This window comes from Leuresthes tenuis, unplaced genomic scaffold (genome assembly GCF_036924035.1).
Source record: "Leuresthes tenuis unplaced genomic scaffold, fLeuTen1.0.hap1 SCAF_5, whole genome shotgun sequence".
In the NCBI taxonomy this organism is placed as follows: Eukaryota; Metazoa; Chordata; class Actinopteri; order Atheriniformes; family Atherinopsidae; genus Leuresthes; species Leuresthes tenuis.
The window spans coordinates 2,066,530-2,210,708 of NW_027325359.1; the positions used below are offsets into that span (position 1 = coordinate 2,066,530).

Here is a 144,179-nt window from a genome sequence, read left to right on the forward strand (position 1 = left end):
TGGTTAACATTCACAGTTAATATCTAAAGCCAAAAGTTAATCTACTTTCCAATTGTTTTAAATCATCTTTCAGACTCTCAGTTGAACCAATGGACACTTATTCTAAATCATGACTTTGCACTAATAGCAGAATGTTGCTTTGGAAAATAGACTGACCTCATTGAATGCCTTGCTGCCATCTATAACAGATCTTTGAGTGGGAAATCTATCAGTTCTGCAGTGCAGGAATGGTACGCATAATGGATTAAATAAGTAAAATTCAGCTCCAACTAGAATGACATCCATGAATTTACATTTGGAAGAACTCTGATCAACTTTAAAACAAAAATACCATAGGACAACATTTGTTTGAATCCAAATTTAACAGACCAATAAAATCATCCTGCACCCAAGGATTCAATCCACCCACAGACTGGACCCAATAACAATCTGCTGTGCATCAGCCTGTGTGCTCAGCCTCATTTCTTTAGCCTGTACCTCAGTCTGACTAATGCTGAGGCCTTCAGAGGCCCCGGCCAAACACATGCCTGGCACTGCTGTGGTATTTGACTTCTGGTCAGAGCAGACATTTTAAAAGATGTGCCACCCAGTGAGAGTGTAGTGCCCATCCAGCACGGTGATTATCAGTGGGAGGTCCAGTCTCTCTCTGTCTGTCTCATTGTCTGCCTTTTCTGAGACTGTACAGATAAAATCCTTGTGTCTGAAAATGTTGAAGACATAAAAATGGCAGCAAATCCATCAATGGGTGTAACTACTCCACAACTTACAGTATGTGCTCCATACCTCCTTGACTTTGCTTAGCTATTTTATGATATGCTCTGCATCATTTATACATACTTTCACCATGTGAACAAGACTGTGTTTTGCCTAGATCACTGACAGAGGGCCAGCAAAGAGTTGGAGCTATACGCTGAAGCATCCTTGATTCCTCATGGAAAATATTGTCTACATCAAACTTTTTTTTAACATCATGGTGATATCAAACTTAATGAGAGAGCTGTGAAACTCTGTGGGATTATTTGTGTGTAACTGCATTAAAGGCAACTGCAAATAGATTCAATTTTACTTTAAACATTTAATAATTACAAAGCGTCTTATAAGAAATATGAAAAAGCCAAAAAACTTGGACTAGATAAACTATTTTCATTTTGATAAAAGTTATCTGTTGCCAGGTTCATTGTTATGTTGTTATAATGTTACATTGTTATAATGATGCATTGTTATAATGTGAACCTAAATTATAACAAGCCAGAAAACCTCTGCATACAATTCAAAGCGAATTCTTCCTTGTTTTGTTACTACACTAAAACCTGAAATACTAAATATATATTAAGATTAAATTAAAATGAAATAAAAGTGGTCTTTTGGTTCATCAGCACAACCAACCGATTTCAACCTATATATGGGCTATTGCGCTGACCTGGCATGTTTTTCCCCTTCTTTTCTTTTTCTTTTTTTTTAATAACCAAATCATGTGTGTAAGAACCACACAACCTCAACTGTCATTCTGCTTACTATAGAAGAACCTCTCAACAAATTCAAGATGTGCAGTTTAGTGTGTGGTTCAGCATGCTATCCTGACATGTCATTTACCTAGTTTTATCCATCACCGAAAATGTTTCCTTTATATTGCATCAATGTGGTTTGGATCATATCATCTATCAAAGTCAAATTGAATTTTGGAAACTGCAAGAAACATTCTGCACCCCCAAAGACAAAAATGTACCTTCTGCTACAGAACTTAAAGGTGATTTAAAGGAGAAGCTTAGATTAAGTTGTTTTTTCCAACAGACGACCTAACATGTATGTTTTTCACTGTGGCAGGAAGTCAGTTGCCCAGGGAGTAACACGTGAGCACAGCGTTGGTGGTGTGGGGGGCTCTTTCAGGCAAGTATGACTAATCATATCGAAGGAATATACAGCTTAAGCGGTCATGAGAGCTACTGCTTGTGAAATGTAAAAATGGCATCCACAGGGCTAACTATTAAGTTGTAAAAGTAATGCAAGTGAGCCCTTAATAATAACCCTCTAAATCTACCCCTCTGGTAAAGATTATCAATCTAAACCAAGTGAGGTTATTGGCTAAAACCCAGAAAGTGAAGTTTTCATGTACCCAAGGCGTTGTAACAACTCATATCTTAGTCTTGATCACTTGTCATGAGAGCATGAATGACTGAAGGCACTTCACATGAGATATCATCCAACCCCTCGTCTAACCTTGATGAGAATTTTGTGGCTTGTTAAAGGAAAGACGTAAGAATGATGTATTAAATGAGTCATGTTTCCTTCCTGCTGCTTGCAGGGACGTCACTTTAACCGTATGAACAGATGAGCTACAGGTTTGTTTCGATCGGAGGACTCGTTGCAGGGGGAACGTGTAAACCAGAAAGAGAAGCCTCAGCTGAGATTCAAACTGGATAACAGTTTGTTGTTAACCTTTGTATATAGTTCTGCATCCTCTGCGTTGATGCTTCACAAACACTTGGTATCACTTGGGGACAGGCTCAGAAATATGTGGAACAGTCTGAGGTGTGTGCTCTTGGTTTCGTTGTTGGTGCTTTAGCTCTGATCTGCCACAGAACAAACAGAGGTCATAGTTGACAAAGGTCTGCTTTGTGGTGGAGTGAAACTAAGTGTTAAATAATGAAGATTGTCAGCAGAACTGTTGTTTATGCTTTTTCACCTGTGCTTCTTTGTCGTTTATCATTTTCTGTGCTTTTTCCTCTTTGTGATGAATCTGACTTTGGAGGCCTCTCCCAACATGAGCTTCACCCAAACAGCTCCAGCAACACCGACGTACAACTATGTATCCTTAGCTTTCATTGATTTATAAGTTAAACAAAGATCCACATTATTTACTTAAAAGACAAAGGAGTAATTTTATGTGAAGTGACCTTTTGGTACAGTAATGCAACTATTATTTCTGTGTGGCATAAAGTTTAATACATGGCAAAAGGTGCAAAAACTATTTAATTGCTTGACAACAACATTGTATTCAGCTTTCAGCAAACTCTTGATTTATACCTGTTTTATTATATCTTTCAGCAGGATTTTTTGTTCTAGGGGCCTATGAGAGTATCACATCAAAAAGGAACACTTATTTGATTTATTCTCTGACACAATGTCATCACCTTCCTACACAAACTGAAGAAATGGATCATAAATGATGGAAAAGTGGTTGAAAACATACTTGACATAAATGATTGTGGCAAGTGAGTCAGTCAAGACTGGATGAATGATTTGCATGAGCTAAGAGGGTTTTTTTTTTCTTCTTTACTACGTTCCCACCACATTGTGAAAACTAATCTTTTTCTAAGTGCCAGAACATTTTATTCTTTGTAGAACTGCTGAATGAAATGAATATTTAAAAGGTGTGACAGACAAAAGAAAGTGCTAATCAAGCTCTTTATCTGCAAGTAGTGCACAAATGCTGTTGAGGCGCACGCGACTTCCCAGTTAGAGAATGAACTAGATCCTTTTACAGCGCAACACTAGAGACTTATGTGTGTCTATTGTTCATTTAGACAATAAAAACATTTTTTGCTCAGTCCATCTTAACTCAAATTTTAGTCAGTTTATGTTTAACAGCTCTATGACGTGACTTAAATGACACCTGCAATTCATTTTTGCAAGTTGCATTTATCATGAAGCTGTGTAGGCCAGAAAATTGGCCTTTTTCTTCCTTTGGGAACAGAATTTACTCCTGTGGGTTGTAAAATTGGAGGTGTGAGAGCCTAAGTCAAATAGAAGACAGAAAAATGAAATAAATAAAATATTTTTTCACATACACAGGTTATGAAAGTGGCTGAAAATAAATCATCTGGGACATGTTTACATCACATACAGTAAAGTAATGATTTAGCAAGGCTCTGGTTTTCCTTTATCACATAAACAGCATTTTATGATCAGTCTAAAATCAGTTTCATCTGTCAGATTATACTTTATCAGTCTCAGCTCTATCAGTTCAGAGAGAAAAACAGAAAAGGGGGTCTAAATCACTCGCTTGAGGAATTTTTAATTTTACGAGAAAGATTATTGTAATTTTTCTACCATAAATATGAAGCCAGCCCATCTCGTTTTAAAAAGTTATTCTTACACCAATAAAAATTTATCCCAATTGTCAATCACATATGTTTAATCTATGCAAAATAAAAAGTAACTTGGTTACACCAGCATTTGCTTTTTATTATGTGAAGTATGGGAACAGACAAAAATAACTGCTATGAGGAGAGCAAACAAAATGTCAAGAGAAAGTCCTGAGAAAGTATTGTCCCTTTCAGGTTATTCATTTTCAAGGCAAACCACAAAAGAGATGTTGAGATAACATACCTCGATGAGATAATGATAAAATAAGTGTGGTCAGTGTGAACATGTATAGAAACCAATTATGAAATAGAAAACATGTGTTCCTGTGTTTCATTTTGGGAGGTACACATATGGCAAGAGGTACTTACATGTAATCATGTTTGAAGGCACAAATCCATTTTCAAGAAGCAACAGAAATCCCTAATGGAAACTCATAGAGAGCTCGAGTGCAGAGTCTCAACGCCAGCCACTTTCTCTAATAAATTGTTTGTATTATGCTCATCATAATGGAATCTAAATAGGCCATGGTGAAGCAGCAGTGGTAGCTTTCAAAGCTTCCTGTTTTGTTACACATCAGGCTATAAATTTAGCCCCTCTTTGTATCATCGCCCGCTTTGTAAATGGAGCAAGTAATAGCTCGTCGTGCACAATCGACTCGTGATAAGAAACGATACCATTGGCTCTTGTTTCACATGCTCACAATGTACTTCCAACTTGGATGAGACCAGGTTGCCACATTACTGCACACCAACCATCACCACATTCTTGGAAAAGACGTCCCATTGGTCAGGTCTTTCACCACTGTAATGTAAAAATGCATGGGAACAACAGAAGACATGGCGAGAGCATGACGAATAGAGTTGTTTGTGACAGAATTATGCCCAATGGGGTGTTTTGCTGTAACAGCAAATTAACTTGGCTATAGCTCCCAGACAACAACACATTAAAAACAAATCAGCTTTTCCACTTTATATTTACTTTCCCATTGAATGAAGCACTTGCATTTCCCCACAAAAATAGTTCCTCTTCACATAATTACCTGGACTAAGAACAGCACTCTTTTGTCCTTGAATTGCAAATATGTGCACATGATAAACTGGAAAAGATATGCTAATTATCTATTGATATAATGATTTCTACTATGTAGCAGTGATAAACCATCCATAAAAGTCATTGTTTCCATATCCAGAGTAATTATCATAATAATTTATTTATAATGTGGACTGGTGACCTGTCCAGGGTGGACCCCGCCTCTGGCCCGCTGACCGCTGGGATAGGCTTTAGCTTCCCAGCGACCCGACCGTCGGATTAAGCGGGTATAGAAAATGGATGGATTTTTTATAATGTGTATTCTGACAGCAAAAATAATTCTGCAGGGGCTGAGCCATACGCTTTGACCACATTCAGGCATATTTTGATTTAGGGTGACACCTACAGGTTCTCATTAGACACTGAAACTCAAGTGTTTTAAAGATAATGTTAAAGAGAGAAAAAAAAACCTTAAAGAACAAAGTTATTTAGAGTCAAAACACAACTGTGTGTGCACTGAACTGGAAGTTTAAGATTCAAGTCATCAAGAGGTTGTGACAATCCAAGTGAACCTTGTGACGAGAGGTATTGAGGTACATAAAACTTGACTGCCAGTAGACTGACCCTGTGGAAAGAAATATGAGCAAAAAATATATATATAATAGAACAGCTGTCAGATATGGTTTAAATTTGAGGTCTGAAGACAATTATTTACCCAGACAGGAGACATAAAATGAAATGCTTTATAAAGTTGTACACTACTTCTGGTGCAGTACAAAATGTGAATGAGTTTTCCCCTGTGCCAAAATCTGAAATTGAAAAGAGCAAAAAAGCATATCCAAATGCCCAGACCCATGGCAACAAGAAAAACAGCAAAGGCCTGGGCTTCAAATAAAAATGCCTGTCCACACGCAGAGCTGCATCTCCAGGCACAGCATATCTCCAGTCATAGCCACATAGCATAATCCCAGAGGCACCGAGAGACCACGAAAGCAGTGGCACATATGACTCTAAGACCCCAGCCACACACTCCCTTATGTTTTAAGATGCAGAACAGAATGAAACTCCAAGTGTGATGTCACTCCTTCCAAGGCCTTAACCCAGGGTAATGCAGTGACACTGGCAACACAAGCTTTCCTCTCTTTTTGCATCTCAGCCTTGGTTTCTTCTCTCTGCTGCTGAAAATGATTCAGGGGGTCAAATTGGTAGATATTTGCACAGGTCTCAAAGCTTATCTGTAGTTTTTTTTTTATGCCTCCATGGGCTTGGGTGACAGGGAGGAGCAGCCTCATCAAGATTACAAAAGTAACTCTTTATTTTTCATATTTATCTATATGCCCTCTAAAAGAGTATGAGAAACTATTTATAGCTTCTGTCCCCTTCGCTCATGCAGGGAATGCATGCAGTATTAATCATGATCACTCAGTGCCCTCCCCCCCGTAAACACAGCTGGTTTTAAAATCTCAACTAGAGTATCTCCTCGCTTACATCTGTTTGCTGCAAATCAGCCTTTCCAAAACAACTTGAAAAGAAGACAGTCAAAGCTCAAGGGCTCTCATTGCCACCACACATGTGGAACATCCATGTAGTTTCAGCCCGTGAAATGGGAAAGTGTGACAAACGTGGCCTGCATGGGAGAGCGCTTTTACACCTGCTTGGCTGCTGTGCAGACACATTTTTATGGTACATTATGAGACTCTTCCCCTCTGCAAATTAGACTCACTATAGTTTTAAGACTAAGCCCAAGCTCATCTGTGGCATTTATTGGACTATAACAGGCCAGATGGAGAGCCTAAAACTTGTTTCATATGCTGAAAGGTGAATAAGTATAATAATTACTTCTATAAAAGCAGATTATAAAACATACGTCTCCTGGTTTATGATGGAAGAAATGTGTGTTGAGAAGGTTTTCGTTTTCTGTAAATCTATAACGCATCTTATACTGCCCTCATCTGTGGCTCATTGGAATTACAACTGCACAACAATATGCTGAATGCAACATTCAGGCCTTGTTTTACCTATTTGAAACTGTGCCTTTTTCTCTCTGATCAGTGCTTAAGGTTTTTAACGTTTACAGTTAATATCTTAAGACAAAAGTTAATCTTCTTTCCGATTATCTTAAATAATCTCTCAGAGGACCAACAGACACGACCCAGACATGCACAGGGAGAACATGCAAAGGCAACACAGAAAGGCTCCAGCTGGGATTTGACTCAGGAACCGTCGTGCTGTGAGGTGACACTACAAACCACCACACAAACCCTGAAACAGTGGCAGTTAAATAGAAGCTGCCCTGATCACATGCATTACATGAATATCTTCTTCCTGTGGCGACATCTTCAGGCTATACTGAGTTAGGCTACTTGTGAATAACGCTCAAAGGCACTTTTATTTTGGCACATTTAGCTAATAATATCTGTGAATCTTTGATAATGAACAGAATACCCAGTATCACTATATACCCAGTATCATAACATGTTAGCATAATTGATCAAGTTCAATATCAGAGCTCTTGTGCAGTCTTTTTCACAATGATTTGCCGGGACAATAGCCATGATTAGTGTGATTTGATACACTTGTGCCTCCCCTGCTCTGACAAGTTAAAAATGTCTTCTGTAAAAATGGCAAAATGTAGAGCGCAAGCTAAGAGTATTATTTGCTCTTAGCAAAACTTAACTGAAGTATCTCCATTAGTGCTTCGTGTAGTTTTCCTGCCAGGGAAATGTGACTGGTGCTCGGGGTCAAGGACAAGTGAAATGATATAATCATTTTCAAATATTTGTCCTGCTCAGTTACTTAGAAATTAAATCTATAATGCACCCTCAGTACCAAGTTATGCTGGAAATTCAACTTCACGATCACACTTTGTACAACAAGTTGTCTTGAAATGAGCTGAGGTTAAGTATTTCCTCATACTAAACAAAGAGAAACATCGAGGGTTTTCCACAGCAGCGCGCGAGGGGAGCTTACAGACTTCCTTGTCTGCGTTGCTACGGTTACCGCCGATGACTTTGTTGAAGCCCCTCCCTCCAAATTTGCCCCGTCAGTTCTGCTCAGTCAAATTCCTGTACACACAGACCGGTTGACACCACCTGTAAACAGTGAACTTTACAAGAAGCGGATAAGGCTGGCTCGCTGCGACAAAATGAAGTCCTCCAGCTTGAATTCGACTTGGTGTACACCGGTGCGTACGTTACTTTTTGCCCTTCGCACTTTAGCTTAATTGAGCAGGTAGCGTGCACTTTGCTGTTCGCCAAACATTACAATTATTTGCTGTCTGAAACGTGCCACAAGGAAGTATATAAAGTCAGCGTAAAAATCGGTCAACGAGTATTTCTGCAATACGATGACAAGGAGGCTTTGTCACAGGAAGTTTCTAAATATCTCAGGGGAAGCGAGTATTTAATCTTAGGTTACACGTGTTTTATGAAACTGGAAGTTGGGGCTGATAGCGTGTAGTTTTCATTATCAGTAGCGTTTATTTGTCTGTTCCATTTCTGCACATTTGGATGTGACACTTACTTTAGAAGTGGTTAGAAAGAAAGAAAAAAACCTCGTGTGGGTGTCTGGGAGGTGGAGAATGTGTTTTATCTCGCGGCTGGACTTGTTTTACCTGATACAGGTGACGGGGATATTTAAGTTAGTCCAGAACCAGACAAAAAGTGCACAGCACCAGGAGTATACACTGTATTTATTTAAAAACCTGTATCTAATATATTTTAGGAACGCGATAGCAAAGAAGAAGTGTGATTTTGTGATTTAAACATTTATTTACCGACCTGCCTCAGGCTACGTCATAGAAAGTTAACATTGTGCTGATGGCTTTGGAGATAATGCGGCCTTTGGAGATGATAAAGTTGTTACGGACAGGGGCCTGGGGTAGAGTGCAAACATCTAAAGAACTCCATTGTGCAGCTTTCTGTTGTGGTTGGAGACTACAGAGCTGAATTTGTCTCTGTGGTCCTGACCACGATGCTTCTGACTGCTGTAGCTCCAGCAGCTGTTACTTGTCAAGCCCTAAAACAGATAAGGTGTGTATGCAAAGCAGTCAGGTTCAGCTGTTAAGCTTGGGATCTTAGAAAAATGACAGTAACTGTTAAGATGACATTTTTACACAATATAAACTAGTCCTAGCTTTTCACAGAGACACATATTGTGTTGTGTCTTTGGACAAAATGTCATTCATATGCAAAGGTTTAAGCCATCTGTGTTTTTCCACTTCACTCTAGTCCAAGGTCACTGGCCCACCTGTCTCAGCACACTTGCCACATTTTGATAAGAGTCATTAACCTCTCTTAGTGTCTGGTTAATAGGGCAGTCTAATACTGAGTTAGGTGCAGATGGAAAAATATGACTCTCAGATATCACTAATTCCTTAAAGAGCCGCCTTGCAAATTAAATACAAAATCTTTCTTTTGTTATTCTTTACCCATTGAAAGATCCAACTGAGTTCCTTCAGCTCATTTATGGAAGTTTGTTAATATCAAAACCTGGAGGATGTTTTTTTTTTTTTGCATCAAACCCACAGAGTTTGGAGTCCTAACTTCACACTCCCCTGATGCATGAAATGTAGCATAAGACAAAGGACCAAATGACTCCATCACTCTTTCCAAATAGCAATTCTACCCAGTTCCCCTTTTTATTGCCTTTGTCATGCTAAAGCATTGTGTCTTGGTCGCTCTGTGTTGTTGACATCCTCGTGAGGCTCATCATGCTTGTATAATGTTGCAAAATATTTAGATTCAAACCACTAAGAATGACATGTTCAGAAAAAGCAAATGTCTTATTGAAAGCAGAAAGTTTCACCTATTTTTTAAAGACTTTAAAATGTAAAAGGCGTGTTTTAATTTGAGATACCAGTTTGGATTACAGGTATACGATGCAAATGGTTGATTGAGCTTCATCAGCTACTTTTCTGCCCGTCCCATGTTTGTTGACCGTATCTACATTTTAGTGGGTCATCTCACACAGCTTCTGATGCTCTTATGAATCGACCAAACCAAAAGGCATGCTGCAGAAGTGGGAGGAAGTCTTCCAAACCAGTGCCTGCTGATGTGCGCTCTGCATACAAGCCCCCACAGAGAGAGTTATCAGTCAATACTGCCATGCATACGAGACCGTCTTCGTCATACCACAACTTTCTTTTCAGTTTTGGGCTGACTTGTCGGATGACATTAGTCTAAATAAGAACCATTGCCCTGAGTGAAAAGCAAAGGTTGAAACAGCACAGCCCTTTTTATGGGCTTTATTGATTCTACTATATTATCACATTTTCTGGTGCAGTATACAAAACTGTATACAAAAAGTGTCTGTAACTGAAGATTCCACTTCTGTATCTCTCATAGGTTTCATCTACTAATTAAAGAGGTGGTTGCTAAGAGATGAAAACCTGTGACATTGGTGAAAGCCTCACATGCACGGCAGCCTGAAGCTCGACTTCTCTGAGCTTGCTCTCCTCCACCCTTCTGTCTACACCAGGCTCATGTGAAGGAAGTAGGAAACGCTCTAATATCGATACACTCCCAGATAGCATGGCAGCTTTTACTGCTTCATGTGCCAACATCAGTGCTATGGGCACCTCTGTGGCCCACACCACATGGCGAGCAGAGGGAAGCAGCGACCAAGTGTGCACACGTGAGAGTTACCAGAGAAGGAGCATGAATGGCGATGTGGAACAGAACACTATCCAGGAGAAAACCTACGAGTTCTTCCAGATGTGTGACATCGAGAACAAGGGCTTCATCACCCAAGGAGACATGCAGGTGAGGCTGCTGATTTACAAAAACTAACAAAGATTACTGCCATCCACCCTCTAACTTTGAACATCTTGCAAGAAGTTTGCTGAGTAGTATTTGTTGCATTGTGGTAATTTATTCTTTTGAATGTCTGGGATTTCTTGATGGAATTGATTACATTTAGTGTTGCTACACTGTGGAATAATAGAACTGCTTGATTACTTCTAAGTTTAAGAACTCAATTCTGTGTCTTTTTGAAACATTTTCAACTATCGCGTATGGAACATCACATTCACATTGTTTTTGCTTTGTTGAGATTAACACTCAGCATTCATTCAGAGCACAATGGCGGGATGTTCTGTGAGCTCATTAATGATGCTGAACAGGACGCGGATACAGCATGTGCACCTCACTCACAGCGGTATGAAAGAGGCTGAGACACAGAGCCATGTGAGAGCTTTGTCATGCAAGCCCTCATTCATATTATTGTGCAGATTCACTTGTCCCTCAGATACTCATCTAATCCTTTGATGAGGTACTTCTAGGCTCTTGCTCTGTGGAGCAGGAATACACACAGCTTTGATGTGGTTTTTGTGATAATGGTTTGGAAATGAGATGAATGTCTAGTTCCTCTTTATGTGACCATCTGTACTAAAGTCTGCAAACTGTAGTTAAAAGCCGTATTTGATGCATTTCCATTAATTGTGATATTGTGTCTTTAAAAAAAGAAAAGAAAAAAGTGCTACTCGCTACATGGAGTTTGTTGCTAAAACATCATATTTTTACACCTCAAAGTCTGTTTGACGCCGCGGCCATCAACAGGATAGCTTTGCAGTTGTAGTGTTTGCTGACGTAAGGGATATGTTTCACCTCGATAACGCACTTTACAAGAACAGTCTCAAGCAGATGACATCCTTTTGTGACCCACCCCTGGATTGTCTGAGTCGCTTCGGTCAACATTTGCAGCAGTGCAAACACCAATATGCTTGCAGAGGTGTGGCTGTGTTGACTGTCTTTGGCATTGGTCTAACAGTAGCTGTCATTGTCAGGTTTTTGGGAGGATCCCACGGTGGCGTATTCGTATGGATAAACATCTTGCTAACGGAGCAGCTGAGTCTTCCACAAATGTTGTGTTTAAGAGTTTTTCACACTCAATCTTTTGCAGGGGAGCTACCCAGTGGTCAGTTATTGAAGATTGCACTGGGAAAATCTGAGATTTTAATGAGTTGAACTGAATGTATGTGGAGCTCTAAATACTATACATGCATTTTTTTCAATGTCTTCCAGTTTAAATTCTAAGTTAAACATGTGTCTAATTTTGAGCAGTGAGGTTTAGAATCATGGAACAGAGAAGCACCAAATGTCCTAAAGCACATGATCGCCACTGCTCAAAGACTTTCTTACACGACAGCTGTTATAGCTGCAGTTTTATTAATGCCCTTGAAAGTGTTTTGTTTCTAACAGAAGCTGTGTTTGGTGTCTATTTATACAGAGACTGAATGGTGAGCTTCCTCTTAGTACGGAGGAGTTGGAGAACGTATTTGCCACTCTCGATACTGATGGCAATGGACGCCTTTCCCTGGATGAGTTCTCCTCAGGCTTTAGTACGTTTTCAGTCTGTTTCAGCCTGAAACATAGTTACAGGAATCATCAGTATCTGACTGTGCACTTTATTTCTGGATTTAAAGAAACTTTATTTTCTTTAGGTGCCTTTTTGTGTGGCCAGAGGATTTCTGTTGAAGAAGGTTTGGGGGAGAAAAAATCCTTTAAGAAGCCACCAGAATTCCTGTACCAGTCCCAGTGGGAGGAAAGCCCAGCGAAAGGAGTCGAGGATGAGGAGGAAAAACACTTTTCTATGCTTATGGAGAGTCTCGGAGCAAACAGTGTCTTTGAGGAGTAAGTGCTGTATGTGTGCAGGCTCGTGATTTTAACTTGTAGTTTTTAGTCTACACTGTATTTTCATTAACTTAGCCTGGGACTATTATCAGCTGTGCAAACTAAACAAGAGCTGGAAGTTTCCACAAACAAGCAAAACAGTTCCTGTCCTACTTTTCCAAGCAATCTGTGCTGTGAGTTTGAAAATGCAAACTTTTTTCTGCTTGAAAATTAAACTTTTTTACAGGATCGCATGTCAAATATATTGTTCATTTACAATTTCTGAAGTCACGAGAAATAGCCTCATCTTAATCGTTAATGTCAACACACCCGGCCGTCTGTGAGTCTCGTTGAGGTCTGTTTCTTTCCTAGACTGAAAGCTAGATAAGAACTGCATCTTCTGAAATGCATCGCTAAACTCACCTTTAACAAGAAACTCAATAAAAGCAAAGAGCAGTGGAGGTGGATGCCATATTTAAACTTTCTATTGGCTTCCTCCTACCTGGAGGAAGCTGCAGAGGGAGGATGACATTTTAGATCACATCAAGTCAAGTTGTACATCATAAACTGACATTGATTTTGGTCCGACCTTTAAGGAATGTATGGATTTCTGTGACTTAAAAAAAAAAAAAAAAGAAAGATATATCTGACACTGATTTGTTGGTCATAGTTGATTGAGTTTAAAACGGTCTGATTCCAGTCACTGGCTAATTAATGAATTAATCTGCATCTTTGAATAGAAGTGGTCAGTTGTTTTTGTGAAGCATTACACTAACAAAGAAATGGCTTGTGTTTACACCTGTTCCCTAACACTGTCCCATCAGCCCTGTTGAAGTGCGCAGTCTGTGGGCCCAGCTGCGCCGGGACGAGCCACACCTTTTATCCAATTTTGAGGACTTCTTGGCCAGAGTGACATGCCAGATCATTGAAGCCACCAAAGAGAAGACGGAGATGGAAAGTGCTCTCAAAAGGTCTGAGAATATTTGTATATTTGATATTGGCTTGATGTGGTTGAACTGTAATGGAGGTTTATGGCATATTTTGTTCTCTCTGTGAAGGGTTTCTAACTCAGTTTGTACATTGATTTAAAAAAGCTGTTTCCTGGTAGTCGCTGTTAAATGTCATGGTCTTGAATGATTACTTTTATGAATGGCCTGTTGTTGTCTTCTGGGTCATTCACTATATCTGATTGTTATTCAAACAGGAAAGCAGCAACACATGATGATGAGATCCAACGCCTATATGAGGAAATGGAGCAGCAGATAAAAAATGAAAAGGACAGGATGGTACTGCAGGTAAAAACCAGCTACTGACCCCCAATAGAAATAGCTCTACTTGTTTTGCATGGTTTACATTTCCCTGTGCTTTGTCCTGTCGCATCTTTTAAAACTACGCTCAAGGACTATGAGAGGTTTTTGTCTCGCAGTCAAGAGCTGGAGCTGCAGCTGTCTGGTAAGGAAAAGGAGCTGGAGCAACTCTTTCAAAAGCAGAGAAGGGTAAGTGGAAACGTGAAGACTTTTTTCCCCTGCAGAGTGTGTTGTTGTATTTTCAATTGAAGCAGAACTCATTCCAAATAAAGTTTTTCCCATTAGACGTCACATATATAAATGGAACCATAACACATGAGACACATTAAACAGGATGAGAGATAACAGAAAGCAGTAAAAAGTTGATCATGTGATTAAGTATCTCTTTACCTTCAACACACCCTTTAAAATATCACCATAAAAGACAGTGATAGTACTCAGCCCAGCTCTCCTCTGTACAAATACAACTACAGCACTGTGCAAAAGTCTTCAGCCACCTCCCACTTCTTTATACTGTATTTTCCTTCCAAGAAGTCTAATGTCCTTTTAATCGTTTAAAGTAGTCTTGAGCAATAACTTCCCAGGCTTTTTCTGCTGAAACAGAACAAAAGACCACCAACATCCAAAGAAGAGCTTTGGGTTGTCCTTTGAGAAGCCCTGAAAACTGTTCCTGAAGGCTACATATGATAAGAAAACCTGTCTATGAGGGCGTGTTAAGGAGTAAAAGTGGTGCGACCGAATATTCACCTTCAAGTTTGTTACAGTTGTGGAAACAGTTTTTCCATTTATTTTTGCACGGTTCAATAAATCGCTGCATCTGTTTCCTATTTTTATTGGTATTTTATAAAGAATTGAGGGGTGGCTAAAGATCTTCTCACTCGTAAGAACAAAGCATTATAAATTCAACAATTTATCCATTGCTTAAAGGAAAAAAACTGCTAACTTGGTAAATGTTTCCTGTATATAACTTTTCTCCTTTATCATTATTAGATTGCCAAGTTCACCCATTGTGTTCTCACCTTTATCTTTTATACATGTTGTGTATATTAAACAGGAGACAAAACGTGGTCATTGCCACAGTACAAGTAATGTGAAATCGACTGTGCCTCTTTTTCCACTCGGTTATTTCCAGTTGATTAGACTCTGTCACATGCAATCTAAAAAGTGCTTCTTCAGTGAGCAGCGAAAAAAAAGGTTGTATTGATCTATCCAAAGTATAAGTAACAATAGGCTGCATCACAGGTCAATTTATAGTCTGCACTCAAGCTGTCAGGGCTTATTGGAGATTAATTTAATTGTGATCAAACAAACAAGGTATTTTCCTCTTTTTAATGCTCCTCATTACTTGATATATCTGCAACAGTCCACTACTTACTCTTATTTTGGCTGTTGCAGCTTAAGAAGTGTAAGAAATGTTCTACTGATTAGATGTCTGTAGTTACAGTGTCTAAACATCATTCAGTGTTGTTATGGTGATCATTTTACAGTTTCCAACTGTTAAACTGTTAATTTGGAGCTATGAGCACAAGTAGTGACGTTCATTGTATGATTGTGTACCACGAGGCGTCGCCAAGGTCAAACACAGTTTTCCATCTGGCTGCATGTTGACAAGTACGAAATTCAAATGATAATGGATATATTTCAACTATGCATGTATTGTAACTTTGGTTCAGTTTGATTCCACTCAGATTCATCTCCTGCATGTCAATTCAGGCTGCCTGTGTGTCAGAATCATGTTTACTTGTTAGATTTCTGTTTTAACCACAGAACATGGAGCATTATTAGAGTATTAATCTTAACTGATGGATTGTTGTTCAACACAAAAAAAAAAGCAAAAATGGTGATGACCAAATAAAATATTTAATATTAGTTGACAAACAAGTGGTTGATCTAATGGTGGCCACATCCATATTTTATTCAATCTAATCCATGGCAGTGACTGATCATTGATCATATTGTGTCGTCCTTTTCCCCTTGTGTTCAATTATTTATCGATTATTTGATTTTTTTTTTTTTTTTTTTTCCCAATAACAATCTATCTCCAGTTGGAATCTCAGTGCCGGGAACTTCACAGTGAACAACATGTGACCAAAGTTGAGAATGTGAAGCTGAAACAGACAAATGATGAGTTGGCACAAGAGCTGGAGCACACCAGCCAAGAGCTGCTCTTGGCTCAAGAGCATCTGGGTTTACTGCAAGAGCAGTCCTCACGACTTCATGAGGAGAAAGAGATGTGAGTAACTGAGCTTGATTAATCTGTTGTCTTATAACCTCACAAACACTTCTATAGCTAGGTTTCTATTCAGCTGTGAAGCTAATTTGACACTTATTGACAATTGTGTAACAGGCTAGCGAACAGGAAATGGGATCAGAGCAAAAACAAGAACTCTTGGCCTTAAATGAGAGAAAAATTGAGTAAGGTTTTTGGTCATTTTTGTCGGCTGGATGTCTATGTTACGTCTTTTATTTCATTAGTACAGTTTTGTGTTCTAAACTGCAGTCACAGCTGCCTGATCCCATTGGTGGATCGCTCCCGACCGCACTGACAGAAGCTTTGAATCCCAGATAGAGACGCTGGCATCCTTCCAGAGCTTGGTGTATTTTTGATGATGAATGTGGATTTCATGTGTCTGGAGACTGAGGTTTTCCTCCAGTGATGTTTATTAGTTTGCTGTTTGCCTAAAAGTGAATATTTCTGTTGTAACTGAGGTTCAAAACAAGATGATTCTGACCCATCTTCCTAAAGATAGTGAAGTAATTTGTGTCTTCAGGTCTTTTAAGCTGATTTCTTTCCAATACTATGATGCTGTAGCTTGAAAGAGTGCAGACAGCTGTGTGTCAGAATCATGTATCCTTGTTAGATTTCTGTTTTAACCACAGAACATGGAGCATTATTAGAGTATTAATGTTAACTGATGGATTGTTGTTCAACACAGGGAAATATACAGAGTTACTGAAGGACTGCAGAGGGAGCGAGCGAGCCTTCTCAAACAGCTGGACCTATTAAGGTATGATTCAAGTTTTTAGCTTCACGTCCTTCTGATCATATTAAGGCTCACAAGATAAAATGTTCGCTCTTTCTACAAAGACAGACTTTACTGCCAATACACAGACCAAACCATAATATTTTGGCAGTTAAACACTTTTTTACCCTTTAGGTTCTGTGCTTCAGCTCATTTAGTTTGAAATGAAATGTTAGATACTATAAAATGCATAGTTTCAACTTTAATTTGACAGCGATGTTGGGAAAAAAACTTTGACAAGAACCTTGGATCACATAATGCCCAAATTATAATTAGAACTGGCTGCACTGTATATAATCTTAACCTCAACCGTCGGTGGTGTATGCTTGAAGCCTTTCAATTGCCAGTGGAACTGGCACATTCTTTTTTTCACCGCTGATAACATTTAATCATCCAATTAGTTATTCTGAACATGGGCCAGGGCAGCCATTACATTTTTCATTGTGAATATTCTTGACTGGCTCAGTCAATCTCCTGATTAAGACGAGATGGAGACCTTAGAACGAGAAAGTTTTTTTTCTTTCCTCGCCCTCTCTCCTTCTGCAACCTGGAAATTGTTCGCTCTCAGCTATCTTTAAAGATTTTTCCAGCCCCCGAAGCAATCACTTAAATGCCCCTTAATGGGATGAGTAGAGCTGAAGCTTCTGGTGGACCTTATAGTGAGGAAACACAGGAGCTTACGTCTTTTATCAAGTGACTGGACATATAGATACTGTGCCACTACATGTAGCACACATTCTACTTTACACTGACACAAAGGAAGCAAGGGCTTCTTATTTCATAGTACTGGCTCCATTTCACGCCTCCTTCTTGTTTCTTCTCTCTCACACTCACTTGGAGGAGATGTGAAGAAGCAGGGTAAGCTAAGGAAGCAAAGCGGCACATTAGCATACTGAAAAGGACCAGTGTCTACTCATGTTTAAGTGTAAAACATTCATTATGTGTCCTGTGTTCTTTGTTTTCTCCAGAGAAACGAACAAACATTTGCGGGATGAAAGAGACATGTGCTTTCAGGTGTGTAATGTCTTGGATTTAATTTGCTAAACTATTGATATTTATTCTGTCTGTACAAGTCTTACTGTCTTTTTAAAACTCACAAAAGTGTTTGAATCAATTGATTCTTGAATCTCTCGCCACATTAAGATTTAAAAACTTCATGTTCTGACTCTGCAGAAACCAAAGAATTCTAAGAGATCAGCAGGTTTGAAGCAGAGGCCTTTAACTGATGATGTGAAATACACAAACGCAGAGGTCTTCAAAAGGTAACCTGGACAGAACTGATAAGCTTTGAAACAATGTCTTTACTGTTTAAAGATGCATCACATGGAAAGTTGCCGCTGTGCTGTAATATAACTTTGAATCTGCAGTGAGGATGAGGAGGAGCCGACTTATAGCTCTACAAAGCAGAGCGTTTTGAATGGGTTATACCAGCCATCGCTCCCAGCATCCAGGGGGCACTTCCAGAGGATCATATCTATCGAGGAAGACCACCTCCCCCATTTGCTGAATGAATGTCAGGCCCATCTTCAGAAATGTAATAATGGAGAGTCAGACAGTGAAGAGGCGATAGACTTGGTGATGAGTGATATTTACCCACGTTCATCATCAGACAATATGCAGCAGCCGGAAAGTGTGGAGAAAAGGCAAATCCCAACATCTCCAAGGGGTCAGCCTGTTGGCAAGGAAACCAGCATAAATGTAAGTAGACCTTGAGTGATATTCTGCATGTTAGGAACACTTGATATGCTTTGGTGAGCATGTAAGGTTCACACAAATAAAGTGAAACCCATTAAAATGTGTGGCCAGAACATTTCATCTCTGCTGTGTTTTCAGGAGGAAAGTGGCCCTTCAGCACCTGATCGCCTCTTCAAGATTGTCCTCGTTGGGAACTCTAGTGTTGGAAAGACCTCTCTCCTTCGGCGATTTTGTGATGACTGCTTCCACCCCGGCACTTCTGCTACTGTGGGTACGTAGTGCACACACACCCCCGCAGAGGCTGACAAGTGTCAAAACACCCAGCGCCGTCTTTGACCGAGGGCGCGTTATGCTGCGTTTGGTGTCAATAAGGATGATACCATAAAGCCAAAATATTCTTAATATTACTTTATACAAATTTCCACTTCTTCATGTTGATGAACTGAGAAATTCCTGAGGGGTTATCTCCAAATCACATTCGATACTTTCAGGCTATCTTTGTGCTAATTGGCTCAACAAACCTGTCAGAGTCAGAGTTATTGAGTTGTTGTTCTAAATTTACAGATTTATCTTAGTTTCCAGAACTAGTCCAGATATTTAAGGTGATATTTGGTTAAAACTAATCTGTTGCTCCTTGTTCTGAGGCTTATGAATTGTACCACGAGGTGAACTCTATTTACTATTGTGAAGTACTCTCTTTGGAGAAAACTTCGATGACCTATGGACACTTAGGAGTATAAGTTTTTAACTCGGCTGTATGTTGTAAATTGATTTTTCTTTACTATAAAGAGGGTGTTTTATGGGGTTTAACTGTATATGACCTGTATTTCCTAGAAATCGGCTTAAAAAAAGGCAGCAAATTGTCAAGGACATGAGGAATTAATAAGAAATAAGAAGCTCTGTGTTTCCTTTTCCTTCTTAGAATTATTTTCACCTTGTCTTTTTTTTTATGTCGGTGTCTGGTGAAGAATTTATTGCAGCAGAAAAAGATTAAGCACATATTTTCCAACATTTTCATACTTGCAATTAGTTTCCTTATATATTACTAAACAATCACGTGATTCAGGTCATCATACTCTATCTTCATTATATACAGGCTTCCATTTTTATTTTTCTTTCCAATCTATTGTGTTTAGTTTTGTACATTTATTCAACATGAATGCACTGAAATGTATTTACGGTAGTGATTTTTTTTTTTGTGTGTGTGCTGATTCGTGAATCCTTTTTTTCCCTATATGCAGGGATAGACTACAGTGTAAAGACAATAGCTGTGGATAACAGCCAGATAGCATTGCAGATGTGGGACACAGCAGGACAGGAGAGGTGAGGTTTTAGCACTCAGCCTTAAAGGATAAAGGAGGATTGCTCACTATATGACTGAGTTTTTCAGAGAAGGTGTAAGACACATTGAAATGTTAAGTTACACTTATGAACTGTCTTATATAACCAGAAAAGTCTTTACGCAGAAAAAAGGAAACCACACTGATTTATTTTTGCTAAAGTCTTCAGTATCAGACTTGCAGTATAAAGTATGATAAGTGTTGTTGTTTTTAGCTTCATGAAACTCGCTGGTACTCGTTTGAAACATTCTGCCCATATTTTTAACATGTTTTAAAGATGCACTCAAAGCACATCGAGAATAAATAATAACAGGACACTGGTCCGTCTCCTCCTGTTCTTCGTGTAGGTATCGAAGCATCACCAAACAGTTCTTTCGCAAAGCTGATGGTGTGGTTGTGATGTATGATCTAACCTCTGAGCAGAGTTTCACCGCAGTCAGGCAGTGGCTCACGAGTGTAAAGGTACGAGAGCAGCTGCACTTTGCAGAGGTTTTGTTTTACATTGATTGTTCCTGTTGCTCTAATTCAGTTCAACTGCAGAACAAAATAATACATTTCTGACAAAAAGGTTCTTTTAGCAGATAATTTTCTTTCGATCTGCTTTCTTGTTTTTCTTTTACAGGAATGTGCAGGTGAAGACATACCCATCATGCTCTTGGGGAACAAAATAGACATAGAGATTGAGAGACAAGTTCAGAAAGAAGTGGGAGCAAGGCTCGCCAAGGTTTGTTCTTTCTGTTAAGCTCAAAATTCATTAAATTTTCAGAATAAAGGAAATCAGACTGATATTTGGAGTATTATCTTTTAAACCGGTCATTCGTTTGGTACAAACTCTGGTTTGTACCGTAGTTTCACTGTTGACTGGAAAGGACCATGTGAGCAGATATTGTTGCACGTGAAACTTTTTTTACTTTGAAACTCTTAGTTACACATATTACTATAATCATCTCCCTCTGTCCCGTCGTTACACTTCCTTTGCCAACATATCTCAGTATATAATAGACACTGTATTTCTATATTTCTCTCTCTTGGCTTTCTTCTTAGGACTGTCAGATGACCTTCTATGAATGCAGTGCATATTCTGGATGTAATGTAGAGGAGTCCATGGTTTATTTAGCCAGGTGAGCAACAGTATTGACCTTGATGTGTTACCAACAGTGCTACGTGTGGATTGATTATCTGTTTATGAGGAACAGAAGTGTCACCATCTCTGTACCGAAACAAAGAATAGAAATAGAACATTTTCCTAGTTTTGCTTTGAAGGAACAAATGATATACTCTGAAGATTCTAGCTTTGAAGATTACCTCAGAAAAGAGTCATTAGCTGGAAAAATTATTGTTGGGATTCTTGCAGTTTTTATTTCTTTGTAAAATATTCATCTAGTATAAATGATACATTTCTTGGACTGCTTTAACTTTTAGTTTTTGAACGGTCACCTGAGAAAGAGCACAGGTGGATTTATTAGCGAGAGAACAGAGCATTGACAATGCAGCCTTTGAATAAGGCATTATCTGTCTTTATTTCACCAGTACTTTAAGAAGAATGAATGAATGAACGTGTACTATAGCTCTGTTAGCTCATAGCTGCTGTGTTGTTGTTATTGGCGGCTATCGGGGGGCTTATAGAGGGCTTTCTACACACTCGTCTACTGGGATGACATCATTGCCGCGTGCTGCTGCAGCACAGCTTATTTAATTCGTGCTCTGTGACAGTCGGCTAACTTCACACTGCTAGTTTTGTGCAACATGGCAGGATATTTATCAGATTTTGACGACGTGGACGACGACTTTGAGTAAGATGGACGTCCTTACTGGAGTGAATGAGCTGTGCTGCAGCGGCGGGCGTCGATGACGTCATCCCAGTAGATGAGTGTGTAGAAAGCCCTCTATAAGCCCCCAATAGCCAATACCTTATTTAGAGGCTGCATCCTCTAAGCCCCGTTCACTCCGTTATATGGATCTCCAGTTATCTAAATATCTTCCGAAGGACGGCGACTTTCACCAAACTGTTCTCGGTGAGTAGATGAACCTATTTCATGCCAGAAATAAGGTTTAATAATACCGGAGTTCCCCTTTAACGTTAGTCACCTTCACATCTCATGAATAAAACAAATATGGGAATATTCAGGACATGACTGAAACAAGCTCATTTGGACATGGGTCATATTTCTAAACTCAAATGTGACATTTCATTTTAAGGAAATCAATGCTATGAAATTGTTTTCAGGCACTGTGTTTCCTCTTCAGAAAAGGGGGGGGGGATTGTTTTTTCTAACACAACTGATAAGGAGAGGCTCTCAACAGAACTGTAGTCCTCTCTTGGCATCCTTTATAAATTTACAGGTGGAAGGAAGCACAGATGCTCCTCTGTGGGTAGCAATCTCTCGATTGCAGCACAGAGAGACTGATGGAGGATGGTCCAACAGGGACACAGGTGGGTCAGGCAGGCAGAGAGGGTTGTGAGCACTGCTGTGAGAGCAGACACTTGTTTTATTTCTCTTGCTGTGTGAGATACAAGTAATATCTAGCAGACAGCTCCCCTGTGGCACACTTGATAAAGTCTGCAGTGTTTCTTTGTGCTGCCAAATGTTTTTTTTCTGTTCCTTACTCACGCTGTAAATGGGCGGAGCCTGTATGCAACCACCTGCAGCAAACTTGTAAAATCAAGGGGGAAAAATCTTGTGTATCCAAGAACCAGTGCTGGAGTTGCTCCCTAATGAGCTTTGGGAGGATTCCCAGTGGGCTGAGAATTGGTGTTCCGATCAGAAAAGAAACAGTTGCATCTACATAGTCTGCACAGTTTAGTAGATAAACATTAAAAAAGGTGCAAAGACCGTCGATTTTACAGAGATTTATATGTTCAGAAGCTTCTGAAATTTACGTTGTTATTTGGTTTAACGGAAAAATGAAACCTCATCAGTTTTATTTGTACATTTCAAATACATAAATTTTATTGTGCTTCATTTATTTATGCTAGATATGAAAAACTGTTGAAATGTCGTTTACTCATTATTGAAACAGAAGTGAGCTGATTTTGAACATGATTAACCAAAAACCCTCTAAGTTACTGTATTATCCATCCGCTGTCTTCCACTTATCTGAGGTCGAGTCGCAGAGGCAACAGGCTCGGTAGAGAACTAGATGGGTTCTTTGCATAAGTACAAAACAGCATTTAATACATAGCAGCATTACAGGTAATTCAGTGAGAATGAAAACCAATCCCTTAGTGGGAGTTCAAGACCGAGCAGTACTGAAGCACGAGGTTTAGTATGCAGAAGCACTATCATCTGCATAGCACAGGCATGCCTGATGTCCCATCAGAACTGCTTCATCTCTTTATGCCTTATTATGTTCTGTAGAATCCTAAAAGAACAAGAGGACCGAGAAAAGGAGAAGACGGTCCAGCTGATCAGCAGCCCCTCAGAGAAGAAGAGATCCTGCTGCTAAAAGATAAACACTTAACCAAAGTAGCACTACCCTTTACCAAGTTACCCAGTGTGATAGTGTAAGCATGTGTGCCAGTGAAAGCACGTTCTGTGACCGTCAGCACAACTGTTTTTCACCCAGTCTATGACCCAAAACCCAGCACCAGAAGGAAAACCATCACACTGTCACGTTACACCTGTTCTTTGCACAGTTACAAACGTTTCCAGCTGCAGTTTGATGTGGCAGAAATAGTTGGAAAGTTAAAATACTTGGATTTTCCACCGTGTGCACGGTACGCTGTTCACTTATTGCACGCTGTACAGAGACCTGGATCTCCTTTGAGTCAAACTGAAACTTTTTTAGACAGTTTTTTTAAAAAAAAATCTACCGTAAGATGTTCAATCAAACTGGAATATAATGCTCAGATTTATCCTCCAAAGGACCCTTATGATGCTAAGTTGGGCTTTTTACTATTGATAATAATATATTAATTAATCATGAGTTCTACTAGTTTTAAACTGTCGATGCATTACATTTTGTAGACATTCAGGTGGACACAATAACACAAATTACAGTTTAATTCAATATATCAAACATGCCCTGTGTGTAAAGCTGGTCAGTTTTATCGATATGCTGATTTCACTTTTTGTTTACCTTTAAGACCAAGATTGCTTGTGTTATTTGGCACTTTTTCACCTGATGGACAAAGTTAAGATAAAAAAGAAAGAAAAAAAGGTAATTTCTCTGAACAACAACAACATTTTGTTCAGATTTGTTCCAGGTTTAACATATTCGAAGTTATTTTTTTTGTCCATACTTTGGTCTTTGTAATTGATATGTTCTGTTCTTTCTTTACTCTTCTTTGTTGAAGCAGTAATATTGTGAGTGTTGTTTTTTTGTTGTTGTTGTAAATAACAGCTGAAAAAAGAGATTAATTATTTTGTATTACCTTGATCTGCCTCAAAGCCAAGTATTTTATGAAAGTATGTCACCGTAACCTGTTCTATAATCTCTACGAAGTATGTTTCAAATTTAACGAGCTTTGGTGCAAAGTTCAGATATTTCTGTCACTAACTGTGCTTCACTACTGATAGGATCTTGCATGTTACTTTATTATTTATAGACAAATGTAGATATATATGTATATTAGGTGTAAAAGCACCATGAGACTGTTCTTCTTCCCGGTACAATGAAGTTATGATTTGATGCACAGCATAACCCAGTGGATAGGTTTGAACATTGCAGTTTATTCAGTTTTTTAAAATGGCAAAACAATGTATTGAATGTTCACTGGAGGGGAAAATGTTATACGTGTGCAATTAACATGTCGGTTTTTGTGAATTTCTATGACTTATTAAATATATGATGAACTTGGTTTGTGTCCGAGCAGAGAAAAGTTTTTTCATTACCTTCAGATTCCAGCAAGTATCACTCTATACAAATGACATCATGTACAGTTCATTTTAAGCACCGTTGAGCCATAACATTTCTGTCATTGCAGTTCCAACCTCCAACCTTGAATCGGTAAGTGTGCCCTTAAAAAAATGCCACAATTTGAAACTGTTATGTTTGTTTACTGTTGCTTCCATTTTTTTCTGCATTTTCTGCATTGCTTTCAAGTACATAGATTGTATATTTTTATTACAGTTTTGCCATTATAGCACCTACCATAGTGTAGAATATGTAGAAATATAAAGTAGTATTGTAAATAGTTTTTCTTACTGTATATTTGATGAAAACCTATTTCCTGGTTATTCAGGTACAGCAGCTCTTCAGATGATATAAATCTATATCGATACAAAAAAAAAAAAAAACCTCCTTGGTGGATACCTTGGCAATGACCTCATTAAGAGCGAAATTGAAATATTTCTGTATATTTTTGACTACACTGAGTTTGCGATATGTAATCTTTGACATCCCATATTGGGATATTGCTCAACTAACCTGTTCTCAGTATTGGTTCAAGCACAGGCCTGCTGCGGGGTAATAATTCATTGCTTCCCTTTGGAAATGCTTCCAGTATTTCTGTCTTAGAGTTGACTTAGTTGCTAGTTGCATACACGGTAAGCCAGTCGACTGACATGGATTTAAGTGTAAACTAAATAAACATCGTGGCTTGACGGTGTGTGTTAAGTGAAACCTTACCTTTAACTGACTAAAGAAGGGTTAGGAACAGTTGAGGCATTTAGGAAACAATGGGGGGAGAACGTTATTGACACATAAACATTACATCTCAAACTGACAAAACAGCAGAAATGAGCTGTTCCATAGAGTGAGCTTTGACACCTTCTACTGCACATTCACAGAAAACCACAGGTACACTAACGATGCAAACACATTACCTTTAACATTGTACATTTTTTGTCCTTGGCTGTGCTGTTCAGTTGCTGTCTGTTTTCTAATATTGCTGAACTTATACATCTACAATTGTTTCAATAATAGATATTCACTACAGTTCATAACATAACATATTATTTAAGATGTGTTGTGTACCTAGAACAGAATGTAAGAGTTGAGATCTATCTCTCAGTAAGGTCCAACTCAAACAAATACGGAACAAAACACACAGGTATATCACTCCATTTCACATATACTCACTTCAGTAATTAAGAACATTCATTGTTCTAGAAAATATTCCTGACCTGTTATGTGTTACATTCAGAATTGTTTAACAGTCAGCATAAGTGTGTTCTTTCTGTCATTACACAATGTAGTGACACTACTGATAAGATCTATGGGGCCACCTCTAGCTTGTCTTTGGCCTTTTTTGACGCTCTCACATCCCGTTGTGTGGCTGTCTGTGGTCATGAGAGTGTGTCTGTCTCCTCCTGCTGCTCACGAGTCACACCCAGTAGGGCAGCACCGTCAAACTTAACGCATCTTGTAGTCGTGCGATATGGCTGCTTCACATAGCTGGCCTTTGAAATCCAGCTCAAAAGTAAAGTCCAAGTCCCGCTGCAGGTGAGAGAAAGGAGGAAATAAAACATCAGTTTTTTTAGTGAGAATGAGACAACAACAGACCAAACACAGCTGAGAGAAAGAATTTAAGACTAGAGAGTACGACCAGATTTTTCATTTTAACCTGACAGCAGGATGTGGTGTGAGATAAAGAGTATTGGTGTCAGAAAACAGAAGAAAGCAAACACTGCTTCCCCATCCCACAGGGGGAGGGGAGGACACTGACAAGGTCAACAGTGGAATCTGTTGTTTGTTCGAGTCGCTGCAGTGCAGCTGTCTGCCTGCTTGGCAGCTTCCAGCATGGAACCTAAAACAATCGGCTATGAGCAGACCGAGCAGGGAATGAGTCATTTGTTAACCAACAGCATGAAATACAGGCTAAATAGGTAAAAGCTTTGAAAAGAAAAAATAAATACACTAAAGAGTCTACATTATTCCTTACCTAAACAATAGATATCATGGATGCAACACTCACAATGTTTTTGTCATTGGGCTTCATTGCAATACTTCCAACTATCTCTTCTCCTCTTCGCACTGTTAAATAGTCCTCCAAGTAAAACACCGTCTGCTTCCAGTGGGTGTATGGAGCATCTGGAGCTGGAATACACACAAAGAAACCTACTCACAAAACCCATCGGCCACTTCTCTCATGACAAATCACTTTCTTTAGATGCACGGTTTCAAAAGTATCACCAATAATTCTGTCATTGCCAAAGAAGCCATTTTGTTGCTAGTTGCCAGATTCATTGACCGACTTTCTGATTGTGAAGGATCCTTGAAGCTATAATAATAATAATATAACATAGCTTTGGATCAAAATCTTGTTACGAACAACTTATTTACCTGATACATTTTAACTGTTGTAATATTTATTACCAAATAGGAGAATAAGTGTTGTTTTTTTTTTAAAACCTGGCAACCATAATGTTAAAGACTCAAAAATTAAAAAAGCGTGAAAGAAGGAACACTGTTGTGAAGCATACCATCATAATGTGTCACCTGCAAGGCCACAGACATACTGTAGATAGGTAACCTGATACCTGATCCCCCCCCTCCCCATCAGTGAGTATTCCCTCATGAAGTAACTATCACACTTGGCTGTGATTCAAAAGGTCAGTAAGATTAAATCGAATTTCTGTCAGCTTTCCAGGGGCAGCTTGGATGCTCTGGCTTTATGGACATGTTCTTTTGGAGTCCATAGATAAAGAACCTGCCAGTCAGCTTGGCTGCTGCACAGAAATGGCTCTGTTTTTTTGGCCACTGATACTGACAAGCATGTGCTGCTTCTTATGCTAATGCAGCAGATGAAATAGCGTTTCTAATGACCAGCATGAAATGGCATTTGACTTTGGCTTGCCTTCTTCTTTGGGGTTGAGAGTCTGTGTGCGTGTCTGATAGGGTTTTCTTTTAGGGTTCTATGGGTGCAGTTGTGTTAATTTAGATCTGTATCTTGAAGTTTTTGAGCAGGTGAGTCTTCAGGTTTGACACAGGGAAACTTTCTTGACAGGCAAACTGACAGAAAATCAATTGCAGTGTTGTGGGAAGGACAGAAAAGGCTGATGTTAGGAAATGCCACTGCATATTTATTTTTGTTGAAGTTGAACAAGGTCTGTGGTGTACTAATAAATAAAATATGATCTGTTTCTGCTGAGAGAGCCAAAAGATCCGTGATGTATTTGCTATATGCTTCAGCACCACTAGAGGTCAGTAACACACCAGTTTGGACAAAAAACCTGCAGTCACCGCAGCCCTAAATGTTTGAATCGTGACAATTCATCTTATTTGAGCTGCTCTAAAATATAGTGCAGTGACAACCGTTTTTTAAATGCATGTCAAGCATAAAACTTCTTAAGAAAGAGCTTGCCTGTTGTCTGCAATCAGATGCATTTTTTAGGGTCAGATATTTTCCAGTTTACAAATTATTTTGTATTTACAGATTATTTTCTATTAGGCCAAATATCTAGCTTCTCTTATGTGGCAGAGATGAAGCACATGGATTTATTCAGTTCTGTGTCAGCAAAAAGGAACAAGATTTTAGGCTCCTGAAATCAGTTTTACACAAATCTAAGAAAAGCGTGGTTGATGTCATGCGATTTATGCAGTTGTAAGGCTCAGTATAAATGGACGTAAAGGCTATTTGAGTTCAATGCTTTCAAGAGAGCTTGGTTGTGTCTTACCTGTGGAGAAGCCAGTCTTCTTGTGACACTTCGTAAACTCTATGTTGAAGTAAGTGACCAGTGCATGGATGTAGTCATTCCTCTGGATTTGCAGGCAGAAGGCTGAGGTGAATGAGAGATCCTCAGGCTTTACAGTGTAGATGTCTACCTCCTGGAGAAGTAAAGATTTATTGACTCCTCTCAAAGAGGTGGCCCCCATGAACAAAACATTTAAACCATCATTTGGTTAAGTCATTGGCATTCATGTGGAATTTTTGTAAGAAAAGAAACCATTCTAATGTATCTTTGATGAATATGTGAGTAGTACAAACATTTAAACTGCAGTTAGTTCTATTCTGATTTTAAGCAGCCTAATTAAAGAACTGGCACTTTTTCAATAAAAGATTGAAGTTTTTTTCATCTCACTTGCAATGCATCAAAGAAAACCAGGAGACCAGTATTACACGGTGCAGTAAACTAGTAAGCAACTTCCACCTGCAAAATTATGTATAATCACTAGTAAACCCCTATGGATCCGCACCAAAATCTTAAAGAGGCCAGTAGCACTTGTGCAAGACAGATTAAAAGAGGGCGCCAGCATCATCTGAGAGCTCTAACTATTGTTTAGGATCCTCTGGTGCTAGGACACAAAGCTGCACATTTTCCTATGTTCCATTTAGTTTCATAGGGTATCTGATACTGCATATTCCCTCTCGGTTATCTTCAAAGAAGAACATGCTGTTCCACTTCCTGGTTTACGGCTGTGTGGATGGCACCGTCCCAACATGCCACATTAGCTTAGATGGCGAACTAATGAAAGCTTTGCAAACTCTACACCTGCTACCTGCTACAGGATGAACATGTAGGCAGTGCTGCCATAATCTCATTTCTTGTACCATCAGTACTGATACTCACCACAAGTTTGCTGGCTTTGGTGCCAGATGCTACATTTAATTTTATAAGAAATCAAGCTTATGTGTGTTGGCTGTGAGAATAAGGTCTTATTCTAATGTTAGATGCTGTCCTGCTGAAGCAGTAAAAAATTGTCAATATCACGTTTAAAGGTTTAAGGCAGAAGTACAATGCCCTGCAGAATTTACCATTTGGCAGTTACTCTAAAGGCTAATTAAAAAAATTAAATAAAAATAGAGCACTACAATACAGGTTGTTAATGTTAAACTATTTTCTTCAAGATTATACTTGTTGCTGATCCTCCCTGAGTATCGTTGGATACATGTTAGTATCAGCTTAATAACACAAAGACCTATGTGTACTATGGCTTGGATAAACAACTTTATTGTGGTATTTTAGTAATCCATTAAAAGACAATGCAGCTTACCAGCTGGGTATCATTGCTGCAATGCTTTTTTGCATCATTTTGATGCAAATCCCTGTTCAATTCTCTTGATCATTTTGCTAATGGAATTTCATAGAAGGATGGCCTGTTTGACATACAAATCAAGGTATGATTGCTCAGTGGTATTACACCCGTACAGAGCAGAGGTGAGACAGGACATAACCATGTAATCAATGCCAGTGATTAGTCATGACAAAAAGGAGCACAATCGGAGGCCAGACAGGCTGCCATTGACATGCACGGCACAGCAGCCTGATGAGTGTAATTCTCACTGTGAGGAGCACAGATGGGGCAGCTGCCTCACATCAAGGTCAAACTCATTTCAGCCTCATGCCATGCCTCACAGTATATTTGCCAGTCAATTAACATCTTTTCTTAATTACTAAACACACTGTGTGTGTTTACTTTACTGTGTAAATCATGGCATTAGGAGCAGAAGTTATGAGACAATGTAATAAAATGATAAGTCTGTCTTATCATCAGCCTATTTACTTGTGCTATGTTTTTTCCTCCTGAGGTGAGACGTAATCTGGTGTTTGAAAATAGCATTAATGTTCTATTGTTTATGGTTCACCTTCCTAATAATCTGTATTTATTCAAAAAGGTGTGTGTCCAATTACCTGAGAAGATAACTTCAAGTATGGAATGAATGATGGCCGAGAATAGTAAACCTTTTTTTATATTTAATTAGGTACAAGTACAAAGACGGCAATGTAATGTATGAAATAATTTCACAGTAAAAAGGAACACTCTGTTTAAAAATATTTGATCATTTTGAATGCATTTGTGATTTAAATGATTTCACAGACGTGCTCAGGTCCTGTCTGTGTTGCCATATGACGTAGGCTCCATATTTACTTGACTATAGAGAGGGCAACTGAGATCTGAATGCACATGGTCACTCATGACTCATGTGGGGAAACATCTTAACACCAAATGTGAACACACATACTCAATAGCTATCCTCTGGTGATCAAATCACCCAAGATGCATGATAATACCAAACGTGAACAGGGCCTAAGATGGACTGGGGAAAAGTAAAAAACTGTCCAGTGCTCTGAAGAATATCAGTGTAAACTTCCTTTTGGAAATCATGGATACAACATCTCCTGGCATAAAGATCAGAGGGACCAGTGTGATTGCACATTATGATAATGCTACCCATTTAAGACAGGGGGGCACAGTGGTTTGTAATGATGTCTCACAGAGAGGAGGTTCCTAGTTTAAGTTGCTGCCGGGGGCCTTTCTGCGTGTGCATGTTCTTCCTGTGCCTGCTTTGGTTTTCTTTGGGTGCTAAGGTTTCCCCCGACAGTCCAAAGATGAGCATTGTGGTTTAACTGGTGATTCTAAATGAACTGGTGCTGGACTGGTGACTCATGCTGGCTCCAGACCCTCTGTGAACCTGACCAGGATAAATAGAAAATGTATGAAATGAAGTTTTGGACCAACTAAATCTGTCATCAGTCTTTTTCAGTGAAGGCCTCATAATTCAGTAAGGCAATGGCAATCACATTCTGGAAGCAGTATGGGCCAGTATAGGAGTTGTGTAGCTGAGGGCTAACCTAGTCAGTCAATAGTCTAAGACCAGTTAACTAATGAAAATTAGTGTTAATAAACACTACGCATGTACAACAGAGGATGTGAGGGTTGTAAAGCTGCTCAAATCCCTTCCGAAGAAGGGGAACTTTTTCCACTTTTCTTCAGTTCCCAAACACTTAAGGGTGTATATATTATTATATTTAAAAGAGTTTATACAGCACAGTGGTAGATGTACTGCTGTTTTAATCAAATGGTCTCTAAATTGACCCTAGGAGCAAGTGTGAGCGTGTATGGTTGCTTGGCGACCTGTCCAGTGTTTACCCCACCTGGGATAGGCTCCAGCACCCCAGGACCCTGAACTGAACTAAGCATGTATAGAAAATGAATGGATGGATGATTTGTAAATGCACTCAGTTTTTCTTAATGAGCCACATTATGCTCAAACTTTTTGGAAGCATGTTGAGAGTTTTCCCATGTGCAATTCCCTGGCCAAAAGGGAAGTACTAATAACCTGTTTATGGGATGTTTTTTTTTTTTTTTTGTAAAGAGAAAAAAAATAAAAACAGATAAAGCAAATATAAGTGTGAACTTTTCTTTGCCTTTCAATGGCTCTACAGTTTGCATTTTGGCAGGCTTTGGGATTATTCAATCATCTGTCATCCGCCATTGTATGATTAATATATTACAGTACTAACCTTGACCAGGCAGGAATTAGTCACCACCTGTTTGGGGTCCACTATGTCCACCAAGGGTTCTCTCATGGCCACGTTACGGATACAGGTCATGTCAAAACCATACACGTTCTCCCACCCTGGTAAATACAGCATGTTTTCAGTTAGTGTTTGTCAGCTGCAATCATGTGGAACATTTTTGTCTTTGGCTTTGTTTTTATTAAGTGTATGGAGTGAGAAAAGCAACAGGAGGTGTACAGACTTGGGCTCCAGCTGTGAAACAACAATAGTTGAATAGGGTCATTGCTCATAGTGTCCAAGAAAAGTATGATCTATGACCTAGCAGATATCTCTTGTCATTTTGAAATTAATTTCATTTTGACAGATGAAAAGTCCCATTGTATTTGGCAATGATTTGCAAGCATGTGCCTCCTTTAACTAAGACTCCATTTTAGCCTCATATATCCTTGCTTAAGCTAAATCATCCAATGCATTATTCATTCCACCTACAAGGACAATGTGTCAACAAAAATCTCTGTCATGACCTAAAAGGAGAGAACAACTCAAGTACTTTGGACAGCTAGCATTAATAAACAGGTCACAACGGCCCCAGGGCCTCCCTGACATGGTATATTTGCATTTTTTGCCACCCACTTAATATCTAAAAGTGTTAGCAGCAAAGATCGCTGGGCGCTCTTAGAATACTGGAATCCTTCAGAGAGCCACTTTTATCGTACCTTTAAGGTCCTCTTGGACCATTTCTCAGTGGAAACACAAGTTTAAGGTCAGTGCTTACACAGCTCCTTAATACATTTTGTGTACTTCACTTTACAGAATTATTGCAGTCTAAACTGAACTATCAAGATATCATGGGAAAACTCTGCAGTTAGCTGAGCCAATATGACTTTCTGTGTATTATCATGCAGTGGACGATGGTTGTATAATTTCCCAGATGTGCGGGGGAGTGTGAGTAAGAAACCTATTGCAATTATTGTGCTTGTGTGCCTGCTTGAATATGATCTGTGCACTTGCTCGATAATAAATTGGTGGTGGTGCTCTGATGCTTTGTGTCCAGCAGCACAACGTTGCCCACGGTCCTTGAGGAAGGTCTAGAGTGGGATAAGTGATGGAGAGGTTTGTTGACCTGTGGTATCAATTATCACCTTCAGTCTTGTGCCAGAGGAATTGTTGAAAATTATTAGCTGTGCTGCAAAGCTTGTCTATGATTCTTCCCCCACATCTGTGATGAGGAGGTGAGAAGACTTTTCTACCACCATACAGCAAGACATATTCCTGTTTAACCACTTTCAAGAGCCGCACAGTGCATAGTACAGTAAGCAATGAACAAATGAGGGGAATGAGTACAAACGGCAGAACATACAAACAGTGGAACTCCACTTACAATGTATTTTGAAGTCTTTGTACTGCCTGTCCTCTATGGCCACCACATAAAGAGAGGCTCGGTCAGGAAACATCAGTCCTCCGGGTTTCTGTTTGACAAAAGAGGCAAATGAATAACTCATGACATTCTGATTCTGAACACGCTATAAAATGTCTGCATCACAGCCACTGTGACATTATATTTCCCAGCAAAGAACAATTTGAAATGATTGTTTTTGTTCCCTCTGAGTGTATACAATAATGAGGAAGGTGCACTATGACATTATTTCCCTGTCAAAAAGCATGATTGTAGATAAACAAAAACTCAAAAACACCCCTTCTTACTTTTTATTTTGCTGTAAAAGGACATTTTTGGGTTGAAACCTTTAGACAGAAGGTGTGTCGGCATTAGCCACTGACACCGTGTTAGTGTGAGGACTGTAATGATGTGAGTAAATTAATGATCTAAGCTTATGTAATGTTTTTTTTTTACACTTGTCTCTACAAAGCGCTTAATATATGTTTATCTACACATTCACACATCCAGTGCCTGTTATTTCCTGTAGATGCATTTTATATATGATATGCAGTATTCAGTGCTTTTTTCTCGAAACTCACACACCGGTGAACATGTCTGAGTCAACTTGGGGTTCATTGACTTAGCCTTGGACAGTTTGGGGGATCCAATAAGTCCTCCAACTGAAATGCTCTAATGCCATCTTTTCTTTGTGGTTATTGCTTAGATAGTTTTGTATCAGGAAGGTTAATTTTAAGATGCATCAAAGTTACACAAGAGGAGTTTGTGAACCTTAAAGCTATGTGCTTCTGAGTTGTTTTAAAGTACACTGACTTTTGTTGTGCACATTCCTAGGCCTGACACTGCCCTATGGCGCCTGGGGGCTTAGATATCACAGTTCACAAGTGTGATTTCCATCCCCACACCATTTTCCTTTACAGTCGGTTGACATTTTTGTGAGCTTTTGACTCTTTGTGGTCTCTTCAACACGGTAACAAATTCATGTGTATGGCTGTACATTTGCAGGGCTCACATGGAGGTTTGTTTTCATGACAGTGGTGTTACATCCCTCAAATGTAGGGGATGCCAAAGAGCAAAAAAGAAGATACATTCTGATGTGTTAGAATAGAATAGAACAGAATTGAATAGAAATTTGTGTCTTTTCATAAATTTGTGTTACTTAAAGTATCTTTTCATCAAAACACACAATCTACATGTCGTACCAGCCACTTGTCCCTGGCAAAGATGACAGTGTTGAGCATGGACTCATAGAAGAGACAGTAGCCCATCCACTCAGATATGATGATGTCAACCTGTTCAACTGGAAGCTCCACCTCCTCCACCTTGCCTTTGAAAATGGTAATAACTGAAACACACAACATATCTTCTAAACCACAATGAAAAATTAAGTTAGGATGTTTTATGTTATTTACAAATATATACTGATAACACTAACGCGGTATTTGGAAAATAAGGTAAGTGTCCAATATTATGTGATTTAAGAAATAATCATTTCTTTGAAGTTGTGTTTGACTGCACAAGATTTCAGTTTAAGCTTCTAGAGACATCCCTTATATGCCTATCTCTACTATCCATTAAGCCTCTGAAGATGGCATAAAACAGTACTGTATTCTTTTACTGTGTGCACTGAATAATAAATCTAGAAAGAAATAGATAAAGAAAGAAAAAGAAACTCAGCGTGTTGGCATATCAGTTTGAACACTGCGTGTTGCCGTGGCAGCAATTGTGTTGTGATGGAACTGGACCCAGCTGGATATTATGGAGGAGTGGATCTTTGCCCTGCTGGATATTATCTGACTTCAGCTTTGTTTGCTCTACTTTGGCAAGAAGTTACTGAAGAGTTTTCCTGGTGATACAAGAGTCTGTCAGAATGATATGTTAGTCTTGTTGCTCCAAGTGCTGATCACTTCCTGCTTATTCACTATCCAGAAAGTTTGGTAAGTAAAGTAATAACTAATTTTTCAATTACTGGAGCATATTTGGTATTCATGGGTGTATAGATATGAAATTTACTGACAGGATGGTTAATGGAGTTATTATGTGATAGGTGCACAGCCTGAGGCTTGGCAGGAAATTTGTTCTCTGCTGCAGGGCTGCTATGATAAAAACATATGCTTTGAACTCACAAAGTTGGAAGCAATAGTCTGTGCAATTGTTTTGTATCTTGGCCATACACATTCATCCTTAAAAACCAGAGACCAAAACCTTCTTCTGTCCTGATGTGCCTTTTTTGCTTGCATTCCCTCCATCTTTATTCACAATCATCATTGTAACTAAACATATTGCTTCCTTAGATGTTGACGAAGGGCAGAGTCACTAAAATAAAGGTATGTGGAAAAACAGCTGCAGCTCTTACCGCTGTCAAGATGATTGGACTTGATGATCCTCTCTGAGTACTCTGATATACTGGAACACTCAATCTGGCAGAATTAAAAGAAAAGTGAGTGTAGAAAATCATTGACACATGTTGAGAGGAATGCCTCAAATACAAGCCAAACGTTCCCAAACTAAATGTTTTCCAGTGTAATTACTGTCTAACTCCATTGAATTTACAAAAGCTAAACACGTTTTGAATTTAATGCAGCAACACACTCATAAAAAGGTGAGATAGAAGCATGTTAAACATAGTGTTTCATTTCTCTTTCTTGAATTACGCTTGTTTAATCATTTAGAAAGTAAGAATACAAACTGTTGCCAGTTTTGCAAGAAGAAACTGTGTCCATTGTTTCTAAATACTGAGTTCTCGGTCATCATTGTCTGATTCTTTTATGTATGATATGCTATAAATTTTCAATAGGAGACATATCTAGACTGCAGGCAAACCAGTCAAGTGCACACATTCTGTGTCTGAGAAGCCATGGGCAGTTGTTGATGTAAGTTGTACAGAATGAGGTCCGGTGTTATCCTGCTGAAGTAAGGACATGACCGTAAGTAGGAGAATGAACTAACAACCTATATGACTGCCAACAGCCTGGGGATACATCCCCCTCTCACAATTCACAATCATGGACTGTGACACTGTTTGTGTTGTGGTCATGTGGACAAACCTGTAACACGTTTTCTGGTAAGACGAGACTGACCTCCATGTATCACCCCTAAGATGTGCATTTGAGTGCAGAATAGGAAGGAGAAAATATAAATACTCGACCCGACCGTAAGTCTTTGTTTGATGCTCCTTTTATACCTAAACTGACAGAATTTGCCAGAACAGTGGTACCTGTATATTCTATAAACTTTAGCCTGTTTTTCCTCTCTCCCAACTTTTTGGGTGTCTTGGTGGCATTAAATTGTAGATTTATATATTCTGAATGCCATCAAGTTGGTCAGTGAACACTGAAAAATAATTTCCTTTGTAATAGTGTCAAATTAAAGATTTAAGGTTTTTTTTTTGTATTTTGGAAAACTTCCTAACTTTTCTGGAAATTGAGTCTGAAAATATTATGTCAAAATGAAGGAAATACCGTCCTTTTATTGTTATTTAAAATTAAAAGTACTGGATTGATGGACACAAAATGTCAACTTCAGTCTTTATAATTCGCTGCAAAAACACTTTCCAGGCATTATTCAAACAGAAACTCAGCGACCAAAAGGCTTGATTGTGATCACATTTCCCTTTTGTTGGATATGTTGATAAGAGTCTTGGGTTTCCACTTTGAAAGTGTAGTATTCGTTTAGATCTTCTCTGCCACTGGGTTGGCATAGCAACATCCATATTTGAAGAATTGTTTGCTTTCATGGCCACAATTGTGTGTTCAGATAAGATTTTGTTGGTAAAAATAGACAGATTTTCACATAAATTCTGTCTTTTCTACATGAACAACATACACACTCGATATGGACTATAGTTGTTGATGACCCTCACAGGCATGTCTAAGGCCATGACTAAAAAACAGAAGGTATCTACCTATTTATGACAGAAAGACAGGAAGTGAGATAAAACATCTAACCAGTCATTATTTTGTGAGGCTTTTTCTTTTTTTGCCGTGAATAAGCTTTTATACCTCACAGCATGTTTATAACTTGTGTGCCCATTAGCAGCAGGTAACTAGCAACGGAATGATTATCATCTGACATCGTGACATCGAGGTTCATTTAGCATTGCAGGAAGTGCCCTGGAGTCAAGCTGGAAACAGAGGGACGGTGGCTGAATATAAAGTGAAACAATTTACAAGAGGATGTGTCACTTTCACTGAACTGCTGCCAGTGCTAATTAAAAGTAATTAAGGTTAAGATTAGTTACTGCTCTACTGGAACAAGTCTTGAGTCCAATGGAAGTTCAAGCTCTAGTTTTATTTCTCTTTTGACATTTTATTCTAAATCACCCAAACCCAGCTGCCCTTTTACTGCTCCATTTTATCTCCTTGTAAAATGACAACTCCATCAAATTTCTTCGATAACTTCTCTTTTCTTGTCTGAGTCCTGAGCATCTTGCTTGACATATTGTCTCCTTCCTACTCTGCACACGAATGTTTATGTTTATATTTATGTATTTAGCAGACGCTTTTATCCAAAGCAACTTACAAATGAAGATATAACAAGCTATATATAAAGCTAACAATAAACTACATAGTCCGACTCTGTCAGAGGAGACAGAGTAGAGATAGGGTGCAGGCATAGAAGGAAGTGCAGAAAGATAAAGTGCAGAGATAGAGGGGGTAGGGAAGGACAAGGTAAGTGCTAGGATAGGAGATGCTCTCTGAAGAGGAGGGTTTTCAAGAGTTTCTTGAAGATAGACAGGGACGCCCCTGTTCTGGTAGCGCTCGGTAGGTCATTCCACCATCGTGGGACGACACATGAACAGAGTTTGGATTGTCTTAGGCGTGGTGTAGGAGCTGCTAGACGACAATCCTGGGACCAACGGAGGGACCCAGTTGGGACAGAAGCCTTTGCAAGAGCATTCAAGTAGATGGAGCCGTTCCATTAAGCTCTTTGTAGCTAACATCAGTGACTTGAATTTGATGCGGGCGGCTAAGGGCAGCCAGTGAAGTTCAATGAACAGAGGGGTGAGTCGTTCTTTTAGGCTGATTGAAGACCAGACGCGCCGCCGCGTTCTGGACCATCTGCAGAGGTTTCATAAACGAATGCACATCTTAGGGGTGATACATGGAGGTCAGTCTCGTCTTACCAGAAAACGTGTTACAGGTTTGTCCACATGACCACAACACAAACAGTGTCACAGTCCATGATTGTGAATTGTGAGAGGAGGATGTATCCCCAGGCTGTTGGCAGTCATATAGGTTGTTTGTTCATTCTCCTAAATATGATCCATATCAGTATTCTGTGAAGTACCACCCCAAGAAGCAGCAGGAGGGAAAGGCATTTCCACATCAAGTCAGATTTCATTCTCAAGTTTTTCCTTTAAGAGGCCAAAAAGATCCTCATGAGGAGGCAAGTTCTGCGTAGCACTTTCAATTATTCATGTGTTCATGACACTTGTTCAAAATCAAAACATGTCAAACCTTTTTTCTCCACTTCTGAGTTATGTTCAGTTGATAAAACAGCAACACTTCACTAAAACATTTTTGTCACTTCCCTGTTGGGTTTAGCCAGAGTTAGGATGAAAAAAACAGAAAAAAAGATCATGGTTAGGGCTAAAACACATTATTTTGAAAGCAAGACCGTCACTCTAATGGATGCCAATCTGTAGGTTGTTGTGGTTACTTACATGTAAGCACAAGTTACAAAGAATGGATGGGAGAGGAAGGAGAAAGGTGTACGTTCTGTGGAAAACATTGTGTAGGATAAATTTCAGACTAAGGGCAGAATGAGAATCTTCTTTTATTGTGAACGGCTATGTTTTGCATTGTGGGACACAGTACTGTTTCATGTTCTGTCATTACATTGAGCTGCTGAGGCGCTACCAGTACCAGTATTGTAACAGCTGAAGGGTAAACTTTCGACACTTCTTGTAAGGAGCTCTCTAAAACAATAAGGACATAAGTCATCAGAATACACCTGTCAATACTACTCTTCAAGAGCACTTGGGATTCTGAGAGTATAGATTTTCACCTGAGAGGGTTCATTCAGTTCTACCTACCAAGAGACTTTTTCTTAAAAGGTGTGCAGACTTATTCATGCTGCTAAAGATCCATCTGGTAATAATAAAGTGTGGGACTCTTACTATGCCAGGCAGGGACCCTTGTGAAAACAGGCTGAAAAGTATGTTTATGTTTATGCATTTAGCAGACGCTTTTATCCAAAGTGACTTACAAATGAAGATATAACAAACTGTATAAAAAGCTAAAAATAAACTAGTAAAAGCACATAGCTCTGCCACATTTTTTCATGACAGAATGAAGACTTTGAGCGATAAGAAGGCAGAAATTAACTGGATATGCTCCATATCCAACATGAAATTAAGATATTTCACCTTGTATTTTTCTTGTTTTTGTGCAAATCACCATAACATAAAGACAAGAATGAAACTCTGGCTTCATCTTTCTAACAGAAGTCATCAGTTTTCCAACTAAGCAAACACACAGGATGCAACAGCTTTACATTAGCACAGCCTTCTTGGAGCAGCCCTGCTGTATTCTCTGCCAGCTGTCAGTAGCACTGGTCGGGAGGCTTCTGGTGCCTCTGGTGACCATTAAACATTAGGCTGTGCCATCTGCTAATATATACAGTAAGGTTCTCATTGCACAAGATGTATGTATATGTTCACTTTCTGGCATACAAGTGCTCATACTGCTGCTCTGCTAGTGTGTCATAAAAAGCTGATGTGTGATAAAAAGGGTGCATTTTCCAGCCCTGCATTGATTCCTCATTTCTTTCTGAATCTCAGTGTGAAGAGATCGCCATGTCGACATCAGAATTACACTTCATTGACAATACTGAAGCCTTGAGGCGTGTTGACTAAAGCGGTGCCTCACACATTGCCTCTTGCACATCTCGGGGGGGGGGATATCAGTAATATATCAACTCAAATTTATTCCCTTTTAGTTTAGTTTAGTTTTAGGTAAGTTAAAGTTCATTAAAAAGTTTAAAAAGTGATTAAAAAGTTTTAAAACATTTTTTGACATGGCTTGAATGAACTAAATTAAAGGAATAATTTTCCCATGTGAAATTAAATTTGAAATGGCAAAACTCCTGGGGAAATGGTCTCTTTATACCCAAGTATGTTTCTACCCTGTTCTCAACTGGTTAAAATAGCGTCTGGATCCCATTTGTGGGATCAAGTTTAGAAATACTCTCCTCTACGACTTAAGACTTTGAAGCCAAAGCCTGTGTTTTTCTCAATGTTCTCAAGGTCTGCCAAAAACTTAATGCACTTGAAACAGAAAAGAAGCAGGTAAAAGGGTCCTAAATGCCTCATTGGCTTGCTACATGCAAAACTTAATCAACCATTTTACTTTGATTAATTTATCTATGTCCATCTAAGTGTAATGCAGCGAGCAGTTTCCAAACTACAAGACATTTCAGAATTAAATAGGTGCTGTGAGCATTTGGAGACTGTGAGCCGACCTTATGCAATTACAGGGTGAGCAGGTTGCATGTTTTTCCATGTTACTTTGTGAACTTACTGCCCATACTCTCTCTCGGGTGTTGCTGAAAGTTCTACTGACTCAAAATTGTGGACTGACACAATAAATGTACTTTTAAAAGAAATCTTTTGCATGTGCTACAGATTTTAGTGTGCACAATCTTTATGTTTACTAAATAGAAGACTATTCTAAGATATTCTATTCTTAGTTTTGCTTTTCAATGATATTTCTCTAAATCTTCCTAATCATTGAATGATGAGGTACCTGCTGTATTAAATACTGGCGAAGCACCAAGATAACAATTCAATTATAGCAGAGACTATTATGAGAATATTCTGGACCCAGACTCATAAAGATCCAGATGATGAAGTGATGGTCTTCAGCCCAGTTCTTTAACCTCACAGCTTATCAACCTTTAAAAACTTATTGCATTTGGTGCGAACTCAAACTGAGTTCAAATTAAAGATGAACTAAATCTTTGAAATCTTAGCCCTATTGTGTGGACAAAGTCTGTCAGGACGGAAAGCAGGAATACAAATGTGAAAAGAATCTAATGTACAAAAACAAGATTATGGAGACAATTAGACATAAATTAAGTGAGACAGCTAAAGAAAGAGGGAAAACAAGTGCAAGACTGGAGGTAAAGTCATACACAAACAAAAAGTGTTAACCCGTAGCTCAGAAAAGGTCTCTTGGCAATTTCAAGTTAATCACTTCTCTCCCCGAAGCACAGGCACTCTGTGTGGAGCCACTGTACAAAAATAAGCTCCACATGGTCCTCCCAGGCTAGTGGTAAGCATGCAGCCTGTGTTCTCAGACATGCCCTGACTAACAATCACTTCTGCTCTAGAAAACAATAACAGTGAGCGCTCTCAAATCGTCATCCTGCCTGAGAGGCTGCACACTTTTATCACCTGCGTGTCAGATGAGGCATTCCTGGGAGTTTATGGCGAGTCTGAAGAAAATGGTTCACATGTACTGTAAGTGCAATATATGCATAGAGTGTAAGCCTGAGATCCACTGTGATTAGATCCTGATGAATCAAGATGATCGCTCTACAGTAAAGGAAACACATCTTACCCCATACACGTGCTTTGCTCCTGCTTTGGCTGCAAACATGGAAAGGATGCCAGTCCCACTTCCGACATCCAACACTATTTTGTCCTTGAAGACATGCTTGTTGTGGTACATGGCGTTCCTATAGGTGAGCGTCCTCACCTCGTCCTTCAGCATTTCCTAGTTTAGCGTACAGTAAATAATATCAGGAATATGTAGCCAATGCTAACCCTGCAGAGAGGGAAAAATTTGAGCTGCAATGAAAACATCTGGGATCTGGATTTGCTGTGATATCGACAGCAGAGCTGTTACAACTAATGCACAGCCTTTGCTTAATCTCACTCTGTTCCCCCTCAGCTGTAAGGTTTTACACTCAAATCCATAGCTGGTGTTTCTGAATAAGCTGAGTAAAGCTCTAGGTTCAGTCTATCTGTTTCTTTTTTCTTTTTTGGTGTATGTATGAGTAAGAAGAAAATGCAGAAATGACAATTGGATGATGCTCTTTTTCACATTGATGATTCCTGCCTCCACTCCTAGAATTCAGCTGAACTCTGAGGGTGGAGGTAAAAACACAGAAAAATAAGAACATCAGCTTGAATGGTGGCGATATGAGATTCTCAAAGAAAGAAAGGAAAATGTTCAATATCTTTTATTATGGCTCATGGCTCATTTATTATGGTAAAAGCTGAAAAAGTTTTTAAATTGTTCCAATCGTTCACATTTTTCCATCAACTCCAGACAGTCTGGAGCTCAGCTGTGAGTTAAGCTTCTCAGGCTAAAACTCCTCTCAGGAAAAGTTCAGATCTCGTGTTCTTAGAAAGAACAGGATTACTGCAGAACCAAGTCATCTCTGACATAAAAACCTTAGTTAAAAGGTTGTTTGAGCAGGTTCGCCTCATGGTGGCAAAGTGTGTTTGTTGCAAAATGGGGAGAAAGAGAAAAGCATGGACAGCATGCAGGTATTGAATTACTCGTGTCCGCAGTTCTTCTGACTTCCCTCTAAAACTGCGAATTTGGGCTTCCACTTTGCAATTTCTACATTCTTCCCTCTGGAAATAATGACATTTCAACCATAGATTTGATTGGTGTGGCCACAGCAGTTCTGCTTGACAATTCCCAAACTGTTCATGAAAATGTCAGCTCGCTCCATCTTAATTTTAATTTATTTAACTTCCACACTTGGATTCCACCAAGGAGATTACTTGTGTTTGTCCTGCGACGTTTTACAGCTAACAGCAAGATCTGGATTAACTTTTATTTAATTTGGTGTAGAAATAAAGAAATATTAGATATTCTTTTTTAAGCTGCACTACAAAATGCTGTGATAATACATAACGCAGATATATTTACATATGTTAAAATATATGTAGAATAATGCTAACACTGTTATAATTCTGACATGCAGTTGTACCTCATGAATACCAAAGTGAGCATAAGAGTCAAAGTAGTAGTCTCTCGAGGTCATCTCCTCTGGGCTGAGAAACTTGGCCATCTTGCCCCGCCCAGGACAGCTAGGGAGGCTGGCAGCGTGGGGCGTGTGTGGTGGGAGAGGAGGCCGAAGGGCATGTTGGATAGAAGGCACAGGCTTGGGCAAGGAGGTTGGCTGTGCCGAGTGCGAAGGAATTATACGGATCGGCTGTGGTTGCGACTGTGGTTGCTTAAAATAGAAAAATAAAGAAGAACATTTCATTAAGACTGAGGACTGTTAATTGTTGTTAATTTGTAAGAAACAAAATACGGATAAGTATTACTATCAGAAGATTTGAGTTGCATTGATTGAGTTATTGGCTCTGACTCATTACCAGTTTCTTACTGTATTCTTGCCTTTCAGCTCAAGTTCCAAGGAGACGTCTGGTGAGTTCACAGAGAGCCCACCAAGTCTAGAGAATACACTGACAGCTGACACCAAGTCAGGCCGCCTGTCAGCAGAGAGCAGAAAGCAGAACGCTCTGCATCGCACAGAAGGTACACCCATAATGCCCTGATTATCACCTATAAGGCCTGCTGGGCAGGTCTCACCATGGTGTGTGTGAGTTGGTTTGTGATAGAGAGAAATGGAGGAAGGAATGGAGAAACATACACATGCGTCTCATTGTTGAGCCAGTAATCCATTCTGGTGTTTATTCTCATTCCAACTTTCAGTCCTCTAAAAATAACCGAGGTGCTGTTTTAATATTGCTGAGAGTGATGCTTCACTATTAGAACAAAATACTTAATATCTTGTCTTGATGAGGAAACAAAGAGCAAAACAGTACTGCAAGACCTCAATATGTCTTGGTATTCAATATGATTTTGGTTTTTAGATTCTCTACCATTTTAGGGATATCTTAAGAGTTTTCTAGCTAAGGTTGACATACGTTTTCATGCAGTTTGTGTAACAGCACAGTAACAGAAGAACACTAAATGTCATGAGACCTGGAGAAATGGAGCATGGGCAAAGGAAAAGCTCATTAGTGCATTCATCTTGCATAGGACTGCAGTCTGTAAGTTCCTTTCCAGTTGCCTGTTCACATTGCACTTATACAGATTCATCTAGTTAAATTCTTTTTGCCATTCACCTGCGCCGTCCCTAAATTGAAATTACTGAATAAAAATTATTATTTATATGTTTTAATAAGGCTTCTGCCTCCAAAACAGCCCCTTTTCCCTGCAGTGTTCAGGTTATTTGCTGAGATTACAGCAATAACATCTTGCTGTAGGAAGTTTAGCTCTGAAGATCACATGCACATCATTTTGACAGAAATCAGTTTAATTGGGTGTTATCTAACAATGATGAATTCATGTAGTTTCACATAATTATTTTAATTCAAATATATATATTTAATAATACATTACTCATCTAAGTTGACCATTATTCATTTAATTTCTGTGAGATGGGTAATATCCCAAACAGATGAAGTCATGCTGTTGTACCTTAAAGTGACAGGACTGGGTGCACTTAAGGTTTTCTGTCAGCTGTAGTAAATTATTTATGTTTGACAGAGCTGATTCTTCTCCTCATCCTTTTCCACCCTGTCCTCTTCTCCTACCCAGATCTGTGCCCCTGAAGTGCCTATCATACAATATTTATCTACCCACAATTCCTGCTGCATGGTCTCAAATGGCACAGACATGGACTAAGAGCCTAAGAAAATAATGCATGAAATAATGGGTTTGGATCCATGCACAACATGGTGCATTCCCCAAAAAGCTGTTGGTTTATTGGTTCATTGCTTTGTCTCCCATCAGATACGGTTTGGAGAATAGACACCTCACTCTCTCGACCTTCTAGCTTTTGCTAAATTCTGTAATGCCTAATGATTGGGATGATGTCGTTCAATCCCATACACACTTGGCAACTGAGCCAAGATAACATATTGCTGTTTAACATATTCACACTACACTAAATACATAAATGGTCTTCCCAAAGGTATCATTAATTTCTGATTCAGGCAAAAAAAAAAAAAAACAACTAATGGATTGAACTTGAGTTACAAATTTATTCTGTCAATGCAGATGTTAGGCTGAAGAGGAACCCTCTAAGTTCACTGTGGCATTATTCCAAAATATTTGTGTAATGGATGTTCTTCATTTGCATCATCAAAACTTTCCACTGAGCTAATGTTACACTGTGATCTGCTGTGGGCTGCATACTATCACAGGTGTAAAGACTGCAGTTAAAATACTGGCATCACCAAAAACTGACAAGCTTAAAACCTGGTGCCACAGAATGGTTATTTAACGCTGCTAAATCTGATTTACAGAGTCTGATGTGCAATCTTTTTTAAAGTTACAAAGCTAAATCCAGCGGGGTTTTGATATGTGACAGATTAAAGCAAGATTAAGATTGCAACATGATCAGAAAAGGGCAGCTGCAGTCAGCAAACCTGAGATGCTATGTCACGGAACAAAAAGGTGAAACATGTCCCTTCATTTGCCCCCATAACAGATAAACACCTTCTGTTTCCAACTGGATTGAGATCTCAGCGCGAGGTGAAACTTGTTATTTGAGAAGGACGCTTCTATCCTTCTTTCTACTGCATATGAGTAGACACACAGTCACTTTGTACTTGTTAGGCTGGTGAAGTTGCCCCCTGTATAAACGCTATAGACAGTAAAATGATCGTGGGATTTATTGTGTGTCCTAAAATTCGTACAGAAATAACATTGGTTGTAGTTGCTGTATGGAGTGCTTTTCATATTGGGAAGGAAATTGGCATCTAAACTTATCATTTCATGAGAAAACAAACCCAAAAGTGATCCAACAGTTTGGAAGGAGAATTGATCCCTTGCCATAGTACTACTTTGGTGCATCTCCTAGATATTCCAAAGCCACAGAGAGCATCAGCGGTAGGGAGAGATCCCTCTTACTATAACGTAGGCCTATCACTTACTTTCTGCTCTGAGGCATAGTCCCATAGATAAAATCCTGTGGGTCTAAGGATGGTATCTTTTGATCATTTGTTTACAGGACACTTTTTGTAATGAATTATGTATAACGAAGCAACACGAGGCTGTCTCAAACTTCAGAGGGCGTCTGAATCTCCTAAACGACATTATCGGCTAAATCAACGTTTCTGCTCGGCGCATTGTGAATAAAGATTTGCCACACGGCTCAAAAGGGAGCTCACGTTGAGCAGTGCTAGATTTATGGCTCGCAAACAAAAGCATCAGAAGACGATTTCTGCGTTTAAAAAAACGCATAAAGAGGGGCTCCGGGGGGTGAATTCATTAAATTCGTCTGGCACACCTTCGGTTCAGCCCACTTTTTGATGAACTGCTTCACACATCGACAACCAACATTCTCCGTTTTCTCTGCAAAGTGCTGCAGTACCTTGGACAGCGCAAGTAATTCCCATCAGCGCGAAGAAGCAACACTCTGTCCCGTCCAATATTGCATGGCTTCATAACGAAGTAAACGCATGATCTTAACCTCACAACGTTTGAATACACTTATATGTAGAGTGCGTTGTTTTCAGACATTGTCTCGTGGATCATTATTGGAGAAGGGGTGGAATGCAGAGCACATACTTCTTGTAATATCCTCTTACTGTCCCTTCTTTTATAAATCAAAGTGATGTCATTCAGCTCCTCAAACTGAAATCCGTCCACAGCATCCTTATCTTGGTAGATATATAATTAGAAAATAATGGGAGGTGTAACATCCATGCAAAGATTAACAATTGGACCGGTCAGTTTGCTGTCTCACTCTCCGGACAGTCCGCATCCTGCTATCTGTCTGAGCTGCAACTTCTAATGAATGAACATCACATCCTGCAGGACTCATTTAGCTCTCGGACAAATTCCGAAGAACCGCGCACTGTCATTCTAAATAGATCAAATCAAATTGGGGTTTTTGGGGTTTTTTTTCTTCTCAACACTTACCTCACTGCTCTCAGACTCCGCCATTTTTCTCCTGAGGAGCATGCAGCGGGACGAGTGCCTTATTCCCATAAGAGCCCGCAGAATTGTGCGCCCGCACTTCAGAGAAGTAAAGAGAAAACAAAATGATGCACTTCGCGATTTCCACTCTCCTTAGTTTTTATCATAAAACCTTCCTCATTCACATTGCACACTGCAATGCTCTTTAAAAACATGTAAGACTGTGAAAAGACGCTAAACTACATGAGGTCCTGAGAGCAATGCAGCCGCCGCTGTTACAAAGTGTGGTGGATTCCATGGCACAGAAGTTTGCAGTCCACCGGTTTGCTTTTCGGCGGAGCATGTGAGACCAAGGCAGCATTTGGGATCAGGTGAGATAAGACTGATCGAAATGCAACATCTTGTCCCATGGCCGAGCAGGCGCAGACAGGATTCTCAGAAGATTGTCGCGTGAAAAGCCGCAATTTAGTGTACACTGTTTTAGCCCCAGTTTGAATTATCGCTCTACCGCAACATTGTTTCTAAAAATAGTACCGTTGCAGCTTGACAGAGTGGAAAGACCTGCCGCCGAGTGCACGCGGAGAAATCTGATGACTCTTGAAGTGTGTCGAAGAATTTCTTCTCTGCTCATGCCACATTTAATAGCATCATCTGTGGTGTAACAGAGCTCATTTGGATCACAGCTCCACGTGAAGTGCTGGACTGGCCAGAGAAAGCTGGACTTTGGGCAATCACTGTTGAACATCGAAGGCACGCACGCGAGCACACACACACACAGTAGCAGGAAGTTGGAGGTTAATATCAGAGCTGGCTGCTCTTTGCACGTGCATTACGCATGTTATACCCTCGCCTTCACTTCAGATATTACACACACCTTTCCTCGATGCCTTGCTCTGTCTCTGTTATTGTTAATCAGAAATGTGCAGCTCCTTTTACATGCTGCCATTGCTGGAAAGCCGTTTTTTTTCGATTGTTTGACTTTGTCTTACCCAGAAAATCTCCTGCTATTACACCTGTCCTTCTAGCCTCCCTGTGACTGATTTAGTTGTAGAAATCCTTTAGAGGCCACGCTAAGTGGAAGAACAGTTTCATACCATGACTCTACCATATCTTGTCTCTGATCTTTTGCATTTTGAACTGAAGTCTATTTTGAGGAAAGGCCATCCCTCTCTGCCATCCACACTACGCACTTGTTACATTATTCAACAGAAAGGGAAGGCAGACACACACATCAGACACCAAGATAGAAATCTGGCCAAAGTCATCCTTACTTTGTGCCACCAGGCCACATGTATTCCAGGGATTCATATCAGTACTTGAGACAGCGCTAACAGGCATAATATCTGTCATGTTTGTTAAGTTAGTTAAGTATGTTCCGCACTAATCACAAGCTCCAGCCGAGTCTGACGTGAATGTCATATTATACTTAAGGTTTTTGATCCTAAACCTGGACTTTGACCATTTTAACTTTGACTTTAAAGGTCAGGGGATGAATATAATCAGATATCTCTTGAAATGTTTCAGTCTGGCTAAAATGGTTGATATGGACTGACACCCTGTCCAGGGTGTGCCCTGCCTCCCACCCAATGGCAGCTGGAATAGGCTCCACCCCCCCCCCCCCCCCCCCCCACAACCCTGAGTTGGATTAAGCGGGTATAGAAAATGGATGACTGGATAAAGTGGTTGATCGAAAGCAGTAGCCAGACTGACATTGCCATACAGAGCAATGCTGCAGCGTGACTTGAAACACCTGACAAGCTCTGAATTATGGGTCATGCAAGGACGTACAATCAATGTTTCCCCACACAGATGCAGTCCAGCATGTTCCCACTGAGATGCTCTTTGATCTCAGTCTAATTGCTCTCTTATAATGTGCTGTTTCATGTCTGACAATGGCCATGGTTAACTTGGTTTTTCTTATTTGGTCGACACTCCTCTTCACTTTCACAGGATCAGGAGAGAAAAGGCACAGAACTATTTTTAATTATCTTATTTAGCTTCACATTGATATGGCAGCTTTTTTCTTTTGCTATAAGAGCAATATGAATGTCAATAGTACCTGATCATCGCTCATGTGAGCTGTGACTTCTGCCTCTCTCTGATCTAACAGGGGGATATGTTTTGACTTCATTCACCATGTGTGAGTGTGTGTAAATACAGAAGGAGCAAGTCATTATCTAAGAGAGGACACCACTGTCTTACGGAGCTTAATTAGGCACCACTGCATCTTTAAGGTGAACATGAACTCTCTGAACTGCAGTCAAATTTACAAGCAGGCAGAATAAAAAGAAGCAGCAGTGCACAGTGAGAGCTACAAGAACATATGTCAGATGCTGCATGTACTTACGTTGTATTATTCAGTCTGTAGCTGTTATAATGTGTGTGTTTTGTACTTTCTTCTTTTCTAACCAAGTCAGATCACAGAAAGTGGAATTAATAGTGAGACTGTAATCCATTTAGATTAGATTAGATAAGCCCACCCACATGCACTCTTGTTTGATTTTGGCATACAATTGGTTCCTTGCATGTCTGTTGACTCAGAGTGATGTTAGTTCATCTTCAGTCACTTGTCATGCAAGTTTGTTTTCAAGAAGCAAATATGAATTTCCAGAAAGCAATTCAAGAGACTATTTGAGAAGGCAACAGATGACTTCTGCAAGCTGACGTTTTAAGGCTAACCACAGAGTTTATACAGCAGCAGTTGTACCTAATTCAGTGGTCTGTCCACTGAGAGGTGACCCTGCCGTCCACATCGGTTGCTCAGTTATCTGTGGCTATTGTAGTTGTTCTCTTAGTTGTTCTAAAACATTATGCCTAACAGAATAACATGGCTGATTGGTATATTGAAGCTTCTGCAGAAGCAAGATCAAAAAGTAACCAAAGCTCTTGCTGTACTGACATACTGAAGCTCTTATGAGCTATATTGAAAACATGTTGAACATGTTAATTCACTGCTGATGTTAACTATTCTGTAATAATTTCCTGGAAATGATTGAAATATTGGTTGGAAAGGTTTAACCTAAATATTATATGGCTTTCAGCTGATCTGCTGGTTAAAATCGTGACATTTTTCTTCACATTACAATAGAGACCTGCAAAGTGTGCCCCCACTTTGCAAGCTCACCTGAAATTATGATGTCAGCCACAAATGGAAAAGTAAGGCAAGCGTAGCTGCACTTTTTACCAGCTGTTTGCAAAGCATTTTTTGACGGCACAAAGTCAAATATCTCTGCTACAAGCTTGTCAAATGAATTCTTTATAAGTGACCGTCAACATGGTTTTGATCTCATGCACAGCAGCTCTGGTGAGACTTTTCTCGACCTGCTCATTCTGTAAAGGTAACATTTTCACTCTAAGTACAAGATGACTTACACACCACAGTAAAAAAAAAAAACATTCCTCTTGAAGTTGTTTAGGGGTTTATTTTTGTTACTATTCAACTTCTCCATATCTTGAACATTTCAATCCTCTGTTTATTTCTTTGGTATTATTACATTACGCTATACAGCACTTAATATGTAATCCATCATTGGCTTTCCTGTCTATGCAGATGACATCATTTGTTTGGGAATCTAAATGTCTCTCCCATATACAAAACCAAATGCTGCATATTTTCTGACTGTGTATGATGGCTCGTTTGTCATGTAAAACAATCAAATCACGCTTTGTATATCATTTCTAAAAGGTCTGCACATGAATACGAGTGAAACAGTATTGTTTTAACTGTCTGCAAAAGCAGTTGTAGAAACTGGAGAAAATACCTTTCAAGATCCAACAGCACAGAAGAAAACAGTTTTCATATGAAGCATTAATGTTCTCCAACATGACTTGTTAACCATGCCATTAACTCTGCTTAGCGCATGCGTACTGTTTCTGAATATTGGGCTACAAAGGACAACAAAACTGATAATTAGGTGCCCTGTGGGAGAGTCAAAGTGGGACTGAACTGATAATTGCTTACACAAAATAATGTTTCCATCACTACTGAGGACACTGATTTAATTGGCTGAAGGCTTGGGAGCATAGTTGTTTCCTCATCAGGTCAAAAATAGATCTTGAGCAAAGGGTTAATTATCATACAGGTTCTCAAATGAATTATAGGTCTGAGAACCATATGTCATCATTGTGTTGGTTTTCTACTATAAGATCCAAGAATGAATGGGCTCTGTTGCTAATCGCTTCCTTTCTACAATTCATCAATCTCCCTGACAGCTTGCAAGACCAGTCATTTTCCCCAACTTGACTAAACCACAAACACCTGCTTTCTCTCCAAAACCCACATCGGACAAAGAATATGAGTAGAAATGACATTGTGTTGTTAATATTTTTTTCCCTTTAAGACCAACAGAGTTTAAGTTTCTTGTAAGAGTTTCTACAATGTTGGAACAAATACTGCCTAATTTCACATCAGTGGTAAGCTTGGATCATACAAAGTGCTCACCCACTATAGTTGAAAGCTGTGGCTGTTTTTAGCATCGTGGCACTGCTGTTTTGTTTAGCTCTTTTTTCTTATGTTGATTTGACTTCAGTGTTGTATAATGAAGAATAGAAGTTGTCATCATTCACTCCTACTGCATCACAGGAAATGCTGTGATAAATGACAGATGAAAGGCTGACTTGGAAGCTTATTAAGCTATGTGTGTGGTGGTCAAATGTTACTTGATTGGATGTGGTTGTTTTCAGCTGCTTGGTTCGATACCCTGCAGGCACGGATTGGTGAAAGCAGCAGTAATTGGCTTTGTAGATAAAAAGAACATGTTTACAGAGATATTTACATGCATCATGGTGATGTTTGAGGTATACAGTAAGAAAAGCAGCTGTTTGCATGGGAGGCAAACACTGGTGTAAAACCAGAAACATCAAGCTGATAATAGAAACTAATAATGGGGAATGTTATTTTATCAAAAAACAATAGTTAGACATGACAGTGCAACCTTCTGATAGACTTGTACACAGATACCCAACAAGACAGATCAAATCAGTGTAAGAAATGATAAGATCCATCATTCGCTGCTGAATTTTTTTGATCATTGCTACAGGCTCTGTGAGCATGAGCTGCTTTCTGCTGTGTTTGTATTTGGCAGAGAGAAGACTTTTGTGAAGAGAAGAAAATTCTGTGTATCATACTTTCACAGACTTTTAGCTTATGTAAGAAGTATTGTTTCAAAGATAAAACTTTGTACTACCAACTCATTATCAGCTGCACCGCGGAGCACTCTGTGGGATAAGTCTCTCCATTGGAAGCAGATCAAATGGTGCTGACTGAATTAACTGACTGTCACATGCGTTGTGACTTTGATGAGTTGAGGTGCGTCTGTCAGCTGAAAGTGAGCAGAGTCACATGGGAGGAGAAGAACAAATACTCCTTCATCGACATCAACATAACATCCATGTGCACACACATCATTGTTATCATTGCATTATCTTTTTAAAGATTTATTTGAAATTATTGTTTGAAAATATGAAAGTGAAGGGAAAACATTGACAGGTTGTATTGTGCAATACGACAGTCAGCCACGACACAACGTCCCCTTCATAATGTTAAGAAGGTTCTTTTCTGCAGGTGGACTCGTAGTGTTGGCACATCCTGTGAATAACGATGACTAATGATGAGGATTTTGATTTCAATCTGGTGACCTTCTTTGTGTTCCACAAGTCATTTGTTTAGTTTTTTTGCTCCAGAGTTGCTGTGCATGTTATCTTTCTGGCTGGTGCTGCCGCCATCTGGCTGTGCAGCGTCCATAAGAGGCAGGGTGGGGGGTTTGGTCTGTTTAGCTGAATACTCGTGGTTGTAAAAGTAACATACACATGCATGCCAGGATCAAACTTTCCCAGGAGAACATTGCACTGTAAATGCTTTTATAATCTGGTCTGGAATCCATTTATATGTTGAAAAAAATGTATACTATAATGAGCAACAATTTACAGATATGCAGTCAAAACTGTGGGGTTATAGTTATAGTATAATATGATGAAATTAGTTTGGCAAAATATATGGTTTCTTTTATGGGGCATGTACTGTATGTGGGGGTCTAGGAGAAAAGTGGTAAAACCAATAATGAAACCTCATATCAACAAAGTTTAAGCAAATTAGCAAAGTACCTTTATGTTTTTGTTATTGAGTGTAAGTTTACTTTTGTTATTGAGTGGTATTGTTCATTATGATGTTGTTCTTTAACTACTGTTTTTCCTTTTATGCTTATTAAGCACCCAACTTTTTTGTCTATTCTGTACATTTCTGTATATAACAGTGCTGAGCGTGAGTGAGATGGAGATGGAGATTTCCCTGAGGGAACCTCCCAAAGGGATTAATAAAGTCGTCTATCTATCTAACTTTAAGATTTGTCTGGGAGGAGTACTGTTGGTGGAAAATTACAGGTGGAAGATTCCTATGGGAATTACAGTGAAAAAGGACTTAAGACTCCATTAAGTCTGTTAGACTCCTGATGATGGCTTGCATGCAGAGACAAGTCGGAGCTTTAGTGATCGATATGTCTATGCTATAGAAATAAAGGCATTTTGAATTGCTTTAAAGAAGAATGCCTAGAAGTTGTTGTTGTTTTTATATTCATGTTCATGCCTTGTCCCTCAAGCAACAAAGCCATGCTGAATCCAAGCGCTGCTACACAATCAGCATGTTTTTTAAGGTAAGAGACAAGCCAAAGATTACTAAAATTAGTAGTTATTAGATTTTTACACCCGTGCTCGAATGCTTGAATGCTCAGAAACAAGGATCAGACAGAGCAACAGTTAAAAGTCTAAAATCCAATTTTACCGTATTTAAGAAGAGTGAAACATTGTTGACTCAAGCCAAAAAAAGCTAAAAAGTTTAAGTAATCTAAGGGGCAAAACTAGTATAACACAGGGAAGACAAAACAATTAAAAAAAAAAACAAAAGCAAGTGAGCGTGACATAAAAAAACAATGGAATTAATTGCTGTCATTGACCAGAAGTAAACAGTCTAGTGATTGGATACTAAAATTTAGTGAGCATATAAAGCTTTTGAGGCAAGTGATGACTAAGGAGCAATGCAAAGGGTGGAAGTAACTGAGGTAAACTGCTGTTCTTTTATCTCTTTGAAGTTATACCTGTAAACTTTTTTATTTATTCGTGTGTCAGTGCTAAACTGGAACCAGTTTGGAAACAAACTGGAAACAAAAATTAGTCAGTGTACTATCTTCATAGAAGAAAGATAAAAATGCTCTGATATGATAGTGAAAAAAGACCTCATGCAAAAGTGAAGCTATCGCTGTCCCTGTTTTTTTTAAAGTACCAAGCTTAGAAATTTAGGTCGTGCTGAGAGATGAGGTGAGAGGTGTTCGAGCCAAACAGGAAGTGCATCGGGGACACGACCCACATTTTTTTGGTTTGGAGTTCAGCAAATTTATGATCTCGAGGTGCGACTCATTTTGAAGTAACAAGACGTTGATGTGGAGTCTTTAGACAGTTCTCATCTATTCATTTCACCTGAAACACATCAATGTCTTTTATTGTTTCGTTTTTTTCCATCCCTGTATGGTTATTTGAATAAATCTGACAGGACTTCTGAAAAAGAATATCCAAGAAAAGTATTGAAAGAACCATAGGATCGGACGATTACTGATTTGTTTGGACCTCTGTCAGGCTGTTGGCACATCAGTGCAGTGTATCCAAAGATAAAACAGTTGAAATTAATATTAATTAACCTTTTTTTTAAGTTCTTGTTTGAGAAATACAAAATACACAAATCAGTTGTGTGCGTAAAGAAGATACACTACACCATTGAAAAAGAACATAAAATTACTGCCAAGATATAGTTAAATGTGCATGCCTTGTTGCAATATTGTTGCACCAAACTCTCCTGCCTCCTGTTTTCCTCTCTCCACCAGTTCCTACAGTTGTGACACTGAAAAAAGATCCATATTTAATTACCCTGCAGATGCTGCATGGAAATGGGCCGCTGTGGAGTCCAGCAATGGGCCCACTGGCCTTTTAATACTGGAGAGATCTCTTATCAGCTTGGCAATCTGTTGTCCAATTTTCAAGTGAGATGACCATTTGCAAATCTATAGCAAAACCTTTCCCAGAATTATTGTATGAAAATGTTAAATTGGCTTTGTTTAACAGAACTACAACTTTTGAGAGCCACACCTAATTTAGTCAATCCTGATACAGTAAATCCAATGCTTTGCTGCCCAGATTTAGTTTCCTTCAGCAATGTCCTCTAGCCTTTCCTTAATGTATACTGAGAATGACCAATATGTGGCCCTCAGCTCCATATCTGCCCTTTAGGTTTAAACTGTAGAGAGAGAAAAAATATTTGTTAGTAATGTTACCGTGAGCTCTCTGAATTTCAGAGCACACAGTCCACTGTTGCTGGGGACCAGCCACAATCAGACCAGAGAACTTTGCCTTCAGTGTTCAATATCGTCCTTTGAGAGCATCAGTGCCAAGTGCACAGCCTGCTAAGTCCGTAAAAGTAAAGAAATGTAGATGTTTCCTTTAAATCTGCAATATTTCAAAACATGAAAGTGAAGAGTCTGATATATTATGCTGTGAAGTGCTGTAACTCATCCTGGTAACTACAGCTCAAAGTGGTCGGCATAATAAAAGTCTCTACTTTTGTTGTAGCATGCAGGATAAAATGGGATTCTTAAAAGCGGAGGATAAAACAAAGACCACAAGAGATGCATCCGATGGCTGTTGATGTAAACAAAAATCTCAACAATATTTTCAGACATTCCCATTGGACTGGTGATTGTATGTGGCTTGTCTTTTGGACAACTTCAGTAGGAAAGTTGGATTTATTTAGAAAAAAACGTCCTCCGTTATCTTCAGTTAAAACCCTTTTTAGAATGCAAATTTGGAACCTGGAACGAGCTTACTTGTGCTGACTGTACCTTTTTCAAGAATGTACTACATATTGTTCTGTGTTGGACCTAAGCCAAATTTACAATAATCCATAGTGAGATGGGAATCAGATTTAAAGGTAATTCTGTGAGAACAGGTCTGGACAGATTCATTACAACATATAGTTAACTTACAGATAATACAGAAACCGCTATCTGGTCACCGGAAATGAAGAGATTACCAATAATGAGAGAAAAATTCACAAATCTTTTCTAAAAATTTGGCAGCATTATCTGGATTATATAGGAACTTTATTGGTTTCTTGGTATCACCAGGCTGAAGACGGTAGAAAACCTCTTAGGAAAACATATCGCACCATGCTGTATTTTTATTGCACTTTCTTAGCAGTGCTGTCCCTTTTTTTAATCAATTGGAAGAGAGGAACTGAGTTCCTGGGTTTTAATCAACGCGTTGAGAAGATGAGTTGGTGGATGACTTAAAGAATATCACATGTCTGTCTGATATCACGCCATTCTTCAAATGTAGAAAAACTGAAATATCAAATTTAATTTCTATTCAATAGTTATCTATCCATTTAGAAAAACAGCCTTTCACAGTGACCTGCTCTTTATAGTGAGTCCTACTAATGAAGCTTATCGCTGACTCGTTTTCACCCGTTGTGGGTGTGGGTTTGTGTGTGTGCATGACTCTGTCTTAGTTATTTGTTGTGTTAGCTCTTTGAAAAGCATCTCCGTCTCATAAAAGACAGACTGAAGCCCAGATTGATGTGCAATTTGCCTCATTAGTTAAGCTTGTTAAGCAAGCTGTGTTGTTTCAGATCACAGCGCTGTGCTGAAAGTTTGTCAAACTAAACAGTAACATTTAAAGCCTAAAACCCTCTGCTCAACCTTAATTGTTCAGAGCAAAATTCCATCTTTTATTGTTGGCTCGTGTTTGGTACAGTTTTCTAACAGGATTTAGAAAAAGACCCCAAACAGCTCACATTCAGGTCAAATTAACTAATATCACTTTAATAAAAATAGAAACTCACAAGGATAGGACAGAGGCAAAGATAGTGAAGGTGATTACAGAGTCAAATCAGGTTGACTAATGTTTTTTAAGAATTGTATCATGAGGGTGTTCATTGACAAATTCAAACTAGCCTCAAGAATTGTCTTTGAAGTTGTTGCTGCTTGCAGTAATCTCATAATGACAAATATTAGTGGCAATGAAAGTATCCCATTCAGTTTATTGTTCCTCATTTATCCAGATAGCGACAGGGCAATATGCCAACATGCAGATGCACACATGCTTGCCACTAAAGGGAAGAATGTCAAGTTTAGAGTTTAGACGCATAGATGATGACATCAGCACGTACGTATGTCATACCATTTTTTTATGTGCTTATATATAATTCAGTGTAAAACCAAGTGTAACTCGATCAGACTGACACATTTCACTGTTTCTATTTACAGAAATCCTATTTGGTGGGGGGTACAGCTCGAGGGGTTTTGCAGAACTTTGCAATTTTACATGCACATCTGGAAAGCTTAATGCAGAGAGACGTTGATCATTGGAAACAGAATGGAGCAAACATCAATGACAAACTTTATCATTCTTGAGTAAGTTAGATAAATCATAAAAGTGGAAAGAAGGCTTGTAGTTGATAACTTTCAGAGAAGGCAGTAAATGGAAGAAGGCTGAGAAACCTAAAAACTGAATTCTTAGAAATGAATCAGTAGCGTCAATGTAGCCTGCCAACTCTTTTTAGTCAACTATTATTATTATTATTATTATTATTATTATTATCATGCTTAATTTAAACAAAAATATCAACCTTGGCTCAGATGGTGTAGACTTTCAGATGTGAAAGTTATGAATGATTTAAAGCAAAATAAACTTTTCCCAATAACATAATGATTTGGATTTTTGTGAAGTGATTAATTCAATTATTTTTTAAATCGGAGAAAAGGGATGAATGTTTGCAAGTATTGCCACATCGTGTTTTTATTTTTTTTTTAACTCCAAACTGAGTCAGTTCCATCAGTATCAAGGTCTTGTAACAAGCCATTTTGGAAGCATTAACAATTGGATTGTTGAGCCCTTTGGTCGAACTCGGCATTATTTACTGCATGTGTGTGTTTATATCTGTGTGTCAATCCCCTCAAATCCAAAAGACAGGCCATGAAACCCATTTTATGTGCTCATCAGAGCTCAAAGCTGCTGCAGGCAGTCAACATGTCTATTATGACTCCTAGTGGCAGCAGTGCTTTAAACCCTATGCTTTGTCCTTTATTTATAATATGCTGTCCAATATGATTTAATGCAAAAACTTAGATATTTGTAAAGGTACAATTAGTAAAGGAAATAGCTATTAGTCAGTATGTTTGACACTTCTAAATGCTTGTTTTTTTAGTGGACAGAACTGGTGGAGAAATGGTTTTAATAACCATTAACTGAGACTATGTTTATCACTTTGTCAATATGGTGTAAACTATACAACAATGTATGGGGGCATCCATCAGGCTCTAAAAGTCAGTTGTTCCTGCTTGGTATGCAGGAGTGAAGAGGCCTATAAAACGGCTCATTGCAGGTGACATCCCTGGGAAGGCTTTCTGCCAGTATAAAGGCTGAAAATTCATTCATTCTAGAGCACCAATTCACATTCATTACTCTCACACATTTGTGAAACATGACAGATTGATTGAGACTGTCTGAAAGTGCAGACACAAACTGTTTCTTGTTTAGCCAACATTACATCAGCCATGTATTCCTGTATGTCTTGATTAATTATGAGTTTAATGTCAGGAGCATCGCACCAACTAGAGAGAGCCTTGATGTGAAGAAAGGATGAAAATGGTGAGGGTCTACAGAAGATAGACTGCGTCACTCTCTAAGGTGGATCAAAACAGTATGATACTGCACAAAAAGGTGAAAGAAAGTTATTAAAAGGAGGAATCATTGGAGTAATGAGTAGTACAATTTATGACTAGCAAAAGAAAAAAGCTATTGTTCAAGAGTGATGTTCAAATTTTTATTTGAAGGTTCTGAAGAACTTTGGTGGAGGGAGGCTGTAGATAGACATTTGAAATGAGACATTTAAAGGAAGCAGAACAAACTCTATATCCAATATTAACATGGCTGATGAAATGGCTTAGCAATGAAATATTGATCAAAGCTATAGATCATTTCAATTCAAAATAAAACTTGGTCTTCTTATCAGACTTATAGTCTGGGTTTGGTTTTACAAAAAAAAGTTTGTGTTAGTCTGATCAAAAGCAAACTTTTAAAATACATGTGAAACGACCAAAATTGTAAGTAATTGAGCTTCTCAAAACTAGACAAACACACACTGTGTGTATGCTCCAAAGTTTTATAAAAACAGTAAAGTGTTAGTGTGCATCACTGCAGACACATTCCCAAAAAAGCTGCCACTCTGCTCCAATAAAATCCCAATTTTATAAACTCAGTGTCACCTGAAAAACAAATAACTAATGTCACTATACTTGTCATCATTCAAGTAACTAATGTGTTTCCAGTGAATTTAATTACAACATGGATGATGACCTCCCACAGAGAAAGTTAGAAGCAGCAGAATGTCTTTAATATTGTGGTGCCGAATCCACTTCAGTCAACAACTATTCTACTTCCATCAAGTCCACTGGGACTATGACTGTGCATGTGACCATGGTGATTATACTGCAGTAATGCACAATTTGGCTTAATCTCTCACATTTGAAATGTTAAACCCTGGTCAATGACAGAGGCACTGATCGTATGAAGTTTGTCTGTGGAGGAAATGCCAATGATGATTGTCAATTTGGGCCCATGTGTGGCTCAGTCAGATAAGAGCGACCTCACTGCAACTATCTTCCTGACTTTCATGACTGCAGATCACAGATGATGGACGGATGTTGGACGGCAAACCTTGACATGGATTTGACATTGAGATCGGAGGTCCAAACACATGGCCTCACAGAGATTTTAATAAAGCTGCCTCCAGTCCTGCATTGGTATGACAAGGCTTGGGGCGTTGCAGTCTGTTAACAGAGTAACTTCTCTTTTAATTCAAATAAAATGACACATTTTCACTTCAAAAACATATCTACTGTACTAAACCCTGCAAACATTTTCATGGTGTTGCCTCTCAGACAAATAAAAACTATCCTTGAAAGCAGATCATTCATCTTGGGGCAACAGATTGCCACCTCCAGCGCTCTCAAATCTAATTTTAGCATTGTGAGCTTCCACAATAAAGACCACATCTCCCAAATAACTGTCCCCATAAAAGATGAGTTCCGATGAATCAATGGTAGGAGCACCAAGAACACCTGGCCACAACCAACTAAAAATAAGTTGATATTTCCTCCACTCGTGACGGTTTGAGTGTCTCTTCGTCCTTCCTAACAGTAAAGGTAATTTGGATGGAAATTTGAAGGTTAAAATAATCCGACAAGGATGATCAATCAAGCTGACTTAAAGTTATGGGAGAGGGGAACGAAATGTTTCCTCCTTTTCTCTTTTTTGTTGTATTCGTCATCACGTAAGCATACTTTCAAGTTGATACCATTTTTCTACAAACGCTGAATTATTATTACATGATTTTACTGCATTGCATCATCTCCTACTATTGAGTCATTTCAATCACAGCTTAAGACCCATCTTTCCTAAATTTGTTTTTTGTGTCTGATTTACCTGTTCAGGACTTCTGCCGATCACTCACAATCCCTTCTAACAGCAGTCTGCCAGTACTCCAAATAAGTGACTTCCTGAGAGTTTAAAACAATGATAGCCACACTTTTTATCTTTTGAAAGTTATTATCGTCAACTAGAAGTAGTAGTGTTTTTTTCTGGATTATTCTCAGACACTAAGACTGAAACAAAACATTCATATACACCATGCACACCCCCACCACCACCACCCCCCCCACACACACACACACAAGCCTGTATCTTGGACATGAGCATAAAAACAAACAGATCATGTCCCACTTTGCAAGTTTACTTTTCCATTAATGGTAACTCAAAGCAGACCTAAAGTCCACACTTCTGGTTTGACACAGACACATTCACACATAGATGCATGCACGCATGGGCTCTCGTGAGCTAATTATAAAGTTGTGCTGACGGAAAAAACTCCAAGGGCTTTTTTCTCCATTAGCAGCTCCTAACCAATCTATTCAGTCTTCTCTAATCAGATTTAACTCTATCTTACTGCGAGGGCAAAAAGAGATGATGCACTGTGAGCCTGTGATTCCTCCGTGAAAGTGCTTCTACCTCCACTGCTACCTGCTGCAGAAAATGCACTTTGTTTGTAACCTGATTAAAGCTCGGGGAGAAGCTTCGAGGCTGCATCTAAAAACACTCAGAGGTTATGGGGAAATAAAAATGGATATTGGATATTTCACCAGTTAATAACTTTATGTGAACTCATCCCTTGAAGTTGCAGTTCTGAGGATGTTAGGCATCAATGAGCAGTTGATAAAGGCTGTATTGGGTTTTTGGGATAAAACCTACATATCATTTGATGGCCTTTGGTAAAATATGCTTGATCGATTCCTTAAAAAGAACATCAATTAATCAAATTATACTTATAATAATAATACTTCTCAGTGCCAAGGGGAAATGCTTAAAGGTTAAAGCAGTGATCAGGAATGCCCCTTTGTGCTGGTCCTTCTCGCAGCAGAGCCCCAAACTGAGAACCGGTTACTGCCTCAGTGGATGGGTGCAAAGGGAACTGCACTCTCTATCAGAGAGTCAGCGTTGACAGATTCAAGCTTCCTCGAGAAGTCAGCTCCATCTCTTTTTGTAGACAGCCTTTGTGTTGCATTTCCAGTCTGTCTATGTCCAAGTAAACAGCCAAATAGCTGTAGTACCCAACTACCTCCAGCTCTTTCAGGATGGAATTAGTGTTAGAATTATTTCTTGTCAATCTGAGATCTGCAATCACCCTCTTTGTCTTGAACATGCTCAACATAAGGATTCTTACACCGTGCTGCAAAACAGTCAACTAGTTCCTTAGACTCATCCACTTTTCCTTCGTTGACTCACCCCAAAACTGCACAGTCATCTGAATATTTCTGCTGACAAAAGTAATGAGTTGCTCTGCAGGTCTGAGGTGTAGAGTGTGAAGAGAAAGGATAAGGGGGCAGCCCCTAGCGATGTTCCTGACCAGCTGCTCAGACACACAACCCTTCATCTTCCCAGAAGTTGTGGAAATAGCTACTTATAGGTTCCAGAGCTTCTCACATAGCAGTGCAAGCAGAATCGTTCAACAAGAGCTTGGGAAATCAGATATTTTGATTCTCACAAGTTGTCTGCTTCGAATCAGGTATATAATGGCATCTTCAACTTCAACCCCAGGGCAACAGGCAAACTGCAGTTAGTTCTAGGAGGACTTACTCAATTATTGGGCCAATAACAGTCTCTCCAGGTCTTCTATGGTCTATAGCAATTGGTCTATAGTCATTGAGGGCAGATGGATGACGGGAACATTTAGACATCTGCATTTGTTTTGGAAAAGTTTGACTAATCGCTTACATAAAAAGGAGAAGGAATAACAGTGGCTCATTTGACAGTCTTGTTAAGTGGAGATAGTGAAACTGTAATTTCCTTTGTGAAATCACAGAACATCATAAACGACACTGTCTGGATATGTTTAGAAAGACAACAGCAACATCTAACAACAAAGTCCTCATAATAGAAAGTTAACAGAAAAACATTTTCACAGTGCTTACATGAAAAAAAAGATGAAAAATTGTTTATTATTTTGGTAGAATGTGTAAAAGCACAATACACTAGCTACAAAATAGTGCTTTTTAATGTACACCATCTTCTGCATGAAGCCATTTCCAGAATTTCTCCGTCCCCTACTTATTAAGTATGTAAGAATAGAAAGTGTGTGTGTGTGTGTGTGTGTCATCTTATTGTTATGAACAGTCACACGCTATCACATACTGGATTTATTTATTCTGTTGTGCAGTCTTGAAGTTTCTGTTTGCGATCTGGTCCCAGAAAACAACTTCGTTAACTGACCGATGACATCAATTAATTGGCTGGACAACAAAAATGTCTCCTTTGGTGTGTGAGCGTCTATGCTTTTTCACATCTACTGGTGTATTTTCATGTGCATGCATCCATTTCTGTTTGCACACTGGGAAGATATGAAGGGCGGAAGACATCTGCAGCATCATTAGACACACAGAGATGGCAGTTTTAATGAGTCAGCCATTACTCTGCGATTAGCATCATTAGCCTCAGCTGCTATCGCGTCTTCAGGCTTCTATGATATTTGAACCATTTAACCACGTTTTTACATTGGCGAGAAGACCACACTCACTGAAGTCTTTTTCTGTTTTTTTAACTCACTGTTGGATGTATTTTTTTCAAAGTGGTGAGGATGATTTTACAACTTTGCCAAATTTAACTATAGGTTTCTGCCTTTCTTCAAAAATAGATAACATTTGTCTGTTATATGATGTGGGAAATTGGACAGTCAATTAGAATATTATATTACAGAGACTTGAACAAAATATTTGGATTAAAGGAACCACACTATGCTGGTGGTTTGTTAATCCAATTAGTTCATGTAAACAGTGTATCTTTCTCACACATCATGGTGTGAAACATGGAGTTCCAAAGTTGTGGGCATTGTTTGTGCCCCTGTGAAGCACAGATAAGCAAAAATAATTTAACCTAGGTACAATAACAAAGTATTTATACTTTATTACTCATTCTCTTATATTCTTATATTTTCTGCTTTTAGCAAAGCCACATCTTTAGATGGATTGTTTTAGTGAATTAGAATTCAATTCTAACACTTTTACATGCTATGACGGTTGAAAGTATTTCTTTGTAAGTACAATTTTATGATTTCTTACTCATGCACTTGCCTCTGCCCTTTTTTCCCCTGGTACATCTCATCCATTCTCACGTCATGATATATTCCCATAGCAGAGTGTCTGTCAAACAACTTTCCCCAAAAATTTCAGACCTCTGGCGTGACCAGAAGGTGAAGTACGTGGAACCTAAAACTCCTTATAATCACTGTCTACTCATTATTTTCACCCTGTCCTCCAGGCTCCATGGCCATATAGCAAGAACCCTGACAGACAGCCAGGGGCCTGGTCCCAGGCCCTCGGTCCCACAGCCTTAGCAGCTCAACCCTGATAGCATAGAGGGCTGCACATGGGCTGCCAGCTGATAAATGAGCTGACAAGCCTTCTCCCACTTGTTCATTTCCCTTCTGAGGGAGGTGAGGAAAAGAGAAAAATAGGAACATTAGAAAGAGGAAAAAAGAGAAAGAAAAAAAATGAACTGACTTTGCGGCATCTCTATTTTTAGCAAGCCTGTTATATGCTCCATTAGTTTGAGATAGTAGAAGAGGGAAAAGAAGACAGAAGAAGTGGATAAGGAGGGGGACAGGTGGAAGAGAACAAAATAACAGAAAAAAGTAGTGCATAGATGAGATTCAGCATGATAGAAGAGTAGAAGGAGGTTAGTGAAATGTTGCCCGTGCTACTGGCTACAACACAAGCCCAAAGTATATTTAGTGGTCAATGGTCTGCTCTGATATGGTGCCTCAGCACTTTGTAATGTCTAATGTGTCCCTCATTCACACGCATTGACAGGGAATAAAAACAGGAAACACAAGAAAAGCACAAATAGGAAACATGTGGGAGGAAAAAAGGCCCACCATACTAATGTCAATGCAAGTGAACATCCAAACAGAAGTTAATTAAAATATGTGTTTGAGTGTGTTGTCCATTAATCAAAAGGTAGGTTGTTCCTCTCCCACAGTGTTTACCTTAGTTGTCAGTCATTGTCTGCCAGATCATTCTATCCGTCATTGCATAGTTGTGACGTTGATGTTGTTGTGCTCAATAAATTGATAGTTGTTCCTAGTCTAAAGGCAGCTACAAGCTGTGCAATTGTAGTCATCTTATAAATTCAGTGCAAGCCACCCTGTGTGACAGGCATCTGATGAAATTGACTATGACATCATTTCAGATGTGTGCAGACTGTTCAATGACAAATACCAGCTGGATAGTAGCTGGCTGCAACTGTGACGAGCAACATGGATTCTGAGTACCACATTAACAGGTTTAATGATGACGGACTGATAAATTACTTCCCTGTTCTCCACAGTGTCTATTAAGACTGTATTGGCCGTTGTTTTACTTTTCACTTGGAAGCTGTAATTCCTCCACTATTTCTCTAAATTCTTTTTTGGGGATGGTCTTAGTATGAGCTGCAACACACATCATACAGACCAGGCATCTTTTGCCACAACAAGATTAATTTCTTTGGTTGAATTTAACAAATTGACCTGTCCTGGGTGTACCTTTCGCCCAATGACTGCTGGGATAGGCTCCAGCCCACCCGCTACCCGACCGATGGATTGACGGTATAGAAAATGGATGGATGGATGGAATTTAACAAATTGTTTTTAGCTCATTTGATCTCGATCCACACTTTAGAGGGTTTTCCAGGTTTTCACACAGTGGAACGTTGGTCAGCACCATCCCATGCTACCTTCCTATAGCTTGGTTAAGTGGTTGCAAAAGTCCCTCTGTCCCTGCACATGTGTCCCTGCACATCTACAGCAACAGTAGTCTTTGAATCTCTCACACGGTCTGATTTAGGACTATGATTTTTAGCCATTATCAAAGATATTCCCATGATTTATTCACGTACGGCTAAGAATTACACAGTGGGTACTGGGCTTTACAGTTCTTGCTAGCTTTGTTATTCTTTGATCAGTTTAATCACGTACAAAGTGACAAGTGTCCACTGCTTTTTGCTCTAACAATTTAATTGCCATTAAGCTGAGGAGTCAGATTACTTGTAAAATGTTAAAACTTGTGCTTTGCCTTTCCTAATCAACTGCAAACAAGCCATAGCTTGAAAAAGTTAGACGTTGGTTGAACTGATCAGGGAACTGTAACTGTGTGTTAATTTTTGTTTTTGCTGTAAATTTATACAAAATTAAGATAGCCCATTATGCATCGGGCGTTAAAAACAAAGCATGTCTTCAGATGTCATCTATAAGTATGTATTTTTGAGAACATGTATGAACAACCACTTAGCTTGTGATCTAAGACTTAATAATCAATGCCTCTAACTATGACAGGCTGGTGTTATTCCACACAACACAGAGCAACATGTGTTGCGTGCAGTTTCACGTCCACCACTGACGACTTGCAAAAAAACTTCCAGTCAGTCCTGTTAGCTCTGTGTGGTCTGCTTGGTCTTGGATTTCCTGGAACTTCAGACATATTAGCAATGAATAATGTGACATGTTCTTCATCTTGGGACCTCAGTGGGTCTTAAAACTCAAGTCTTCGTCACCTATGACTGTGACATGAGTGAAACTATTCTTTAAGAGAGCATCTTACTGAAACAGGGTGAGGTCAGCGGGATTTTACGCTGGTATCGGATGTACTTTTATGCTTCCTCCACATCCATCACACAGGCTTTTACAACACATTCTAGTTTCCTATTAATGAGGAGACGAGAGGGATCCAGTCTGTTGACAGAGGCCACTTCCTCCTGCCCTTCATATTCTATCACAGATTGTCATATTAGTTATTGTCACAGTTCATGTTTTAATATTCTTATTCTCAGGTTCTTATGTTTTCAGTCGTGTTTTTTTCCCCGTCACGTAAGGTTCACTCATGTCACCTGTTTTCTGTTTCACAGCTGCACATCATCACCAATCACCTCCCCACAGCATTTAGTTTCCAGGTTCAGTAACAGTCTTTGCAGAGTCCTTACTTACCCTTCATGCCACAGTCACGAAATGCTAAGTCTGGTTTTGCCTCACAGTTTCATAGTTTATTCAATCATCGTCTTGCTAACCACAGTCAAATCCATAGTCTTGTTATTTATCCATAGTCGTGTTTTGTTTTTGCTAAAGTTAAACTTTTGATATCCGGCCCTGCCGCGCCCTCTGTTTTTGCCTTGCTCCTTGTTTGTGGAATAAACCCTTTTTGATTCTGAGAAGTCTGCATCTGGGTCCTACCCTCCTACACCATCGTTCTTGACAGTTATTGGAATTTTTTGGTCAGCCAGAGAAGTTTGGACCAGCGCATTTACAGTGTCTAAAGTGAATAAAAATGAGCGTAGCTGTGTTCATGTAATTTAATATGATTCAACACTGTATTGAAAGCTGATACTGGGAAAATGGGCCTTCAATGAAAGACAGTTGTGTACTCTCTCCATAGGGATTTTGTTTGTTATCTAAAATATTTGACTTGATTATATCGGTCCTGCTCAGATTGTGTGTTTTAATTGGCTTCTTAAAGCCAGAAGACTTGACTTCATTCTCACTTTTTTATCTCCTAAAAAACTGATATAAATGTTCCGGTGTATTTGGGATTCATTTGATCATGTTGGAAAACTCCTCTCCTGGCAAGAATAGTGAAGCTAAATTTCATTGTTCAATTGAACAAATAGTGGGTACATAAACTTGCATTAATGTACTCTATTAAAGTCATCCTTCAAACAGTTTCCACACATGCAGTCCAACAAATACTCTTCTCTCAGTATCCCTTAGACTTTTTTCATGTTGTGCAGTGGTATCAACTTCTGCAGTTACCTGACTTTATGCTGTGTCCTTCATGCTGTCTGAGCTGTTACTGAAGCACACTTTACCCAGATGTTCTTCGTGCCAAGACACAGTTTTTAATGCATGGCTGCCTAAATAACAAGTCGTGCATAAAAGTTGTTTTTTTTTTGAGGACAACCATCATGCATTTGGTTGTCTGTTCTTCGACTGCCCTAAACCTCAACACCACTCCTCGAGCTCATTAAAGGTGGACAGATTTTTCTTCTTACCCTCTGACACTTCTATGAAATCTCACAGAGTTGCTCGTTATTCGTTGAGACATTTTGTTCCAATGCATTAGACACAACCGAGTGCAAATCTGATGAAGCTGTGGTGTTCACAGTTTCAGGTGCTGTTTCATTAAGCTTGTACCTTACAATATGCATTTTCAAGTTAGTCTCTCTTGCCAGCTTGTTTTTATCATACATAAATCGCATAATAAAGAGGTATAGTTCATTGCAATATTACAGTGATATTGCACTGAAACGTTTACTGTGTTCCAATATCGTGTGCTTTTTGATGGACGATAGCAGTGCTAAAAAAAGATGAAATGGAAGGACTATCTCTTATATAAAATGTTCACAACTCTCATCTTAGCACACAAAGATATGGTCTGCTGCCTGTAAACAGAATCAAGTAGCCTGTCAAGGTGTCACATGGAGAATTCACACAAACAACCAGTATCATTACAGTGTAATGCCGAAGTGAGTGCACTGCAAAGAAAGTAGCTTAACATTGCCCAGTTCCAGGTAATTAAAAAGAAAGCTTCCACACAAAACTAAACTGGCTTACAACTTTCCACAATGTCAAAAATACAGTAAGAATGGCTGACTTTTCTCAAAAATTACAACTACAACCAATTAAGCCAGACACTGACCAGAGTCAAGTGGTATAGTGACAAGCAGCTCCGGTTAAATAACAGCCGAAGTAGGATTAAACAGTGCAGGGTCAACTGATTGGTTGGGCAGGACCTCGAGTCCTTCCAACCACCAAACATACTGAGGTAGCTGTGGCCCAGAAGGTACAGCTATCGTCTGCCAAGTAGAAGGTTGGCTGTTTGATCCCAGGCTTCCAAAGTTTACATGCTTAAGTGCCCTTGAGCTGGATACTAAATGCAACCCATGCAGTCTCTGATGCATTCACTGGTGTTTGAGTGTGCGTATGATAAAGGAAAGCATTGCATCGGCTAAAAACTGTATAGAATAAGAAGGGGTAAACGTAGCTAGTTGTATAAAAGTGCTTTGACAAGACTAAAGTTTTCTTTTTAACTTTTTATATTGTATTTTCTTCTATTAATTTCTTACTATGACAGATGTAATTCTATGTAAACACAATGCTTTGTTGACAGCTAGGCCTGCTGACAGGAGATTTCTAATTTCCTACTTGCATGCTCACTCATTCAAGCTACGTACTGCTCAGGAGATAAAAAAAGTGTTGTCACATATTCCTTTGGGATGAACACAATCTAACAATATTTCACACACAAAAAATGTTGTTATTTAGTATTATGTTTCCTAAAATTGCTTGCTATTGCACTCAAATTTGCTAAAACCAGTTTAACCAGTTTACTCTCTTAAGGAGAGACCCATCCATTCATTTTTTAAACGACTATTCTGTTCACAAAGGACTGGAGTCTATCTCAGCTGGCATTGGATGAGAGGTGGTGTACACCCTGGATGGGTTGATGGGCCAGGGTTAACGCAGAGAGAAAACCATGCAAGCTCACACTCACTCCTATGGCCAATTTAGAATCACCCATTCACCTGACATGAATTTAGTGTAAGACCCTGGACCTTCTTGGCAGAGGTCTGATGCGTTAATGAGGTAGAACAAATGTGACCGATAGCATAATTACATTATGCTTTGCAGATATTTCCTCAATTAGAGGCCCAGGCTCTCATTTATTTCAGTGGCTTACGGTCTTAGGCCTGTATTTGGGACAGACCTTCATTTCAAATTTTCACTGTTATTAGTCATATTTTTTGAGTGCATGCATAGTAAGTCAACTGGAAGTCCATTTATTCCTGTGAGAGTTCCGTAAGTAGGTGTGAGAAACCTAATTTTACTCCCTTTCAGGGTTTCCTCTGAGTACTTTGAAAAAGAGTTTGAGTACACAAAGTAGAGAACAAGCTACCAGCTGGACAATCTGTACCTACTTAGTCAACATTTCTCGCACCTCGTCAAATTAAAATATCTTCTGCATATAAATGAAGAGAAACACAACAAGGATTGTTTTCTTGAGATACATATTTTGTTACTTCAGCCGAGTAAATTTGTTTTCCGCAAACAGTGGGACTGACTGAAAGACAGCCGCTACCTAAAAGATAGAGGTCGATGGACTGTACTTATGTAGCACTTTTCTAGTCTTCTAGTCCACTCGCGCTTCTACTCTACACCACATTCAACCATCTCAGTCTGTACAGTTTTACAGGCTGCACAATACTTTTTTCTCTATCACACAGCTGAGGCAATGTGGGTTAAGTGTCTTGTGCAAGAACACTTCAACCTGTGGTACAGGGAAGCCTGTAATAGAACCATGCTCTTCCTATTAGAAGAAAACTGCTTTTCCTCCTGAGCTACAGCCGCCCAGTCGAGTTGGTTAAACTATTATCAGTGACCAAAGGCACCACTGTGGCATGACAAATAACTTCAACTAAAACAACTATCAGGACTTCATGAAAAAAGAAATTTCTTGTCTGTCGGTATGAAAACAATTATTTGATTTGTTTTTCTTTTTGCCTTTTTGTCACTTTTTATCCTGAGTTTTGACAAAATAAATTTCTCTCCATATTTCATGTAATCCATAGTTGATGCATGCATCTTATTCACAAACTGCGTTCAGTCAGCAACAGAACTTTCATTTTCATTCATTTCTTATCATTGAATACCTGCAGGGAGGAGTATTAAGCTTGCACAGTGTCCTCATAGGGATAGGAATATAGCACCACACACACACATACACATGACAAAAATCAAAGGAAATATAACTCTTATGAAAACAGTGTCAGTCTAAAATATATGTGCTTAAAGTAAAACAGAGTAGGCTACTGTTGTCCCTGTAATATCAGGATATCATGCTCAACCCCAACTATTCCTATTACTGAGAAAAAGTGTTAGCATACAGAAAAATATCATCGTATAATATAATATCACAGTGTTTGAGTTTTAAAATATGAGATCATTTTTGGTCCTGCCAGGTATTTAATTCTCTAACGTTATCGTTAATTAAACACAGCTGGTCAGTGACGCCGCTTGTCAGATAAAATGTTAACATCTCAATTCATAATTCTCCGGTGAGCAGTAAAGAAACTTTGTCCCGCTTTCTTTGTGAATCTAATGACGGCGTGAATGTTAACCAAAGTGCAGTGGCAGTTTGTTTCTCTCTCTACTGTAACTATGGGCTTTAGGTTTACCTCTAATCAACTCACATTTCAAATGTGGGCATACAAAAAAAGAGGTGTAAAGAGTAGTTTGATTTAGGAAAAAGATATCTTTGGTCTCTCTGACTGGGTGGAACTCCAAAGACGATGGAGGATTTTGGGTTAAGATTTGCATTTACTTTGCATTTTCTATTTGTTTGTTGATGTCAAGCTTGGGTCAGCATCCCATATTCTGCTGCAGCTGCAATGAATTATGGATTTTTCTTCACTACAGATTATGTTGCAGACTGCTGGACTTGGACCAATATTTAATTACCTGGTGGGATCTAAACGTTAAATTAGGCCAAGAGAATTTTTCGTGGACACGCGACCAGATCTTAGAATGATGGAGAGATATTGAGGATCTGGAACGATGATGGAGGCTTGGGTTGGCAATTTACTCTATGCCAGATGAACAATGAGTCATTACAGTCTGAGTCATGAAATCACTGGCATTAGAAAATGTTGTCATAGAAATACAATGCATCAACAGTTCGACATCAGATATCAGTTTACTTAACCAAAGCACATTAAAACATACAAGTGTTCCTCTCCAAAACCCTCGATCCAGAATTGGCAAAATCCAAGTGCTAAATCTTGAATATAAATCTGACAAAAACTAGAGTTGTGTCTTAGAGGATGTACGTTCTTTCCTTAGTATTCTCATTGCCACTGCAAGATCCATCATCACCCCATTCCTGCTCTCTTTAGAGTGTGTAGAAATACATTGTGATTAAATCCATCCCCTCTCTTTCAGCCCTCAGCCACTCCTGTCTCCTCTCGTCTGTCTGTTTCTCTCTCCCTGGTGCACTTCCCATTTGCTGTTTATTCAGACTGTCTTCTCCCTCTCTGGCAAGCAGAATGAAACACTAATTTAGAGGTCTGGATCTCTTGTTAATGACAGTGCCATGTGTCACTTTGGCCGGCTGAAAAAAGAAGAGGAGTGTTTATTCAACTTAGTGACTCACATTTCATAATATACATCAGCAAGCATTTTAATGTAGACAGTTCTGTCCATCTGACACTCACATGCAAATATATCAGTATTTGTCCTCTTTTGAGCTTGTCTGTGGCATTTCACACATTAATGAGCAGAACGACAAATGGTCTTGGACAGCTGGTTTATGGCTGTTTTCATGTCCTGCTTGTTGGCTCTCTGTGGTTTACTCTATGTTATCTGAAGTGTTGTCTAATTGGCATGTGGAAACGAAGGAGGTGTGGGAAATTTTGCAAACAAACAATGGAAAATGGAAACACCTGCTCTGAATTTCCTCCGACATGAATTTACATCATGGCTTAGATCCATCTATAAAGAGAGGTTATTACTTTTCTTTGCAGGAAGCCAGATACGAAAGTCCATTGGGGCGAGAAGGTCCAGCAATTTGGATTTTAGATGCTGACCCGAGTATTATAGCCCAAAACATGTCTTAATGGAGAGCAGGCTCAGTCCAGAGATCGTCATCTATATTTTAAAATCTGCTTAATTTACACTATGCTACCCAACTCCATTCATATTTTTAGATATCAGTGCTTTTTAAAACTGTGCAGCTCAACTTAATTTCGTCTGTTTTTATAAACCTTTCAATTATATTATTTATTGTATTTTTCAACAGATGACAAGTTAACTATATGCCTCACAATTAGAGTCCTGACAACAATATCAACATGGCTTTTAGCCATGTTTTCATAAAAGTTTAACAACTTATTGTGCAACCAGATGAAAAGTAGAGGGCATAGTTATATTTGCAAACAATTTTGACAAGACAGGCAAGCCAACAGCATCGTGAAGCTGTACTCCGAGGCAGCAGAGTACAACAATACGCCAACATGCCCACAGCATCATTGTTTATATGCTGTTGTTTAGCAGGTGTAATGTTCATTAATGTCACCTTATTAGTGGAGGAAAACATTGCCTAATTATCACTTGAGCTAACAAGTGTCACAACAGAGTTCGACATAATTGGATATTCTTTCACAAATACTGGATTAAGTCAAAGAAATGATTTAACAGGAAAAGCAGGCAGTAAATATTCCAGCTAAAGTCTTCTAAAAAAGAGAGGTATGAGACCAGATTAAAGGTTGCTCTGGTTTATTTTGAAAGACTGATTTGTTTTGGACTGGGATTCTGATGCTCATGTCCTAAATGTAGTGGTTTTACCAAGGTGGATACTGCACCTTTTAAAACTATAAGAAATAATCTAGAAAAAGTGTCGAATAAAAGGATGATGACACATATTATAGAGATTTTTTCTTTCAGCTGCCTCAGGAAGTACAGCCTCTGCTGGGCTTACTTCCTGAGGCAGCTTATGTTTAGTGTGCACTTTAAGAAGATAATGCTTCCCTGGAAGCACAGGGAATCCCCTGTGGTAACAGGTTGAGAATTCACACAAGTGGATGGGGCAGTTAAGGCTCTTGCTAAAGTCTACGATAAGAAATGTGTTATGATGCTAAAGGTAAAAACTGATAGTAAGACCATTATAATTTGCATTTACTTATCAATCCATGACCAAAACAATTAAAAAATTAAAAAAGCGAAAACTACAGCTACTTGAAAATGTGCATAGAATATGTCTTTGAACTCTAGCAGCTGATCTTATGAGTGGAAATTTAAGCATCCCTCAGAGAGAGCTGGCTCATAAGAAACAAAACTAAAGCCATTTAGTCAGATTGATGTTCATGCACATCTTTTTTGCCTCTCAGCCTGACTGGAAATACAACGTTCTCTGTGCTCTGCAACACCATGCAGCTGTTTGATAAATATAGCAGTGAGGGCTCCATCAGATAACTGCAAGGGAAATAAAAGACAAGACACTGTAATGCCAAGCATCTCTCTATTCTCTCCCGGCCTCTCCCTGTCTCCACTGGTCTAAAGCAGTCTCCTCTTGCTTCTCCCTATTTCATCTGGTCCAATGATCTCTTAATCTCCTCTCGCAACTTTGGGCACCAGAACTTCAATGCTCGTCCTTAATATCGCTACGTTGAAAATTGAATTGACACAATTCTGTTTTTGTCATGTCATTGGCATGATTTTTTGGATGGCAGTTACAGACTGTGGTTCAGAATGTAATGCAGATACACATGGATTGGTGAAACTGATAAATACTCATGCTTGGTTGACTTTGAACCCTCTAACTTGTAATGTTCAGACTTTACATCGAGTGTCCCCAGATCAGATTTTACATTTGTCTTTTTTCAAAGTCTCCTCTGTTGCAAAATCAAGAAGATGCAGCATTTTGGGAGAATAAATCTAAAAAGAGTGAAATGTCTTTATTGTGGAGTAGAAATATAAAGAGACCCATCTTCAGTTTTTTATCATGTTTAATGCATTTCCCTCATTTTTCCACCACAATTTCAAAGTGAAATGTTAACCATGTGTTCTGCACTGAAGCTATTTAGGAGACAAGAGGCTAAATAATATGGAAATAATTTGGTCTATATTTACTCTGTGTAATATGTTTCAGCTTGTTTCTTCACTGGACTGAGTTCAAATATTGTGAATCAAATGTTGGTAATGAAGTTAATAGCCTTGCAATTTATTTACATCACGCCTCATCAGCCTTAAAGGAAATCAGAGCCAATCTGGTAGGCCCCATGTGTAAACAGACACAGAATTTGTGTGTATGTCAGTGTGAGCGTGTGACAGAGTGTTCAGAACACGTGTCTCTCCAAAAGTGTTGCAGCTTGCCAGGTTGAGCCGTAAAGGCCGCCTGACCAAACACGTTGTATATGTTTGGAATATTTGATTTCAGCTGGTTCCTTATAAAGCTCGATATCCCTTAGCCATGTTAGTAAAAGGGCTCTTAAGATGGAAATGGCTGTCTGTTTATTATGTCTGAAGAAACTCTACAACTACTTGAATTAATCTTACTGATACTGGGAATCTTCTGACTTTTTCACCAAGTATTGACGCCACTTTGAAATGTCATGTTTTAATACAAAACGATTAATTTCCTTAAAATGTCCAAGATGAAGAGATGAAAAGCTTAACAATAAGTGCTCAGACAATCATGGAAGAAGGAACTGAAATCCAGAAGTTTATCATTCAACATGGATGATGACAGATTGGCTGGAGGTGTGTGAGACTGCAGAACAAAATGGAAATGTAGAGATAAGTGATGTGTGTGGGATAACAAAAAAAACAGGAATAAATCAATAGTCTGGAGTGTCTGTGTGTGTCATCTGGAATACTGTGCTTACATGTGCAAAATACATAGAAAATGAAGGGTTCACAGCCTTTCGCACATGAAATCTTGTGACCCAAACACATGTTATACATGTTATTCAGGTGGAGAAACAGCTAATAGGCAACAAGTTGTCTTCCACTGAAGTATTCACGATGATTCAAATGATGTTTTTTTATAAATATCTGTACAAAAAGTGTACTCAAATTCCCATGTAATGTGTATTTGAACGTTTATTTCGTTTGGCTCTGAAAAACACGACTGAGGGCTGTTAATGGACATCCCATCTATGTGGCTTTCAGTCCCTGTAGATCAGTATTTTTCAACATGGATGTGTTTTAATGTGCTGTGCAGTCCTCCAAAAATCTAACAATACATTACCCTTGAAGATGACTCTATACAACGTCAACTGGGAGTAAAACACTGCAATATGTTGATGTGTGTTTGTTAAGCCCCAACAGAAAGCAGTTGCAAAAGCATGTTTTGACCCTTAACTTGCCGGGAAAACACGGAGTAATGCTACATTTAGAAGAAATTCCAGCTTAGATTTCACTTATGCAACAGCTAATGGAAAAAAAGTACAATAAATGTTTCCATATACTCAAGGGGCCATACACTAAAGATGACTCCTGGGACTTATCACTGTTGTGTGGTGCCTAAATCTAATCAAATTATTTGCAATGTGGTGAGGGAGATGTGAGCTACCTCCAGTAAACCACAATGACTCTGAAATTAGACAGAAAATCAGCACAATGTACTGATGTACTGGCAGTTCTCAAAGAAATGTCTCTATGCTCAGACAACATCCTCAGGCTTCTGCAAAGCAGATCCAAAATATAAAACACACATTAGAGGTGATCTGAATAATTGAAAAAGGAATCAACACCCACAGTGAAGCAGAGCAGTGCTTCGGAAAATGAACCCGTATAAAGTCTTAAGTCTTAACAGAATAAAGTTCTCTGATGTACAACGACTGCTTTTACAAACTGTAGTAGAGCTTTTTGTTCTAACATGTAGTGTGCAGAGGGTCTGCTCAGTAAATGAAAAAAAACAGGTGTTTATTGGTGAAACTGAGCTTTAGGTGAGTAGACTCACCTCAGCAGATATTATATCCTAATTTAGATAATGCTGAGGAGGTAAATGTGGTTCACTTATCTTGCTTGTCTGTGGTAAAGAAAGAGGTTGACAGCCTGCGATGAGCCTGAGGGTTTCATTAGGCAATTTCACCTCAGGTTAACGGCGCTTATTCTGCTGTGTGGAGGTGAAAGCCTCCTTTTCCTCTGCAGGAGGGTTAAGGTTCAAGATTTGGTCACGATGGGGTTGGGATTAACAAAGAGTGTGAAATGAATATTAAGTGTACTTCTTTCACAGAATGATACTGAAATAAATTCAAGATATTGTTCTTATGAGGAAATACTCCCATGCTCTGTCTATAACTCCAGAGCATGGGAGTATTGTTTTTCTTGTTTTTCTTGCCCTCACGCCACCTGACTGTCCTAGTCTCAGGTAGGCGACAGCAGCCAGGTAGCTCCACACATGTCAGGATGGGAATGAATATCTCTCCAGGCAAAGCAAGTTGGTTTTGAAGACTTGGTTTATAATATTGGTTTAATCCAATATAATTTGCGTGTTACCGAGTCCAGTGATTGAAACCAGTTGGTAGTAGGCTGGGTTGGCATCATTGTAAAAAGATAATTGATTTTTTGAGTAATATTAACATTTTGACTTCAGCTATTCTACCAGTGAGAGAAAGTTCATCCAACAGTTGAGATCATCTACAATGGTTTTGAGTAGTGGGGTGAATTTTGATTTGAACAACTCTGACAGCTTTGGGGAAATGTTTATTCCTTGGTATTTAATGTTGCCAACAGGTAAGGGAGGGGGTGCATGTGGAGATGCATCCATCCAACCCCCTCCACTCAATGGGAGGAAGGTTAATTTAGTAATCTGATACTTTTGGGAACTGATTAATGAGCTTTATGACTTCTTGCAGTGAATTGGATGTGGACTGGAGGTACAATAAAATATCGTCTGCACACAAGCTAATCGTGTGATGGTAATTGGAAACACGGATGCCTTGTATATTGGAGTATTGCAGAACTGTTCAGCGTCTTGTGTCGCCATTAGTCTGCCGAGGACTGGAAACTCATCCCAACAGGTCAGAAATAAGTTTTATTTGGACACAATGTTGATTTAAAAAGCGGGTTTTCTGAGCAGGTTTATCATGTAAAGCTGCGTGTTCACAGAGTCATGCCCACCGACAGGTTTAAGGAAGCTGGAGAGGGCCTCAATCCACCTCTAATTCAACGCGGTTCATAGCAGAACAGCAGCTTTAAGGCTGCAAAATCCATAAATAAGCCTGTTTGTTACGGAGGAGCCAATAGGTTAAACGTTTATGGAACTGATTATTATCCAACATAACAATATTGTCTTTCCTTCAATTTCCCAATTAACTACACCAATATACTGTGAATTGGTCTGTTGACTACAAACTATTTATCTTTATCTTGGCCAGAAGAGTTCCAACCAAAATTCAACCCTGTAACCAGGTTAGTTCACAGTTCAGGCTAGTTTCAGAACATTACCTCCCACAGTTTTAGGTAAAAGTGATTTTCAACATTTTTTCTTTTGGGAAACTGCTTTTTCAGCCTACATTTTAACTCACATTTTTCTTTAAACAATTACCCTTTTAACATTTGATTTGTTTTCTTTGTTCTGTTCTGTATAAGATATTAGTTAATGAGATTTGGAAATTATCGACATTTTACAGAATCCAGGTGGTTTTAGAACTGGGTTGTCGTTTTATGTAAATAATTGTATCATGTTCTTGGTATAGAGCTGTTTTGGGGGATCTCTGTGACAATATGTTCCTATTTTGAGTCATTCTTATATGAGCGATCAGTTTTATTTAAACATGTGACCTTGAACTGTTTTCATATTTCCTCTCTCAATTTTTCTTCAAGAGTTTGTGTATATATAACACTATTCTCAATACTCAGGACAAGTCAGAGCTCCACAGCACAAAATATAGCAGTTTCACAATAAAGGTTTAGAAATTATAAAACAATAGTAATTTAAAGGCTGTGGAATTGTTACATGTGAACTTTTGCCATTAAAATAAAGAATGTTTTCCACTTTAGCCCAAATATGTTTCAAATGGCTGGTGATATTAACCTGGGGACTATGAGTTTGAGTCTCATGAGACCCACCCTTTCCTAAAGTTATTTTACTTTTCAACCTTGTGATGGTCAGGTTTAGTTATTATTAAAAACACATTTTTAGGTGGTGCTTGAGTGATACGTTACTGACTCTAAGAATAATTATTTTTCCATTTCTAGTGCCTTGATCTCATTGTAGCCTGCACTGTTTCATTAAACCAATGTGATGCAGTATTTTGCAATAAGCTGTGGTATATTTGCACAAAAGTTTAACAGAAACAGAACATAATATTTTGCACTTCTAAACTCACTGAAAGTATTTGAAAATAATAAATACCCCTTTAACTGATGTAACTGCATTTGTTTCTGCCCCTGTCCACTGACAATTTAAGACACTGCAGTGTCTGAGCACCCATTTTGCCTGTGTCGTTACCCAGGTGCTAAAGTAAGGCTGTCTGAAATTGAAGTAATCTAACTTCACCTTCTGTCCCTGGCAAAGTCACATTATCGGTCTGTAACATTTTTTTCTTTTCATTTCATGTCCAGATGACAAAAGAAGATGGTGTGACTTCTGGAAATGCGCACTGCGTCAGGGTTGTTTTCCAGCCGGGAAAGTAGCAGCACGCAGCAGTCATCAGCATTCATGTCAGGAAATTAGAGGTCTGGGAATGTCTCACACCATAACAACTGAGAGAGAGCACAATTCTCTCTAAGGTTAATATTGCGCAAGGGGACCATAAAGACAGAGAAAGAGAGAAACAGAAAAAGGGGTTGGAAAGCAGTGACCCCGATGACTGAACACCAGTCCAGAGAACTAAGCTGTAGATGGTGTTGGAAAGATAGCAGAGTAAAGGAGCTCAGAGCAAACATGAGCACTGAGAACAGACACAAAGAAAGCTAAGAAAGCAGCTCAAGGTTAATGATTGTTTGTTATGAGAGAGTCGTGGAGCCGTGATTCTGTCACTATTCTGTAGACAAACCAACCTGCTGGCCTACCAGTACTTACAGCCCACACAGGGCTCATAGCCTAACTTTTACTGCAAAACGCGTACATACACAGCACAGCCTATAGGGTCAGCCAGGGAGAATAGGTTTCCCTCATAAAGGAACATTCCTTCCCTTTATATGCCATGTGTTAAAGATTTAAGACAAGAGCCCATTTCTTTGATCACAGAAGTCCTTAGTTAGGCAACACTGAGTTCTGCTCCTATCCTATGTCAGCGCATGGCAGCCTGATGGCATGGATGGAGCAGCTAAATACTGCACTTTCAACCATGGGTCTTTGTGAGTTGCAAGGTCAAGACCAACAGATGCTCCATCAAAAACATGACAACACTTTACTGAAACTCCTCTTCCTCTTCCTGGTTGGGCTTTGACAAAAAACATGGCTTCAATACACTAAGAAAATGATCATGACTTTAGCTAAATACACTCTTTTTATGCGTTTATTACCTTCATGGATGCAATTTCACCAGATTTTGCCAGATTGCCATGGTTACATATAAACACAGCGCATTATGACAAAACATTATCATTTCCTGGATGACTGTAACATTACTTGCTTGGGGTTAGAAATCAAAACCCCTTGTCATGGACACCATTTTTAACCTGTTGCTCTCATGACCAACAGAGGTTGCGTATACTTTGAACGTAAGTGTTGCCTGAATCTGCCTGCTTACGCATATGCCACATGGGCATGTTTTGTTTTGTGGAAGAGGACAGTTTCATGCCTAAGTAAAAAGTATTTGAGTATATGCACTCAAGTCACGTCCATCTCTTTGTGGAAGATTTTGAACTGCATGTCCAAAAGTGGAGGAAAAGCTTTGCTTGTTCCAAATGCGACAGTAAAAACGAAGAACTTAACAGAAAAACACAAGGACACAAATGGATAAAAGCTGCATACTTTGGTAAGAACATCACTAAGTTTTATAATCACATAGAAAGTTGTTGTTTACTGCTGTGTTTGAAATAGAATTTGCTGGAATTTTAAACAGTAGAGAGGAGTATTAAATGTTAGATGTTTTGTTTTTTGGTCTGCATGTATTCATATAAAAAAAAATAAGCTTATGGATGTAAGAATGGCTCTATCAAGTCTTTGAGATGAACGTAATAACTGAAAAGCGAAATAACAGTGCACGGTTACTCTCATCCAATACAAAACTTAAAGCTGTACAACTGCTCCTATCTTTTTCTCTTTTAGGTTTATTGGGAGGGAAATGATGCAGCACCTTTCTTCTCACATTTTTTTCTCTTTCAAGGACATTTCAGTGAGGTCAAATGTTCAGTCATCTGGGCCTCAGTCTGTTGCTGTCGACAGTTTGGGTTCAGCAGTGGCCACACAGGTAGTGTCAGTCGTGCCTGACTGTAGGATACGAGTGGCCAAGCTAGATTTACCTGAGAACTTCTGCGTGTAAGAGGTGTCATCCTAAATCTTTAAGGTGCTTAAAAGGAGAGCACACAGAGCCTGTTGTGAAGCCGGGCCGTAAAGCCTTTGTTATTAAAAAAATGCTGCAAAACTAAATTATTTCTACTGTTTAAGTCATTAATTTTTAATGTCACCTTACATGAGCTTGTAATTTCACTGTTGTCTTGACGATTTGATGTGTAAATATGTACCGTTATACTTCCTTTAATTTCTCATGAAAATAATATAATTAATATTAGTCTTAGATTTTTTTATTGGAAACTTTAAAGAAATGAATGAATAAATAAATTGTTTTTGTTTGATTTTTAATGGCTACACAACACAGGCTTTCAGAAAACACATCAGAAATAAGTTTAATTCTGTGGCTATTTCACATACACACAACAAAGATTTATCATAAGAGATTTTTAACGATCAATACACTGACTTTGATCAACAACAGAGTAGTTTTGCCTGTTGTGTGTTCCCCTTGAAACAAATCAATGGTTCTGAAGATGGATTGCAGTGGTTTAGGCATAGGGTTACATCATCATTCACATCAAGTTAAACATCACAGGCACCGGTAATAAAGTTAAGATAAATGGATGACAACTGCATTTGCTGCTACCAGCGGAGTAGCTGACAGCACTTTTGGTGTTGTCGCTTGAAATGAAACCAACACATCACTGTCACAGCAAATAGTAACAGCAGTGTTGAGTTTAAACCACAGGAGGGTCCAATCAGTCACATGCAGGAAGAAAGCTTCATGATTTGAAACCCTGTTCCTAAAAAGATCTGATAAAGGTCTGATAAAAGGTTTCAAATAGAAACTGCTGATGATAAGAGTCTTTATTTGGTTACTCCTTTAATCAAAATAAACCTTCAGTCAGTCATTGTGGCTACAAGGCAGTCAAGCTATGTTGAACGGATTTGCTTCAAGAAATCTTAAGTGAGTTATCAACTAATGTTCACTTCTCAAATATTAAGTTTCATATCTTTGTGTGAACTGTGCAAATAAACATTTACGTGATTTTGCATCATTATTTTAAAATATCACTGTAGTTCTCCTGTCTTAGTATAAAAGATTTCATGTCAAACAGCAGCCTACTGTGCCAAATATTCAAAGAATCTTCTTACAGAAATCATATTCTTCATCTCAAGATGTTGAAAAAAAGACAGTATTTGACATAACTCCAAAACAATTACTTTAAGAAAACTCCATTGCACAACAGCACATTTTTGTACCTCTTTAATATATCTTATTTCATGCTATCTGATGACTTCAGCCAAACACAGCTTAGAAATGTTTAACCTAATTCACCTTTCTGTTAGTTTATGCTAGCAGTTTTCTATTTTGTCCCACCAAGTTGAGCAGTATCCTGAAAAAAAAACTTTCCTTGAAAGGGAATGATTCCCATATGTTTCCATCCACACTAATTTATCAGGCTGATTTAGATAGTGGCACTCTGGCTGTTGTTAGTTTTTGAGCTCAGCAATTCTGTCAAAACAGCTTATTGCTCTATTTAAACTTTTAACAAGCAACCCAATGAATACGAAACTGCTTGTCAATCAGATCCTATCCTTTAGAGAAAAGCCAAAAGCTTTTGAGCGTGACAGTGTGAGAGTGAAATTGTTTTAGTGATGACAACACTGTGTCCCCAAATCCAGTTCCTGATCCAGTTCCTCTAACTGATATCCAGGGTGTCTCTCCCTCATTTAAGCCTGTGTGTTTTCTACTTGTAATGGTTCCCACATGTATGAAAGCATGCGTGGTGGTTTGGAGATTGTGTGGGGGAAGGGATGGCTCATAATTCTGCTTCTCCTCTGATTGGCTCAACATGGTCTCACAAAGCACATTCGCATGACACCAGAAAAAGATTAATTTTTGTGTGACTCTGACCGAACTTGGACGTGCACTTAAACATGTTAGTTCGACCCTACAAAATCGAGCTTTTCAAAAAGAAACAGAATGAATCGCTCCCTCACTTATACACTGAATTAAAAGGTGCTCTGGGCATTCTCAAAAGTTTGCAAAAAGATCTTTTTGTAAAAACCCTACAGTGTAAGTGTATATCAGTACAGCAGAATTCCAAATAAAGCTACTCTTAGTCAGATATTTTTCTGGGTTTTTATTGTCACACCTCCAAACGGGTTTGAAATGGTCATTGAAAATCCGCTTATTAAGATTAGGTGTCAGCTTGCAGTCGCTTACAAAATCCCTATTTAAATAACTTAAGGATGACTGTACAGTTAATTCAGCTATACTTACATGAACAATGATATTTTGCATAAAAACGTTTGAGGTGGCAGAATGTCTTGTATACTTTTCTCACACAGCTCACAACTTTGCTGCGTTGGACAACCTTCAGTCAATGGCTCAAACCCCCCCACATGTACATATACCGTACTTGGACAAAGACGGTGGGCCAGTTAAACGGCCTGGCCAAGTTGTGCCCACAGCTCTTGTACTTCTGTAACACATTAGAACGTGGTGGAGCATTTGATCCCGTGTTGACATGTGGAAATGTAATGTCCATCAAGGAAACAATTTGTACGTCATTGCAAAAATGTCTACAGAAAATCAAAAAGGAGCTCTCTTACGGTGGGTTTATTTCGACCATTTTAAGTTGGATATTGTATACTTTTTGTAGTATTAACCACTGGACAAGAACAGTGAATTTAACACAGGTCTATCAGTGATAATGAATAGATCCTGCTGCACACTGAAAGCTCAACACTGCAAGTACACACATAAACACCCAGTGTGACTGTCACCAGTAGATGTGAGCTGAGCGTCACCATTGATCTTCCCCAGGTGTGATCTGATTATTAAACGCCTTAATTGGAGTTTAACGACTTTGATAAGTAAAATGCCTCTCGTTGTGTCCCTCATTGTCTGAGCTGTAATCTGTTTTATACCGTCTCTTTCTCACATTCACATTGAATGATTCGTCATGAAGGAATGAGAGTTAGGCTTGCTCATCAGTTCCACATTTACCGCTGAGCCATGAGGGGACTGTTTTCTTACTTTACTGCTGTTAAATGCTAATCTCTCCCCATAATAGCAACCAGTTACCAGAAAGCGTTTTAAGACATCATTCAGGGTTTTGTGCAGTTGTATTCGGGTACACATTCCAGTCACAGAGACCACCAAATTCTCCTTTTTGTCATCCAGCACATAGTAATAATCATTTTTTAAAAGAAGGAGAGATTTTCACTGGTATTTTACCAGGGCCCAGATACAAAGAATCGAATGAAAGGAAAATGAATTAGGCTGAAAAGCTCTAAAACCTTTTCAGGCAGATGTCAATGCAGAAAGAAACATAGTAAGGTCCCTGTGTATCAGATAGTTTCTGTATTTGCATGGGCCCTTAAGGGCCTGGATTCTACTGTCCATTTGTGTATTACACTGGAGCATATATTGAAATACAGCAAGAGCAAAGGAAATGGGGACAAAATGGTGTTATGGACGTGAATAAAGATGAGACTGATAAATATATGTAGTTAATTAATTATTCAGAATAACAAAGCTTCCATTCACTGTATGCATAACATGTCTCATCAATTTGTGAACTACTCTGGCTTCAGTTTGGCCCCTGACATACTCGTAAATATTGTTACTCTTTTACTTTGCCTTGATTTAACTGTTTGGTAAATTAAATCCATTATCTCTTACCGATGACTGTTCGCGTTGTTGCCTGAGAGAAAAAAACGGGACCCAAAGGGGACAGTGAAGAATAGCAACTTTGATTTCTGTCATGTCTCTCTGCTCTAAGAGCTTCTATTTACATACTGAAGACTCTTGCAGCAGAGTTTAAAACACCTCATTCACTCAGCTGATTCTAATCATCAAGTGGAGCTCTGAACTGAGCACCACTTACATTTAGTTTAAGCTAATCAAACTTTTTGACGTAATATTTGCTTAATGTTTCAGACACTGCTCTTCATAGAGCCATATTTCTACAGATCAGAACACGTGCTAATGTAGATGTACGTGCTGATTAGATAGCTTCATCTGAAAAGAGTCAGTGCTACATATGCATAAGAGTAGAGCCAGGATAAATCCAGGTCTGTTTTCATGAACTCTGTCTGGATTTTTATCCAGCTTTGTGTCCTGAGGCAGAAACTGCACTTCAGCAGTTGTTCACTGTAAATCAATCACAGTCTTCTGCTTGTACAAATGTTATTGTTAACTTTTCATTTCCACAGTTATTAGTAGGGGAGGAAAGGTTAACAGATTCCAGAGGACAAGCTCATTTCCAATAGTTGTTGTACTTTTGATTTAATTATTTAATTATTTTCTCTTTGCACTCACAAACTTTGCTCACAGAAGCAACTTTTTTGACAATGGTTCTCAAAATTACATGGAATTTTGAATATGAATGCAATGATACTAATAAACATAGAAGAAGAATAAAACAATGGTTCAAGAAATATTGATGTGAATTATTATTTGATATATTCTTTATACAAATGTAAATAACATAAATATTCAAACAATACACAATATGAATCAGGTTTTACTTCTGTGAATAAATACGTAAATAGATAAATAAAGAAAAGTTAAAGAAATATCGCAAAACATTGAATAATTTACATGCAAAACAAATATAAATATATTTAGAAAATACAAAAATAAGCAAAAAATAAATAAATGACTAATTAATGTAAAAATCTATTTATATAATTGTCATTATCCTCATTAATCTTTTTTTTCTTTTTCGATACTTTTTCGAAATTTTCATGTTGTATTTTCATGTTGCTTTACTTCTTCATTCTTTTCTTTTTTCTTTATTTATGTTCTCATTCTTTTAGAAGAGTTATTATTTTTGTGACATTCATATTTATATTTATATTCATATTTATTAAAATGTGTGCATAAGTAATTAATCGAACTCAAATGTCTTTGAGAATACTGCAAAATACTCCAAAATCTATAGAGGTTACCCTTGTAGGAGCAGAAGATGTGCAGAGCACAGAGCATTTGGCAAATGAAAGTAATCACTAATGATGTGTGAAATCAGCCAATCACTCACTGTTGACGTTACTGATGACAGTAAAAGAGGGACTATGAGGGACAATTAGTGGATGTAATTATGCAGGTAATCGCTGGTATCTGACCCGTCCCACAAGGTTTGAGTTGAGCCATGTGCCAACATTCAGAGTGTGGACTGCTGTGCAGTTTTCAGAAAGTATGACCTAATGTGCAACACGCTGAATATCACACATGCACTGAGAAGCATGACCTTTCAACTTGTTAGGCCCTACGATAGATTAATATAGATCTAATTGAATTCATATTTCTTTTTCTATCCTTGTTTAATTTTGTGCCACACAGTTCTTCTATCTTCTCAGTTCTCAGTATTCTGTACTTTGTTATTGCCCCTCTCCTCTTTGTTAATTTCTTAAATGCATCTGAAGAGAAGGGGAATAAAGAAATAGGATTTAGGGATGAAAGACACATATGACAGGCTGAGCTTTCTACATACTTGTTAATCCAACACTTCCTCCAATCTGAATCTGACTTTTTAGGTTATTTGATTGTTTGAACATTCCTGAAGCCACGTGTATGACCATTTCTTCAAAAAGAGTCACAAAGTCTGTCCCCTCAGTTTGTAGCCAACCGAACAAGCCAATATGGTTTAATCATTTTTATTGAAATTACGGTGACAGGCAATTGAGCATTGACTGAAACATTAATTCAACTTTAAAAGAGGTTTAATTTACACTTGCCAAAATCTAAGTACTGTTTACTTACGTTTGGGCTTCTGTATTTATGTGCCTGCCTCTGGACGTTGCTCCAAGCCCATCAATAAGCTGTCAGTTTGTTATGGCAGGGAACTAGACTGATGTTAGAGGGGAAAAGAGGTGCTGATGAGTTTGTGTTTCACTGAAGCCAATCTTTACTCTGGCCTCTGTTGATGTATTGTTCTTATTACAGTAACTGTAGTGAGAGCAGTGTGCCTTTGACATGTTTTAGAAAATTCTGTCACGAACTGCATCTCATCTCATCTGCATGGGTCACAAGGTTCATGAGTGGGACTGTTAAAGTTAAAGTGAGAACATTTTGTTTGTGTTCACAGAAAAGGAAAAATGGCAAAGATTTTTTTTTCTGTGCTCACTTTCAACATGAAGTCAAGATGAGTTTGCTGTGCATGATTTGTGACATCGCAAGTGTGGTAAAGTGTGCAACTTCCACAAGTAGGATTTTAGTCTTTTCGTTCTCTTTTCAGTGAAGCCAATAACATCTTCATGTTCAGCAACTAAATCTTAAAAATGAAAATATCTACTTATTCAAAAAGTCTGACTACTGGCTACACAGTGATGTGGGAAGTCTTTGTGTGTGAGTTTGCATGCTCTCTCCATGCATGCGTGTGTTTTCTGCGGCTCTCTGCAGCTCCCACTGTCCAAAAACAAGCATGTTAGGTTAACTGCTGTCTCTAAATTCAGTGAGTGTGAGTATGCATGGTTGTTTGTCTCATTTGTCTCCATGTGGCCCTGTGATGAACTGGTGACCTGTCCAGAGTGTACCCCGCCCCTCACCCAATGGCAGCTGGGATAGGCTCCAGCCCCACCATGACTCTGAATTGGATTAAGTGGGAACAAAACATGACTGGATGGATGGATGGACATAGAAGGTGTGGATGTAAACAGATAAATGGAAAGACATATCTGTATATACCATGTAGTCCATGCCATCAGAGCACCTCTGAAATTCAGTTGCGATCACTCTGCAGCCTGTAGTTTGTGAATGAGGAGCTCTGTTCTTTCAAGCACTTCCGTATATGGAGCTGAAAAACAGTATTTCACGTCCATGGAATGAGAACAGACAGCTGAAAATATCATTTCTGTATTGTACAGCCAGGTTATCATCATTAAATTATGACAATTTTTAGCTGCAGCTCATGTTCCTCACATTTCATATTAAATCAATGTGTTATTAGATAATATTAAAGTGTACTTTCAGGCAGAAGATAATGTATTTGTAGCATATTATGCTATTAAGAATCCCATTGTGCTATAATATGATTAAATTAAATGTAGTGCCTCCTGGGTTTTCACAGTATAAAAATGGAAAGGAAAGCTGAACAATGTGTGATGATAGAAATCCAGAGATGAGGATTTGTGCTTTACTGTTGAGTTGGTTGAGGATTTCTTCTCTAAACCTCACAGGACAGCTCCGTTTTTCCACTGAGGAGCTTAATGGCAATGGTCCTTGTAAACTTGGCTGTGGGAGACCTAAATCTAAACAGCCAAACCCTGAGGCAATATCTGATAACTTATTATCAAGCCATGCCATCTGTATGAAAGACATGGAGACTGTGCACTGCCATCCTCAGGCTGTAGCAACAGATGCATTCTGGCTTACATATACACTACCGTATGTTTACAGAGGGTGATTATTGGAGTACGGCTGCCAAGGTACGTCCCTGTGATCCAGATGGCTGCCTTTCAGATTCTTCTTATCATGCACATTCAGACACTCGTCACAGAGGTCCCACAGACAGACGGACTTTGATGATGTCAGCTGTGAGTGACCCGTGTTAATGCTGCAGAGATGTTTATCGAGTTTGCTTGTCTGTCATTTTTACAGCACAGTAAGGAATGTATATTTTGGTATATATTTCTTGGAGATATTCTGCCTTGATTCTTATTTTAATTTCTTTTAAATTGTATCATATGGATTTTAATTTTATGTATGGTTGGATTCCTTTGGAGGAGCTCTAATTTATGAATTACAGCAGTCACCACTATCAGTAATCAGTTTGAAGTAGATACCAGATGAACTTGGGCTACTGTCCTAAAGCAGGGTAGCTGGGATATGGGATTCAATGACTTTATATCTTGGAAAGTGGTCCTTACCTTCCTTGGAGGAAATCTAATGCCACATCAGGCTGGATAATTTGATGAGTTAGTCTTGAAGATGCTCAACTGTCGATTTAGACTTTCATTTGTTTAATTTGTTCTGTTCGCAGCCTTTGAGAGAACATTTATGCAACTATTGTGCAAGGAAAAAGAATCTCCCTAATTACAGGAACAGACAGATGTGCTCAAGTTCATTCTAAGTTATCCCTATGGCTCAAATAGCCCATTTGCAAATGTAGAGAAAGAAGACAAAGCAAAGATAGTCAGGTGACTCGTGAGAGGGTAGTAAATGAACAGTGGGGTGTAAACTGCAACAATCTGTCTTGTTTCCTAATTAGTTAGTGGGGAAGGCCAGTGCAACCTCCAGCTATAGTTGCTGAACAGACTTGCATTGTACACCTTTCCTCTTGCAAATGCCTTTCTCTCTTCTTCTGATATGTCTCACCTGTTTAACATTCTAACTACTGCTCCACTGGAATAACCAGAGCATTTGCTCCCATAGTTACTATGTCCAAGCCTTCACACTATAAAAGTCTCTACGGTCAGCTACACTTCTCATTTTATGGAGAACAATAGTTTTCACTGCAGCGTGACAGCGATCAGATTTTGAATGGAATTTCTGATGTGTTCAAAGAAAATACATAGAGATGTTTTCACAGTGGAGTATGCATAAAGAGAAAAACCTCCTGGGAGCCTTTGAAAGCCATGAAATTATGTATCTTAGAAGTTGGCAAAGTGCAGAAGAGACTGAAAATGAACCTATAGATGTCTGATGTAAATAGTTATGTGTAGCTATATAAATGTCATCATCCCTCTCAGGATCTTCCAACCGAGAGCCAAACATCTGTTCTAATTGCTCAAATATGGTGGAGTGCATGTATGTTTGTTTGAGTTTACTTTGATGGGCTATGTTAATCTGTTTTTATCACGGACGTAGGCCCAACATGTGGCAGAGATGCTGTGGCTCATCAACTGAGATTGTACCTTCATTTCTGTGATTTTAATGGTGCAATGTTGTCTGCAGATACTTGATGTAAGTTATGTCATATCATCACACAGACCTATAAAGAGATTTAAATAAACTGTTATATTGAATTTACATTTCTATTTTTGATTGACTTTGGAAGCCCTATGGTTATTAGTATGGTAACAATAACAGATAAAACAATGAACTGCTTCTATGTTGTTCCTGTCACAGTAAGTTATGAAAAGGAACATAATTGTAAGTGATCACAACAGCAGTGTTGGAAACAGACAGTGTATGTGCAGTTTACACCACTGCCATAGTCTTGCACCTCCTTCCCTGGGGTATTGTTGGGCAACAGATTTCTTGAGATATTGCCTCTCCCCCTGTATGAGCTCACCCACAGTATACTTTTGCTTCACTGTGTGTCAGGATGCCAATAACCCATGAAACAGACACCCTTATGTATTCACCTCAGTAATGAGCAGAACTAATAGCCATGGCTGTTCTGTGTTCATGTCAAAAGGTCAGAAAATTGCAATGCAGCATTCCCAGAGATCCCACCCATAATACTGCCATGTTCACAGTTGTGTTTTACCCCTTCATGACAATCTACAGAAAACTGTGTCAAAATCAATGCATTGTACTGTCTGTCTGTTCATCTTTCCCCGAACCTGATACACACTTCAGTTAGCTTAAATAGTTTAAAGTAAAGGTGTCTAAGTAAGTGTCTAATTCAGGCGGATTTTTTAAAAGCTATTTTCTCTGCAACATTCTTGCAGCTGAATTACAGAATATTTGTACATGTAGGATCCAACAGGTGGACATTTACAGATAAAGGATATTGTACTCCAACTCAGTGGATTTTAAACAACAGTTTTCAAGTTGAAATATTGACAAGATCTGTGGAACTGCTCTGTGCAAGTCATTCATGCAAAGTTACAGCCATAAAGCGGTGTATCCGTAACGCAACAAATTCTCAAATAAGCTGGTTTTTGTTCATTTGGAAGAAGAAGAAAATGTTCAATCATTTTCTGTTTATTATATTGATATGCTCACTGAATCTCATTCTCATTCCCATTTTGCTGGGGACATTGTATCCTTTATATTGAGTCTGTTCCTAATGCAGGATCAGGGCAAGTGGCCCATGTGATGATGAAAACCAAACAGAGGGAGCAAAAGCAGCTGCAACAAATCTTTTTGCTTAATCATACAGTCGGTGAAGAATTCATCAGCAGTTTGCCATGACAGGATCCAAGTCCTTGACCTCTCAGCTGGTCTTTTGGACGGCCCACTACTGAATGGGGTAGACACTCTTTGCTCTTTAAAGGGTGTCTCATGGATGTGATGCATGGCTTTGGAAGACGTCTTTTATTGCCATAGAAAAACTTTACTTTTGCAAAAGTAACTTACACACATTTTAAACACACACAGTTCAGGGTTCATTTGTGGCTAGAATGAACGATGTGTGTTACTGTTATAGCTTTTAAAGTAGTCTCCCGCTGAGGTCAGCCTCACTGTTCATAAACTGTTGGTTGTCTGAACCAGGAAAATACAGGCTGTAATCTGATATGAGCAAAGTTATTTGGGATATTATATGAGCTGCCGTGGTGAGGTCCCTGTTGTGATTTTTACTCCTAAAACCAAAGTGCTTTTCCACCTGCAATCAACAGTTAGTATGAGGGATAACTACAGACAGACACTTGGGCTCCGTAAAACTTTAAAAAAGAGCAAGAATAAAAGAATATATATTTTTCAATTGACATGATGTGTTGCTCTATGTGAGACCTGCATAGTTAGTTGATAAATGTATGTATTTTGGACCCTATTTAATTTATCAGACAGGGATGCTGCAGAGAAGCTCATTACTACACAGTGTTAGACCTAAATGTGTCCCGTGCCTTGCTGTGATTCTGTTTCCATCTCCCACTGGTCACTGAAATCTTAAGTGCTGAGTGTGCTGTAGGGTGATGATTTGCACACCACCCTGACTGATGAGGCCTGATAGATCTTTTCTTGATCAACTTTCTGTTTGAACGCCTTTAGTTTTGACAGCTGAGGTGTCACAGTAGCACAGGCCTCAGTGAATAATTCATGACAAGGTTTCACTGCGTCTTTGATCCTTCATCAGTGACACAATGTCATTTCAAATAAAAGCAATCTGAAAATAGTATGGGCACCATGATGGGGCAGTGATTAGTACTGTCCCTCACAGTAAGAAAGTTAAATTTGAGCTACTTCATTGCAGTGAGTGCATCATTGTCTGTTGCTGTGTGCTCACCCAGCTTGTCACTTGGCAGTTCTAGAGGATAAACTGGGCAAAGCTAATGGATGAATGAAATCAAAGCAAAGTGGAGTTAGTGAAGTGTACATTATGCCCTATAAACCTTAAATTGGGTCTAGGTATTATTACTGTATAAAAGGATTTTCATCTAATCAGAAAAGAAAAGAAACTAAAATCACAATGTTACTTAACCTGTTAAATTTTCTTTTTTTTATCTTAAACTAAGAATAAGGACTCCAATGTGTGAAAAGCTACTGATAATTGGAACGAATCCAACTCTGTTCAGTGTCCTACTACATTTGGATAATGTGGATCTTACTGTTCTACATTAGAATCATTAAGACTTGTTTTGACCTTTTGGAGAACAACAATCAGGGGGATCAGTTTCCAAGTTGTTCTCTCAAGCTCCACACAGCATCAATCCGCTACCCTACCCCTGGAACCATAATTCACTCAAACTAAATGCTTTTCAGTCTATGAGAAGCAGAATCCTTTGAACTGAATAAAGACGAATAGTGAGCACGATCATTTCTCTTTTTTTTGCAGATGTGAGTGTCTGAGTTCAGTTTGTTCAAGGTCACCACTTCTGTCTTTGCTCTTAAAAAGCTGACAAAAACACGTTCCACCTGCCCTGGTCACCAGTCAGTGTGCATGGCACAGCAACTAAAACAATAAACACACTCTGATTGGACAAGGACTGACTACATACATGCAATTTACCAACTTCTTTTGGACCAGGACCTTTTAACTGCATCTTTAACTTTGGCATTTTAGAGACGGTCTATAAGTCTGACTGAAAGAGAGAGAAAAGACCTAATGTATATTAAAATGTGTACATCATGGCATCATATATCTGTTTATCAAGCATGAAGCAACAAGTAGGACATTTCTTCTTCAGGTCTTTATTCATCTGTCTAATACATTTGTAGACTTACATTTTTTCTAACTATAAATAGCTAAATTCAGAGGTAACACATGTCTCCCACGAGCCATTATGTTAGCCAGAAAAATGAGAATAGACCATAGGCCATCTAAGATCGCCCAAACTTATACTGCATTGCCTTCCACAACAACTCATTTAGTGAAAGAATGTCCTCTAATTGACATATTTCATCATAATATTGAGTTTCATAAGGGTAATAATCTTGCATAACTGGTGTCCCTGCTGTTCAGTGCTTCTCTCTAACTGTCTAATGCAAAAACTCAGATAATGATTTAGAGCTTGGCTGGTATATTTCAGACAGCATTACGCCAAGTGCGGTGTTTGGAATAATTTATTATGAAATATTTCATTGATGAATGACACATCGGTTGCCAGAAACTTGAACAGCACTTTTAAGATGAGCAGCAGACACCACATCTCTGGTTTCACCCATTTGCCGAGCACTTTGGGTGGGGGGGGGGACTGCATAATAGGCTTCACTCGTTATAATTTACCTGCAGATATTCTAAGTAGTACAGGCCTGGCTCTCTTCCAGGTTTTACTCATCCTGTGAAGTAATTTATTTAGAAGCTCCACCTATGCGGCTATTCCATGCTCTATACATTAGTCCCACTGAGATGAAAGGCTGACATATAGTAACATGATGACACCTGCTGTGATGCAAATTACTGATCATATCCACATGTACAGTTTGAGTTGACATTCTAGATCCAGGATGAGTGAACAAACCCTGGCCAAACATGCTTTTAAGCTGCAGTGGCTCCCGTTTCATTAGATGAGAGCTGATGAATTGTGATTCTAGCAGGACAGAAGAAACATATCAACATAATGTTAATATAATAAATCTAGAAACACATATGTAGAAATAACCTGCAAAAATACTATCTTGTTGCATATGACTCTGTTAGTCCACACCCTCTCTAATCATTTTGAGAGTATAGTTCAATTTAGTTTGATCTGATCTAATCTGATTCAATTAAATTCAATAATACTTTATTCATCTCTGAGGGGAAATTATATTGCATTATATATTGTATTATATCTATTGTTGTAGATATATTATTTTTTTAGATGGATTTTAGTATTCTTATTCTATTTTATTCTATTCTATTATTCTATTCAATTGAATTATTATTCTATCTTATTGCTGCTGGACTCTGTGAGTTACAAACAAAATTCGCCTACAATGACAATAAATAGATTCTGATCCTGATACCTGTAAACACCTTTTCTTGCATTTTGAATGCAGGCTGATTCCCACTGTTTCCAGTCATTATGCTAAGCTAAGCTAAGGAGATGCAACTAGTCGCTTCCTAATTAGGGGCTGCATGAGATCAGTATAACACATATCATATATCACTCTGCAGAGGGCAAATTAACATGAGCAACTGTGGCCTAGTATTTTACTTTTACTACTGGACTGAGCAACACTGATGAGAAAGGCCAGCACACAGAAAAGCTTCAAGTACACTGCCGTTAAAACACATAAAGTCTGTTTCCAGTTCAAATGATGCCATCCATTAGGGGAATGTGCAGTTTAATGATTATGTCTTTTAAATTTGCCCCTGTAACTCTCCTTTAATAGCAGTGTAATCAACAACAGGCAGGTCCAAAGACACTCATCATTGGTGATGAGTTCAAGTTTTACCACCCATGAAGAGCAGGAGGCTTTTTCCTCATTTTTAAAAATGTGTAATGGAAAACTGATAAGATAAGAAGGAGTCATGGTGGCTGCTCAAAGAAGATGGTGTGATAAAAAAAAAAGTCTCCTAATTGTTCTGTTCTGCTCTTGGTTATATGTACAATGGGGGACACAGTCGGAAACATTAGCTACTGACACAAAAGAAGGACTGACATATGCAAATGTCTCAAAAACAGTTTTTAAACCTTTTTTTTAAAAAACAAACAAAACATTTTTACTCCTTTTACACTATATGACACAATATATTCATAATTCCCAATTTTCTGTTTCCTACACATTTCTCTCTAGAAGGCTGCTTTGCTTGCACTCAGAGTTGATTCAGACACTTCAGTTGAAGTAAATGTTCAAATAAAGACCTTTGCCTTTTATTTTTATTCCCCTCCTTACTTGCTGCACACTTAGTTTGTTAATTGAAAACATGGCAGTAGAAGAAAGCCTTGTAACTTGTTAAACACTACGCGTGTTTGTGATTTGGACATTTGAACACTAAAGTCTTTTCTTTTACACAGTTTTCTGAGAGCTGATTCATTCATCTATTAGCAAAGACCAGGAATAATCTCGACGAAACTAAATTAAAATTACATTTGAATAAAAACAACAAAAAATAATAATTGTAAAACTGCACTTGTATATTTGCAGGGAATATATTTACATTACCTAATGGTCTGTTGTCAAAACTCTTTATGACATTTGCAAAATCATTTTTGAATAGTTGGACCCCCGAGTCAAGTCTCACCAAGTCAGGCATGGCCAAGTTTTACGAGCTCCCCATAAAGGTCCGGGGCTCTGACACGCCTGCAGGAGTCAGTAAAAGCTCCTTCTCCTCCCTCAAACTTCATTTCCTCCTTGTCCAACCAGAAAACTCTATAACTGATAACTTTATATAGCGGGCACCGAAAGTTGTGAGGAGTCCTTTTCAGAAAGGGCTGGAGCAGATAACTCTGTGGCAGGACAGAAGCGGAATACAAATATTCAAAGGTCCGGCTTCAGTGTTTGGGTTGAGCTGCTGAGCTGAAGTGCGTGACAGTGATTTCCCTCTTTGCTGTCCTCTCCCTACCGTCGCACAGGTTGTGGGCTGTAAAGAGCCAGGGAAGACCATTTAACAGGTACTTTTTGTTTGTTTGTGTGTTATTTACTGACAGCAGAGTTTGTTTCAGGCCACATTTTGCGCTGCGTGGTGACATCGCACTTCGACGTTCCGTCCAACTTTCCTACGTACCAGGTAATGTGTCGACTTCATGGGAGTCACGGTTTCAACACTTTTCTATCAACATGTATCTGTAGCCCACATCTAAAGGAAACAACAACAGTGTGGTGTCTGTGTGATGAGTCGTGACATTAAAGCCACATGACATTAAAGGTTCTGTGGGAATATTGCGTTACCGCGCACTAAGTTGTCATCTGTTGAGTTGAGTTATGCGACTTTAATGGTTTCAATATTTTATTAACTCCTGTCAGGGCTATAAAATCCCCATAACTGCTATATCGCGATCATTTATTTTTGGCAGGGTGTCATGGGGCTGTCACATGCTGGGAAATTTTGAATGTGCCAAAATTAAAAGCTTGATCGCTTTAACAGTTCATCCTACTTATTCGGCTGGTTACAGATGTAGCCTATTGTTTCAACAAGTAGTTATGAAGACATCAGGCTATTCCTGTTTGGTATAAGTGAAACATTTTCCTGTCAGAGTTAACACATATATTTGGCGTGACACTAAAAGTTGATCGTGTAAGCCAGTGGGAATGTGCAGAATCAGAATGCTAACTTCTGAGTCAGTTCAGAGGCAACAGCTGAATGAGATGCCACTCCTTCATGTGAGCAGCACACTTCATTTAACAGTGGACTTATCACTGGATTTGCACTGTCTGTTGGAGCACAGACACTTAAATCAGCCCCATGTATTTTCATGCTGCCTTTGATATACCAAAGGATGCTGAAAATGTCATTTTAAGCTCATCACTGCAGAGGTGCTGCCAGGAGAGATCCTATGAAGCGGAGTGATGGCTGAGTGTGAAAACTCAGTGCTGCTACGAGTTGTGGATGGAGCTCTACATACTTTTCTGCTTTTCATTAGTTGATGTTTCCTCTCTACTTGTGGGTAATGAAAAAGATATTTTTGTTGCCAAACCTTATAATAAAGTTAGTGTTTCTTTGTCTATATGAAAATCTAAATCTGTTTTTATTTGATAAACCATCATTGAGATTTAACTGTTGACCTCCAAGAACCTGCCGCAGAAGTCAAAGGGTGCCATATCAAAACAGCAGCTCCCTTTTACTTCACACGTGTCAGCATGGTGTGCTTTGCTATGGATCATAGCTATTCTTGTATATGGGAGGGTAGGAAGGTCTTCATCTGACCCCACATTCCTCCCTCTCTGGTGGTACAGGATCAGTGCCTCCTCCGTGATGCACTATTGAAAAGAAGTATGTTATTTTGTTATTTTCACTCTTGTGGTTATTTATTTTAACAGCTCTGGAGTGAAGTTTACTCTTTAGCTGTCCTTTAATCTTGCAAAGAAAACAAATGAATCTATTTCGTACCAAACAGGCCCACATTTAGCTGATTGAGCGTAAGGACACCAGCATACGGACATCAAAGGTTGATATCAACAGCCAACTTTCTCTGACTATTTTCTAATCAGAAGCTATTATAACCTTTAGCGAAGAGGTTTTCCTCTGTCCCACATTGGCTGATTCTCCAAACAAAAGAAGCAATGCAAGCCTCCAACTGAGTTGACTTCCTCAGCTTTCTCTCTCCCACACTGTCACCACAGAGCTCAGCTCTCTGTTCTGTCCCTTCATGAAAGTTCCTATTCTCTTGGACGAGGGGGCAGGACTGTTTGTGCCGGGTAGATCTCACTCCACCGGGCCTCACAATGGATGAGCTGTGCTGTTATATCAACATTTAGTTCTCTCCCCTTACTTCTGCTGCTTTAATCATATCCCTTCAGTCCAATCAGCAGCAGGAAGAGCCAGTCTTTGTCTGTGTGAGATATCGCTGGCACTTTGCTGGTGAGCAGCATGTGCCATGACTCACTCTGACTTTGCATGTTGTGTCACTGGAGCTTGGGCTACAGCCCTAATTTCAAGAGTGTGGACAAATACATATTTTCATAAGTTGCCTAATCAAGCTGTGCACTCATGGGCTGCAGATCAGATATCTTAACTCTCAGCCGTATATACACTGCAAGCAGGACATCATGTGCCTATATTTTGACTTTGCCATGTGAATGACAGACAGTTGTTTACAGTCCAGTCTATTTCTGATGCAGACTCTTAGCTGCTTGGGATGAAGATGAAGCAGATGACAGTTTCCAAAACTGAATAGATACCCGAATGTGTGAGACCAGATGTTTCCTATTCATTTTCCATGCAAGACCAATTGTTTCCAGCTTAGACCATGTTGAGTGTTTTGTACAGTGTCATTGCTACTTTGTCTTACTGTGGAAGAGCTGATCTATAAATACAGTATTTACCAGAACAATTAAACAGCCGCCGACTGTGTGCAGTAGAGCCTCCTATTTACTTTGAATGCCACATAATATACACTTGGTTGCTGCATGAGTTTCACCACCATAGTCTTTAGCATGTTAATGTTCAACACATGCTGTGTGTGGCTCATGTGGAAGTGGGGTCTTCACTCTTGCTATCTGTTCTGCTTTCGCTGTTTTGTTGCAGAGCTCAGGTGGATTTGAGAAAACAGACTTGTTGACTTTAGCTTGGAGAACTTCCTCTACTTTGGGCCTACGCAGTTACAGCATTCCCTTTTCAAGTCCCTTTGTCTGTGTTTGTTGGTTGGTGTGTGGGAATTTTTTCGGTTGTATCTCAAGGACACAAGCTATCAATGGTGGTAAGTTAGAGAGTCCTTGTGTGCCTTTTTTTTCAAAATGATGTCCTTTTATTGAACTGAAACCATGGTTTATTATTACATTACTGCCCAATATATCATCATGCTTATTTTTTAATCAAATCTAATCACTTTTGCCATGAATGTAAATAAACAGTGGAGCATAACAACAAAAATCTTAATATAATTACACAAAAATATCCAACAGCATGACAGTAGACTGAGTGAAACACAGTTTGTGTATTTCCAACATTGTTGCAGTACTTATATGTATACACGATGTAACACACGCATATATATATGCACCTGGTTCTAGTTAATGACATTTTGTCACATTAGGCCACAAAAATTCCAGTTGCCACAGACCATGTCCATTTCAGACGTGGTATTGTGATTTATAGTGTGCTAGCTGAGCTGAGAGCTGTAGTGTGGAGTTTCCTTTTGAGGGAAATGAGTCACATAACTGTAGCCATATGTATAAGCAGTATTTTTGATAGGAGTACATTGATTTTTATTTGCCACTTGTTACTTAAAGCCTGTTTAAAAATGCTTTTATTCTCCTTGATTTTTAACTGGCTTTAGGTGGATCCCATTAGCCTGCTCCAGACCAGTTTGAGCATAATGGATAAGAGATGGCTCCACTGTTTATAAGCAGAACTTTGATTATGGACTGTCTCAGTACATGTTGTGTCTAAGCTTTTAACATTTTAATCATTTTACCACATTGTTTAAAACTGTGACAATTACTTCAGTGAGCAATGCCATTCTTTGGAAAAAGGGACACAGTGCAGGAAAACTAGCTGTTAGCAGTAACATTTGAAATAGATTACATTAGATTAGGCTATCGTTTTTGTAAGGTTCATTGTAGTTTGCCAGTGTGCTCCATTTAACATAGGAGAGGAATAATCTCATCCTAATTTATTTAAGTCAAAGGTATAAGTTTATTTTTTCAGATTCTATAAAATATAATGAAGCACAACACACTACTGCATTCTAAATTGTGAAGGAGCTTTTTAATTCAAAATAGAAAACAAAGCTTTGTTTTCAGTTAATGTGCAGTCGAGCTTTGCATCACTCCCATATGCATGTTTGTATAATTTTGTGTGCAAGAACAATTAGGAAGCAGCTTACCTGGATTTAACAGGTAGATCTGGAAGCAGAGACAGTTGTTCTGTACTACAGTCTAAAATAGATCCATTCATATAAAATGTTCAAGTTTCTGGAGCCTATTGTCTGCTGCAAAAGTCTTAAAAAGAGAACTCTATCCCTAACATCCGGGCAGAGAGCAAGTCGTTGTCCAAAAACTGGTTGAACACTGCCAATTTCTATCAATGATATACGAGTTGTTGTTTCACTCTAAAGTGGTTTGATTTTGTGTTTTAATTGGTTCACAATTTTAATCGCAGTTTAGAAAAAGAACACAATGGACTGGAGACGTGATTTATTCATAAATCAAGTGAGAACTGAGCTTCCTGATAGACTAATTTCTTTTAGAACAAAAGAAATAAATCTGTTCATGCAGAAGTCTTCTAAGCTCCACTGTGGGGCCCCCCACCATGAGGAGAAGAGGAAAGTTGGGTGAATTTGCCTCATTCTTGTGAAAGGGAGCAGTAGTGGCAGTTTGTTAGTCAGAGAGAGCCTTTCACTTGGAAAAAGTATTATTTTTCATTAAATTATTTAATGTTTGTCTTCTATACAGATTCCAGATGAGCCCAAACCTCATCTTGTGACTTCCTTCGTCCTTCCACCTGTAAATCGGAGACTGCTGTTATATTATAACAACTTATTCTTATAATTTTTGGAAAAATGTTTTTTCTCATCATGTTTGTTGAGATTTAGGCAACTAAATGATAAAATTAAGTTTCAAAAAGTCTGGCAGCAAGCTTTCTGCCACAAAGACGTTCTGCAGAAAACCCTGAAGGCTGAATTCAGAGCCTTTTTAAGAACTTAAGGCAATTTAAGTCATTTAATCTAGCTTTTTGTCAATGTAAATGATATTTTAATTCTCAAGAGGGTGACATCATTCCCCCGATGTTTTTGGTTTTTAACTTTTGTTAAAAAGGAGGATATGCAGTGAAGGTGATACTAAAACACAGTACTTGTACCTTAATGGCATTTGCAGTGTGAGACTGAGGCCAGTTGGTGGGCAGATATACACTTCTGTGTCTTTGAGAAGTCATTTTTAGTGTTTATTTTGCTACCACATGTGATTTAAGAAGAAATTACAACTTTTACCTGATCACCAAATTGAAGGTCGAAGATGAAAGACCTGCCACCCATAGTTAGCTTCTTTTTTGTAATTCTTGGACTAACTCTTCAGTCAGGCCACTTTTAAAGTCCGTCACCAAAGTGGAAAAGGTGAAAAATAAGCATCCAGCATCCTGGGCTGTTGTCTAAACACATTGTGTTGTCTGGAATATAGTGAATTTCAATTTCTACACTGAACTCAGGGATAGCAGAGCTTTTTCAGAGTATTATATGTTTTAGAGAAGCACTCAGGGATGTAACAACCTTAATGTTCTCTGACAGAAAAGAAACAAAACAAAAAAATAAAAAATCAATTTCACATTTCCCGCTCTGCCAGCTTTATTGGCTCCTCTTCTCTGGCAGCCTTTCCTGTCCTGTCCTAAATGCTTCTTGGTCCAAAATCAAAAAACATCCTAAGGGACTAATTTGTTACCAGCTTTGAACCTACTGTGATTAATTGTGCCAGCTCTCATCCGGCCTCATGCAAGTGCTCTAATCAAAAGCACCTTTTGAATCACTCCAGTCTGGTGCTCGTTGGACTGAGACCTCACACTGGAAATTGAGCTCTTTAAAGATCTTCTCTTATTTAGAAGCTTATTAGATGTGGCATCGTGTTTTGTTCCCTGGCTCTTCCTTTTTTATTCATAAATGATCATTTAAGCAGGTGGTCAGCAGTATGTCTTCTATTATTCATTACTATCAGATCTGGAACTTGTTATTTGCTGGTATTGCTCCTTTATTCTCTTTGTGTGATGACTTTGGTGGGGACATTGGATCAGATTAGGCAGATTGATCATCATCCATTCATCTATTTATTGCGGTAGAGTGCTGAGTCTAAATTAAATTTACTGCCAATTATTTAAGCTCTTTTACAGCAGAGCATAAGTTAGTTACTGCAAATCAAAGCGTAAACTGATATCTTGACCAAAAACACAACTTAAACATATTTGGTGTAATAAAATGGAAAAGACCATAATTTCAAGGCATGCAGTTTCTTCAGTAGATACAGTGCCAGGTCGAAAGTCATGTTAATGAGAAAACTTTTGTCATTACTTTTCTATATTAACCGCTGCACATTACAACATACTGAGCATTCAGAAAGCTGCCAAATGCTCACTTTTAATGACAGATTCAAAGATCCCTGATGTTCTAGTTCAGTTGCCGTGGCATCAATAGTCACACATAATTGAAGGGTGCTTTGGCACTGGCCACTATTTGGATTACAGGCATTTGACATTTTCTTTTCATTTTCACTCTTTTAGTTTGTTTTTAATGTCATGTTGTGGTGAGCTCAGCATATGTGAAAGTCATAAATGCCTCAACGTTTTGCCAGCTGACTTCTAACAAGATGATCAAGCGCAAACATCCAGTCATTTAGGGCTTTCAGAACTGATCTTGAAAGCATATGTTTTCTTGACTTTTATGTGTTTATAGCTTTGCTAACAGCATTTGCATGGGGAAAGTCTGTCACTCCGCCACATGATGGACTTTTATCTCTACAACAACAACTGCATACATGTCCACAGAACTTTGTCTATAATGCTCATGAATGTCTACTTGAATCTTTGGTGAACATTTGCATGACTTTAAATGTGGTGCCACTGGTAGATTTTGCAGCATATAGTTCAATATCTTGTTGGACATCCATTCTGTAAAAAGGATTGATTCTATTTACTTTGGTTTTGTGCTGATTATTCTTTTTGTTCCATCATAAACTCAATATAGGTTTTAACTGATCCCTTGAAATATCTATCAGATGGATTTGCAGATTTGCAGAGTTCCTAATCATTTATTCTAATATGTATCTTGGTACATGCATTAATTTTAACTCAAGATAAATTGAACCTCCCAATATATGTCATCTATTGCCACCAGCACAAAAACTGGTGGCACCCAGAGTCTTGCAAAGTTCATGACATTCCCAACAGCCTTAACTGAATTTTGTTATAACGAGTAATTAAAAAATGTTAGGAATCTACATCTTTAAAGTTGGGATGTATTAAAGGTAAGCCGTTAAACCTGCTTAACATCTGAATACTGGCATTGTTAGCCTCTCAGATCCAGTAACAAAGGGTTGAACTCAAAAAAGAAAAACATTTTGAAGAACCATAATATCAAAAAGGAACACAACATATGATTAAAATTCAAAACTGTATATACCCATTCCAGATTTGCATTTATATTTTCATATATACACAGTAATACATTCTTTATAATTTGGGAATTTGGCTTATTTCAAACCTCTAAGCCCTTTTTTTGGAAATGAACAACAGTTAGGACCGTCGCTGCAGTACTTATTAAGTATAATTGATAAACATATTATATATGTGTGTATATATATATTTGTACGTGAGCTCACTTTTCAGTTCTTGATGGGCTATATTGATGATGTCTGGGAGTTTAAAATGAATAAGGATTCCTCATTTTCTTTTATTTGTCAGAAAATGGAAATCATTCAAACTTTAGAAAGGGAGTGCTATTTTGAGAAGAAGTAATGGTTTTCAATCGAGGGCAATGAACCAGAGGGTTGTGCTGAATAACTGTTATTTTTTCAACATTGTTGTTTCAAAATGAGTTTCTTCAGCCAAGCATGCAGGGAAACTCATACAAAGCCAGATGTAGAACAGCAAATCTGACTTTTAATGCTCGAGCCAGGCAATCTGCAAATGTTTTCTGTTGGGAAGAATAAAAACGACTACGGCTTTTGGTTGACTGAGAATTTTCAACTCGTTAAATCTGCATGTTTTCGTTTTTTCCAGCAACAATTAGAATATCTTGATGCTATTTAGGATTGGTTGGCATGGAAAACGATAAACTCTCTCCCACTGAAACGAGCGGGTTTTAGTGCATGTTATTTATTAGACACAGCAGTGAGCAACTCTGCATACAGTTGGTGACTTATTACACTAATAATGGGAAACGTAACAACTGCTCACAACTTGCTAAAGTAAAAGATGAGCTAACAGAGACGAAACTAGCTTTCAGCAATCCCAGATACTATTGTGCATATTATTTTTGCGAAATATATTCTAATGATTCCTCCTTAATTTGATGCTGTGTAGGAAATGGTGGTGATGATTATTGTTTCTTAGGGAAGACATTCCTTGTTGTTTCCCAGCATAATATCTTTAGGAAAAACGAGCTAACCCTTTGATTTCACCAGATGCAACTGCAGGGAGCTCTGGCTGCAAAGTGGATCCTGGAGTTGATTTTGGCCATTCTAGACAATGCTTGTGATCCCATCATCTGTGCCGCAGCATGTTTCAGAAGTGTCCCAGAAGCAGCTTGGTGGTTTACTCTGCTATAAATACGCTACTTGTCTATTTTGGACAGAAGCCTTGCAAGCTTCACAGAGCAGATGAGACACGCAGGAAGTCAGACAAGGGAATGGCATATTGAAACTTGTCTATTTGCAAAACGCCCTTTGAAGATTCCTAATCACATCACATACTTACATCAATATAACCATACACTGAAGGTGTGAAGGTAAACAAGATCTGTGCCAAAATTAAACTCAAATAGGTATTACAGATCCCACAGTTCTTTCATCTCTTCACACAAATATTCGTGCACTTTTATTATCCCGTTGGACACATTCACACATCAGTGAATACATAGAGTGAAATGGGGCAAAAGCACTTTTCCATGTGGACAGGGAAAGCTTGGTATCAAACCACCGACCTCTACCTGCTTAGCTACAGCAGCAAACTGGGATTTTCGGAGTTTTGTTTTCTAATAGTGTGCTAATTCCTCAAAGATTTTGAGTAAATGCAGCTAGTTTTCAGCAATTACACCATAGATTTTATCCCACCGAAGCGTGAATGAAACAGTTTGTGGTCTAAGTCTATCTGATAGATAGAAAAAACGACACAATTTCTTCACAGGATGTCGGAAGGCTGTGCACAAGTTATATCTATGAACATAGATAAGTAAATGGAGGAGGAGGGAGCTGATTAAAACTATTTCAAGAAACATTGGTTATATTTTGAAAGAAAAGAGAAAAAACAGCTTCATCCTAAAGCTTTTAAGTGGTTTTTGTTGGCTTTTCTTTGCTTGTCCATTGTCATGGTAAAGACTAGACTTGGCCTGTTGGATACTAGTGAGGTTGGCAGGTGTGCAATGCCGACAGGAGGGTGTTTTTCTTCCAGTCCTGGAATTTACCAAGGGATTGCAGTCTGCTTCACACATCAGCCTGTTCTCCAATCAGTATTGGAGCAGGAGAGTTTTCTGCCCCTGCTCTGAGCCTGTTTGACACATGCATTCACATATTTAGAGAGATCCTGCTTGACATGCACATCAGAAGGACACTTGGTATGCATGCCGAATGGACTGGTTCACAACCAGCTCACTTGAAAAACAAATTTCAGGTTCACCTCTGGGGCAGCTAATGGGACTCTTGTGAGCTTTTTCATTTACTTATGGTGGGGGCAACGACACTTCATGAAATGAAGGTGAGATCCCTTTCATAGTCTGTAATTCCTTTCAGAGAGAGTACAACATGATAGCCACAGCAAGTAATGCAGAGTGATGCAGGTTTATATTTGAACTGTGTGAAAGTTGTGGAGTTAGAGTTTCCCCTGAGACATTTCCATCCGTATTGTTACTCTTTGGCTAGGAGAGTCCATGTCTTTGACAGACCACACTGAGAGACCTATATTCTCAGCTCTGGGAGTGCTGCTGCTCTTACTGATACAGACCATGTGAGATGAGATGTGCTGCCACTGTCAGGCTCATGTTAGAATTCTGATGTGAAACAGTAAATTAATATTGCATACCCTATATCCCTCTGGTACAATTTCCTTCTGTTTTCTTTCAAGGAGGCTGACATTGTACATACCATCCTGCAGCACCTACAGACTGCTGCTTTCCATGCTTGATTTGTTAGATAGAATTAAATAAAATTATTTGAAAACATTGTTTATTAATCCCAAAGGGAAATTATGTTGTTGCGACATTCTTTTTTTTTTTTTCAACAATCATCATGTGTTGTTATTGTTGCTGGGAGGAACGACCTCCTGTATCTCTGTTACTTTTTCGTTAACAAAGTCTCATACTGATCCCACTGTTTTATCAACAAAATGTTATGTAGAGGGTGGTCAGTGCTGTTGGAAAAGGATTTCCTGTGGGAGGGAAACTGGCTTTTTGGCTGACTGGCCTATCTAATTGTAGATCACAAGTCTGTCAGAAGGTAGCAACCATATTGCATTCGGCATTTTCACAAATGCACGGTCGCCTTGAAATATCCAAGACTTTTTCTGGAGAGTTAGGACATGTTAGGACACAAATATCTGCTTGAGAAGGACTCAACTTATTTTGTACTCAACCCAGAAATCTCCATAGTTGCCTATTTTCCTGGAAAACGTCTAAGTGCATCAGTGTGTGAATGGATCTGGTCACTTCTGAAGAATTCACACTGATTGAAACATGTAAGCTTCTTAATTTTTGTGTCATAATGTTGCTGCTTGCCTTTATGATGCTGTCCCCTCGTTTATTGGTATTTTGTGTATATGTCATACATGTCAAAGAAATAACATAAAATCCTCATTGTGAATACGAAGGAAGCCTAATCCTTGATGTCAACTAAACATTATGGGAGCATATTTTACGTTGGGCTATCAAGATTATGAAACTCTAGTTGACTGTCAATTTCCATACAAATAAATATGTTTTGATTTAATTAACTTTTTTGGTGCATTTTCATGCCAGCTGATGATTATGTCATGACAAACACAACTAATTGCTGTCATTGCATTATTTGATAATTGTGACATTGTCATCCTTTCACAAAGAATCACCTGTTGTCTGTTTCATGTGGAATGGCAACTGTGGATAAAGTACTGATGTATTTTTTGGACATTCGCCAATCCATTTTTTGGCAAGGAAACTTCATTGGTGTTTCAGCAGGAATATCTGTAATTATAAATTATTAATTGGAATGCCTGTCATAGGGTATAGTGTACAGTTGGTACAATACTACAATACTTCCTCTGTCAAAACTCGTTTCCACTGCTGACTGAGGCTTGTGGTGGAGTCATGCTGCTGTACACGTCAAAGCCCTTGAGTATTTGTGAATAAGAGGCTTTGGGTGAGGCCTAATACTGACACTCGAGCTTGTAAGTAAGTGTTTTTCAACATCTGCCCTGTCTATTCTGGGTTTTTGGTCTATAATAAGTCCTTAAAGAGTACTTGAATCAAGGCTTGGGTGCTCTCGACCCAGGGTGACTGTTAATGTACGACCGAATCAAACAGTTCCAGCCACTGGGTGCATATATGTTCCCATTTACTGCCACTCATGATTTACCACATAACAAATGCCATTTGGCTGCTTCAAATGCTCACTGCGTTCATATCCATGTGTGATCTGGCTGTGTTAACCATACATTGAGTCAAAATATTCTAAAAGCTGAAATTTCATCCCTCTGTGTCTGTGTAGTTAACTTAGAAATTGTGATGTGTGATTTCTATTTTCCATGCCTGTAACATCTTTCAAAGCCCCATTATTACTAAGAAAATCATAGATCAACCTCTGGAACAATTTATATACAGCAATAATTTCTATTGCTCATTCTATCCATATATCCAAGTGCTGTAAATTGTTAGAATGCAGATATTCATTCATTATTTAGCCGTTTGATCAAATATATTGCATTATTACTCACCAATGCAAAATGGGTCAATGTGTGGACTGTTTAATTTCAGGGTATTCACATCCAAATAGTAGGAATTTAGGAAATCAGGCCTATAAAATGTAAACCTCCTTTTTCGAGGGCCTCAGAAGTCAAAATTGATGAAAATACCTGTTGAAACCAGGAACCCGTAAACTCGTAATCATCAGTGAATGATTTTCCTCCTTTTTACTGCAGCTGCCTTCAGTTCATGTTTGTTCATGGATCTTTCGGTCTCTAGTTTTGTCTACTTATTTACCTTTAAAAACTATTGAGTTGGTTTAACAGCATAGTTAGAGTCATAGTTGTTACAGTACACAACATGGAAATTAATATGAATGCAAATCAAATCCGTCCCTCAACAGATGTTACCAGCAAAAACCATTTAACAGGTTCAAGTATGGTTCTCTTTGTATTTACTGTATTACATGCTGATTAGAAGCAAGATTGACAATATTTTGATGACTGTTCTGCTGATGTGGACCATGCTGAATAGTCGGCAGTCACATTGCATTAAACCCTCAACATTGCTCTGCTGGTCAGTTGTCCACCGCCTGGTTTTGGGGGCGGGCTAGCGGAGGAGCTTGCACATTTTTGTTGTATCATTGCTAATTACCATCTGTGTTGTGGAACCCAAAATACTTTTGCACCTCTTGTATTGTAGAGGTGACCAATACAACATTGTTGAGTAAAACATGCAAATGGACAGGCTGTTATGCATTTTAAGACTGTTCTCTGGTAAGACTACTTTATGCAATAAATCTCTTTAGCTAAAAAAGTAAATAAATACATTTTGACTGGAAAAGCTTGTTATAGTTTGAATGTATCCACAGTTTGAATAAATATTTGAATTACAAATAAAAAGTGACATCCTTTTATCCATTTTTTTTTTTAAGTGGGGTTGAATAAAAGTTTGTATGATGTGTTTTCATTCTTTTACATATATTAGATAGTCATAGCATTCTTAGTTTGGAAATCACATCCCTTTAATAAAATAGCATTGTAAAAATGTATTTGTCAAGTCTTTCATCCCTAAACAATCTATTTCTGCCATAGAAATATACATAATACACCGGGTTCTGTCACTATCCTTTCTTGTGACTGGGACAAATTGCAATGAAAGAGTATCGGTCTTAATTACTTTGCTCTAACACATTTTCAAAGATGTCATTCTCAATAGCTGTTAATTTTCACTTTGAATTACTTAAATTGCCAAGCAAACATCCAAGTCATTGAGTCGTGTTTGTGCATGACTTTAAAATAGCAAAAGTGTATAAAAAGCTCAAGAAAAAGTGTCAGAGTACAGGTAGCCGGATGCAAAAGAAAGGAAACGAGTTCCTTTGTTTTTCAGGTTATTTCATCATAAGCTCCTCTTAATTTGCTGTAGCCAGTATTTGTGCGTGTGCATGTGTGTGAATGCTGCATTACTCAGCTGAACTAAGGTCAGCTCCTGAGGGGTTTTATGGAACTACTGCACTACTACGACTGAGTGAGTCAGGCTTTTTTTATGGAAACGTTGAGATAGACCATTCAGGTCACTGTAATGTCAGCCTTACTTACAGCGTAGCCTACAGAAACGACAGACCTGCCAGCCTTAGGGTGACAGATCTGTTGTTCCTTATAGAGGTCACAAATGGCTTCAGGGCTCAATTAGCTATTTCTTGTTTAACAGTTTGACCCTCTGGGATCTCATCCTGGTGTTTATTTTACTCTCACTTGGCACTTAGCATAGCTGTATTAGTCAAGTTTACTTTGTTTGCGAAGCCACTGCATTCTAATATATTGTAAAGGCCCTGTGTGAGAGGCAGAAGCAGTTGTTATGTGGTAGACTTGTAGCTCTTGCTATGATCAATTATTTATGGAAGATGGTTCCCAGTGACAGTTGCAAGCTGTGTACCATTCACGGCTCCCATCGTGAGCGCTTAAAGCTGACAAACCCTTTGTATGATTGATCACCACCATATATGTGTTAGTGTATGTGTGTCCAATCCCTTTCTTTTGATGTAATTAAAGTGGAACGACTGGCTATAAAGAAAGCTCACAAACAATGTTTTGTGCTTCATTCAGAAATATCTCTTTTGTTTTAGCACATACTCTGAAACTGTTACTGCTTAGGATGAAAATGTAGGTGTGTGCACACATTAAGTGTTCCCATTTTATTTTTCCAGTGTCATTTATGGCTGCTATCCACTGTGATATGACAGAACCTGAACAGTAGCTCAACATGTCAGCTTACTTGACTATCTGATTATGATGCTGGCCTGGGAGAGAATAAAGCAATTTTTATCTCCATTGATTCATTCTTCCTGTCTGGAGCATGGACTGCTCCTGAGGCTAGATGACTGTTTAACTCAGACTGACTGGCCTCAGGCATTAATAGAGGCCGAAGCACCCAAGAGTCTTCTGGTACTTTAGTATACAGATGAAAAATAAACAGTTTGCCACAAAGTAGGAAATGGGCTAGAGGGAGAAAGTTCAATTATTTCTATATCTATTTATTTAAACTTTTTTAGTAAATTTTCTGTGTACTTTCACCCTTTATTAATAAGTGGCAAAGCTTTTATTTGCAATCACAGCAATTCATACCACTGCTGCCCTAAGCCAAGTTTTTCTATCAACTGCATGATGTTTTTCCACTACAATTTTAATGTATTCCTCTGTTCCAAATATCATCTAAAGTCCATGGCTCACTACCAAGGTCATTATGTGGAAAACTGAGGTACCAAATTCTTCAAGACACTCTAGCTGACACTGCAATAAGTTCATCTGCATGGGTGCGACCATGGAATACTAATTTCTCCAAGACCAATGCACAACAGCTAGCCTGGCTCTCTTGGATAAATTGGAAAATTGTTAGTCATCAAGTTTATTACTGTGTAAGACCAATCGAGTCATTGATGAAAGACAGGAGCAAAACTACCAAAAGTCCAGACTGTAACTCCATCAAGGATTTTTGAGGGGCCTAAAGAGCTGAAGATTATCAGCAAATAGGAGCCATCTAACATCATAACACTGGAGGCTTGCACAGAGTGGTTTGACAATTATAAAAACTGTTTGATGACTGTAAGGACATGAATAAGTTTGGACATGACATTTTTGATCAATGACAATACGATCGCTACGTTGTCCCAGAACACAAAACATTGCGTGTTTCATTAAATGAATTAAAGACATTTTACCTGTAACTGCATTTTTTTTTTTAAATAGACACGCAGCTTCCACTACCTACATGCTGTTGCATGATTCTGTTGATTTCTGTGAATTTTTCTGAATTTGTTGATAAGAATTTTTAGATAAGATGACAATTTCTTATAGCCCATAGTTATGTTGTTGGATGTCCTATTCAACAGTTCAAAGATGATACTATTCAGACAATCCTCAGAGAAACTGGAATTGGTGGCAGTAGAATGTGCTTGAATAGACAGGTGTTACAGAAATGTCTATTTATAAGTTATGTTCACACCATTCCTTTGAGTCATTAATATGAAACTTGAAGAATGTAACTTAAAGAATGGATGGTTAAAGTTTAAAAAAGTTCCCATGGGATCCAGAGAAAGGGAAATGTAGAGGCAAGAAGGGGAAAAGAACTAAGAATATACTGTAAGAGATTCTCACGCTGCTGGCTTTATCAAATCTCCAGAGAATATACCCCACAGACCTGATTTCTCTACCCATTTATAACGAGAACCAAAAGATTCAACTTTTTTAAAGCTGTTCGTGTTTTGAAATCAGTCCAACTTCTCAAGCATATTCATGTCAAACTGTAACATTTTGAAACAACCAAGATTCATTTGTAAATGTGCAAAGGCTGCTCTGAAAGGTGATTGCCTCCCGGTGTAAATACAACTATCCTTGACATAACTCTGAATTAGTCTTCAGCTGAGATGAGCTTCTCAGCGGGAAGGAATGTCTGAGTTCTCAACAGATCGCACATTGCAGTGTGAAAGCCGGATGAAATTTTAAAGTATACAGCCTTGGGGCAGGAATTTGTCATTTTTTCTTGTTGTTAATCTGAAGTGGCTGTTTCACATGTATGACTTTAGGCATTTTTACTGTTAATACTTAAATCCTCAGTGAGATGTATCCAGATTCTGTAATTCATCAACTGGTGTGGCTTTTAGAGGGAAAAACTGAGCAGCATAGCACTTTATATTTTAGTTATGTTGTGTTGGCTTGAATTGTAACTTCGATCTTGAATTGGTTTTGCACCACAACCCCTAATGAATCAACTCTCTGGTTCTCCGTTAGATGAGCTTACTGTTGGCTCATTATGACATCTTTGGATTTTTGGAAGAAAATGAAAACATGTTTTCTTCACACATGAAAGACTTAACATGAAAAAGGGAAATGTCAGTTTCTGGCCTTATTACTGGTACCCGCAAGCTTATAGTTTCGAAGCCACAACAGAAAAGGAAAACTAATGACTTGCTGTTGAATTTGTGCTTGGCTGCAGTAAAGGGGAAAATTGAGTAAAATAAATGCCATGTTTCCAGATAACATTTGCACCTTGTTTCCATTTCCCCCGCTTCTACCCTGACATTTAGTTTACTTTTATTTGATTTTTTTTTTTTTAATCCAAAGCTGCTTCTAGAAAATAAGTTTCCATATGTTTCCATGCAACAAAAGATATGCTTTGAATGAAACATAGTTGCAAGAAGATTAAGAATTCTCTACGTTTACTGAGGAAACACTTCTTTAAAACTAGAATTTAATATCTGATTATAGAGACACATTATTAAACTTATTCATGTTTAATATGCTTCCGATAAGGCTAGAGAAATATGATGCAATGTTTTGATACAGGAAAAGTACAAAACTATTGTGATTATTAATGAGACATGTATTTGTTTATAATTTCTTAGAGCCTTAACCACAGTCAAAACCTGATCTTTTATACATTCTATACACCCATCATTCACACAATCGCGTTCCAACAGAGTTGAGATTTAAAAGCTGGCCCCAGAATTAATTTTTTCTACCTCCTGAACATAACTGTTCCAAATCAAATTCTTGTGCTTTCAGTTGTACTTCCTGCAATAGAATGAGGGAGTAAGATATTAAGCGGAGGACCTACCCCTGCTTTATGGTGGCATGTCTGCCTGACTAGAAATTCAATGAGTAAAAAGCAAGAGGATAGCTGCAGGTTGTTGCCATGCTCTGCAGCTTCAGAGGCCCTCAGCTTTGGTTTTGGGCAAACTGCAGAGCTCCACAAGAAAGCTAAATAAGAGGTTAGTGTGTGCTTTGCTTTGTGTTTTAGTGTGAGCTCACAGGACAGAGTCATGTCTTGTCTGCACCATCCACCCGCAGTTTCCACACTGAGTCATGAACGCAAAATTGTCTTCTGCTATTATGGGCCATTTACCATTAGGCATACTTAATATACAGTAGTTGTCTCTGACTGTGACTATCAGGCAGTTGGACTATTTGATCTTGTGACAGTCCCTCATATCCATAGTAGACTGAAATAGCCTCAGTGCGATGCATTAATTTCTGTTCAGATCCCACTGTCATCTCTGATGTCAAAGATTTTCCCAGATGCTATATTTGTGTGGTCAGCGGTAATGACTGCCTCAGAAGTAAGCAGCCTGCATTTAATCATATGGTTGGACTCGTTAGGTTGTTTTTCTTTTCTTTTTTTTTTGTCCCAGTCTGTCACAGCGTGTCATTTGGCTTGACATGTTTTTTAAAGAATCAAATCGTTACAAAAGTCTACCGATTACACAACAGCTACGTTTTACCAAGCCACTTATCTGGCCGTTTGAGCCATTATTGTTAAGTTCTGTTTTCCTATTGAAGTTTGTTTTAAACTGAGGAGTGGTTCTTAGTCCCTGTTTTTCTTCCTCTGTTTGACAGGCTGTCACAGACGAGCCAGTGAGCCGACTGCTTGAGATTTCCAACCACATCTTAACTGGTGAGAAATCGCTGCTTGTTTGACTCTGCATTGTTTTTAGTTCTAGCCTTGAAATGTCTCTATCAAACTGCAATTACTACTAACTTGATGCTGCACATTATTTCTCTCAAATGATTCTTTGGTTTGTTTATTTAAATGCATGTTTTTGAGACTGGTCAATGAATGTGCTCTTGAATTTTTCTTGAATGTAGAAATATAAGCACAAAAAGAGATATTTATAAATATATCTGTACACAGAATCAGACTTCTTGATATCCTTGGATTCCGGTAGTGAGTCATTGAAGGAAGTTACCAGTTTACTCTAGGGTGTTGTAACAGAACAGACAATATATGTTCCAGGAAGTACGCTCCTGGGACTAAATTACAGATTGTTGAGGTCTGACTTGTTGCTGTGGAATGGACTTATTTCCTGCCCACCTACCTCCAAACTATAGTGTGGGTGACAACAGGAAAGCTCTCTTTACACACATGTGCTCACACCAAAGCCTTAGACTTTGGATTTATAGCCAGCGTGACTTCCAGTGTTGCCTTTACCATTTATATGTTTTTACATATTTGTTTTACTAGTGGAGAAATGCTCAATCTATTTAATGAGGTCACCATGAACACTTGGGGTCCACATTAAATGATAAGTGCCGAGAATCATTTGCTTGTTGTTGTTGTTTTTTTTTTTTATATGAACCTTCAGGTGAAAATGTTGGTTAAATGATTTATTTTTCATTTAAGTTAATGAGAAATAGTATTAGCTATACTGTAGGGGCTGCTCTCACTTCAAACAGTAGCTTGCTATTGCTTTTATTTGGCCATGCTAATGTTAGCATTTATGTGAAATGCACAAAGATGATATTGCAAGAAGCTACCATATCCTGCATGGCAAGTAACAAGGAATCCACAGTTATTTAGTGCCAAAGTAAAATGTATACTTTAGCAAACATTGCTTCCCTTAGAGATAATGGTAACACTTAATCAGTGCTGCATATAAATATTGCAAACAGACCTTGATATGATACTTTACACTCCAACACAGTATCTTATGATATAAATCGTGTACCTGAGCCAACATATAAAAGTCTAAAGCAGTTATTATGCAGCAAAATATATTATGCAGGTGCTTCTTGTTTTCCTTTTCCTCAGAACATACCCATGAAACACAAATCTAAAGACAAAAAATTACTTAAGCTGTTGGCCTTCAATATGCTGAAATGCTGTGACTGAAAGAGAAGAGCCCTGGAAAAGCATGTTTACGCTTTTATCCAAAGTGACTCACAGGTAGGCAGATAGGGTAAGGTGGGCTTGCGTAAGGACCCTACTGAAGTAATACCTTTCATGCAGGGGATTTGAACCCAGGTCTTCCACACAAAAGGTGGCAATAATACCACGACACTATCCAGTCCCGTGTGAAATGAGCACAACCAGGTGACGGTCAGTGCGCTGTGAAATCATGCTGCTGTGTTTTCTTTCCTTTTTTAGAGTCGGGGTTGTTCTTGACTAAGCACCTTGTCAAAAGCAAGCAGTAGTAAAGCCCTGGAGGGACCTTTGCTCCAAAAACTCTGCTCTGACCACAAGCATAAAAGATCATAATCAGACTTAGATGTCTTCAGCGTCAGTTGGCCACTGACGGTAGTTGAAGTGTGGCACTGACCTCTGGCAGGAATTGGCATGATATTTGCAGTATATGTATTTTTTAAGTGAGACATTCAGTGTTTGCAGCATTATTTGTAGAATTTCAATTAAGAATGAAAAGAATAAAACATCATCCACCCACATTACAGAGAAGGACTTTGCAGACGAGCGTAGAATTTGTTATCTTTCAAACTAGTGGGGCTGACAACATTAGCTGATAGTAATAAAGGAGGATGTCTGTGGAGACAAGTTTCTCTGGGCAGGCCTTTTTCTGAAGGGAAATGGGAAACTAATTGTCCAAGGTTGCTACTATAAATCCCTGTGAGTCAGAGTAGATTTCTTTACTGCAGGAGATGATTTTTTTGTCACGTGTATAGACTTTGCTTTTTAAATTCTGCTCACCATTTTCTAAAAGGTCCAACTAGGATAAAAGTAAATGGTCTGGCTTTTACATTCATGCTAATTTTTTTTTTTAATTCCGCACTTTAAATTGGCTAATTTTTTCGCTTGGTTTAATAAGTAAAAGCCCCTTTGCCACTTTATTGCCTTAATGAAACCACTTCAGATGCTGTAATTAGAATCTGAAACATGCATCTTGAGAATTTTTTCATGCAGTTGTATATGCATGTGTTGAGGAATTCCTGTGTATTTATGTCTTTGTACAAACATTCTTGTGTTTTGTAAACTAGTAGCTCAGGTTTCAAGTGAAAAATATATCCAAGAGGGGAAGTGACTGATTAAATGAAAGTTCAGAATAGAATCAAGTCGCCAAAGACCTTGGATTAGTGTTTATATAGTTTTTTTTTTATATGAAAATATTTTTTTTCAAATCAATTGGCAGTCATTTCTAAAGAATGTATGCTGATAAGTACTTAAAAGTATTTGACTGTCCAGATGGTGTGCAACAGGACACAACGTTCATCAGACGCTTAAATAAATGTTGCATATGGTACGCGTCAGATATATTTCGTTAGCTTCAGTTGTACAGTTCCTGTCATGACATTGTCCGTGAAGTTGTTGTGTTGTAACAGACCAGTTACAGATAAATAAATAGCTGAAATTTAAAAAAAAGGCACTATCTGATGAAGAACTCCAAGTTGCACTGACTGAATGGAGCTAAAAGGCCAGAATTTCTAACATTTCTAACTTTACTTATTTTCCATTTAGTTGCAAGCATGAAGAGCCACTTGTTGACATGAGCTGCATGTTGTGAAGAAGGTTAAGCTGAAATGAAAATGAAACATTACTCTCGAGCAAGGAGAAGAGGAATGGGAAAGAGAGAGGAAGAAGAAAGCTGAGGTTGAAGGTGAAGGACAGGACATTGTATTTCACAGCCTCAGTTATGTTCTCTGTAAAAACATCAAGGCTTTGCTTCACGGTGCTTCACAGCACGGCTCCCTCGCCTTTGTGTTTGATGACTGTGTTAGCAGACCACAACATAACACCCTTATTTTTGGTAGGGCAGATGGGTTCAAAGAGGATCGTGGCCTTTAAACAAATCTGTAAGGGTTTGGGTTTCATAAGGATTCCAGTTTTATTGTAATTTAGAGAAAATGAATATCTCCATCGGTACATATGTTACATATGTTTGTGTTGGTCTTTGGAGGACGATTATTTAAAGTTTTTTTGTAAGAATATTTTTTGTCATCAGATATTGAAAATGTTAAATGGAGGGTTTTTGACTCTTTTGAGGGTTGAATTTGACATTATACCGAACTTTTCTTTCACTGTCAAGGTTGTGATTTGCTCCCTGAAAGGCTCTCTTGTTCTTGACAATTCAACCAAGGTTATGAGTACATTACATCAAAGTTTGTTGTTGTACCCAAGGTTAAGAAGCCATCTGCTTCTCTCACGAGACTGTGGTTTGTTTCAGAAAATCAACACCCCAGACTGGATCAAGTTATAATTCTGTATCGTCAAGTGAGCCTAATAAGCTTGAATGGACACAGATGAGCGCAAATTTATCCCTCACAACTGACCAGCCATGTTTGGTCTTACTAAATGACTTATTTTCTCCCTCCAACACAAATTGTGTTACCCTTCAAATACTACCTGCAGCTTTAACTTCAACTGGAAAGAGTGTTTGTATTTTAGAGCCTGTTTAGGGGAAGATTAAAGAGCTAAATGTTGAACAATTAAAAAAAAATAAAAATTGAGCTCACTTTCTCAGAGAGTTCATTGTCACAGATTAGAGTAATTAAATCTCCACACTCTGGCCATCCACAGATATATTGAAATATATATATATATATATTTAGAAAGGCAAAAAAACAAACATCTACACAGTCGTAGCATAGTTTGTCTTACAGACCATGGTTTGAGTCCACTCCCTGGTGTGCGATCTCATGGTGAGTGGCTTTATAAGAAAGAGTGCTGGAATAGTTAAGCACAGTTGAGCAGATTGTGTTGCAGACTCAGGCTGTTTTCTCTCACAGGTAGTTTGATCGAGCGTAACTTGCATAGTTTTTTTGTTTTGTTTTTTCCCCTTGTCCTGTCCAGCATTATGGCAGCAGAATTGTAATCTGAATACCTTTTATGCCAAAACAGATTTGCTTTGCCAAGGGAAGTTTTATAAATGTAAAGCTCCCCTTGATGCCCATTTATTTATTTTTGTTTACAATACATAACATAGCTGAACCGGACCGGGAAAGAAGAAGAGGAAACAGACAAAAATAGAAACAAAAACCAGACAACCAGCTGCTACACCTGTAAAAAAAACAAAACAGACAACAATCCATGGTCTCTGTTGCGAGTCCAGCCTTAGAGCCACCAGGAGCACCTGAAAGCAGACAAGCAGAGAACAAACAAACACACAAACAAACAAAAACAAGCACAAGAAGCGGCAATCGCATACAACACAGCTGTGGATAGATGACCTGAAACCACAGGATAATACATCAACTGCTTAGCGTGCATGCTACTGGACTAATGAATGTAACTTGCATAGTTTAACTGAAAGCATTGTCAACAAGGAAGCTAGATACATTTCAACACACTTTAGACTTTTATCGTTTTGACATGATGTTTTCTGCGTTTTAGAGTGAAATACTGTAGTGCATTTATTTGTTCAGCAGCTTCATAAACATGCTACTTTTGCACATAAAACACAAAATTGGCTCTTCTATCTGTCAGCTACAGTTGGCTGAAAAAGGATCAGTCAGTGAGGCATAGGACTTCTTTTCCAAACTTTGTGATACATTTGTCTGCAGTATCTGCTAAGATTAGAGCACGGTCTAGCAAATCCAGTTAGAAGAATAGATTATAAAAATCACAACACAGGGTCTGTTCTTGTCAACAAATAGTTTACAGTGTATGTTGAATATTTTCAATATTACTACAAAAAAAAGAAGGAAAAATGAATCCAGTGGCAATATGTGAATTTTTCCCTTGGTTTTAGACTTGAAACTCCCTTATTGCTCAGGCTTCATCATAGTGCTTGATGTCTTTGTTTAAATGAATGCTACACTATACACTACATCCTCTCTCAGCCCCACCATTATTGTGACAAAGCTTCATTCATTCTTCATTAGTCTGAGCTAAGAGCGGTAGCTCCTCCGGACATATGCCTCTTGAAACTTTCCCTCACTGCTTGTTTTGCAGTTGTGGTTGTTTAACATTTAGGCACGGTCTCCTGTGAGAACCTGAATAGCATATAAAAACCCCAGAGTCACAGTTGAGTGACGTTTTGGTTGTTAGTGCTGAGGTCTTAATAATGCCTGCAGGCACTTCTCTGCCTCTCTCCATTTCTCGCTGCTCATTGTGTGCTGTCTGTCACCAGTACTTTTGGGACAATATACACCAATATAGGTGTACATAATTTTGTGACATATTGTGTCTCAATTTCATGTCAATGCACATACATACCTATAAAACCCATCACAGAACAAGGTATGAATAGGAGAGGTATGAATATGTGGTGATTTCTTAGATTATCACACTTTCATAGCAGTGAAAATCAATCTTACTTGTTGAGGGATTCCACTGCTGATTGCGCTTTATTCTAGCTGACCAACCTGAAAACTGCCTACAAGTCAGGGTTTTATTAAAATTTGATATTGATCTTGAAGACATGTCGTAGGTCTTCTTAATCTTCATAGAGATGTCAGTGCTCAGATGCATCAGGTCTTGCATGAACATAATTTGATTGACCTAGTCGAGGAGCTGTAATGGAGCTGAAAAAATTATACTTATTGTCCACTGATAGTTCTTACAGATTGTGTTTGTTGCCAAATTTCAAAACAAAATGCCATTTTAATAGTCAGTTATTGTGATGTTGAGAATTAGTCAGTGTTTATAAATGATCACTAATCTTTGGCCATTTTGTGAACGATTATGTGAAGAGGTTTAAAACAAATTAACCTGTTTCTTTGCATTGTGCGCCATCTAGTGAGTTCTGAACAGCACAACATGAGTGAATAATTCCTTGGATTATCAGTGGCTCATACAATATTTTTTGTGTTTATCCCATTTTAATCATTACTGTGGCTGGTTTTGAAAAATTCTGCTGCTGCAATTGAAATTGCATAAGTGGAGAAATACAAAGACTGCCAGAACAGAGAGGAAAGAAAAGGAAAATATAAAAAGCTTCCTTCAACATCCTATCTGAAAAAATCTATTTATTGTTATCCAAGCCTTGGCGCTGTAAAGTTGCCGTTTAAAAGTATCTAGAAAAGCATTCATCACCAAACCTCTGCCTTCATTAAACTCCACCAACAAGAGGTCGCACTTTGATTCCCCCGATGAATAGAGCTGTTCTAAGTTCTGTCAGGGTGTTGTGGTAGGTGTTACCCACTAAATCAATAGTGTTCAAATCGAAAATTTCTAGGGGAATCTAAGGAGGGAGATGAAGAAGGCGGGGGAAAGAAAAGAGTGGGAGATTGGAATGAAAAGACAAAGGATTATTCATATAATTTGAAAGCAGGGAAGCTGCTGGGCACATGGAGTTAAAACAAGCTGTTCCCAGCAGCTATTTATCCATATTATCCAACAGCCACAAGACCAGTGGTACTGACTTAAAATCCATTTTGTGATTAAAAAAAAAAAAAATTACATGGAGAGCAAATGATCTCTCATTGGTGGCCTATTGTCATGAGCGCTGTGTTCCTTGACACCTCTAGATGTCAGTGTGACCCTGATGTGTGCCTGCAGATGTCATGTACTGCTTAGGTAGGTAGGAGGGGAGTTTGCTGCATGCTTTGTGGTCATGTCTGCAGAATGACTTCATATTGCAAAGCTTTGGCTCTTTTCAGCTTAAAACAAAATCTCCTCAGTTTTCTCCTCTCTTGCTCAGCTTCTTTATCTCTTCCTCGCTGTTCATTTTAAACTAGTATGCATTTAACCTGCGTGTGTGCAATTTGCATAAACTGGCTGCAGAATTGTGTTCTTACCCTTGTGTATTGCTCAGAGTGAGGTTGCTGTTCAAAAGGAATAGCAAATGACTCCATTGCCCTCATTGACGTATGTCAGTCTATTTCAGGCTCAACGACTAACACTCTCATACATGGGCAAGTAAGAGCTGATGATGTATGTGCTGGATTGGCCCTGCAACGTCAGCCTGCCACTTGGTTAGTCAGGAGATTGCTTTTGAACAGGGGTAGAGCACTTTATCCCCATGCCTATGAAACATCAGTGAGGTATATATCCCAGCCCCCTGCCAAGATGCTGACAGCACTCTACCCATGGAGGAGACATACTGGGCTATCAAACGTGCGATCTGACCTGGAGCAGCAACAGTGGCATTTCCTCACCAACCCCCCACCCTACTCCACCTGTCTGCCCATAACAGGAGTTACCCTTCAGTCCCATCTCCTTATTGATCCCCATTTGGCAAGAGTCCCTCACTATCAATCTCAGACCTCAACTTGTCCACTGCTGACCTCTGCTCTCCGGATGAGAGGAGCCACAGTGGGAGGGGAGCAAGTTTTTAGGCACCAGTGTTACAGTCCAACCATACAAGGGGTAAGAATGAGCTAGGAATGGGTGAGATAAAGAGACAAAGTGTGAGAGAGTGATTGGGCAGGTGGGTAGAGGTGGATGGCATTAACTGGATTGAATGCTAAAGGGACAGGAAGGGCACAGCCAGCCGCAGAGGCTTGTGGCCAGCTTTCACATGACTCTCTGTATGCTGGGACACTAGAGAGTAATAGAATCCCAACGTGATGTGCTGGGATGCTTGGGGAGAGGGGAGTAAATTTAGCCACAGCCTTAGGCAGGCAGGCAACTCTGCAGAGCTCAAGGGGATGTTCGTAGTTCTGAGAGGCTTCAGTGGGTACCCTGCACTGGTCTTCTCTACCTTTCTGGAAGACTCTTGGAGGGCGCTGCTGCAATCACAATATGAATCGCCTCCTTTCTATATCTTAGCTGGCTTAATGGCCACATGGTGAGATGTATCGCATTGCAACATGATGGTAGTGGGGGTAGTGTGGGAGATAAGTCAGCCGCTCTTTATTTCCAGGCTCTGTTAGGGTAGCATCTGTTGGCTTGTGCAGATATTGGATTTCAAAAGCAATCATGCATGTCATAAACTGATGTTCTATGATACAAAATATCCTATAGGATTGATGGACAGATGTTTTTTTCTGATGTTACTCATTCAGCCGGTTAAGCTTTAGGAAATCTTTTTCCTTTTTTTTAAATTTAAACATGCAGTGGAGTTTTAGCCTCTCTCAATGTCAGTGGTTTTGTCCTTAGATACATATCAAGTCTCCCTTTAGATTGCAGTCTGTCTCAGGCCTTTTCTCTCCTTTTCCTCATCCTGTGTCCATATTAACACCATCTTAAGCAATGTGAGTTGAAAATCAAAAGAGGGCATCATGATGCTTGTTTCAACAGTGACATAAAAGTTGAGGCACCCTTGGTCAATGAATAGCCAAACAGGTGACAGGCAGTTTGACTTTCAAAGCTCGTAAGTTAAAGATGACACTTTGTGAACATATTTTGAATATGATTTGTTTTTTATTTCTGTCTTACGCAGTTTCTGAAGAAGAAAAACCTTGCAAGTTCCTTTCTGGGCATTGTCGGATGGTTCTGAATAACGAAAGCAAATGTATGAAAAAACAGAGTGACATTACACTGTGGACTTCATCCATTACATCACTGTTGCCAGTGGCACTCTCCAACTGCCCTGAGAGCCCAACAGGAGTGTGCTCGGGGCAGTTCTTTGATGAAATCGTGTTCCTTTTTTTCTCTAAAATTACCACTGCTTGTTGCCCTAAAAAGGATGTAAAAACATTTTTATTTTTATTAGTCCACAGAATTCATCAGGTTGTTAATCCACCAACTACTGACGCTGAGTTCTGTGATGAGGATGCAGGATAGCTCTTCCTGTGGTGATTCTTCCTGGAAAGTCATATTTCTGCACAACCGTGTGCCCCCATCCAGTCTGTCAAATGTTCCTAGTAGTCTTTTGCTTTTCTAGAACTCTGACCAACATTTATCTCATTAAGCTTTCTTGTTTTTTTAAACCTCAACTTAGCCTTAGTTTATCTTGATATTTCTTGATTACATGTACAAACCGGGAAAATTGAGGCTCAAAAATGCTTTGCTATCTCCTGATAGCCTTCTCCAGCTTTGTGGGCATCAGTTATTGTAGATTTTAGAGTGTATAGAAACTTCTTAAAGAGCTATCGGGTACTTTTGACTTTTTGAATAAAATATTTATAAAGCTTTCAAATTGGCATAATTTTAACTGTGATTGTGAATCTGCAATAACCCTCACAAGCTTAAGGCCTTAGACCTTAGTAGAGGTTTAAAGCCTACTAGCATAAAATAAGGGGGAGCTAGATTTTTGATTAGTGCTTCTTTCCTTCTGAAACTACACCAAACAAATGTAAAAGGAAAATCCAAAAGGAACAAATGCAAAACTGTCATTTGTGTTATTTTTAGAAAACAGTTCACAAAATGATTTGTTCAGTTTGAAATGCTACGCTACAGTTCCTGCACAGTCTGCATATCTGAAGTCTTTCCTTCTTCTCCAGGTCATAGCAAATTGAGCGACAGAAACAAACTGCTTCATGCAAATTTTAATTAAAGCAGGCGTAAATGAAAATATCTGCGAGGAAGTCTATCTTCTCATTGTTGTGGTTATGAATTGCATGTTGGTAGAGCTGTTTGTGTTTTTAGTCAAGGTTTTCCTGCACTTGCTCTGATATATTTGTGGCTCTCTTGACTGTTGGAAATCTGTTAAAGCATTTTTTCTCAGCTGTTGATTGTAGGTTTGTTTGAGGTTTTAGTGAAAAGCCACAGAGCAAACCTTGAGATATTAAAAAAAATTCTATCCTCAACTTCCTACTGTCAGGTATCTCGGAGTCATGACACAGACGCAGGGTCTTTTCAGATTCAAAGGGGTTTTATTGGAGAGCAAAGCACACAGAGCACAGCAAGGCAGGGCGAGCAGAGCAAAGTAAAGGGCTCTGAAATCCTAAGCGCTGTCCTCGGTCCTCCTATGGCGGAGGACGAGCGCAGCTATGAAAGTTACAAAACATAAATCTCTCCACGCTGGGAGGAAAACAGAAATTACAAAACAAAGACACGCACTCGAAAAACAGAGGCACTATGAACTTTAACTATAAACTTAAAACTCTCCTTTAACGGAGGCGACTATGAAAGGTTATAACGAAAAATCTCTCCTAGAAAACGGAGGAACAAACAAGGCTATGAAACTTAGAAACTTAGTATTAATAAATAAACTAAGACTAGGACTAAGAATAACCTAACCCTAACCCTGCAAAGTGTACTTTTAAACACTAGTCAATTAGTTTAAATGTTTTTTATATATATTTGAATAGGAGAGACGTTACCAATATCTTCTGTGAGTGTTTTTGTCCTGTGGGTCAAATCATGAACCTCACAAATGCGCTACATTTAAAAAAGAAGTCCTCATAATTAGTCTACAGAAATTTTTATGTGCACTGATTTGTGTTTTTTGTGGTCGTTTATCTTGCCAATTTGGCTTTGATTACTTTACTGAAGATAAATAGCAGCAGAGGTAATTACCCTCTGTTGTTCTAAACTGGCATCGACACTTTCAGACATTTATTATTTCTAGCTATTTACTCTGGGGGGGTAAACAAACACCTGATTGTGGTATTATCCTGTTATTATAGAGCCAGTTACCTTTATGTTAATACTCCTAATGAGCTGAAACTGTTTCCCTTCGTGGATGATCACTGAAGTCATATGGTGTTTGTCTTACACTGGTAGAGACTGAAATAAAAACTTTATGTGCTTGTTTATATTTTCAGGTTTATGGCATAGCTCTGTTGTCTCTAGGGTATGTGGTCTTGGATAACAAATTCAGCCCATCTGTTCTGTTTGTTGAAACTGGCACAAATGAGATGGACATTCAAAGAAAATTACTGTTGGGCCATAAAAATAAATGAATTAGTCGCCCAATTGCTTCTCCATTCTTCTTGTGGAGAGAGCTGTGCATTTTTGAATAACTTGACATTTAGTTGAAACACTCTGCACATGTTCTTGCCATTGAAAGGATGGAACATTTAAAAACATTCACAAGTTTGTGACAGCCCTGAATAGAGCAGAGTATATAATGAATTCATTTTAAATAATTGTAAGAAGAAAGGTAATTTGTTGCAATAAATGTCAATGATTTTTATTTCTTTACTTTGTCATCTAATTCTGTGTTTTTGATGAACACATAAAGGAGACATTTGTCCTTTCAATACACATTAAACTACCAAAACTACCAAGAAAGGATTTTTTTAAATGATTGATTGGAAAACAAATTGCTAGGTCAATTTGGTCTTAAATTTGAATGTTTGCTCATTACCTGTTTTATTTTTTATTATTGCTTTGACAGTAGGATAATTGGCTCCCTAAGACGTAAATGACACCGCTACAATAAACTTCATCCCGCCTTCGTCAGGGTTTGATGCATTCAAAAATAAATGGTGGATTGAGTGGAAACGAGGCATGACAGTTTAAATAAATTGCAATTGCCAATGTCTCATAGCAGGTAAAATCAGACGTGTTCGTTAGCGGCTGTCAGGAAGATTATGTTTGGCAGAGAGCATAGGACATGTTTTGAAGTGACAAAATCCCAGAGCTTTTCAGATGCCTTGCTAAGTAATAATGGTTGACATTCAAACTCAAATTGATATAATATTGATATTTTATCAGTTATTTAAGTGATGTTGTTACTATACGTAATGCAAATTGCACATATTTTGTAAATTGATGCCATTATTTCTCTCATAACATTTTATCTCCATGTGAGCATAACTCAACTCTCAGTTGGAGTGATTTTTTAACATTAGTAGCAGTACAAAGAACATCATGGTGAAAACTATGTGTTTATCTTTCTTGTCTTTTGTGTAAAACCGTGAATTTGAAATCGTCTGGCTTAACATCGAACTAGTAAACCACTGCTGGGTCCAGCTGCTTCCGGATGTTAGAAATTCAATCGACTTTTGGAAAGCAGGAATGCAGGAGTCCAGATTGCACTGCTCATCGTCAGCTGCCCCATTTCTGCTTTTGTACTGACTAATCCTTTTAATAACTCATTGTCTAGACTGACTCATTCTGTCTGTGAATTCTTGCTTACACAGGCCTTGAGCCACAGGTGTAGTCGGCTCCTTTTTTAGACGTCTGCAGTTCTGTTAATTGTCTTCACAACCATCCCGACTAGTTAGATGCTGGGTGGTCACTGCTGGTCAGTCAGACTGCAGCAGACTTTTTATTATCTCTGTGAAAGTTAAGCCTGCAAAGGCTGGAGTATTTAGATTATATTCAGTTTTATTTAGCAGACACAACAAATTAGCCAAAATACATCTATAGTAAACAATAATGATGCAAGTTTGTAAGATTATTGTCCATGCTGTAAAATATTAAAGCACTGGTCTGAAGATGCCATCAGTCTTTCTGAAGCTATTTAGTCATTTTGATTTTATCTTCAATTTTTCTTAAGCATTAAAGGGATGATTGATGAGTAACTCAAAACTGCTAAAACTGAAAGTAACCCAGCCTGCACTTTGTTATAGCACAATTTGTTATCTTGAGTATGAGCATAAACCTGTTTTACACAGGATGAAGCTTTCCATGCTAACCTCCCACTTATTTTTCATAGTTTAGCCCTCAATATCTGCTTGTGTGTCAGTGCCAGGCAGTGAATTAATATGCATTAAAGATAAGCGCTCAGGTGTTGAAGAAGAGACCTGGCATTTTGTGGAGCACGCAGTTGAGAAAGTGGGCTGTGAGTGATGAGGTATAGGACTGATCCTGACACTTTGAGTCAACCTCTATTCTGTGTGCACCCTCTGTCATCGTGCACCTGCCACATCTTTTATCTCTGTCATTCCATAACTCCTTTTAGCAGCCCCCACTACAAATACAAACCAGTCGTCCCTTAAAAAACCCACATGCTCTGCACTGCAGGTGTGTTTTCAATACAATTGCTCACCATCTGGGGCCATTATTGAGTGTTTTTTTTAGTGGATAGTCATAAAATTGTGATTTATGTTTTGTAGTTTGTTCTCAATTGCTATTCAGGACACTGTGATTATGTTTTTGTTATTTTCACTGGTTAAACAGGTTTCTTTTCTTCATAAGTCATCTTTGGATCTGCTCGTTCTCATAGCGTCACACTGGAGAATTTGCAAGATGCATGACAGATTGAGGAAGGTGACACCAAAGAAAGAATCCGCTCAAATGAGAAAAACACTCTTTCACAGACAAACGTGCACATCTGGAGAAAGAATAGTCACCCCAGTCACAGACATGGTACAGGAACCAACAGACCTCAGGAGTAAGTGAGGAACTTCGAGACATTTTGGTCACCAAGAACCCAAATGGACAAACAGTGGCCAGGTTCCAGGGAGACAGCAAGACATCTAATCCATCATTACTCCCTCCTGAGAGATGCATTGGAATGACAAAAAGTTTGGCACATGGCTGTCTCCCCTTCTCTGCATCTTCCTCTCATTAACACAGCTTTGAAAGGCTCGCATGGCAATATCCTAATTAGCAGGGCACAGTAAAATCAAAGCCACAATGCATGTCATTAAAAATCCTCTCTTCCAAGCCATTTCGATCTCTCATGGCTGCCTCACGGGAATACTAAGAGCACTAACATTATATCTCCACATTCCCCCTCTGTCTGTACTCAGCTCCCTTTTCTCTCTGGTTCTCTTGTCCTTCTTCTGGAGGTAGATGAATACACAGAGGGAAAGACATGGGCTCATCAGTCACTGTCAGTCATTGAGGGGTGATCAAAGCTGTAGGACACAACCTGTCCCATTTGCAAAGTAACACATCCCCAACATGATTTAGCTACAACAGGGACAGGATTCACACACCTCTGTTCTCCATTGTGTCTGTCACTCCACTGATAAATAAGGACTGCAGAGATGGAGACATTACGACTTAAGGCTTGAGACGTGTCGCTGTGGAACTGTCTTATCCTGTTATTTCTTTTATGGTTGAGAGGTAAAAAGATGAGGCCAGAAACAATGGAAGACAGGTTGGGCAGGGATTTCTTGATGTGCCTGAGAACTAGATATGCCTCAGCCCCAGGGAATAAATATTATATACACCATCTTATTTATTTATTCATTTATTTAGTTTTGTTCTTTGTTTTTTAAGTTTAGTTTTTACGCCATCCCTCCCCAAGCTGTCTCACTTCTGCTGTTTCCAACTGCAAGCCTAAATAATAATAGGGTCCTTTAAGAGACTTGAAAGGAGCATAACAAATGACAGCACACGATGTGTTTCATGTATACGAAAAACTGCTACACACAATAATGCTGGAACAAGTCATCCCATGTGTCCTTTCTAAGCAGTCTGATTTCAGATTGTTTTATTCAGTGGAGCCTGCTGGCTCTCTTTTTTTTTATATTTGTAAAACTCCAGTTTGTAAGGGAAGCCTTGCAGACCCATGGTAGTCCCTGTGGAGGGCTCAGTGGTTGCGACTGTGTCTCTGTTTGTTTTGAGACGACGCACTTAAGATGTCTGCTTTGAGAATCTTCTCAAGCTGTGTAATGCAGCCAATTGCATGTCAAAGGACAGATGATTTTCAGAACTTCCTCTCTTCTTTTTTACATTTTGCACTGGCCTCCATTAGCTTCCTGTCTTTGAGTCCTTCCTTGATTTCCTACCTTACTTCCTTCTTAGTTTTGTGATGTTTTTACCTCAAAACTTGGGTGAGTTTCCTCTCTCATAAAGACGTCAGTCTTGTTTTTGTGTGTTCTTCATCTGTCCTCTCACCTTCTTCTGTGTCTGCTGACACAGGGCAGAGAGGATGTCTGACACCAGAAATTGGCAGGGTTTTCTATCGTGCCTAAATGGCCTGCAGAGGACAAAGGGGAGTTGGAAAAGGGGAGAAGTTGGCAGGGGTCCTGCCTCTGCCTCAGCTGGGAAGGCCCAGTGTAGATGAGTGGCACTGAAGACACGTGCAAGGTATTGAGTAGATGCCAATGTGTAACCACCTGCTCAAAAGAAAAAAATCGAATAAGGCACAAACACACATTTTCACATACTGGTATATAGAGTAAAATTTGTTTTATGATAGTAATAAATCTGTATTGCACAATATACAAATGTATGCACAAATTTGGGAGTAACTTTGGGTACTTGCAAATGTGTGCTTTAATCTTCATACAAATGTCGAGCAATTTGAACCTGTATAAATAATTCTACACATGCACATACCGATAGTACAAACTGCACAAACATGAATATTTCACATACAGACTTTTACCCTCAACCTCATAGATACTATCATCTTCACATTCGAAAAGCTTTCTGTGCATACAAATTGTAATATGCATGGGCATGCAAGTTCTGATGCGCACAGATCCTATTACATTTGCGCACGGATCAGCTTGTGTGTGCATGTGAATTTGAGACTTCTTTCATACTTCACAACTTCTCACAGATCCACAAACAGATGCTGTGTTTAAGTGCTGGTGGAGAGCTTGGCCATCTAGGCTTTAATCGGATTCGTGTTTTTTCTCTCTAAAGTTTTCTTGGAATTGGGAACAAGGTTTTTCCTAAGAAAACAGAATAGTTCATCATCCCATGATTATAACACGAAGGCCTACATTTACTTTTCAAAATCTTCAAAATGTTGATATAGACAGTTTAATTTGCATACAAATGCAAATAGATGGTTTGAAATAGCAAACGTTAAATGTTGCTATTCCTTTATTCAATTTTTATAACAAAAACAAAAGAAAAAAAAAGATTTTCCAGTTTTAATTCCCTAAAACCTAGATTAGATTAATAGATTTTGTTTTGTTTTGTACCGGGACCTTGAAGTTGACACCCATCACTGTACGCTGTGTTAAATGATTTTGTGTGTAACACTGTGTTTTTGTTGCCACTTGTGGCCGTAAATACCCAGCAGATAAACTGATAGTTTGTGGTTGGCCAACAATTTACGCCATATTTCATGGAACTTGCATCTATTTATGCTTTCCGTTCTTTAGCACGAGTTGAGTCTGCTACTATTAACACTGGTATATTACAAAAAAGTGTCACACACTCTGAGCGACACTTTTTTGTTTTTCATCTGATATGTTCCTGCTGATCATCAACTCATCTCAATTTTTGGTGTACTATACTTTTCTACGATATATACATTACATTATAAATATCCTTTTCAATATGATTTACACCTACAGTATGCATCTGTGCACCAAATATGGATAAGTATACCGAGTTGTGTTCTTGTAAATAGCTTTTCCAAAGAAAGTAATCAAGGCATTGCTTATATTTGTCATTCTGAACATTGCTTTGGAAGGATGATTGGTTTACCACTTTGATTAGATTTAAGCTATCAGCAGGATCACAAAAATTCAATAAGTTTTAATTCATAATTCTGTGTTAAAACCTTCCAATAAGTGGGAGAGAGATAGCATTGTCTATAGTGTTTTTATAACTATAGATGGCTTAATGCTTACAAGGCTTATTTCTGTGATGCAACAGACAGTTCTGGCGCTTGTCGGAAACTAAATCACCATTAATAACAAATAAAACATGATTCCAGCTCGATCCTATTTGATTTTTAACAAAAAGGCCAATTTACTTAAGCCGGGCAAATGAATGTGAAGTTTAAATGGATGACTTCCTAATATTGTGCTAATATGTGAACACAGACGCAAATGCTAATTAAAATAATGACAAAGTGCAGCCCAATTTAACATGGGGCCACAAACGAGACCTGTTGATTAAAAGGTTCAGATAAGTGACCAACAGCACATGACCAGCTTGTTTCATGAACTTTACAGACCATGAGCTTGACAGTGAACCTGCTTAGGTGTGAAGTTGTTTACTATATTCTAAGCTGCGTTGTTCAGCTTGGATATAAAAAAAAAAGACTGTTTATCTGCTTATTTCATTAAACAAACCTTCTGTATTTCCACATCATTGTCACACCGTTACAGTCTTCTGTTTAACTTCATTCAAATTCATCGTTGGTTTTTATAATTCAGAACCATGAACAGCACATGCAAATGAGGTGATAATTAAGTAATTAATGCCTAATGTGTAGACACGACTGAGGACAGTTTGAAATTACCTCACAGCCAAGAATCTTTGTAGTTACTCTCCACCCTTCCATTTCTGTAAAAGTGTGCTATTCTGGAAGATAAATGCATGTGAACATAAAGCTTTCATGGCCTGAGATCCCTGCCTACACCCTTGGAGAGCCTTCCAGGCATCTTCCCATTAGTAATCACGGGACCAGAACAGCGCTGTTGAACATGTATACTGTGAAATTTCAGCAGCAGAAACCACCAGAAAAGAACTGTGAATAATAATTTAAGGATTGCTTGAAGCTTTTGTTGCAAGTTTTCAGTGCGCACCCTTTTCTGCTAATGTCCTTATTCTGCAGTTATTGATCTTGTCTATATTTTTTATCAGGCACTTGGAATAAGTCACAAAAGTGTAAAATAAGAGGAGAAATTATCTCTTTACTATTTTCTCCATAAAAAGCGCCTCCTCCGTGAAACAGCCATTGCAGTCACTTAAAAAATGACTTTTGGACATCTTTTTTATTGGTTTTAGATCATGGTGAAGTCAACGGTTAAAGTTCTGTAAATATTGTCAAGTCACTAAATGCAGTTTAGATTCTCTCCTCCTAAAATGTGAAAGAGAAATTTCCATAAGTATATATGCAACAGGGCCAGCCACTAAAATATTCCTGTGTCCAAGCCTTTCAGGTGCTAACTTGTCTCTCTGCCTCTTTTGTAAATTACAACAGTAATTTCTTAAATTTTCAGTTGTTTTTTATTTTTACCAATGAAGAGCCTCTCAGAACAGCAGCCATAACGAGGTGGTGTCTGCCTCAGGAAAATAGTTTTTCAAAAAACATTTAAAACAAATTTTCATCATCAACGACCAATGAAGATGCATGTTTGATGCAGTTTTTCAGACAAGTGGCACGGCCAATTCATGAAAAACAGGAAAGGGTGGTCACCGAGGCTACAGATGTAAGAGTTTGTAGCTGCTGCTCAGTGCAAAATAGAAAATTGTAAGCTACTGCTGTTCATCTGCTCTGCTTGTCTGCTCTTGTCATTGTTTAGGTTGTTAAATACAAGCAGCCCTGGAGTTTCTTAGCAGCACAGTGTTTGCGTCTGTACAAATGCAGACCTTCACTCTGTGGAATAAAGCAATGTGCAGGAAAATTGAGATCATTCTGAGTTGTCCTTTGCTCTGAATACTTAACTCTATAGTGCTTTTAGAAAACAGTGTTTAAGGGCTTTTCAAAACTATTCTGCAAACATAATCACCTCACAACAAGTAAAGAGCAGTAAGAGGGGAAAAACGCTGGATTGCTTCGGCCTGCTGTGTGTGTTTGGCATTCCATAGTAGGGCTTTGTCCTCTGCACTGCAGGGGGATAGAAGTATATGACAACCATTTTTGCTAATTATGTTTTCTAAGCACATATTTCATCTGCTGCTCACTGTTCCCTGTCCTCACTTAGCGTACCACAGTCCTCCCTGTTCACTCGGCCCCTGCTTTAATTCTCTGAGACTATGCCACCAGCTTGTCTATTACCTTAATTTAAAACTGTGGAATAGAAATTAAATAATAGAGGTTTTATCTGCTACAAATCCAGTGTGGATTTAGTTAGACCTGATGGGCTCTCTGAAAATTAGCATGAAGGGCACAGGCTCCTAATACTTCATCATGTGCCAGGCTGGTGTATTCTTTGTTATTCACTGGTAATCTGTCCAATTATTTGCTGCTTATTATTTCACCATGTCGGAGATGATGAGGGGTTGATGCTCGGCGTGTTCTGCGGAAAAGTAGCAGGATACTTTATCTTGCTTTTCATGTGTTTAATTTTTATTACAATGTAAGCATGTTTTCTTGATGAGTTCCTATCTTTCAGATTTTTCAATATATCAGGCATTGTTTGAAGTGTTGAGCTGAGCAGAATGGTGTCTGTGAACCCTACCAACTGGTCGTGATATGCCTTTGTCAGTGGTGAGATGGATTATGTTAGGTCACGGTTGATGACAGCTCCACGCAGTAGCGCTTGTGCACATGTACACTCGGCAACTCCCCCGTGCACAGTAATCTCTGATGGCTGTGCTTCCAAAAATATTTGTGTGTCTGGGTTGACAGGTGCACAGCTGCATCCCTCCCTGGCATGAGTGTGTCTTAACAAATGCTTTAGCATATCTGCGTACATTTTGGAGGAGACGGACAGTTTCTGGCAGAGTTGACTCTGCAGATGCCTCTGATTGCATGCTGGATCAGGAAGGAAATTCCTCCAGAACGAGGACAGAGGATCAACAGTCAGACGCTGCTGGGCCGAGTTGGCAAGCTTTGGTGGTGAACATTCACCTGCACAACCAAAGCACACAGACACTGAATCCCAAACACATGTCTCCTGGGGACATTAAATCTGGCTCCAGTCCAAACCTCTTGTGATGATTGTACATGGCATGAGTGTCGTTATCTACTGGCTATATAATCTGCTCTCACGATTCCCCTGAGATTCTAAACCTGCTGTTGTGCATTAGAATAATGTTGGCCTTGGTCTTGAGGGATAGTGAGAGAATTAAGTTTGTCTTGCAGAATAGAATTTAATTTTTTTTTCCCCAGTAGGACAATGGGGAGGATTCAAGGAATGTTCAACAAATCTTCTCAGCAAAAACTTGGTCGTGTATTTACCAAGGACTTTTCAGTCATTATAGAAAGGAAATATTCACTGACTGATTAAATTTGGGGTGGGGGAGGTGTTGGTGCTTTGTCATTAAATTATTGCATATAGTTCTATTACTTATTGATATTGTTATTAGATTAAAAGCAGCAGAATGCCTTAATTTTCCCTCATATTCACATCCTTGTCAGCTGTCGTTTGGCCCCTTGTTTATTGAATTATCTGCAGCATACCTGTAAAATCATGACTTGACGTGTAAAAGGTGATGGGGTGAGTTATATATGTCTCTGTGCGAAAGATAAAAGGGTTTGAGGGGCTGAGTTACAGAGCTGAACGCAGCCAACACTTGTGTGGAAAATCCTAAACATGTGGTTCAATCAAGATGAGTTTTAGTCGGGAGAAAACTTAGTTGACAGTTTGTGTTGTTTGTTTGTTCTTTAAAAAAAAACTTTTTAAAAAACAGTATAATTAAATAAATTAGTATTATGAAGATTATAATCTTAAACATATGTTTTTGGGAACTGCCCGTTGCTTTCAGACTGATCATGAAAGAGTTGAATATTGAATATCATGAAAGCTTGATATTTGGGACTTACATACAATCATTCCAGTTTATTTTTAGAATGCCATATGCTGCAAATCAGCTCCTGCACCAGCTTAATACTGGATACAGTCAAATTCATACTAAATGAGTAATAATCCAAATCATTCTATCCATCTGTCTATCTATCTTATCTGTTCTATCCATTCCCCCCAGAACTTGACTTAGGAAGGGGAACCATTTGCCTCAACTCGGGTACTGACAGACAGGACAGTGACGTGAAAAACACAGCAGCAGAATACCTACTATAGAAAAGAAGAGGGAAAAGCACAGAGTTAAGGGATACAGTAATGGTATATATGTACCTTACCGTACCAACTTTATTTATGAATCACTTTCACACAACCATAGCAGAAACAAAGTGCTGTACATCAGGAAAAAAAACCCAAAACAATAAAATATAACTACAACAGAAATTAAAGTTACAGACTCCTGTAGCTTAAGCGTACAAAAGTGTCTCAAGTTACCTCTGCGAGCTATTAATCAGATGCCTTTTTATCCAAAATCTCACTCAGTCTCTGTAATAATTATTTTTTGCCTTTCCAGTACAAATGTCACTGGCAATAATACAAGCTTCTGGTTGAGGTCCCTGTTTATTCTGGTGCAAAATAATTGACTGTTGGCATTCGAGCATGATGTGAAGATTTGTCTATACTCCCAGAACCCCAGAGATAACTGGCCAGTCATTCATTGTGTTGTCTGTTTTATATTCTGCTCAGCCATAGTACACGGTTCCCCCCTCCTGACTGTCCAGAACTAATAATTCAGTGCAGGATGATGGAAACAGACTTTACATGCAGTTTGTTCAATCCATCTGGGTTTCAGCTAGTCTTCAGGTTTGTCAGAAGTGCAAAGTCCTCATTAGTGCGAGCAAATTAGAGTAGTCAAAATGTTTGCTTACATTAGCTGCAGAGGCAGATGGAACTAAAATCAAGTGAGGCAATTGTTGGGACAGTGGGTGGATGCAAGATTTATAGGAAAGGATGCGGGGTACTTTACAGTTGGCAGTAAATATGTGAAAATAAATGCAAAGCATCTGCTGTGCCAGCTAACATTGCGTAGGCATTTGGCATTTGACACTGAAAAGCTGGCAGTGGGATGGCGGTAAAGACAGAAGGTTTTGAACATCATCTGTAGCTGGAGACAAGCTACTGGGGGTAAATGGTTAGTCTGTTGTCATCAGCAGTCTGTCTCAAATCTATCTTGTGGGAGCATGGATCTACTATTAAAATAGATTCATATACTCTAATTCAACTGCATGCTGTTGTAATACCGCGTAATTGATGAATCATGAATATACCGTATGTGGAATGACTATGTGGCATAATTCTGGCATGTACAGCCAGCGTGTGTTCCTCACTAATTAATCCAGTGAATGGATTTTATGAATTTCCATCCGGCTTTTCATCTGTCTCACCTGTTGTCAGTCTGTATCTTATTGCTGTGATGCAGTGTGATTTTATTTTTGAATCTCTTTACATTCATCTGTTTATTCAGCTCCCACACATAGACAGGCAGTTGGAAAGTTAAGAATTAAGAAAACAAGGTAACTGCTGGGAAACAAAATGTTTATCTTATAAGGTGCCATGACCACGACAAAACCACAGGTTACACAGTCGTTCCCGTCTCTGACAGCAATGCAAAAATACAGTTTTAAGTCTCAGAACACAGTGCTGTTAAAGTGCAAAATAATGGGATTGCATTACCTGTAATAAATGTGAAATAGAGGAGAATAGGAGGCTATCAGTATTTATGTAATTCTTACTCTCTTGATGACACAGCAAAAACCTTGCTGTAGGTGTTTCAGTCAGTCTTAGTATCTGATATTCCTTCATATGCCCAGTGAGAGGCTCATCCTGAATAAACGCTGTCAGCCCTCATATAGCACCTTTCTCTGTCTGTCGTTTTGTTTGTGGCATCTGTTTCCCAATGAGATGATCTAGATGTACAACATATTTTGCTGAACATCTAAACCTAAAGACGGGTTTGATTGTTAAGCATCTTAAAGCACATCTCTCTTATGAGGCACATCTATTATTTTTAACAGTTGAAGAGAGAAAAAGCTCTTGGTAATATGTCAAGCAATACAAAAAAAGGAGAAAAAAACTCTTCATTGAATATTATTTCCCATGTTTGTTTTGCACTCTTTTGTAAGGGTTTAATAGATCAAATGGTTATCATTTAAGGTTTTTTTTTAAAATATCTGAGTCCATAAAGACATTTACAACCCTTGACTCCAAAAAAGTTGGAACATGTGTAAAATGTCATTAAAAGCAGAATGCAATGATTCGTAGAATTCATAAACCTTTTTTTTATTTACACAATGTAACATAGTCAACTACAGAAAGGTCTGCAGTGCAGGCTGGACAGTCTGGGAGCTGCACTCTTCTACCACAATGCAATGCTGTTGTAATGGATACAGGATGCATTCCTGAAAAAAACTGCTATAAAACCTGTATGCCTTTCAGCATTGATGGCGTCTTCCCAGATGTACACATTACCACTTTCACAGGCACTAATGCAACCCCATACCATCAGAGATGTGGGCTTTGGAACTGAGCATTGATAACAAGATGGATAGTCCAAAGGCAGCTGATGTGACGTCCATCATTTCCAAAAATAATTTCAAATTTCAATCGGCCTGATAACATAGCAGTTTTCCCACTTTGCCTCATTTTAAATTAGCTGTGTTTACAGACAATGGTTTCTGGAGGTGTTCCTGAGCCCATGCAGCAGTCATCATGACAGAATCATGCTTAGTTTTCATGCAGTGGTACCCGATGGCCTGAAGTTCACAGGCAATCCATTATTGATTTTCAGACGCTTCCCTTGCACACAGAGATGTCTCCAGATTCACGGAATTCTTTAATGATTTTATGTACTGAAGATGATGGAATATTTAAAACCCTTGCAGTTTTTTCAGATTGCTGAACTTCCACCCATCATTACTTCTGAGAGACTCTGCTTCTATAAGGTTCTCATTTTACACCAAATCCTGTTACTGACCTGTTGCTAATTTACTTAATTAGTTGCAACATGGTCCTCTAGCTTTTTCTTTATTGGACTACCTACTTTTCTGGCCCTTTTGTTGTTCCTGTTCCAACTTTTTTGAAACATGTTACTGCCATCAAATTCCAGATTGACTTTATATTTTTCATGACGTGGTAAAATGTCTCACTTTCAACCTTTGATATGTTCTCTGTCAGTTTACAGGGGACTCAGGACACGGACGCAGGGTCGCTTTGGATTCCAAGAGGTTTTATTTTCAAACACAGCACACAGAGCACAGCAAGGCAGCGTAAAGAAAAGGGCTCTGAAAAACCTAAGCGCTCTCCTCAGGATCTATGGCGTGGAGGACGAGCGCAGCTACGAAAGTTAACATAAAACTCTCCAAACTGGGAGGAAAACAGAAAAGCTATGAACACTTAACAAAACAAAGACATGCTCTCCTAACGAGGCGGATTGAAACAAAAGACGCACTCTTTACCAAAACAGAGGCACTATGAAACTTTACCAATTAACTTAAAACTCTCCTTTAACGGAGGCAACTATGAATGGTTACAACAAAAATCGCTATTAGAATAAATATTAGAATAAATATTATTAGAATAAATAAACTAAGGCTATGGACGAGAATAATTTACAAAACAAGATTGCACTGCAGGAGGATCACTCACTGCAGGCTTGTGGAACCATGGATCAAGGTTTGAATAAAATGGCTGGTAATGATGGTCATGGGGAGAGACAACATACTGGCACAAGACAAGGGAAACGCAGACTATTTGAACACATGAGGGACCAAGGGGAACAGGTGGAAACACTTGGGAATCAGGGAAGACAATGAGACGCTTGACACGGGAGGAAGGGCAAGATACCTGAAACGAGAGGAGAAGGTAAATGATTTCAAAATAAAACAGGAAATGACGAGACATGGAACAGAACATAAACCGTGACACTCTCTGTTCCACTGTGAATAAAATCTTGGTTTTTTGAGCTTTGCAAATCACTGCATTCTGTTTAACATTTTACACAGCAACTCTTTTTGAGTTTTTTTCCTCATTTGTAGACTTCGTGGGGGAATCTATATTAAATCTGTTCATGTATGATTTCATACATAAATTCAACACCACACACGGGTACACACATCCCACATACAGCACATAAACAAACATCTTTATTAATTGCACCCTAGCCAGCAATTTCATGTACAGTACATTTGCCAGTGATTTGTACTTGATATCAGTTCAATTTGTTGCCCACTCCAGAGTCAACTTTTTGATTTGATAGCAGAAACATAGCATAGCCACAGAGATGATTTGCTTCCCCATAATGTAGAATGTTCAACTTTTAGACGTTCACAGATTAATGACTGGGGAGCCAATAGTTAGGCTCATGGGGTAGAGTATAGCTGTCATAAATCTTCTTCACCAGCACACCATGAACCTTGACACACAACTTACCTCTGGGGCCCTTTTCCAGCTTGGGCATTATATGTGTGTGGTTAGTGTGTGCGTGTGCAGTGATGCTGACAAAATTGCAATACACACGGAATAAAAGTGTAGAGGCGGTTATTGTCATCCTAATTATCTATTTAATTTGATAAACTGGGACTCGAGCAATTATCTAGTGGAGCTGACTGGTCCGGAAGTGAATACAAAACAAAAAGGAAATTTGGCAACATATCAACAAGCTAAATGGAAACAACTTTATTATGACAATGACGTTGATTACCTAAACTTTATTTCCTCTCTGTTCTATTTCTATGTGATGATGTGCTCTTTTACTGTGACCATGTTGACAGCTTTATTCGGTAGTTACTGTAGAAAGTAATTTACATGGTGAAAGCTGTCCATTGAATTCTCCCTTGCCTCTTATAATTCTCTGCTGAACCTCCAGGCATGTATCTCATCTCACTGCAATGCCACATAGCTTGGCTCATTGCCAATGCCGAGTAGCTCCCCCACAGCCCCCCAGTTTGGCTTCCACACCCTTCAGTCTGCAGTCAGAACTTAGGCAAGCCACCCACTGTCTTTAATTACACAGCAATTCACTTTGACAATACCTATGCCTTAGTCATGCAGATTGATGATGGTGTGGATTGATGGAAAGTAAAGTCTGGCCAAAATCAAGCCATCTGCTTTTAACCCAAAGATGTGTATATTTTCTGCTTTTCAATTCCTTATCCCAAGAAACATTCATGCTGCTTGTATGCTCCATAAAAAAAGGAATCTGCTTTGGTTCCTTTTCAGCATTCCAGGTTAGATCTGTAATGCCCTCTGTGCGTGGTCATGCTGTGACCAATGGCGTGAAAATGCACAACTGGGCGAGACCGTGGCATGGCTAGAATGTACATAAGAGGAGGGACTTCAAGCTCACCGACGTAGCTGTCAAGAGTTTGGAATGTGAAGTTTTCTCTCTTTCATTGCTGTGCAGCAGAATTAAGCCAAGACTGCTGAAAACATGATGATGGACAGACAAGTGGAGATGGAGAGGAAATGATGGTGGAGAGAATGAACTGAAAAGACTGATATGTAGGGAGAACGGCTGGGTGCAAACATCCTCTGGAGGAAAAGAGAAAAGCTAATGAGGAAGAGAGGGAAAAAAAGAAGAGAGGGTGAGATACGCAGAGCAATTTATACAGATGATGCTCTTTTAGAATAGATTACCCCTTGGGCTGTGCGAACTCAGCAGAGTCAGCAGTACCTTCCCTCATAGATGGGCACATACAAGCTGGTGAGGCATTGGTGAAACTTGTATTTGAATTTCAAGGCCCAGAGGAAGAGCGATCAATAGCCTGTCAGCTGTATAAACGAAGAAGTGATGCCTCCATTTCCCCTGGACTTGCTTCATTCCAAGTCCTGTCATTTCAGTTTTACTGTTCCTGTACCCATTTTGCACATGGAACAGAGATTAAGTATGCTTATGTCTCACTTTATCAATTTGTGCTAAAGAAGATTGAGTGTGAAATGGATGGAAACTCTTTCCGCAGCATGTTGTTCATATACCTCACAGGATGCTAAATGTAGGATGGCATTATTTATCTGCCACAGTAAAACTAAAAAAAGAAAAAGAAATTCTGGAAAAATATCACCCAGGCCCATGTTACATAGCACTGTACCTCCAGGCTTGTCCAGTAGTGCTGCTCTTCAGTTGAATACTAATCTTTCCCAATGAAAGGGAAAGCCAGCAATTCTCAGCTGACTTGGTCATGAGTGCCAAGACTGGCCTCCCCGCCTCATCCACAGCTGTCCACAGCTGTGTGAGAACTGCCACAGCTGCAGAGCTCTGTTCTCTCCCATGAGACAAATGATACACCATTACCACACACAGCACAGGAGCGGCTTTTCAGCACCTCGACCCACACTGTACTTTCATTTTAAAACAACACTGAATTTTTGTGGTTCGCATTGCAAGAATGCATATTTTATTTCGAGTCAGAGAGCCGAGAATGTTCCTCTGAGTATAAACGTCTATTTTGTTTTTTTCTTTTGTTTCTCTCTGCCTGGACAACAGATGGATTTGTGGTGGAATTCCAAGGTCCGTTTTCTTTCCCTGTCGGATTTTGAGGAATTGTGTTTGAACAGTGACGCGTTTTCCACAACGCTGTGAGAAGGCTCTGCGTGTCCACAGTGTATAACAGAATGTCATGCATGTCCCTCAAGATAACTTGCCATCATCATGGTTGCTACAGAGGCAAACGTCAAGCAGCACATTCACTTCTACACACATGCTCCACATGCTGCACAAACAGAATAAATGGCTGCAGATGGTAAATATAGCTCACAGGGAATGAGTGATCACATCTCCAGCCAAACTGCGCTCTGTTTATAGCTATAGGGCCATTCTGAGCTTACTGTGTGATTTCTGATGACTAGAAACCAACATTTTTCTTGTGAGCTTCACTTGGTGTAGAAAACGAGTTCAAACGCTCTGCTAAATGAATGCTGACAGCCATCTTGTTTTTTCTATGGCCACTGTTTAGAATTGGCCATCCAGTTGGCTGTTCCCAGTCCTCCTGGGAACAGGAAGGAGCAAGCTTGTAATGATGAGGAGTAATGATGTAATCTAATTATGTTTGTCTTGTTACACACTGCGTCAATGGATCCCTGATTAATTCAATTCACAATTGGCAGGAACAAACTGTCTTATTGTTGCTGGCTGTGTTGCTCTTTGGTTTGTTCTGCTCTTATTCTGTACAGTGGTTGGTATGATTTCCCTTCTATCAATACATTTTTTGCATAACAATCTTTTCTCTTTCCATCTGACCATAGGTATTTTGACGTTGTATTTTCTGATAAAAATCCTGAGTTCATTTCTTTCTGCTTCGTTCTTTTTTTTGTTTAACTCTTTGTCAATAACCCATTCAGTGAAAACATTTGTAAGCAATTCTGTCATTCTAAGTTTCACAACTGACCCCATAAATCAATCTCAAATGACTTGTATGATGTATTTCAATGGACATTTTCCACCTCATCCCCTTTTTGTGTATATCTTTAGTATGAATAAGTTTGTTTGGCACTAAAAGCACAATTGTCCTTCAATGAGCATAACAGCCTAACAGATCAAGGGAAACTTAAGCCACCATTCCTCAAAATAAAATGGATATGGAAATAGCGCCACTACCCTCATATGTCATCCTGAGGAAAGAAAAGCGACCCCTCTTGTGCGATATTGAGACGCTAAATCTGGTTGCAGACACCTCCTGCTCCTTACATCTGAAGATACTCATGGAGAACCATCATTCATGCTGGACAGCAAGCGCTTTGAATTCCGTGTACCTGGCTTGGCTCTGCGGCGGTATGCCCATGTGTTTTTTGTTTGCCAGACTGTGTTTGATCTCAGTGGGCTTGACACAGACAGTATCAAAAGATAAAGAGAACCGCATATTTGCACTGCTACACTTATGTGAGAAGGGCAAGTGCATCCGCTCTCACAACTTAACCTCTAGCTGACATGTTGCTGCGTGTTTGAGTTGTTGCTCTGCATTCTGCTTCCTGCACGGTCACCCTCTAAAGGGTTTTGAGTGAGGCTCAAACCAGATGGTCTGCTATTCTTTAAAATCATACAGAGATAACTTGAGCTTCCAACTGAGTAACCTGGTGTATGCCTGAGGTTGTTCTGTGGATGCTGTTAAAATTTTAATGACAGGCTGGTCAGAGCCCATGTTTTCATGTCCCTGTTTTATCGTTTGAATGAGCTTGTTTTTCTTGAACATGATAATTAATGGAATTATGTGATGTGTTGCTACACTGAGAATAAGTCCACAAACTGAGACGCTCACCATTTTCTCTTACAGACTTTGGACAGCAGAGGTGTTGAAAGTCTCTTTTCCTGTTCTTAACCTCCTTGGAAAGGTAACTATTCTGTTTTTACCTGCCACATTCCTCTTCTCTCTGCTATGACTGTCTGTTAACATGCAACTAAAATGATACTGAGAGGCTCTGATTGCCCTGGAGGATTAAGTAGCATTCCTCCAACATCTCTTGTGCATTGTTCTATTTATTCAACAAGACCTCTTGGATAGAAAAGCCCTTTAGCTTCACAATTTCTTTGATTAAATCCCACAGCCCTTGAGCACAACTCTGTGCACAGAGATGATTAAAATACAGATGTATCATGGTGGATATTCTAGTCCAGACTACAGACAGATACAGATATTTATTGATTGAGAGAATGAAACCTTGTAATTAATCTTGAAGGGACCACTAAAAAGGGTCTAACTAAAATTAGCCAGGCAACAGATAACCTGTTCCTTCAGATCAAAGTTAACTGTCAGGCTCTTGGACGACGCCTGTGGTGACAGAGCTTCAGAAGGAGAATGCTGAGTGACAGAGAGCACAGAGATGGGCTGCAGTCCTATTCGTGCAAAGGTGTGATGGTAGAGGAAGCCTTATATCAAGGTCCCACAGGAGGAGATTATAAATGGTTGTTTGGGCTAAAGGGTCAAGGTTTTTGTTCATTGCATGTCACTTTCTCCCCAAACTGTGGACTTTATTACCTAAGAGTCTTGCTACAGGCTTAAGACTCAGCAGGGCACCCGATCACATGTGCTTTTAAGCATGTGTGGGGATGACAGATAGCTTTTTTCAAGTGTAATGACTCTCTAAGCTCCTTGTCTGTTTCTGGAAGAGTTTCTCGGGGAGATTTTCATACCTTGTCATGAGTAACAGAAACCCACTGCTGCTCACTCACTGAGATGTTTACGTACACTTTGAGCTTCAAACAATTGCTTTTCTGGTGTAACATTCAACGTTTTCAAATCTTATATTCAAACTTTAGTTTCATTTTAATTTTTTTTATTTTTAAACTTTAAAGTACTAATAAAGGTACCGATAACAATGCCTCCCCTTTACAAGTGTGTACATTAGGTGACATTTCAAATTTGCACATTTTTGATTAGTTCTTACAGAGTGAGACGAACATAAGATGAAGAAACAAGTTAATGTTTTATTAGTTGAACACACTGCACATTTGTTTAATACATGAAATATGAATCCACAAAGTAAATTTTAAATACAGCTCCAAGAAATAAGTCCTGTGGTTCCAGGTCCCAGTTGCTCATCACAACTGAGTTTTTCCCAGATTTTAATGGTAATAAGTAAATTTTGTGTAAGTAAATCCTTTTAATGATTAAGTGTATTTTTATAATTCCCTTGTCTAATATTTTGTTGTTATTTAGCTATATCAGCATGTCCCAGACACTATTTTGTAGCAGATCTATCATCATTTAAACAATTTTTTCTTCTTCTTCTTTTAAAATATAATTTCAAGGTTTCATTAATATTTCATGCTATTAGCATGCTATCATGCTATGTAAATCTCACTTTTATTATGAATTAGATTTATTTCACTTGGCTCTCTTCTGGGTGTGAAAGCATAATGCTGTACTAATCACATAAAATCAAGTAATGGATATCCTAAATGTCTGCCATGTCTGCAGTATAGCGTGCAGAAGAAATATGGTTCTCTCACTTGTTGGTTCTTGTTGTGCTGCTTTGCTTTGACATCTCCAGTGTCTTTTTCTTTACTTTAATCTCCACTTTAATCAGCTGTGTCCTGGCTGCGCCTTTCTTGGCATGACAAGATCAATAGCGTTTCTGTGTAGTAGAAAAACAAGAAACTGTTGGAGAATAGAGAGGGACCATGAGGGCTGTTAGTGTTCAGCATGATTGAATGTGTAATTAGGCAAAAACAACCAGAGAACATTTGGAAACAGGGTTATTAGAGTAGATGGTGCCTAACTTCCATCCTATAATTTTTACATTTGCATTCTGTACATTGTG

The 144,179-nt window shown here is 38.8% G+C and overlaps 3 protein-coding genes across 4 annotated transcripts in view; 2 read left to right on the forward strand and 1 right to left on the reverse strand.

Moving 5' to 3' along the window:
- The first annotated feature begins 8,181 nt into the window (after positions 1-8,181).
- Positions 8,182-24,890, forward strand: cracr2aa (calcium release activated channel regulator 2Aa). Its single transcript, XM_072385422.1, has 18 exons — positions 8,182-8,299; positions 10,461-10,877; positions 12,343-12,454; positions 12,557-12,746; positions 13,550-13,696; positions 13,930-14,020; positions 14,126-14,221; positions 16,078-16,265; positions 16,969-17,040; positions 18,024-18,069; positions 18,229-18,317; positions 18,423-18,753; positions 18,889-19,021; positions 19,992-20,073; positions 20,438-20,552; positions 20,713-20,814; positions 21,135-21,211; positions 23,450-24,890. Exons 2-18 carry the CDS (start codon positions 10,647-10,649, stop codon positions 23,535-23,537), a joined length of 2,190 nt encoding a protein of 729 aa, XP_072241523.1. The 5' UTR covers positions 8,182-8,299; positions 10,461-10,646; the 3' UTR covers positions 23,538-24,890.
- On the reverse strand, positions 24,876-48,081 carry LOC140306827 (protein arginine N-methyltransferase 8-B). The gene is made up of 10 exons (XM_072385426.1): positions 47,519-48,081; positions 43,566-43,811; positions 42,179-42,334; positions 35,971-36,034; positions 34,817-34,959; positions 33,600-33,687; positions 32,222-32,337; positions 28,652-28,802; positions 26,950-27,071; positions 24,876-26,471 (listed from the first exon to the last, which is right to left on the reverse strand). Exons 1-10 carry the CDS (start codon positions 47,585-47,587, stop codon positions 26,388-26,390), a joined length of 1,239 nt encoding a protein of 412 aa, XP_072241527.1. The 5' UTR covers positions 47,588-48,081; the 3' UTR covers positions 24,876-26,387.
- Positions 48,082-95,724: 47,643 nt separating this feature from the next.
- tspan9a (tetraspanin 9a) overlaps positions 95,725-144,179 on the forward strand; it is a 166,610-nt gene continuing 118,155 nt past the window's right edge. For both annotated transcript variants that reach the window (XM_072385428.1, XM_072385429.1), the window contains exons 1-3: positions 95,725-95,979; positions 113,487-113,544; positions 142,193-142,250. The gene's annotated coding sequence lies outside the window, so the exon portion shown is untranslated. The remainder of the gene's footprint in view (positions 95,980-113,486; positions 113,545-142,192; positions 142,251-144,179) is intronic.

What these genes read in the sequence shown, in the direction of transcription:
- cracr2aa (XM_072385422.1), top strand. Translation starts at nt 10,647, where the DNA reads ATGGCAGCTTTTACTGCTTCATGTGCCAACATCAGTGCTATGGGCACC. An exon ending in CTTCATGAGGAGAAAGAGAT is followed by an intron (nt 16,266 to 16,968) that starts GTGAGTAACTGA and finishes TGTTCAACACAG; the next exon opens with GGAAATATACAGAGTTACTG. An exon ending in AAACAGCTGGACCTATTAAG is followed by an intron (nt 17,041 to 18,023) that starts GTATGATTCAAG and finishes TGTTTTCTCCAG; the next exon opens with AGAAACGAACAAACATTTGC.
- LOC140306827 (XM_072385426.1), bottom strand. Translation starts at nt 47,587, where the DNA reads ATGGGAATAAGGCACTCGTCCCGCTGCATGCTCCTCAGGAGAAAAATG. An exon ending in CGGAGTCTGAGAGCAGTGAG is followed by an intron (nt 43,812 to 47,518) that starts GTAAGTGTTGAG and finishes TTCTATTTTAAG; the next exon opens with CAACCACAGTCGCAACCACA. An exon ending in CTCACTTTGGTATTCATGAG is followed by an intron (nt 42,335 to 43,565) that starts GTACAACTGCAT and finishes ACGCTAAACTAG; the next exon opens with GAAATGCTGAAGGACGAGGT.